General features: G+C 48.0%; 1 protein-coding gene across 1 annotated transcript; it reads left to right on the plus strand.

The window, feature by feature from the left end:
• Window positions 1-2,341: 2,341 nt before the first annotated feature.
• On the plus strand, window positions 2,342-116,142 carry LOC147106000 (uncharacterized). The gene is made up of 3 exons (XM_086008623.1): window positions 2,342-2,379; window positions 101,198-107,613; window positions 115,593-116,142. Exon 2 carries the CDS (start codon window positions 101,272-101,274, stop codon window positions 107,572-107,574), a length of 6,303 nt encoding a protein of 2,100 aa, XP_085864749.1. The 5' UTR covers window positions 2,342-2,379; window positions 101,198-101,271; the 3' UTR covers window positions 107,575-107,613; window positions 115,593-116,142.
• The last annotated feature ends 28,037 nt before the right edge of the window (window positions 116,143-144,179 follow it).

Consider the following 144,179-nt stretch of genomic DNA (forward strand, 5'->3'; position numbering starts at 1 on the left):
GTTAGACTCTCGCTTGTTGGAGTTAAAAAACCAGCAGGTGCCAGGCTCGATTCTAGGACTGGACGGAGTTGGGCAACTTCAGGTGTCAACTGTAGCTCAGTGGGTAGCACTCTGGCCTCTGAGTCAGAAGGTTGTGGGTTCAAGTCCTGAGTTCCTAGCATGTAATCGAGGCTGAAGCTCCAGTGCAATACACTGCTGCACTGTTGGAGGTGCCATCTTTCAGATGAGATGTTAAACTGAGATCCTGTCTGCCCCCTCAGGTGGCTGTTAAGGATCCCATGGCACTATTTCAAAGAAGAGCAGAGGTGTCCTGCCCAAAATTTATCCCTCAACACCTTAAAAACAGTTTCTTTTCATTATCACATTGCTGTTTGTGGGACTTTGCTGTGCAGATTGGCAGCCGCGTTTCCTAGGTTACAACAGTGACTGAACTTCAAATTACTTCATTGATTGTAAAGCACTTTGGGATGTCCTGAGGTTGCGAAATGCAAGTTTTGCTTTCTTTCAGCTGGTGCCCTACAAATGATTCTTTGGCCTAGGGGGGTGGGGGCGAGGAACAATTGGCCAGGGTTTCTCGCTCCTGACTGCTATCCTATGTTGCCTGTTTGGAATTGCTGGGGGGGTGGGGGTGGGGGGGGCAGGCAGACATCAGGCGAGGACAGGATTCGACTGCACCATGATGTACCCCATGTTGGAATGGCCTGCCTCCATTCACTGACTAAGTTCATCTGCGAAGAATGTTCACTTGGTTGAGATAATGGAGGGCTGCTGCTGCTGCCCGTGGAACCCTACCCCAGGTGATATTCACAGCCTAGGTAAGTGGTCTACATTTATTTTCAGCTATTAAAGAGCTTCATTCTATTATATGGAAGTTGGTGCCAAATGTTAAACTGTTACTAAATTCGCTTATTTGGATGTGCATGTTCAGTGGCTCCTGAGCTATACAACAGGTATAAGAAAAAGTGTAACATCCCCATCGACACCTGGGAATCCCTGGCCCAAAACCACACAAAGTGGAGGAGAAGCATCCGGGAAGGCGCCAAACACCTCGAGCCTCTTTGCTGGGAGCAAGCGGAAGCCAAGCGCAAACAGTGGAAGGAGCGCACGTCAACCCAAGCACCCCACCCACCCGCCCCTTGAACCACCGTCTGCCCCACCGGTGACAGAGACTGTAGGTCCCGCATTGGACTCATCAGTCACCTGCAAACTCATTTTTAATGTGGAAGCAAGTCATCCTCGGTTCCGAGGGACTGCCTAAGAAGAAGAAGAAGCTGGTACCTGCGTTCGAATGCTGTCTCTTGTCGTGAATAAGTACCCACAATGGGGCCTCCTTGCTCAAAGCTGGCCATTTCCTCTTGAAGCTGACAATTTTACATTGTTGAACTTAGAATCAGCCATTTCCTATGAAAGGGAGCAGAGTACAGTGTGTGCAGTTCTGGTCTTCATACTACAAAAAGGATACTGAAACACTGGGGCAAATGGAGAAAAGATATACGAGGAAGTTATTGAGTTACCGGAATTGCCAGGAAAGATTGAGCAGGATGGGGCTCTTTACCCTGGATTAAGAGGAGACCTGATAGAGGTCTTGAACATTATGAAGGGGTTCGATCGGGTGGATGCGAAAAACTGTTTTCTTTGTAGGCAAGTCCAGTACAAGGGGGCATAAATATAAGATAGCCACTAACAGATCAAATAAAGAGTTTAGGAGGAATTTCTTTACACAGAGAGTGGTAAGGATGTGGAACTGGCTGCCACAGGGAGTGTTTGAAGAGATAGCATAGATGCATTTAAGGGAAAGCTTGATGCATACATAGGGGGAAGAGATATGGGCAGGGTGGGGAAAGGTAATTAGAGTGGGAAGAGGCTTGTGTGGAGCATAAACAGTTGAACCGAATGACCTGTTTCTGTGCTGCCGATTCTGTGTAATTCGATGTAAATTCTTTAAAGGCAGCGAAGAACTTGCTTTTTGCCCACATTAAAATTAATTCTTGACACTTTTTAAAGTTGGCTTTGCACTGAGTGCAGTTGTGCTGGAGTTAGGTGATGGCCAAATTCAATGGGACCCTCTTCACTCCAGTTGTGGTTGAAACTGTGCAGTGTATCTGATCTGTTAAACAAGCGGAACCGCCCACCCCATGCAAAACAAAACAAATGAAATTTGACTTCAAAGGGGTCCATTCTTCACACGGAGCTTCATGCTGTTTCAAGAGACAAGGCGCCGAAATGGTGTTGAAATTGGGGAGTTTAGGACCCAGGAGGCAGCGTGTGTGTGATTAGGACCCAGGAGGCAGCATGTGTGTGAGTGCAATCCTTATACAGGGAATCCAAGAATGTGGACATAAAACAGCGGAGAGGAGCAGCGACAGGAAAGAGCATGTGGTAAAGCTTGGGTTTCATACTGATATTGCGCAAAATATTCTACCATTTATATATTTATTTTAAATTAGAACATTTATAATTTTATTGCGTTTTCTCTAAAGTAAACTGCGATAAAATTTGTCAAATGAAACTTTTTTTAAAACTTGTACTTGAAAATATTTGTATCTACTGACTGACAGAGAGTTGAATGAATTCTTGTGTAAATTGTGAATGAATGTGTTAATTTCTGGGTTATTTGCGGTCAGATATCGTTTGGAGGAACCCGGGGTACATGAAGCTGGTGTACAAGAGGCTGAGCTACAAGAGGCTGAGCTATAGAAGGCTGGGTTATAGGAGGCTGGGGTACATGAAGCTGGGTTATAGGAGGCTGGGGTACATGAAGCTGGGTTATAGGAGGCTGGGGTACATGAAGCTGGGTTATAGGAGGCTGGGGTACATGAAGCTGGGTTATAGGAGGCTGGGGTACATGAAGCTGAGCTACAAGAGCCCGGGGTACAGGAGGCTGAGCTACAAGAGCCCGGGGTACAGGAGGCTGAGCTACAAGAGCCCGGGGTACAGGAGGCTGAGCTACAAGAGGCTGGGTTATAGGAGGCTGGGGTACATGAAGCTGGGTTATAGGAGGCTGGGGTACATGAAGCTGGGTTATAGGAGGCTGGGGTACATGAAGCTGGGTTATAGGAGGCTGGGGTACATGAAGCTGGGTTATAGGAGGCTGGGGTACATGAAGCTGGGTTATAGGAGGCTGGGGTACATGAAGCTGGGTTATAGGAGGCTGGGGTACATGAAGCTGGGTTATAGGAGGCTGGGGTACATGAAGCTGGGTTATAGGAGGCTGGGGTACAGGAGGCTGGGTTATAGGAGGCTGGGGTACATGAAGCTGGGTTATAGGAGGCTGGGGTACAGGAGGCTGGGTTATAGGAGGCTGGGGTACATGAAGCTGGGTTATAGGAGGCTGGGGTACATGAAGCTGAGCTACAAGAGCCCGGGGTACAGGAGGCTGAGCTACAAGACCCCGGGGTACAGGAGGCTGAGCTACAAGAGCCCGGGGTACAGGAGGCTGAGCTACAAGAGCCCGGGGTACAGGAGGCTGAGCTACAAGAGCCCGGGGTACAGGAGGCTGAGCTACAAGAGCCCGGGGTACAGGAGGCTGAGCTACAAGAGCCCGGGGTACAGGAGGCTGAGCTACAAGAGCCCGGGGTACAGGAGGCTGAGCTACAAGAGCCCGGGGTACAGGAGGCTGAGCTACAAGAGCCCGGGGTACAGGAGGCTGAGCTGCAAGAGCCCGGGGTACAGGAGGCTGAGCTGCAAGAGGCTGGGTTATAGGAGGCTGGGGTACATGAAGCTGGGCTACAAGAGCCCGGGGTACAGGAGGCTGAACTACAAGAGGCTGGGTTATAGGAGGCTGAGCTACAAGAGCCCGGGGTACAGGAGGCTGAGCTACAAGAGGCTGGGGTCCAAGAGCTTTTAGATAGTTGTGGTCTGGGAGTGCTCTTACAGGAGAAGAGTCCACCCAATGGCTTGATGTGTGGTTCTCCCTACACCCCGAGTGCCAGGACACCTACATTATTGTGGGTCCATGCCTGCTGTTGGGTTATGGTCGGCTGTTTCAGTAGACATGGGGTTGCTCTCTGGGTCTCTCTGTACTACACAGTGGAGTGTAGCAGACCTCTGCTGACTGGCTTCCAATGTGAACTGTAAAGAAAAGGATTCAAACAGATCCAAAATCGGTTGTGTTGAAGCATCTTTGCCGTTGAAATGTTTTAGGCGTGAGAGATGATTGTACTTCTGATGTTTTCCGACCTGTAACGGTGAGGTAAGCAAGTGCCTTTTTAAAAATGTGTTTTTAAGAAATAGTCGTGCACGTTGTCTGTGTCACTGCAAACGTGATTCTAAATACTCATCAAATGCAAACCCCTGAACTCGGGGCGAGGTTGGGGATCTGACCCGCTCGCTGCTTTTATACCGGAGCTGTTTTTGCTCGGATGCTCGGAAACCCAAGGTGTATGTGTGCACTGAGGCAGCTGCCTTGCCCTGGTTCCACAGGCTTAGTTTCTTTTGTGGGCCGACGAGTCTGTCGCTGAGATAAAGGAGCCGCATTTAGCAGAGTGAATACTGAGAGCTGGTTTATGTACCTTGGTCTCCAGCAGAGTGATCCAGCAGAGTGAATACTGAGCTGGTTTATGTACCCTGGACTCCAGCAGAGTGATCCAGCAGAGTGAATACTGAGCTGGTTTATGTACCCTGGACTCCAGCAGAGTGATCCAGCAGAGTGAATACTGAGCTGGTTTATGTACCCTGGACTCCAGCAGAGTGATCCAGCAGAGTGAATTCTGAGCTAGTTTATGTACCCTGGACTCCAGCAGAGCGAATACTGAGCTGGTTTAGGTACCCTGGTCTCCAGCAGAGTGAATACTGAGCTGGTTTAGGTACCCTGGTCTCCAGCAGAGTGAATACTGAGCTGGTTTAGGTACCCTGGTCTCCAGCAGAGTGAATACTGAGCTGGTTTATGTACCCTGGGCTCCAGCAGAGTGAATACGGAGCTGGTTTAGGTACCCTGGTCTCCAGCAGAGTGATCCAGCAGAGTGAATACTGAGCTGGTTTATGTAACCTGGACTCCAGCAGAGTGAATACTGAGCTGGTTTATGTACCCTGGGCTCCAACAGAGTGAATACTGAGCTGGTTTATGTACCCTGGACTCCAGCAGAGTAAATACTGAGCTGGTTTATGTAACCTGGACTCCAGCAGAGTGAATACTGAGCTGGTTTATGTACCCTGGGCTCCAGCAGAGTGAATACTGAGCTAGTTTATGTACCCTGGACTCCAGCAGAGCAAATACTGAGCTGGTTTAGGTACCCTGGTCTCCAGCAGAGTGAATACTGAGCTGGTTTATGTACCCTGGTCTCCAGTAGAGTGATCCAGCAGAGTGAATACTGAGCTGGTTTATGTAACCTGGACTCCAGCAGAGTGAATACTGAGCTGGTTTATGTACCCTGGACTCCAGCAGAGTGAATACTGAGCTGGTTTATGTACCCTGGACTCCAGCAGAGTGAATACTGAGCTGGTTTATGTACCTTCTGTAAGGGGTCGTTTTAACGAGCTTATGGTGTGCTAAATCGGTTTTGATTTTCGCACTACTCGTGAGCGGTTTCGAAGCGCTCCCCCCTCACGGTTCTAGACACTGGGCTTATTGCCAGACAACCTTTGTGTGTTGGCCCAACTCGTGACTCGGAAGACAAATGGTCAGATGAGACAGATTGAGTTTTAAATCAAAACGATCTTTATTTTTGAAAGAGAATGTACACAGAGAAAATGGCAAGAATAAATGCAGACGAAAAATAACGTTTCTCACAGAGGACTAAATTATACACTGAGAAAAATAACTTTAAAGCATATAAACAGTTCTAAAATAGCGATAAGCTAAAGCGGGGGTGAGGGAAGCACACGGACACAGCGAGGGATAAATCACACTCCTGACTTACAAATACCTTAATGTTACAAACCCTCCCATTACTGAATATACCTTAATTATGTCAGTTAGGTAGAGTTGGGCCTTTATGCTCACCAGAATTTCAAAACCCATCTGGACCTTGGTACTTCTTGTTACGTCTGGAATTTCCGATCTTCCTTATGGGACCGGCTCCTGGACCCTGTTATTTTGGTGTCGTCCGGGACCTCCGACCTTCCTTATGGGACCGGCTCCTGGACTCGCTCTCGTGTACAAACTTTGGAAGTCCTCCGAAATCCTCGAGCCGTTTTCTGTTCCGTCACGGTCCTCGAACTCCTGATGGTAACTGGACTTGGACTTCACGGTGTGAACCGTCTCCGGAGGAGTCTTCCTTACTCTGGTCGAATCTTAGACTGACTTGCTGACGATTTACTGAACGGTTTTACTCTTTTCTGGCCCTAATCTTGGCGCCAAATCAACCGTTTTCCTTTGTTAAGGTTGCTTTAACAAAAGCAAGGCACATTAATTTTAACTGCTCGCAAATCGAACTAATGGGAATCCGTTTAGTGTCCCTCCGTTTGTGTGTGCTCAGTGGTTTCAGCGATTAGCGCACCTCCAGGTGCTAATAGTTTTGTTTACTGCTGTAACCACATTATAATATCAAAAACAGTAGGTTCTGGATTCTTCTAATCGATGATGACTCAGACCTGCTGTTAGGTACTGTGTGTGTGTCCTTTTGAACTGGGCCATGAGAACTGCCAACTCCATTCTGTGTTCTCACAATGTGGCCACTTCAGGGGCCCTACCCATATACTGTATTTCATGGATTTTTGCGAATCCTACACCTGGACTCCAGCAGAGTGAATACTGAGCTGGTTTATGTACCCTGGACTCCAGCAGAGTGAATACTGAGCTGGTTTATGTACCCTGGACTCCAGCAGCAGTGAATACTGAGCTGGTTTATGTACCCTGGACTCCAGCAGAGTGATCCAGCAGAGTGAATACTGATACAATAACAAAATACTGCGGATGCTGGAAATCTGAAATAACAACAGAAAACGCTAGAAAAACTCAGCAGCCAGGCAGCATCCGTGGAGCGAGGAACAGAGTTAACGTTTCAGGTCGAATACCTTTCGTCAGAACAGAGTGAATACTGAACTGGTTTATGTACCCTGGTCTCCTGAAACACAAACTAAAATGATGCCCCACACAAAATCAATGCAAGAGGTCTTGAGGTGATCTCCAGGAGGTCATCACAAACCAGCAGGGTTTCACACACCTTAGCTCCAGCCTGATGAGATGAGATACCGCATACATGAGGGAGAAGGGAATAGAGGGACTCGGGGCAGGGTGAGAAGAGGTAATATAGTGGGAGGAGGCTTGTGTGGATAGATTTGTTGGACCAAATGGCCTGTTTCTGTGCTGTACATTCTGTGTAAGTTGATCAGTCCCGCTGTGGTATTGCTAGGCTATGTGTTTTAATGGAGAATTACTGAACAGTTGGAGCAGTGTCAGCATTTTTGAGATGAGGAATGAATGTCTTATAAGTACCTCTTATCTGTTGATATTGTGCAGAAGGAGGGATGTATTACCAGATGGTCTTGGCCCACCTGGTCTGGTTCCTGTGTGTCTGATAACAGAACATTCTTGTGTCATAGTTCAGCAAAAGCCAGAATTTAGTCGGCGAGTTATGTATAAATACAGCGAGGATAGCCACAGCTTGTTGGAACAGACTGTGGAGAGAGGGAGTTCTGAAGCCAATGTATTTTTTTTGCCTGTACTGGGTAACTATAACTCTGTTTGGCTGTTAATAAAGTTAGTAAACTAACTTCTTGTGAGCTTGACTATCTGGTGTCCGAAACTATTAGACTCCTTTAGAGTCAACCAAAGCCCTCTCTTGGCTGTTCTCAGGATTCTCCCTCTCCACCCCTCAATCTCTCACTCTCCACCCCTCAATCTCTCTCCCTCTCCTCACTCACTCTCTCCCACCCTCGCTCTCTCCCACCCTCGCTCTCTCCCACCCTCTCTTTCTCCCTCTCTCTCAGGCTGTCTCAGGACCCTCTCTCTCTCCCTCTCTCTTTTCCTCTCAGGCTGTTATCAGGACTCTCCCTCTCTCTCTCACTCCTCTCTCTGGGTGTCTCAGGCCATCCCTCTCTCTCTCCCTCTCTCTCTCTCCCGCTTTCTCTCAGGCTGTTCTCAGGACTCTCCCTCTCTCTCTCTTCTCTCTCTCTCCCACTCTCTCTCTCTCTCTCTCTCTCTGGCTATTCTCAGGATGCTCTCTCTCTCTCTCTCTCCCCCTCTCTCTCCCCCTCTCTCCCCTCTCTCTCCCCCTCTCATCTCCCAGTCTCCATCTCTCTCTCTCCCTCTCTCTCTCTTCTCTCTCTCTCTCCCACTCTCTCTCTCTCTCTCTCTCTCTGGCTATTCTCAGGATGCTCTCTCTCTCTCTCTCTCCCCCTCTCTCTCCCCCTCTCTCTCCCCCCTCTCTCTCCCAGTCTCCCTCTCTCTCTCTTCTCTCTCTCTCTCCCACTCTCTCTCTCTCTCTCTCTCTCTCTGGCTATTCTCAGGATGCTCTCTCTCCCCCTCTCTCTCTCCTCTCTCTCTCTCCCCCTCTCTCTCTCCCTCTCTCTCTCTCCCTCTCTCTCTCTCTCTCTCTCTCTCTCTCTCTCTCTCCTCTCCCCCTCTCTCTCCCCCTCTCTCTCCCCCCTCTCTCTCCCAGTCTCCCTCTCTCTCTCTCCCTCTCTCTCTCTTCTCTCTCTCTCCCACTCTCTCTCTCTCTCTCTCTCTCTGGCTATTCTCAGGATGCTCTCTCCCCCTCTCTCTCCCCCTCTCTCTCCCCCTCTCTCTCCCACTCTCTCTCTCTCTCTCTCCCCCTCTCTCTCCCACTCTCTCTCTCTCCCCCTCTCTCTCCCCCTCTCTCTCCCACTCTCTCTCTCTCTCCTCTCTCTCTCTCTCTGGCTATTCTCAGGATGCTCTCTCTCTCTCTCTCCCCCCCCTCTCTCTCCCCCTCTCTCTCTCCCCTCTCTCTCCCCCTCTCTCTCTCTCTCTCTCCCCCTCTCTCTCCCCCTCTCTCTCTCTCTCTCTCTCCCCCTCTCTCTCCCCCTCTCTCTCCCCCCTCTCTCTCCAGTCTCCCTCTCTCTCTGGCTGTTCTCAGGACTCTCTCCTCCCCCCTCCCCGCCCCAATGTTATGCCTCAAAGCAGTCCTCTCACCCATTGTCTCCCTGCCCCGCAGGCCTGACAAAGGGGAGTATACCCCATCAGCTGCCCACCCCGCCCGCCCTACCTTTGCTAACATCACTGCTTCTCTCTGAGTCAAACCAGTAGGGCTTCACACATGCTGAATTATAACTTCAGCCTGAAGAGATGAGATACTTGACGTAATAAAGACTCACGACGCACTTGGTTGTACATAAAGCAAGGCTTTCATCGATTTGTAACAAAACATGGAGGTCTAGTTAGTAGTCACTAGCTTTCTGTTTCCAGATTGTCTCTGGCCAAGTTGGGCCCACGCCTGAGTATTTATACTCCTCGGATGGCGCACTCAGCTGGCCGTTCAGTAGTACTTCCTGAGTTACTTCTTGTAGAAGTTGCGATTTATGACAATACTCATACATGAGGGAGAAGGGACATGGGGGCAGGGTGGGAAAAGGTAATTGGAGTGGGAGGAGGCTCCTGTGGAATATAAACACCATTGAGTAAATCACTGAGTTGGGATTCTGTTCCCTGTGCCAGTTTCTTGGCACACAGCTAGGAACCAGCTGTTAACTGATTAAAGCACTTATTTGCTCTTACTGCATTTCTGACATGGTTGCATCCTGCCGTACAGATCCTACCCCAGCAATGCTCACAAGTCCCAAGGACTCACTCTCCAATCATCCCAGACGATCGCAGCTCCTGCTCAATACTCTCACACCCCAATCCCACATCCTATGAGCCCTTCCCAATACACCCAGATCCTGCCACCTGCCTCTGAGTACTCACATTTCCTAGAGCCCCTCTGGAAGGACTCCCAGACCCAGACACCTGGACACACCACTCCCAGACCCAGACACCCGGACACACCACTCCCAGACCCAGACACCCGGACACACCATTCCCAGACCCAGACACCCGGACACACCACTCCCAGACCCAGACACCCGGACACACCATTCCCAGACCAAGACACCCGGACACACCACTCCCAGACCCAGACACCCGGACACACCACTCCCAGACCAAGACACCTGGACACACCACTCCCAGACCAAGACACCTGGACACACCACTCCCAGACCCAGACACCCGGACACACCACTCCCAGACCCAGACACTGTCGAAATCTCGACTCCGAGTAAGACTCTTGACACCACTTCTATCGTTCAGAATAACATTGTATTTTATTTACTTGTACAAGGGGAGAGCACCTCAGTCAAGGGCTGGGGATACTTCTCCAAATAACACTCATTTGGACTCTATATTTATACAGTGAAGTAAACAACTCCTGATTGACACATCATTATCATACATCAAACCGTTTCATGCACAAGAACAATGAATAGAACATCTTGTCACATTCCTGTACGTTCACATAGTTAATCATTGCTACATACACAAAGACATCTGTCACCACAGACTTCTATTCCTCTTACATTGTTCAGTTACAGGCTGCACCTTGGGAGCAGTTTTGCTACCTAGCACATTCTGTTCTGGCCGTGTTCCAACAGTCTTGCATCAACTAAACCAATACTTAAACTTTTAACCCATGTCAACTATCCCATCATACTTTGCAAGACTGACACAAAACTATATGTATGATATTCTATATTTCCACATTCCCCCCTTTTGTCCTTACCAAGGACAATCTCACGGAATTTCTATCTGTCCTAACTTAGCAAATTCTGTTTCAAAAGTGTCTCCATCAATATTCACATATTCGTGAACTGTCATCATGGGGGCTGGGGTAGTTGAGGTCATCACTGTGAGGGCCTTAGTACACAACAATTTTAAACATCCAATTAGTAGACTAATCAAAATGATTATTATAACTATTGCAATCAGGACTTCCAGTATTTGTTTTCCTAGTGCTCCTCCCCATCCTGAAATCCAATCCCAAATGGACCATTGTTCAGGTTGGTGTAGTTTCTTTACGGCCTCCTTTATGTGGTTTACCAAATTGGTGATATTTTCTGAGCTATCTGGAATATAGGTGCAACATTCAGTTCCTATGATTGCACATGTGCCTCCTTCCCTTGACCAGGCAGACCTCTCCTTTTGTATTGTTTAACGTCCCCATTGAGGTGACTAATAAACTTTCTGGATTCCTTTGATTATCATTGGGGATGAAACCATCCTTCGAATTTCATTAGGTTATATCCTGCTCCCTTCCACTCATCTTCCAGTTGTTCTTGATTCAAACTATTTTGGGACACTGTACCAGGGGCATCCTCATTGTTCCAGGTAGTATTAGATTGTAATAGCCACCCTACCATCTCCTCCATTCCAAAGGGAATGGGCCGTAGGGGTATTCCACCCTCTGCATGTATAGGGATGTGACTGCATATCCAGCATTTAGTAAGGTTCTGTCTTTTGGCATACAAATAACTCATGTATAGCCATGCTTGTTTAACAGCCTTCTTCCTCTTCTTCCCTGTTTCTTATCTGTCCTATTAAGTTTTCTTTTCTGAGTGGCTAATGTTGAAATAAAGGGCTGTGTAACTGGATTGTTACAAAACATTGGCCTGGCCGTCAGGGCCAGTCCTCCCTTTGGATTACCACTACAGATAACTCCTTCATTCGCAATTCTTTCACTTGGTGACACAGTATCGGGACATGTAACCCATAGCTTATCAAGTTTCTGTCCACTATCATCTTCTACTATCTTATCCTGCCTAATCCTAAGACTCAGGGGTTGATACGGGGGTACCTGCATAGTGTGATCCTGAAGCTGAACCTTCATAGTCTCGTTATAGCATATAATATAAAAGAAATCACTGTTTAAAAGTACACATTCTTCTGTGCATGGTTTGCCCTTCAGGGGATCTGGGTAAATCCATATGGCAGTTTCAATTGTCGTTAACAAAGGGAACAGTCTCATTAGAGTCCAAATCCAGTTCATCTCGGCAGTGTATCGTCTCCAACTGATGCCTTCTTACAATGGGACGCATGTATCCATGTTGGTCGCTCCTTTACTTTTACAGCGGTGTTCGTAGTCAGGAGTACTTGGAAGGGTCCCTCAAATCTGGGTTGAAGGCTATTCTTTCGCTTAAAGATTTTTATGTAGACGTTATCTCCTGGCTCGAAAGTATGGCACTTTCCTTCAGCGGGATCGACCTGGGCTTCCTTCACCTGTTGATGGAAACTAGAAATGCATTTGGTTAGTGCAATGCAATAACTCAACATATCTTCCTCCAGTTTATGAATGTCCATTTGTTTAGCTGTTAAAGGTGCCGAAAAGGGCAATCTCTGTGGTCTTCCCATGACGATCTCGTAAGGCGACAATCCTGTAGTTCTGTTGGTAGCAGACCGCATTGTCATTAAAGCTATGGGCAACAAATCAACCCATTTAAGTCCAGTTTCTTTACACAGCTTTGCAAGTTTATTTTTCAGCATCCCGTTGTATCTTTCCACTAGTCCAGCCGACTGTGGATGATAACTGCAATGAAGGTGCTGGTTAATCTGTAAGGCTTTGCATAGTTCCTTAATCACTGTCCCCGTAAAATGGGACCCATTGTCACTTGACAGTTTTGCTGGTATCCCAAAGCGAGGTACAATGTCCTTCAATAAACATTTAGCAACAGTAGTGGCGTCACTCTTTCTACAAGGAAACGCTTCAATCCATCTTGAAAACATATCAGCAATAACTAATACATATTTAAAGCTCATACACACAGGTAGTTCAATAAAATCCATTTGCAAGTGTACAAAAGGACCCATGGGGTTTGGATGGGATGCGGGCTGTACCTTCTTTATTTTTCCCGCATTCATGGTCTGGCAGATAATACAATTTTCACAAATTTGTTTTGCCAATTTTGAGATTCCTGGTGCATACCAGGTCTTGAGGATATAGTCTGCCATCCCCCCTTTGCCTGCATGGGTGAATTTATGAACACATCGGGCAATTGGTGATAGTAATGATTTGGGTGCCACCATGCGGCCGTCATGATGGACCCATAAGCCGTCAGTGTTTTTAAAGCAATGATTAACAACCCATTCCTTTACTTCATCAGAGCTGGCCCTATCTTGATGGGTCAGCACATCATCTAAGGACGGGGGCTGCGGTATCTCTGGCTTTTCCCTAACAGGGAAGGCTGGAACTTGTTGTTCAGCGCTTGATATAGCTACTGACTTAGCAGCGCTATCTGCAGCAGCGTTTCCAAGCGCAACCTCGTCCAAATGCCCCGTGTGCGCTTGGCACTTAATAATTGCAATCTGTTTAGGTCTCTGAATAGCTAGTAAAAGATTTTGCACCTCTTGTGCATTTTTAATCTGGGTTCCTGACGAAGTCAGGTAGCCGCGAATCTTCCAAATTTGTCCATAATCGTGAGCCACTCCAAAGGCATACCTGGAGTCGGTATAGATGTTAACAGACTGGTCTGTGGCCAATATACATGCTCTGGTTAAAACGAACAATTCTGCCTGTTGAGCAGAAAAAGAATTAGGGAGCTGAAAAGCTTCTATCGTCTCATGCTGGGTAACTACTGCATATGCTGATTTCGGGCGTCCCTCAGAATCCCTGAGGGCTGAACCGTCAACATAGAAAATCAAATCTGGGTTAGATAGGGGAACATCGGTCAGATCGATGCGAGGTTTCGAAACTAATTGCGTAACTTCTTCACATGAATGTGGGTCTCCTTCTTCCTCTGTCGCCAATAATGTAGCTGGGTTTAGAGTGGTGCATCTTTTGATTATTAATCTTGGATTTGATAATAACTGGACTTCATATTTCGTGGTCCTGGCTGATGTAAGATGCTGCGTTGCACATTTAGTAAGGAGGATCTCTACAGAATGCGGGACAAATAGGGTGGTTTGATGTCCTAAGGTGATAGTTTGTGCCTGTTGGACAGTATAATATACCGCAGCCAAGGCTGGGAGGCACCCAGGTAATCCTCTTGCCACCGGGTCCAGCTGAGTACTAAAAAAGGCTACCGGACGTTGCCTGTCCCCATGCAACTGTGTCAGGACTGATTGAGCAAAACCAGATTTGTGATGCACAAATAGATTGAAGGGCTTAGCATAATCTGGCAGTCCCAATGCTGGGGTCGAAATCATGGCTTGTTTTAATTTGCCAAAGGCGTCCGTTAACTTAGGTGTCCAGTTTAATTTTTCTGGGAGTGATGGCATACTCATGTCCAATAGTGGTCTGGTCATTTCTGAATAATTCAATATCCATTGTCTACAATAGCCGGACATTCCTAGAAAGTGCTTCATTTCTCTCTTAGTCTGGGGCAACGGCATGTTACAAATGGCTTTTATTCTGTCTGGTGTTAACTGTCTCGTATTGTGCTCTAGCTGATGTCCTAGATATTTCACTTTTTCCATAACGAACTGTAGTTTAGTTCTTGAGACTTTGTGCCCTTTTTGTGCCAGGGCTTTAAGAAGAGCCACAGAGTCCGTTTCACAGGCTGATTTGGAGGGTGAGGCTAGCAATAAATCGTCTACATATTGGATCAAGGTAGATCCAGCCGGTAGAAGCACATCATCTAGATCCTTCTTCAAACACTGGGAAAAAATCGTAGGGCTTGTAATGATGTCAGCAAATAGTGATGGTATTTGCCTGTTTGATTATTATGCCTTACCAGCATATTTGCCTGTTTGATTATTTATGCCTTACCAGCAGAGGGCATGTGAGAGAGACAGTTTAGTTTTAGTTTAGTTTTAGATGGATCTCTAAGATGGTGTCTCCTGTAAGGCTGTTAACTTACTGAACAAACTTTAGATTAAAAGACATTCTCTTTCATCAATGTGACACCTGGACACACCACTCCCAGACCCAGACGCCCGGACACACCACTCCCAGACCCAGACACCCGGACACACCACTCCCAGACCCAGACACCCGGACACACCACTCCCAGACCAAGACACCCAGACACACCACTCCCAGACCCAGACACCCAGACACACCACTCCCAGACCCAGACACCCGGACACACCACTCCCAGACCCAGACACCCGGACACACCACTCCCAGACACAGACACCCGGACACACCACTCCCAGACCCAGACACCCGGACACACCACTCCAAGACCAAGACACCTGGACACACCACTCCCAGACCCAGACATCCGGACACACCACTCCCAGACCCAGACACCTGGACACACCACTCCCAGATCAAGATACCTGGACACACCACTCCCAGACCCAGACACCCGGACACACCACTTCCAGACCCAGATACCCGGACACACCACTCCCAGACCAAAACACCCAGACACACCACTCCCAGACCCAGACACCCAGACACACCACACCCAGACCCAGACACCCGGACACACCACTCCCAGACCCAGACACCCGGACACACCACTCCCAGACCCAGACACCCGGACACACCACTCCCAGACCCAGACACACCACTCCCAGACCCAGAAACCTGGACACACCACTCCCAGACCCTGACACCCGGACACATCACTCCCAGACCCAGACACCCGGACACATCACTCCCAGACCCAGACACCCGGACACACCACTCCCAGACCCAGACACCTGGACACACCACTCCCAGACCCAGACACCTGGACACACCACTCCCAGACCCAGACACCTGGACACACCACTCCCAGACCAAGACACCCGGACACACCACTCTCAGACCCAGACACCCGGACACACCACTCCCAGACCAAGACACCCGGACACACCACTCCCAGACCCAGACACCCAGACACACCACTCCCAGACCCAGACACCTGGACACACCACTCCCAGACCCAGACACCCGGACACACCACTTCCAGACCCAGATACCCGGACACACCACTCCCAGACCAAAACACCCAGACACACCACTCCCAGACCCAGACACCCAGACACACCACACCCAGACCCAGACACCCGGACACACCACTCCCAGACCCAGACACCCGGACACACCACTCCCAGACCCAGACACCCGGACACACCACTCCCAGACCCAGACACACCACTCCCAGACCCAGAAACCTGGACACACCACTCCCAGACCCAGACACCCGGACACATCACTCCCAGACCCAGACACCCGGACACACCACTCCCAGACCCAGACACCTGGACACACCACTCCCAGACCCAGACACCTGGACACACCACTCCCAGACCCAGACACCTGGACACACCACTCCCAGACCAAGACACCCGGACACACCACTCTCAGACCCAGACACCCGGACACACCACTCCCAGACCAAGACACCCGGACACACCACTCCCAGACCCAGACACCCAGACACACCACTCCCAGACCCAGACACCTGGACACACCACTCCCAGACCCAGACACCCGGACACACCACTCCCAGACCAAGACACCCGGACACACCACTCCCAGACCCAGACACCCGGACACACCACTCCCAGACCTAGACACCCGGACACACCACTCCCAGACCAAGACACCTGGACACACCACTCCCAGACCCAGACACCCAGACACACCACTCCCAGACCCAGACACCCGGACACACCACTCCCAGACCCAGACACCCAGACACACCACTCCCAGACCCAGACACCCGGACACACCACTCCCAGACCCAGACACCCGGACACACCACTCCCAGACCAAGACACCCGGACACACCACTCCCAGACCAAGACACCTGGACACACCACTCCCAGACCCAGACACCCGGACACACCACTCCCAGACCAAGACACCCGGACACACCACTCCCAGACCCAGACACCCGGACACACCACTCCCAGACCCAGACACCCGGACACACCACTCCCAGACCCAGACACCTGGACACACCACTCCCAGACCAAGACACCCGGACACACCACTCCCAGACCAAGACACACTCATTCCAACATTTAGTTCTGGGATGTGGACAACTCTGACTTGGTTGTAATTACTGCTCGTCCCTAGTCAGAGAAGGTGGTGTAGGAAAGGGTTAAACAGACTGAATTGAAGCATGCTAATGTACTACCCCTATTGATTTGTCTTTATATTGTAGTAAGTAGTGTTAACCTTTAGCCTCTGTTTTTTAGGTAGGGAAGTACAATCCTTGAATTGTACCATCTTAAAATAGTTCCAAGTGTACTAAGGTGGTGACCACTGAACTATTGAAATGAGACTGACCCTTACAGCACTGGCAGATTTAATATGAAGTAACTACCTGCTTAATGAGAGGTTAATTGGAGACATGTCAATGAATATTGGTTCACAAGTTTCAGGGTGATTGTAATCACTGATCTGGGTGCAAGGACCACAGTTATTCCAGCAAAAGGAAAACATCTGGGTAAACCATTGGCCTCGATATTAACCCCCACCCGCACGATGGGCAGGAGAGGATCGGGGAGTGAGTAAACCGTCAACTGCACGAATTGCGGCCCTAACCCGCTGCACATGCGCTTGTTGCTGATTTTACAGCGGTGGATATCGGGGCGCCTGAGTGTCCCCCGTGGAGAGGTGGGGACACTTCATTTACATATTTAAATTGAGCTCTCAGTGCAATTGGGAGGCTGATTTAAAATTCACTGCTGCTGCATGGGATTCCCAGGGCTCGGGAAACCCAGCAGTGAAAAGGAACATAGGAACAGGAGGAGGCCATTCAGCCCCTCGAACCTGCTCCGCCATTCAATGAGGTCATGGCTGATCTGCGACCGAACTCCACATACCCGCCTTTGGCCCATATCCCTTAATACCTTTGGTTAACAAAAAGCTTTCAATCTCCGATTTAAAATTAACAATTGATCTAGCATCAGTTGCCGTTTGCGGTAGAGAGTTCCAAACTTCTACCATCCCTTGTGTGTAGAAGTGTTTCCTAATTTCACTCCTGAAAGGTCTGGCTTTAATTTTTAGACTATGCCCCCTAGTCCTAGAATCCCCAACCAGTAGAAATAGTTTCTCTCTATCTACCCTATCTATTACTCTTAATATCCTGAAAACTTTGATTAGATCACCCCTTAACCTTCTAAATTCTAGGAAATATAATCCTAATTTGTGTAATCGCGCCTCGTAAGGAAACTGGAGCTGCTGGCTCCACAAGTTGGGCCAGGAAAAGCAGGAGTGCTCTCCCAGCCCCTCAAGGAAGCCTCCAGCCTTCCCAATCCAGATCACCGACTTCTCACACTCCAGCCCCGATGGCCTCTCTCCCACCTCCACCTCCACCTCCACCGCCCCCCCAGCAACCCCCCCCCCCCGCCCCCCCCCCCCCCCCGCCAGAAGTAGTGGCGGGAAATTCAGCTTCCATTCTAGGAGACGCCCAGACAATCCGGGTGGGTTGGTAACCTAACTCTGCTCCCGACTCACTGACCTGGGATAGAGAGAGGGAACATCAGCCAGGGCTCCTGCTCCTGATCACTATCCAGTGACCCTGGGATAGAGAGAGGAAACATCAGCCAGGGCTCCTGCTCCTGATCACTATCCAGTGACCCTGGGATAGGGAGAGGAAACATCAGCCAGGGCTCCTGCTCCTGATCACTATCCAGTGACCCTGGGATAGGGAGAGGAAACATCAGCCAGGGCTCCTGCTCCTGATCACTATCCAGTGACCCTGGGATAGGGAGAGGAAACATCAGCCAGGGCTCCTGCTCCTGATCACTATCCAGTGACCCTGGGATAGGGAGAGGAAACATCAGCCAGGGCTCCTGCTCCTGATCACTATCCAGTGACCCTGGGATAGGGAGAGGAAACATCTGCCAGGGCTCCTGCTCCTGATCACTATCCAGTGACCCTGGGATAGGGAGAGGAAACATCAGCCAGGGCTCCTGCTCCTGATCACTATCCAGTGACCCTGGGATAGGGAGAGGAAACATCAGCCAGGGCTCCTGCTCCTGATCACTATCCAGTGACCCCTGCGGGAAACGTGTCAGTGGATGTTGGCGAAGACTGTATCAGGGTCTGATGTCTTACAAGGTGAGGAGCCTGGTGGATAATGGTGGAGGGGAAAGGACAAGTGTCCAAGGGGGAGGAGGTGAGGATGGGAGGAGGATAAACCGATGGCGGAGAGGAGGGGAAACCGAGGGTGTTGAATAATTCTTATCGTTTTAATAACAGAATCATGGACACTAGAGGTAGCAATGTATCTGACAATTATCTATGTTTATTATTGTTTCAAAACATTCATCTTCGGACTACATACAGAGCAGTACACGCCAGTCCTGTGTCTAGAAAACTCACCTGTAAAGAACTCCCCGGGAATCGATTCCCTGTCCAGGCCACTCACAGTACCTCTCCTTGAAGGTAGCTAAAGTTCCTAACTGAGTTTTGCTTTGTAATCCTCATTTATACCATTTTAGCAAACAGACATCCTCATCATTAACTAGCACATTGTCTAATTCTTGCTGAGTTTTAATGTTATCTCCCCGTTTCAATGTTATCGCATCAACCTTTGCTTCTTATCTTTGCTCTCCTGAACTATTTTACTCAGGAGTGCCATTGTGACCAAAGATAGGATCTGCAAGGAGAAATGTTTAAACCAAATCTGATCTACTCATGTTATTTAACCAGAAATCCTACATTAGCTGTTCTGTCTTCGTTCTTGTTAGATCCGTGATTCTGAGAGTATGATGTTTCCAAATAACTACACGGATGCTGTAACTTAACAATCAACAGGTGTTTACTGGAGTAGGGTAGTCTCAAGACTGGGGGTACAGAGGCATGCTCAAGGCTTATATACAGGTGTGGTCACAGCCGGTACTACAGTATACAGCAGCTGTAAAAGTAGTTCTCTCTTAAAGATACATACACTACAATTCCTCCCCTTTTAGATTAGCAGTACCCATAATATTCAAATAACAATTAACACTTTAACATGCACATTAAACAACAATAGTCCATTTATAAATTCAGTCTTTGGGGCGGCTTCCTGATCCTTTCTGGATAGCGCCTTTCCTGAGGTTCTTGTTCTTGGTGCGGAGGCGATTCTGGCCCCTTTTCGTCGGTTAGTTCATCAGTTTCCACTGTTACTGGTTCTGAGGTAGATGCTACCGGTATGTCGGGTTCATCCCCAGGTACGCGAGACATGGGGTTGACTCGTTCCTGTGACGCTAAGATCTGATCGATGTGGCGTCTCACAATGTTCTCCCCGACATCCACTGTGTACATTAATGGCCCCTGCCTTGTGCATATCGTTCCGGGTTGCCATTTCTCTGTTCGATAGTCACGGGCCAAGACTGGTTGTCCTACATTGAAGCTCCTTGTCGGTTTCTCATTGATGTGCTGGAATTGTTTATCCTCAACATTTCTTCGTACATTTGGTCTGAGCAAATCCAGACGAGATCTCAACCTTCGGTTAAAGAACATCATGGCCGGGGCCTGGTTGGTAACTGCATGTGTCGCATTTCTGTAGGCTAATAGAAAATTGTCCACCTTATGCTGTAGTGGAATTTCATCGTCGCACATGGCCTTTATCGCCTTTTTAAAGGTTTGTACGAACCTCTCAGCCAATCCATTTGTGGCTGGATGATACGGGGCGGATGTGTAATGCCTTATCCCATTCCTTCTCATAAATTTCCGAAACTCTTCGGACACAAACTGTGGTCCATTATCAGAGCAAATCTGCTCTGGCAAGCCGTTCCTGGCAAATATGGTCCGTAGGACTACAATCGTTTTCTCTGTAGTGGTTGAGGACATTTTTATCACCTCCGGCCATTTCGAGTGAGCATCCACTGCTATTAAGAACATTGAGTCCATGAATGGACCAGCAAAATCAATATGCACCCATTGCCATGGAGAGGAGGGCCACTCCCATGGGTGTAGAGGGGCATGTGGTGGTGCATTTTGGACCTTCTGGCATCCTGAGCAGCTCTTGGTTAGGTCCTCGATTTGTTGATCGATCCCCGGCCACCACACATAAGCCCTAGCAAGGCTTTTCATTTTCACCCCTCCCAGATGACCTTCATGAAGCTCATTTAGCACTCTCTCCCTTAACTTGGGTGGAATCACCACTCTGGATCCACACATCACTGTCCCTTGGCATACTGACAGCTGTTCTCTTCTGGATGAGAATGCTGGCAACAGTGAGTCGCCATGTGTTGGCCATCCCCTCACCGTCAAATCATATACCCGAGACAGCGTCGGATCATTGCGGGTCTCCTTCTCTATATCCGCGTTAGTTACTGGCAATCGTTCAATTATTGACGAATAAAATATCTCGATAGGGTCCACTGCTGGTGCTTCCTCCACCGTAGGCAGTGGCAGGCATGATAGCCCATCAGCGTTTCCATGCTGTTTCGTGCCTTTATATTCTATTTCATATTGGTTTGCCCCTAGAAAAAGGGACCATCTTTGTAACCGTTGTGCAGTCATCACCGGAACGCCCTTCTTTGGATTAAAGATGGAGACAAGTGGTTGGTGGTCAGTCAGCAAGGTGAACTTCTGCCCATGCAGATAGTGGTTGAATTTTTTTACTCCCCATACTAGGCTGAGGGCCTCCCTGTCAATCTGGGCGTAGTTGCGCTCGGCTGAGGTTAGTGACCGAGACGCAAAGGCTACTGGCCTCTCCAACCCGTCTGGGAATTTGTGCGACAGCACCGCTCCAATACCATAGGGTGATGCATCACATGCCAAACGAATCGGTAGTGCTGGGTTGAAATGGGCCAACACCTCTTTTGATGTGATCAATTCTTTGCACTTCTGGAAAGCTCGTTTACGTTCGTCATTCCACTTCCATGGTACCCCTGTTTGCAGTAGGGTGTTCAGTGGGTGTAATACTGTAGACAAATTTGGTAAGAACTTATGGTAGTAGTTCACCAGTCCGAGGAACGACCTCAGTTGTGACACATTTTCCGGTGCTGGAGCCTTGACTACTGCCTCAATCTTTTCAGGGGACTTATGTAACCCCTCTTCATCGATAACGTGGCCACAATACGAGATCTGCTTCTGGAAAAACTCGCACTTGTGGCGATTAGCTCGTAGCCCATATTCCTTTAATCTAGTGAGCACCTTCTCCAGGTTGGCAAGGTGATCACTGTCATTTTCGCCCGTGACCAGGATGTCGTCCAAATAACACTGGGTCCCTGGAATCCCTTGCAGGACTTGATCCATCGCCCTTTGCCAAATAGCCGGAGCCGATGCTACCCCGAACACCAGCTGGTTGTATTGGTAGAGACCTTTATGAGTGTTGATCGTGAGGTATTGTTTCGAGGCTTCTTCTACCTCCATTTGCAAGTATGCCTGGGCTAGATCAATTTTGGTGAAGCGTTTACCTCCAGATAGCGAGGCGAAAATATCCTCAATTCGTGGAAGCGGAAATTGTACCGTGTGAAGGACTGGGTTCACTGTCACCTTAAAATCCCCACAGATGCGGACCTTCTTTGGTTCCCCAGGCGCATTACTCAATGACCTCTTCATTACAGGAATGATGGGTGTAGCCCACTCACTCCAGTCTACTTTGGACAGTACTCCTGAATGTTCCAACCCTTCCAGCTCTGCTTCGACGGCTGGTCGGATCGCATAAGGCACTGGTCTGGCCTTAAGAAACTTTGGGCTTGCATTTTCCCCGATTTTAATCGTTGCTGTTATGCCTTTTAGTGTTCCGAGTCCCTCCTGGAACACTTCTTTTGCGTCAGTTAGCATTTTTGACAGTCGTCCAGGTGTGACGTCGTCATCCTTTTTGGCCTCAACCTTCAGTGCCTGTATGGAATGCCAATCTAATTGTATCTTCCGGATCCATTCACGTCCTAGTAGTGGTGGTCCTCCATCTGGCAATACATATAGGTCCGTTTTAGGTATTTCCTGGCCTTTGTATATCACTTTCACCCTTATTTTTCCTTTGGGGTAGAATTTTTGCCCCGTGTACGTCTTCAAGACAATCTCTGTAGCTTTCAAGGGTATATGTGAAAATAGCCGCTTGTAGTCCCTTTGGTTTATGACTGTCAGGGCTGATCCTGTGTCCAATTCCATTTTCACTTGGACTCCGTCTATCTTGAGTGTAACCCAGATAGTCTGGTGATCCTCCATTTTGGTTACCTTATGTAGTTTCAGACAACCCAGCTCCTTGCTTCCGGAGTCTGTATCACTTTTCTGTTCATCTGAACTACTGACCTTATGTACCTTTTTGTACTTCTCCTGTGGAGATTTCTTGCTGTTGGTTTTCTTCCCAGACCTGCAGACTCTTGCTATGTGTCCTGCTTTTCCACACTGTCTGCACACTTGGTCCTTGAACCAACAATCCTTCTGGTCATGTGTTGTTCTGCCGCAGCGATAACACTTCCCTGTTCCATATGACATTTCATTGGTGCCATATTCTTGCGGTCTCCATTGTATCTCTGCAGCGCCCCTTGCGGCTGCTTCGTGTGATACTGCCATGCTGAAAGCCTTGTCCAGCGTAAGATCCTTTTCTGATAGAAGCCGTCTCTGGGTTCCTTCACTTTGAAGCCCACACACAAACTTGTCCCTTAACGTATCTGCTAGTCCCACTCCAAACTGGCAGTGCTTCGATAGCTTGCGCAGTTCCGTTAAGTACTCAGCATTACTTTCATCTTTATGCTGGTTCCTTTTATGGAACTTAAATCTTTCTGCTATCAGCAGCGGTGTGGGGTTTAAGTGGTCCTGTAGAATTTCTACCATGCTTTCGAAATTCTTATTCACGGGCTTCTCTGGGGTTATTAAGTTTCGCAGTAAGCCATAAGTTTTTGCACCCATGGAATTGAACAAAACCAGTGCTTTTCTAGCATCTGGCACTTCATTCGCCCTGCAGTACACCTCAATACGTTCCACATATGTCGCCCAATCTTCGACTTCATTGTCGAACGTAGAGATACTGCCACTCTTCGGCATCCCTGGGTGTGATTTAACTGTCAAAAATGGCGTCTCCCGCGCTCTCCCTTCTTCTCCGCTGGCACAAAATGGCGTCTCCCGCGCTTTCCTTCCTTCCCGCGCTCGCCCTTCTTCTGTGCTGCGGCTTCTAAAAATGGCATCTCCCGCGCTCTTCCTTCTGCTCCGCGGCTCAATGGCATCTCCCGCGCTCTCCCTTCTTCTCCCCACGGACACTGTTCAGCCCTTGAGCCCTGGCTGTGCTCTGCGCGTTTTTTTTCTGTGCGCCTTTCCCGTTTCCACCGCTCGGTCCTGAACCCGGCTGCTGCTTTACCCTCTCTCTCTCCGTTTTGCTTTTCCTCGACGCCGCTCGGTTTTCAACGCCCGGCTGTGCCCTGTGCGCTTCACCCTCTCTCTTACCCTGTCGACGCTGCTCGGCTTTTTTCTCTGCCGTCGGTCAGCTCCAGCCGCCGCTGTCCGGGAAGGGTCTGCGCTGTACCTGCTGTCAGTCTGTTGCTGATTGTCGTGGCTGGGGAACCAAGCCCGGCTCTCAACAGCCTCCCCTGCAATGTCCACTCTCTGCCAGACGACTGGGCGGTTGCTCGTGGTCGACGCCCGTGCTTCTGGCCTTGACTTTCTTCCACTGCCCTCCCGGAGCGAATCCTCGAAGGGAAATGCAGAGTTGCAGATAGATTTGAATCGACACTCGCCACCACTGTTAGACTCGTGATTCTGAGAGTATGATGTTTCCAAATAACTACACGGATGCTGTAACTTAACAATCAACAGGTGTTTACTGGAGTAGGGTAGTCTCAAGACTGGGGGTACAGAGGCATGCTCAAGGCTTATATACAGGTGTGGTCATTGCCGGTACTACAGTATACAGGAACTGTAAAAGTAGTTCTCTCTTAAAGGTACATACACTACAGTTCTGTATTAAAAATAATATTAAAACATATCTATATCCTTACAGAGGGCAGGGAAAGGAGAAACTGAACTTTACTTCCACCAGTAATAAATATTAACTCACTGAAAATGCACCAATAACTAATTGTAATACTGGTAACACTCAGAGTCTCCTCATAACCAACAATATAATACAATAACACACAGAATCTATATGTAACTGGTAGTAATATGTGCAACATCCTGAAACCCTACCTTTAACTAGTAATCATGCTCCAACCCGCTGACATTCGCCCTGTAACTACAGTCAGAGTCCTCCTGCACTGCACAAGGTGCGGTCAGGCTCCCCTGTCGATGCCACTTTTAACAGGCCCGATCTCTCCCCATCTCCTTGCACGCTAGTTTGGATTCAGGTTCTGTGTGAAGGTGGCGGCTCTGAATGGGGAACCTCAATCACAGCTGATCTGTACTTGGACTTCACAGGTTGAAGGAGAAGAAAACCAAACCTGGCCGGCATAGACTGACCTGAACTGAAAGGCGAGATCGCACAGAAGGAAGCGGGCTCGGTGTTTGGGGCACTTCTCACAGGGCACAGCCTCCTAAGCTCAGCTCAGCACCAATATTTCAAAACCACCCCCTGGGCTCGGACTTGATAAAGAGAATTTTCATACATTGATAGAAATTACAGCGCAGGAGGAGGCCATTCGGCCCCAAGTGCCAGTGCTGGTGTTGGTGCTCGCTCCTTTAACCCCATTGCATCATGTGGTTAGTAGATACTGCAGCCACAGTGCATCAGTGGTTGTGGTTGGGATGGATATTGAGTCCAGCGGCAGAGGTGCTGATCAAGCGCATTGTATTGACCAAGGATGGTGTGTGTTAAATCTGTGAGTTGTTCAAGTAATTAATACTCAGACTTAATCAGTAACAATAAAACAGGTCTTTACTGGTTGGAGGTAGGGACTATACATAGGTCTTTACTTCATGCCCACAGGCGGGAACTGAGGGGGATCAGTACCCACAGTACTATTTATACCCCTATGGCCAGGAGTGGTACTGCGTATCACTACGCCCAACAAGTAGTGCAGTCCTGTCCATAGGTTCAAAGTAGCACACATATTACATACACAACATTCCTCCCTTCCTAGCTTTACAGTCATCTCCCCATTTAACATAACGTAATAACATATATACATATATAACTTCAGGTTTACATAACAGAATAACATAGATACATAGATAACTTCATGTCAAAACAGATCACAGATTCAGTCTCTGCGGAAAACAGTTCACAGATTCAATCTCTGTGGTGGAGTCGGTTCACGTTGCTGGAGTGACTCATTCAATAGTCCTTCCATGGATTTAACAGTTTGAACTTCCGAACTGAATTGGCTCTGTTCGGAGGGACCACGTGTGTGATCTGGTAGAGGTAATAATGGTTCAGATGGGTCATCTTCTGTTTCGACTTTTCCTTTTCTGCTTCTTGGAGACTCTCTGGGCTCCACTGTCAGCTGCCAGCTGCATGCGCAGTTCCTCCTTCTCTCCCTCCTTTTTCCGTAGTAGAGCCACCTTCTCCCGATGTTCCGTAGACTTTCGGTGCTCCTCCATGATTTCTGTATGGTGGGAGTCGAAGTTACAAGTTGGGCAGGACAGGACATAGTAATATTCGGTGTCGTCCTGATCTAGGCCAGCGAGAGGGTCTTCTATTTCCTCCATACCCAGCTGGGCGTTAGCCAGCTTTTGTTCCAAGTCCAGACATCTTTCCTGAAGAGACTTTTTCATGCGTACCTCTTCATCCAGCTTTTTCTGGGCTTTCAGCAAGTCGTTTACTAATGACCTCATTTGAGATTTTACTACTTCAACTTCTTTTGGAGATTGATTGATCGGACTATTCAATCCCTCTACCGGAGCAGCTGTTTCAGCGGTCTGTTGTTCTACGTTGACGTGAGTCAGCGTACTTTTGGCATCCAAGGGCTGCTCTGTTGCAGTCATCTCAGTCTGTGTTGCCACCTCAGCTCTTCCAATAACCTTTGAGAGCTCCGAACCCCTTTCGTTTGAATATTGAAGTTCGTGTTCAAGTTTTTCCCATTTCAGAGTCCTGTCCTTCAGCATATGCAGGAGTTGGCTGACCGTTAACTCCTCTGACATCAGACGTTTTGTGTGCTCCTGCTCCATTTTCTCCATCAGCTGCTTCTGTTGTCTTTCCAGATTCTCCAACTCTATATCAAAGAACTCTTTCGTTGCATTCAACTCTTGCTCAAAACGGCGAAGCATTTGTTCTAATTGCTGTTGTAGTTTGAAATGGAGTTGAGTTCGAGCCCGGTGTCCCTCAGAAATGGGCACATCAGTAGACTTGCCAGACTCAGAATCCACAGTTAAACTATGTTGTTGTTGCTCAGTGGAATTCTGTGCTGAAACTTTGTCTTTTGCACCTGAGTTGGGCTTACCATCATCCGTTCCAGAGTCTGGGCCGACTATCTTCACCGAGTTCTCACTCGTTATTGTTTGTAGGAAATGCCAGTCCATATTCATTTTCCTAATCCACTCCCGTCCTAGTAGTGGAGAACCTCCTTCAGATATCACATATAAGTCCATTATTTGACTGTCTTCGCCCTTGTGGACCACTGCAACCTCTATTTTCCCGATGGGGTACACTCTTTGCCCCGTGTATGTTTCCAATATAATCCCCGTATCCTGTAGGGGAATATGTTGGAATAACTTTCCGTAATCTTTCTTATTTATGACCGTCAATGCCGATCCAGTGTCCAATTCCAGTTTTACTTGGACTCCTTCTATCTGAAGAGTGACCCAAATTGTCTGGAGGTCTGCACCCTTACCAGCGTTGAGTACTCTTAAGCTAGCCAGTTCATTACAGCTTAAGCTAGCCAGTTCATTACTGCTAGCGTCTGAATCGGACTCCTGTTCGGTCACCTTGTGTACCTTTGCGTATTTTCCTTGCGGTGACTTCTTGTTGCTGGTCTTCTTCCCTGACCTGCATACTCTAGCTATATGTCCAAGCCTACCACAAGTTCTACATTCTTGGTTTTGAAACCAACACTGGTTCTGATCATGCGTTGTCTTTCCACAACGATAACATTTGCCAGAACTCACACCCAATTTGTGTGCACTGAGCTCCGGTGACCGTAGCTGCATTACTGCCGTGCCTCTCGCTGCGGCTTCGTGTGCTGCTGCCATAGTGACCGCCTTCTCAAGCGTCAGCTCATTCTCCTCGAGCAGTTGCTTTTGTGTATCCTGTTTAAATAAACCACACACAAATTTGTCTCGAAGTGCCTCTGTCAGTCCCGTTCCAAACTGGCAATATTTCGCTAATTTACGCAATTCCAGCAAATATTCAGCATTGCTTTCATGCTGTAGCTGCCTTCTGTCGTAAAATTTAAATCGTTCCGCTAGCATCAGCGGCGTGGGGTTTAGATGATCTTTCAGGACAGTAACAATCTCATCGAACGTCTTATCCGCCGGTTCATCTGGTGATAACAGGTGTTTCAATTGCCCGTATGTCTTCGCACCCATTAAATTTAATAATGTTAGAGCTTTATCTTGGTCACGAATTTTATTGGCCTTACAATAATTTTTTACTCTTTCAACATATATGGCCCAATCTTCGAGGTCACTATCAAAGGTACTAATATTCCCGTGTTTAGGCATTGTAGATTTGCAATTTGTCAGATTTTTTTTTTTTTTACTGCTATCCAAGATGGCGGCTTCCCGCTCTTGCCGTCGTCCTCCGCCCACAAAATGGCGGTTTTCCCGCGCTTGGCGGTCTTCACCCGTCCCCCAACGCCGTCTCCCTTCAGCCCCCGAGTGCGGCCCTTATCTTCGCCGCGATCACCCGAGTGCGGCCCTTATCAGCGGATGCGATCGCTGGATCGCGAAGCGGCTCTCGGCTCTTATCAGGAGATGCGATCGCTCTGTTGAAACGCCTCCCGCTCGAAGCGGCTCTCGCGCCCTATTCCTCCAGCTCCCCCAGCCCCGTTCGTGCGGCCAACGCGGTCGACTGCCTGTCGCGTCGCTGCCCGGCTCAGACAACGGCTTACCCACCACCAAGCTGGAGAAGAAGCTGACGGTCGCCGATGGAGGCTCCGAGGTCAGGATGTCTTCCAGTGGGGTGGAGAGGGTGGAAACCTCTCTGCAACGTCCTGGCTGTGGACGAAGCTGCCGTGGAGTGACTGCCGCAGGGTCCGAATCAGACTCGTCGCCAGTGTTAAATCTGTGAGTTGTTCAAGTAATTAATACTCAGACTTAATCAGTAACAATAAAACAGGTCTTTACTGGTTGGAGGTAGGGACTATACATAGGTCTTTACTTCATGCCCACAGGCGGGAACTGAGGGGGATCAGTACCCACAGTACTATTTATACCCCTATGGCCAGGAGTGGTACTGCGTATCACTACGCCCAACAAGTAGTGCAGTCCTGTCCATAGGTTCAAAGTAGCACACATATTACATACACAACAGTGTGGAGCTTCCTGAGTGTTGTTGTGGCTGCACCCATCCAGGTGAGTGATGAGTATTCCATCGCACTCCTTGTATGGTGGAGAGACTTCGACGGGTCAGGAGGGGAGCCTGTTCCCCTGTAAATACATGCACACCCACCACCCATCCTCCCAATGCTTCCAGGCCCAAGGACCACCCTGCCATACCCCAGCACATAATTCCAACAAGTACCAAACACCATACCCGGTGCTCTGACACTCCACGACCCCTCTCCGTTATTCCCACAGCCAGGGACCCCCTCCTCAATACTGTCAGACTCTGTGACTGAGAGACTGACCGCATGTCTCAGAGCACTGCCCGCAATAGGCTGATGAGATTCTGCTGAGTTAGCCAGTCTGCTGTTGTACAGTACTGTTGTGCTTTGTGTTAACAATGGAGAACTATTGAACATCTGTACCAGTTTGACTTTTTTGAAGTTTTAGAGTCATAGGCCTAGAAATTCAGTGGCCTGCGCCACCAGTTTGCGCCCAAAGAGGGCTTTTGCGCCACTGTGCGAACCTACCACGATATTTAGCGGGGCGCTAATGGCGGCATTAGCCAGTAGCGCTGCGCCGCCACCGATGACATCATCGGTGTGCGCAGCACCCCGCTATCGCCCCGCTGGCCATATTTGGTTGCTGCCGCCTCCCCCGCGCCGGCCGCAAACAGCGACCGGTACACGGGGCCTACCTGTGCCGGTAGTGGGGCGAGTTAAGGTGGAGGTGCAGCCGGCCGCTTTTTCGGCGGCCGCCTGCCCGCACCTCCGTCCCCGGCCTCCTTCACCACCCCCCCGCTGCATTGCCGGCTGTTTCCAGAGAGCCCGGCACTTCTCCTTGGTGCCGGGCTCATTTGCCGGCACTCGTGAGCGGGGATCGCGCTGTTGCAGGCACCTCCCCCTTAAGACTGAGAGGAAGGCCTGCAGTACCGCAGGCTGCCGTGCCGCAGCGGGTGGCGCTGCGGCACTTTGCACGCCGATATTCAGTTTCAGCGCCCCAAGCGGGGCGCCGAAACCCTTGTTTAGCGGCCGGCTTCCACTTGGGGCGCTGAAACTGAATATCCCGCTGGCGCAAGTGGCTCCGCGCGCAGCGGTAATTCTGGCGCCCAGGCGAGCTGGTCGCCCCTAACTGAATTTCTAGGCGATAATGTCAACATTGTTAAGATGAGTAAAGTCTGTACGAGTATCTGATATAAACCTAAGATCCTTGTTTATGTTTGTTACAATTGTACGGATGGGGGATGCATCAACAGATGGTTTTGGTATGGAGAAATGGAACAAGGAAATGGGATTTCAATCTGATAACAAAGTAGCCTTGCGGTCACAGATATCTGGTGGTCAGTATTGATCGAGGACAGTTCACTAATGTGATAAATAAGTCACGTGCATAACTAGCCCGAGTATAGCCAGAGCTTGTTGGAACAGACTGAAGCCACTGTACTTCTGTTCCCTGAATAGGTGAACATACATGCTCTTTCTTTATTTTGCAGCGCTGTTAATAAAGTAATTAAAGACAATTTGTTGTTGTGAGCGTAATTACCTGATGTCCGAAACTATAATACTCAATCCTTGAGAGCAAGCACCCCTTAAGACAGTGAGTTGAGGTCTCTGCCTATGGAGGGCTCTAGACAGGAGTGCGCCCGTAGGGAAAAAAAGACCTGCATTTATGTAGCGCATTTCACGACCACAGGACATCTCAAAATACTTTACAGCCAGTGAGGTACTTTTGAAGCGTAGCCACTGTTGTAATGTAGGAAACATGGCAGCCAATTTGCGCACAGCAAGATCCCACAGTCAGCACTATGATAATGACAAGAAAATCTGTTCTTAGGTGTTGGTTGAGGGATAAATATTTTTCCAGGACCCTGGGGAGAAGTCCGCTTCTGCTCTTTGAAATAGTGCTGTCGGATCTTTTATGTCCACCTGAGAGGGCAGATGGCACCCCCGACAGTGCAGCACTCCCTCAGTACTGCACTGGAATGTCAGCCTAGGATGTGGGTAGACAATACATGATTTTATTAAACCAGAATGGATAAGCACCAATATTGAATGGACACAATCTCTACTGACGGCCTAAGATGCAAGTCAATTCCAGTTAACTGAATGTTGGCTTGAAAGATGGAGTACGCTGATTTCAGATACCAGATAATCAAGCACACAACAATTTAGTTTAATAACCTTATTAAACAGTGCTGCGTAGATCCAGAGTATAGTTACCCAATCCGGAAAACAGAAGTACAGTGGCTTTAGCACTTTCTTCCCAGGCCTGTTCTAAAAGACAGCAGCTATGCTACCTATATTTATACTCCAGATAACTCTTATTATCAACGGTCAGGAACTGTTGGCAAGGAGCTACCAGCCATGATCTGTTAAACAGGGCTGGTTTACCGTGGGCTGGGCTGGTTTACCGTGGGCTGGGCTGGTTTACCGTGGGCTGGGCTGGCTTACCGTGGGCTGGGCTGGTTTACCGTGGGCTGGGCTGACTTAACGTGGGCTGGGCTGGCTTACCGTGGGCTGGTTTACCGTGGGCTGGGCTGGTTTACCGTGGGCTGGGCTGGCTTACCGTGGGCTGGGCTGACTTACCGTGGGCTGGGCTGGCTTACCGTGGGCTGGGCTGGCTTACCGTGGGCTGGTCTGACTTACCGTGGGCTGGCTTACCGTGGGCTGGGCTGGTTTACCGTGGGCTGGGCTGACTTACCGTGGGCTGGGCTGGCTTACCGTGGGCTGGGCTGACTTACCGTGGGCTGGGCTGGCTTACCGTGGGCTGGGCTGGCTTACCGTGGGCTGGGCTGACTTACCGTGCGCTGGGATGACTTACCGTGGGCTGGGCTGGCTTACCGTGTGCAGCGTGTCTGATTTATGTAGCATAAGCAGAACAGTTCTGGTCGCCATATTATAAAAAGGATATAGAGGCACTGGAGAGGGTGCAAAAAAGATTTGCTAGCAAGATACCAGAACTGCGAGGTTATATCTTGTCAGGAAAGGATGAACAGCTGGGGTCTCATTTCTCTTGAAAAGAGAAAGCTGAGGGGTGACCTAATGGAGGTCTTTACAATTATGAAAGGTTTTGATAGAGTAGATACAGAGAGAATGTTTCCACTTGTGGGGAAGAGCAAAACTGGAGGCCATCAATATAAGATCGTCACCAAGAAATCCAATAGGGAATTCAGAAGAAACTTCTTTACCCAGAGAGTGGTGAGAATGTGGAACTCGTTACCGCAGGGAGTGGTTGAGGTGAATAGTATAGATTCATTTAAGGAGAAGCTAGATAAGCATATGAGGGAGAAGGGAATAGAGGGTTATGCTGATAGAGTTCGAGGAGGAAAGACGAGAGGAGACTCGAGTGGAGCATATATGCCGGCATGGACTGGTTGGGCCAAATGGCCTGTTTCTGCGCTGTTTATCCTATGGAATCCTATGTAACCTCAAAGGTTTTTTCTTCCTCCTCCACACTGTTTGCATGGATACCACATATTTCCTTATTCTTGATGGAATGCATCGTCATTACAAGTTGGTATTCGGACCTGAGTGATAGCTTAAGGTCATGTCCGGTTAGGAACCATCTTCCCATTCTACCACAATGTTTTAAATGGCTGTGACCCTAGAAATCACCCATGATTAGAACAGTAGATACTTTTGTTTTCACATTTTCCTTAGTAAAGCTTGGGAGTAGAACTAATGTTCACACGACTGTCTTTCTGGTGTGAGGAGTGATAACAAATTCTCTTGAACCCTGTGATAGGTGTAAATTGATGGATGTAACATTTACATACTGAATTATCATTGGCCCGCAGGCATCTGTAAGGAATACCTGTTATATTCACATGTGATCACATGCTGAGTTGTCATTGGCATGCAGGCATCTGTAAGGACTGCTATTGTTTAGAAGACCCGGGGGTCCTGACTCCATCTTGTCCACATGGTGCTGTATGTATTGATTGAGAAAGCTTACAGACCTGATGCTTCATTAAAAGAGTTTAAACTGTAATACTCCGTTGTCCTGCAATTTATTGTTTTTGTACAAAGTGTGCAAAACAAGACATGGTGTCAGAACAGGGATTTGAAATGGACATCGTTGGAGCTCCCTTACCTCGAATGAATTGGGGATCTTTGAATTTACCTAGAGAATGGCGCAAGTTCAAGCAACACATGGAATTAATGTTCTTGGGTCCGTTGAAAAGCAAAGGGGAGGAAGAAAGATACAGCTATCTACTCCTGTGGATCGGAGAAAAAGGGAGAGACATTTTTAACACATGGTCTCTCACCGCGGATGAAGCAAAGGTACTGAAAAGTCATTTTGACCATTTTGAAGCATATGTGATGCCCAAGACAAATACGATATTCGCTAGGTACAAGTTTCAGGAGAAAGTACAAGGAGCTAGTGAGTCGTTTGAACAGTTCGTGACTGAGTTAAAACTGCTGGTAAAAGACTGAATATGCAGATAAAGATGAAATGGTCAGAGACTGCATCGTGTTTGGAATACATTCAGCTAAAGTGAGAGAGAAACTTTTGAATGTTGGGTCCGGGCTAACGCTGGACAAAGCTATGGACATAGCTAGATCGCACGAGATAGCCCAAGCACAGTTGAAAACCATAACCGGCGCCACGAGCAGCTCGAGTGAACAGACAGTGCACGCAGTTAATAGATACACACCAAAGAACACTGCCCAGAGAGCGTGTTTCAGAACAGAAAGAACAGCGAGAGTTCTAAAAATGGGCGACACAGACATAAAACGCTTCAAAAACTGTGGATATTGTGGAAACAACTGGCATGGAGAAAAGGAGTACTGCCCTGCCAAAGGAAGGCAATGTACTAAATGTGGTAAATGGAACCACTTTGCTAAAGTTTGCAAGACTGTTTTTGGAAAAGCAGTACACACAGTGAGTGACAGCCAAATGCCAGATAGAGAGCCAAATGCAGAGGAACTGTTTATTGATTCTGTGTCACAGAAAAAACAGATTTCAGAAACTGAGCAAGCTTTTGCCGATATTGAGATAGGAAAACAGGGCAAAGAGCTTAAGTTTAAACTAGACACTGGATCTCAGGTTAATGTAATTCCTCTGAGTGAGTATCACAGCTTGAAGGATGAGTGTGAGCTACAGCCCACCTCACGCAGACTGACCGGCTATGGGGGTGAGCAGCTCATTGTAAAAGGCACATGCGTGATGAAATGCAAGTACAAAGAAAGCAACACGATGCTGGACTTTTACATTATTGACACTCAAGCACCTCCAGTGCTAGGTCTAAAGGCATGTTTAGACATGGACCTCGTAAAGCTGGTGCTATCATTGACAACACCAGTTGAGAAGCAGACAGTCATGGAGGAGTTTGCTGACGTTTTCAAAGGAATCGGACTATTCCCAGGTGAAAGCACTATTCACCTTGACCCAGCAGCAACCCCTGTGGTTTGCCCACTGAGAAGGCTACCCCTTGCTCTACGTAGTCGCCTGAAGGAGGAGCTGCAGAGCATGGAGAATACAGAAATCATCGTCCGGGAAACAGAACCGACAGAGTGGGTCAACGCATTAGTAGTGGTTGAGAAACCACGTACAGGCAAGCTCAGAGTCTGTCTCGACCCCAGAGATTTGAACAAGGCTATCAAATGCCCTCACTACCCTCTACCAACGCTAGATGACATCACACCCAAGCTAGTGGGAGCACGTTACTTCTGTGTAATGGACGCACGATCAGGATACTGGAATATCAAGCTCACGGAAGAGTCATCTAAGCTAACAACGTTCAACACACCATTTGGACGCTACCGATTTCTGCGTTTACCATTTGGTCTTAGCTCAGGATGAATTCCAGCGGAAGATCGACAAAACCTATGAAGGCCTCAACGGAGTAGTCGCAATCGTAGATGACATCCTCATGGCAGGAATAGAGAGGAACATGATAGGAACCTCCGTGCAATGCTACAAAGATCATGGGAGAAAAGTATCTGGCTCAACCCCGAGAAAAGCACAATCGGATCCACCGAGATCAGTTATTTCGGGCATCGCCTCTCAACTGATGGCATTAAGCCAGATCCAGAGAAAATCTCCACCATCAAGAAGATGGAGCCGCCGAAGAACCACGCAGAGCTAGACACAGTACTAGGCATGGTTAACTACTTAGCCAAGTTTGCCCCGAGCCTCTCCGAAATCAACGCACCCATGCGTCAGTTGCTCAAACAATCCAATGAGTTCCTATGGGACAAATAACATGACACAGCATTTCAGAAAATGAAAGACCTAATCACCAGAGAACCAGGACCGGTTCTTGCCTACTTCGACCCCAACAAAGAGCTCAGACTACAAGTGGACGCATCAAAGTACGGACTAGGCGCAGTATTACTGCAAGAAGGAAAGCCCATCGGCTACGTTTCCAGATCTCTCACAGACAGTGAAATCAACTATGCTCAAATCGAGAAAGAGCTATATGCAATTCTGTTTGGATGTAAGCATTTCCACCAGTACGTCTATGGCCGACAAGTCATTGTGGAATCCGACCACAAGCCCCTCGAGTCAATCATGAGGAAACCACAAGCCGCAGCCCCACCAAGGCTACAGAGAATGATCCTTCAGCTGCAGAAGTATGACTTCACAATCATTCACCGTCCAGGCAAAGACATTCCTGTCGCAGACACGCTCTCCAGAAAGTCTCTTAGCTACCAGGACAGCAGCCTCAGTGAAGGCATGGATGTGCAGGCGCACATGGTGTACAACAGCTTACCTGTGAGTGACTCAAAACTGAAGGAGATCCAAGCAGGAACAGAGAAAGATGCACAACTCACACTGCTGAGCAAAGTCATACATGAAGGATGGCCTGAGGAAAGGAGGAAATGCCCTCAGAGCATATCTGAATTCTGGAACCACAGAGACGAACTGTCACAAATCAACGGAATCGTCTTCAAAGGGGAGAAAATCACCATTCCTACCAGTCTCAGAGAAGAGATGTTGACAAAAATTCATGCTGGACATATGGGCATGGAAAAATGCAAACAAAGAGCACGTGACATTATGTTTTGGCCCGGAATGTGCAAACACATTGAGGATACTGTCGGAAAATGTTCCATTTGTCTAGAATGCCGCCCATCAAATGTCAAAGAGCCCATGATACCTCACCGTATCCCAGACAGGCCCTGGCAGGTCGTCAGCTGCAAGCAAGTGCATGCAAAACGTGTACAGAGACAGCAACACCAAAAGAGATACTATGACAGGTCAGCTAGACTACTGCCGCCGCTGCACAATGGAGAATCCGTCAGAATCCAGGAGCATGGCTACTGGAAACCTGCAGTCGTCATCCAGCCAGCTGACACTGAGCGATCGTATCACGTCCGCACCCCAGAAGGACAGGTATACCGCCACAATCGCAGGCACCTCCTGAACACCAAGGAACAACACCGTCATTCCGACGAGAGGTCAAGCCTAGAGTTATCCTTGACTTGTGAACTGCCAAAGGGTGTAGGCGGATCGCTGCCCTACAAAAACTGTACATCGTTATTGAAACGTTGAGATGTTTTCAGTGCTAGTTAAATGTTGAGTTTACTTATATGTTGATGCTACTGAGAACATTATGTAGAAGAAAGGTTCAAAAGTAATGCACAACATTTTTCTATTAAAAGAAAGGGGATGTTGTAGGAGTCTACGTACTCCTAGCAAAAAATACTGAACTCGGAGAGGTTCAACAGAAAAGGTTTAATTGTTGAGACTGCATGTTGAACACAAAATGGCGTCAGAGCCTACACCAAGTCCGACTGCCTTTCATCAGTCCACAGCTTCGACTGCTCCTCCCCCGCTCTGGGCTTAACTATGTTGCAGATCGAGTTTCTTAAAGGTGTGATCCTTCTTAAAGGCATGACGCCTGATTTATAGTCTACGGACCGAAAAGCGGATTGTGTCCTTTCTGTGATCGGTACGCCACAATGTAACATTTGCATACTGAATTATCATTGGCCCGCAGGCATCTGTAAGGAATGGTTATTATATTCACGTGATCACATGCTGAGTTGTCATTGGCCTGCAGGCATCTGTAAAGGACTGCTATTGTTTAGAAGACCCGGGGGTCCTGACTCCATCTTGTCCACACGGTGCTGTATGTATTGATTGAGAAAGCTTACAGACCTGATGCTTCATTAAAAGAGTTTAAACTGTAATACTCCGTTGTCCTGCAATTTATTATTTTTGTACAAAGTGTGCAAAACAAGACAATGGACTGCCCAGGTCGAGGCTAAAAATTGAAGCTCCACTGTGTCAAGACATGACTGGCATTTGCAACAGGTCTCCACAGGTGACAATAGTGGCTCAGTGGTAGCATTCTCGCCTCTGAGTCTGAAGGTCGTTAGTTCAAGGCCCACTCCAGAGACCTGACCACAAAATGTAGTTTGACATTCCAGTGCAGTACTGAGAGCGTACTGCTCTGTTGGAGGTGCTGCCTTCTGGATGAAACGTTAAACCGAGGCCCGGTCTGCCCTTTCAGGTGGATATAAAAGATCCCATGGCACTATTTTGAAGAAGAGAAGGGGAGTTCTCCACGGTGTGCTGGCCAATATTTATCCCTCAACCAACATCACTAAAAAAACAGATTATCTGGTCAGTATCATGTTGCTTGCTGTGGGATCTTGCTGTGCGCAAATTGGCTGCCGCATCTCCTACATTACAAGAGTGATTACATTTCAAAAGTACTTCATTAGCTGAAAAGCGTTTTGGGATGTCCTGTGGTCATGAAAGGCACCGTATGAATTCAAGTCCTTCTTTGTAGGTCAATGTACCTCTTGCGATAGGGCAGCAGAAATTGCAGTAGGGGAACAGGAGATCTCTAAGTGCAATGGGTGTGGGGGACTGGGGGAGTGAGGCAAGGGGCCTGAGTTAAGTCCTTCTTCAGTGACACTAAGGCATCCTGACAGCTTGTAGTCCAGTCCCATGGTTGCCTCTTCTTTTGGAGGGTATACAGCAGTCATACAATACCTGCAAATTCAGGGGTGAACTGTCGATAGAGCCCAATGAGCCCAAAAAACGGAGTGGGAGCAATTTCAAAACTATGACCACTCGATCAGAAAGTGGGCGCCTTCTTTGAGCTTTAACCTAATAAAAGAGAAAAAATACAGGGGTCGATTTTCTGGCCGCCGTCGGACGGCTTTCCAGGCGGCCGGGGGCTGAAAATCAGCGAAAAAGCGGGTTGGGACTCCCCCCCCCGGCCTGATTCCCCGCCCCGTCTGAATTTTGGACCGCCGTTTCTACGCGACCCGCCTCAGTCCCAGCCGCCGCTGGCGGGACTGGTTGTCGGAGCAGTAATGAGCAATTATCTCCTTGTTGAGGTAGATTTTCCGGGGCCGATGCGACTTTGGGGCTTTCCCCACATCAAACACGCCTGCGGTGAACCCCGCTGATGAGACTTCCATGAAGATCTGGTTTCGCTGTTCAACAGATGGCCAACGCTCCTCAAGAGATGTAATTCTCTTATGAGCACTCACCATGTTTTCCGTACCCTGGCGAGTTATCTCCTGTATGGAGGTTGCCAACCTTTCCATGGTGATGCGTTCATGCGCCAATGACTCCACAAAGGCTCTACTCATGGTCGCTATGGACTCCTCCATTCGCTCCACACTCGCAGCGACCCTGGAGACAAAACCTGCCAGAGACTCCTGCATCTGTGCATGGAGATCCATCACCTCTTCTCTTGCGGATGGACCCAGAGGCAGAGGGTCGACATGCAGCGCAGCTGAGCTGAGCTGGCAGAGTCCTGCGCCCTCCGTCGAGGACTCTCCACTGCTGTCCCTGTCTCCAGAATCTGCTGAGGCTCACTTGTGAGCTGTGAAACACCAGGTGACAACACTACTCTATGTCCTGAAGGTTCCCCCGAGGTGTGAGTGTCTGCGCTGGTGCTGGGTGCGCTTACTTCTGCTGACGCTGTGCCCTCAGAGGTTGGAGCTTCCTCTGAGGAGTCTGGCAACACAGCCTCTTCCTCCTCCACAGTGAGGACGGGGGCTCTGGATGGTACTGTGGGGGAGTAAAGGAAGTAGTTAGAGATGTAATGCCAAGCTTCTTCTGGTGACTCCCAGCGAGTTGGCATCTTCTGACACCTGCATCCATGCAGCATTGGTCTCAGTGGGTGGCCTCTTCCTCCCTGACCTAGGGAAGAGGACCACCCTGTGGGCCCTAACCCCATCCAATAATGCCTGCAGTGAAGCCTCGTCGAATTTGGAGGCAGCTTGGGGTCTGGCACTGGCCACAGCTGCTGCAGGCTCCTCTGCCATCCTGTATGGTTCGTGTGGAAGCCTTCAGAGGGTGCAGTGCTTGCTATGCACCTTGAAAGCACCATGAATGATGACATCATACTGTGGGGATTTCTGACTCGAATTGGACAATTAGCAAGGCTTCCCACATGCTGGGAATTAATTGGCCACTTGAGGGAAAATTGCGTGGAGCTCGCTGACATTTTTTTACGTGTGTCAGAAACCCCACATTCGGGGAAACCCAACCATTTCCCACACAAGCCGAAAATCGGGGCCACAGAGCGGGTTAAGAAGTGGGCCTTCGTGAGGCTCAGTTTAACACCGGCCTGTAGTAATGCTGTGAACAAAGATTATAATATCTGTAAATGCTCCTCCGGCATTCCTGCAACAGAACTTCATCGGCCTACATTGACCCCTGGGATTGCCTGATTAATCATGACTTCAACCACTTCACATAAGTAAGTAATATTGATGCCGACATGTCTAGAATTTAACTGTGGCCACCCCCTTGCACAAACACAAACATGGATTTGACCCCTTACATGCTGATATTAGCAGTACAGAAATATTATGTTAAGAAAATTCAACACAGGCAAAAATTCATTTTTTCCCACTTATGTTGTGTCTACATTTAGTGTTAGCCGTGGCTCAGTGGGTAGCACCCTCGCCTCTGAGTCAGAAGGTCGTGGCTTCAAGTCCCACTCCAGAGACTTGAGCACAGAAAACGAGGCTGACACTTCAGTACAGTGCTGAGGGAGTGCTGCACTGTCAGAGGTGCCGTCTTTCAGATGAGACGTTAAACCGAGGCCCTGTCTGCTCTCTCAGGTGGATGTAAAAGATCATATGGCACTATTTCAGAGAGGAGCAGGGGAGTTAACCCCCGTGTCTTGGCCAAGATTTATCCCTCAATCAACATCACTAAAAAACAGATTATCTGGTCATTATCACATTGCTGTTTGTGAGAGCTTGCTGTGTGCAAATTGGCTGCCGCGTTTCCCTACATTACAACAGTGACTCCACTTCAAAAATACTTCATTGGCTGTAAAGCACTTTGGGACGTCCTGAGGTCATGAAACGTGCTATATAAATGCAAGTCTGTCTTTCTTTCTTTACATTTATACTGTAGTAGTGTAGGAATGGTCAAATTCCTATCTAGAGATTGAGTGCGACGCAGGCAATCAATCAAAAAGTTTTTAATGTCAAACTAACGAGTTTAAACAGATTGATGCAAGAGAACTATGAATACAGGTCTTAACAGGTCGGAGGCTCCACCAGGACTGCCCGGGCGGTCCCGCAGATGGCGTCATGATGTCATCACGTTTTTCCCGCGTTTGGGTGATCACGTGATTAGCGGCATGACGTCATCGCGTTTGCCTGCGCTCTTAAAGGGACCGCGCACTGTACATGCAAACAGTATATACAATGGTACAGATTTAGTCTGTAGCTAACACATTGTAAAGGGAATTATGTACAGTTGTTCAGAGTCCCTCAGTGGCTCTGCCACATGCGCCCCCCCAGAATTGTCTTTAACAGAAAAAGTCAAATGGTGAGGGGGTCTGACAAGCCTGTCAGAACGACTCCTGTATTCCCGAAGCGGAAGCTGTTGGACGGCGGGCGGTCTGGCGGGTGGTTGCACTTGTTCTGGCATGACGATGGTGGGCGGCCGACCTCGTCTCAGTGGCTGTGCGGTCTTGACGGGACGGTCAAGGTCCAGGTGTGCTGGCTTCAAACGGTCGACCAAAATGTGGTCCGGTTTACCACCGACATCCACCTTGAAGGTTTTGTCTCCTGCCTCTAACACGCGGAAAGGACCAGTGTATGGGGGCTTGAGCGAATCCCGGTGAGCATCGTGGCGGATGAACCCGTAGTCGGCTTGTTTCAGCTCTGCTGGAACGTGAGAGCCCTGAAACCCGTGATGCGATGTGGGAACCGGCGCAAAACATCTGGCTGCTTCCTGGTGACTGATAAGCTGGCGTGAGGCGGACCATGGCTCCGTTGGTGTTGGCAGGAAATCCCCTGGCACTCGCAGCGGCTGACCATAAACGAGCTCTGCCGTGGAAGAGTGAAGATCTTCCTTGGGGGCCGTGCGAAGGCCCAACATGACCCACAGCAGCTTGTCTGCCCATCCAGCGTCTTGGAGGCTGGCCCTCAGTGCAGCCTTAAGCGATCTGTGAAAACGTTCGCACAGACCGTTCACTTGTGGGTGGTAGGCTGTGGTGCGGTGTAACTTGACACCGAGTCGTTGAGCCACCGCATTCCAGAGTTCGGAGGAAAACTGCGGTCCCCGGTCCGAAGAGACGTCAGCAGGCACTCCAAAACGGGCGACCCATGAAGAGATGAACGCCCTGGCCACGTCCGCCGAAGTAGTAGATGACAGGGGAACCGTCTCCGGCCATCTGGTGGTGCGATCTACTATGGTCAGGATGTGCGTAAAACCATGGGAAGGTGGAAGTGGTCCTATCAGGTCCACATTAACGTGGTCAAACCGTCGCTCAGGAACTGCAAAGGTGACCAATGGAGCCTTGATGTGGCACTGTACCTTGGCCTTTTGGCAGACCACGCAGGTGTTGGCCCAGTCGCAGACATCTTTATGCATGCCCCACCAAATGAACTTAGATGACATTAGTTTCTGAGAAGCCTTCATTCCTGGGTGTGACAACCCATGTATGGCGTCAAACACCTTGTGGCGCCAGGTGACCGGCACAATAGGGCGAGGGTCCCGAATGGAGACGTCACACAGCAACGTGGTACCAGCCGAATGAAACGTGACGTCGGCCAACTGGAGGCTAGTGGTGTTGGTGCGGTAAGCCTGCACTTCTGGGTCTGAGACTTGGTCTGCTGCCATGAGGGCGTAGTCGATGCCCAGCTGGACCGCATGCACGGTCGCGCGGGAGAGGCAATCTGCCACCAGGTTGTCTTTACCGGCCACGTGCTGAATATCTGTGGTAAATTCGGAGATGTATGTCAGCTGATGTTGTTGTCGAGATCACCACGGTTTGGCGGTCTTGGCCATGGCAAAGGTCAGTGGCTTATGGTCGACGAAGGCGGTGAAAGGACGTCCTTCCAACAAGAACCGGAAATGGCGGATGGCCAGAAAAAGGGCTAGTAACTCCCTGTCGAAAGTACTGTACGCCCGCTCATTACGCCGCAGTTGACGGCTGAAGAATGCCGACGGCTGCCACGTCCCGTTCACCCACTGCTCCTGAACGGCACCGATTGCGTAATCTGATGCGTCGGTGGCTCCTGGTAGCGGGTGCGCCAGCATGGTCGCGTTGGCTAAGGCGCTCTTGGTGTCGGTGAATGCCCGGTCCATGTCACCTGTCCAGCCTACCGGATCCTTGCCAGACTTGCCATTGAGGGCCTCATACAGGGGCTGCATGAGCAGTGCTGCCTTAGGCACGAAACGGTGGTAAAGGTTTACCATGTCGAGGAATTCCTGCAGGGTCTTTATGTTCTGCGGGCGTGGAAAGGATGTCACCGCCTCCACCTTCGCTTGCAAAGGAACCGCTCCCTCTGCGGTAATGCGATGTCCCAGGAAATCAATTTGATGCAGACCAAACTGACACTTGGCTGGGTTGATAATCAGGCCGTGTTGGCTGAGGCGTCGAAAGAGGGTGCGTAGATAAGAGATGTGTTCCTCCTTATTAGGACTGGCGATGAGAATATCATCTAAGTAGACGAAAAGGAACTTGAAGTCCCGCAGTACGGAGTCCAGGAGGCGCTGGAAAGCCTGGGTGGCGTTCTTCAACCCAAACGGCATCCTTAAAAATTCCAAAAGACCAAAAGGGGTGATGACTGCGGTCTTCTGGAGGTCTTGCGGGTGCACCGGGACCTGGTGGTAGCCCCAGACAAGGTCAACCTTGGAAAAAACGGTGTTTCCTGCCAAATGGGCAGAGAAATCCTGGATGTTGGGGATCGGGTATCGATCAGGAGTGGTGGCGTCGTTTAGTCGCCGATAGTCACCGCAGGGCCGCCATCCGCCGCCAGGTTTCAGAACGATGTGAAGAGGCGAAGACCAGGACTATTCGACCTGCGAATAATCCCTAAGCGTTCCATTGTTGCGAACTCCGCCTTCGCGACCGCTAGCTTGCCAGGTTCGAGGCGCCGGGCCCGCGCATGGACTGGGGGGCCGGTGGTGGTGATGTGGTGTTCCACACCATGTTTCGTGGCCGTGGAGGAGAATGTGGGCCTGGTCAGGTCTGGAAAGTCGCCTAGCAGGCGAGCGAACTCAGAGTCGGGAAAGCGCAGGAGACGGTGCGCGACATGGTGTTACTACGGTGGCAAGGGATAGAGTGAAACGTGGCCGCATTGATCAGCCGTCGGTTCCTTACATCGACCAGGAGGCCGTTGGCGCACAGGAAATCTGCACCAAGAATGGCTTGCGAAACCTTGGCCGTAACGAATTCCCAGAAAAACCGCTGGCCGCCGAAGCACACCTGGACCCGCCGTCTGCCGAAGGTCCGAATAGCTCTGCCATTAGCCGCTTCGAGGGGGAGGCCGTGCCTCCCAGCCTGTACATCAAGAGCTGACGCGGGTAGAATGCTGCACTGCGCTCCGGTGTCGCACAGGAACCGACGACCGGAGAGGGTATCTGTGATGAAGAGCAGCTTGCCTGCATTGCCAATTGCCATCGCGGCCGCGGGGCCCCCGTTAGACCCGTTCTTCATTGGACGGAGTTGTTGTTTTTTTTTGAGAGAAGCTGCAGGGAGGGTGGCAACATCTCGCCTTCACGCCAAACCACGCATGGTAGAAGCACAGCCCCGCGGGTTGAGGAGCTGGGGCAGCGTCTGTGGGGGATGGGCGCCTCGTGGCAGCGCAGTACTGTTGCATAACAGCGAATATTTTGTCTGCCTCGGCAGCGAGCGCTGCGCAGTCTTCGACCTCGGATCTCGCCAAGGCCGCTTGCACTTGCTCCGGTAATTGGCTGAGGAATAACTCTCTGAAGAGAAAGCATTCCGGTTCGGAGCCGAGGAGTGTGAGCATTTGGCTCATCATCTCGGAAGGTTTGGAGTCCCCGATCCCGGGCATAGCGAGCAGCCGACGGGCGTGCTTTGATTTCGTGAGCCCGAAAACCTGTAGCAACCGCGCCTTGAGGGTCTCATACTTGCGGTCCGCTGGGGGGTTCGCGAGAAGACTGACGATCAGCAAGGCGGTAGAGCCGTCGAGTGCGGAGACCACGTATAAGTATCGGGTCTGAGCCTCAACGATGCCTCTCAGGGCGAACTGGGCCTCAACTTGGATGAACCACGAGGTCGCTTGTTGCTCCCAGAACTGCGGCAGCTTCAACGAAACGGCGTTTGCCTCCATGCTGTGTTCCTTTTGTGAAATCCGTTCACATCATGTCAGGGTCACCAATGTAGGAACGATCAAATTCCTATCTAGAGATTGAGTTCGACGCAGGCAATCAATCAAAAAGGTTTTTAATGTCAAACTAACGAGTTTAAACAGATTGATGCAAGAGAACTATGAATACAGGTCTTAACAGGTCGGAGGCTCCACCAGGACTGCCCGGGCGGTCCCATGGATGGCGTCATGACGTCATCACGTTTTTCCCGCGTTTGGGTGATCACGTGATTAGCGGCATGACGTCATCGCGTTTGCCCGCGCTCTTAAAGGGACCGCGCACTGTACATGCAAACAGTATATACAATGGTATAGATTTAGTCTGTAGCTAACACATCGTTAAAGGGAATTATGTACAGTTGTTCAGAGTCCCTCAGTGGCTCTGCCACAATAGCATAACTTTCTCCAAATTAGTAGCTTGTGTTTCACCAAGTTTGGACATTATTTTGCTAGAAGATTAACAATTCAATTTGCAACTGTAAAATCATGTCAGCAAACAATTCCAAGACGTGTTCTGTAAACCCATCCTTGTATTTGCTTGCTCTTCAAGTGATTATTTTGGCTGCTTGCTCCTGTGTTTTTTTGCCTTGTTTTTGCACCTGGAAACATGCTTTTGTGCTCTGTGACAAATAAGTGTCTAAATAGGTCGAGGAGCAGTGGGATCGGGGGGTACTGATACACAAATCACTAAAAGTATTGACACAGGTTAATAAGGCCATAAAAAAGCAAACTAAACACTGGGGTTCACTTCCAGAGGGATAGAATTGAAAAGCAGAGAAGTTGTGTTAAACTTGTAGGGAACCCTGGTTAGACCACACTTAGAGTACTGTGCACAGTTCGGGGGGTTATTTTGGTGAAAGGGTGAAAACAGGCATTAAGTGGGTGCTGTGCTAATAAGACAGGCCTGTTTGAAAGTCTGGCTTTAGCACGCAATTTTGGTTCTAATTGCTGATTACCATAATTTGAACATGCCTGGAGGTGCTGAAACAGACACTTGCAGGTTTAGGACTCGAGCGCTGATTAGCCACAATTTTCATGGAGCATTATATGAGGGCTCCTGTGGGCACTGAAGGTGTGGAGTGTGCTGGTAGACACACAATGGCACGTTTCAGGATGGCTCAGGGACTGAGTGAGAGTGTGCACAGATCCTCGGACACAGCACTGGTTCAGAGGAGGAGGGATGTCCTGTACCCGCATGGGGGGAAGGAGTCCACCTCGCCCTCCTGTCCCTCTCTCCTGCAGCAGCTGGTGCTGCTCTGCCTGGGCTCATATCCTCCTCCCATTCCTCCTGCAGACCAAGGGGGACCCTTGGCAAGATGCCGATGACCAAGCACGCCCTTTCTCCTGGTGACTTCTCTAAGGTATCCAGTAAGGTGGGGTAGCAATGCACTTATGCTTTTTAGGTGAAGACCTGAGAATTTCTGGAATAAATGTTGATAGTGTTGATAAAGTCTTGACAAAGTGTCCCAGAAAGTCTCCCGATGTGTTTCAAAAGTCCTCTTCAAACCTCGAGCAGCAAGTGAACAGTAAAAGGTGATATAACTTTAAGTAGTACTCGAAATTCTCTGCAACAACTTGTTTACTCCCAATCAGCTGGTCGCTGTTAGGAGAGGGCGTTAAGTCAAGCGCTATCCACCAAAATGCCATGCAGCCTCCTTAATGAGCACTAACAGGCCATTTAAGTTGCAATCAGCCCCTTAATAATCCTTCTGGTGGCAGTTCCTAGCACAAGCTTCAACTCCTTTACCAAGATGGTGTCTTGCGCCAAATGCAGGCTAAAGCGGCGTTTCAGCTTAAAACCCCATCTTGGCCACCTCAGAGGCTCTTTAGCGCCTAAAGTATTTGGGGAAAATTGCAACCCCCCCCCCCTCCCCGGTCTCCGTATTATAAAAAGGATATAGAGGCACTGGAGAAGGTGCAAAAAAGATTTACTAGAATTATACCAGAACTGAGAGGTCATAATTATCAGGAAAGATTGAACAGGCTGAGGCTCAGAAAAAAGACTGAGGGGTGGACTGATCGAGGTCTTTAAGATTATGGAAGAGCTTGATAGAGTAGACGTAGAGAAGATGTTTCCACTTGTGGGAGAGACCAGAACTAGGGGCCATAAATATAAGACAGTCACTAATGTTTTATAAGTATATTAAGGGCAAGAGGATAACCAGGGAAAGGGTAGGGCCCATTAGGGACCAAAGTGGCAATCTGTGTGTAGAGCCAGATGATGTAGGCGGGGTTTTAAATGAATTTTTTGCATCTGTGTTCACTATGGAGAAAGACGATGCAGACATAGAAATTGGGCAAGGGGACTGTGACATACTTGAACATATTAGCATCGAGAGGGAGGAGGTGCTAGCAGTTTTAGCAGGCCAAAAAGTGGATAAATCCCCAGGCCCAGGCCCAGACGAGATGTATCCCAGGCTGCTGTGGGAGGCAAAGGAGGAGATTGCAGGGGCTCTGACACAAATTTTCAGAACCTCTCTGGCCACAGGGGATGTACCAGAGGACTGGAGAACAGCTAATGTAGTACCATTATACAAGAAGGGTAGCAGGGATAAACCAGGGAATTACAGGCCAGTGAGCCTAACATCTGTGGTAGGGAAATTATTGGAAAAAATTCTGAGGGACAAAATTAGTCTCCACTTGGAGAGGCAAGGATTAATCGGGGATAGTCAGCATGGCTTTGTCAAGGGTAAATCATGTCTGACAAATCTGATTGAATTTTTCGAGGGGGTGACTAGGGGGGTGGATGAGGGAAATGCTGTGGATGTGGTTTACATGGACTTCAGTAAAGCTTTTGACAAAGTCCCGCATAGGAGACTGGTCAAGAAGGTAAGAGCCCATGGGATCCAGGGTGCCTTGGCGCGTTGGATCTTAAACTGGCTGAGTGGCAGGAGGCAGAGGGTGATGGTCGAAGGTTGCTTTTGTGACTGGAAGCCTGTGTCCAGTGGGGTACCTCAGGGATCGGTGCTGGGTCCCTTGTTGTTTGTGATCTACATAAATGATTTGGATGAGAATGTAAAAGGTATGATCAGTAAGTTCGCAGATGACACGAAAATTGGTGGGGTGGTAAATTGCGAGGAGGAAAGCCTCAGGCTACAGGACGATATAAACGGGTTGGTCAGATGGGCGGAAAAGTGGCAAATGGAATTTAACCCTGAAAAGTGCGAGGTGATGCATTTTGGACGGACAAATAAGGCAAGGGAATACACAATGAGTGGTAGGACCCTAGGAAGTACAGAGGGTCAGAGGGACCTTGGTGTACATGTACATAGATCCCTGAAGGCAGCGGAGCAGGTAGATAAGGTGGTTAAAAAGGCATATGGGATACTTGCCTTCATTAGCCGAGGCATAGAATATAAGAGCAGGGAGGTTATGATGGAGCTGTACAAAACGCTGGTGAGGCCACAGCTGGAGTACTGTGTGCAGTTCTGGTCGCCTCACTATAGGAAGGATGTGATTGCTTTGGAGAGGGTGCAGAGAAGATTCACCAGGATGTTACCTGGGATGGAGCGCCTCAGCTATGAAGAGAGGCTGGACAGGCTGGAGTTGTTTTCCTTGGAGCAGAGAAGGCTGAGGGGGGACCTGATTGAGGTGTACAAAATAATGAGGGGCATAGATAGGGTAGATAAAGAGGAACTTTTCCCCTTAGTGGGGGGGTCAATAACAAGGGGGCATAGATTCAGGGTAAGGGGCAGGAGATTTAGAGGGGATTTGAGGAGGAACTTTTTCACCCAGAGGGTGGTTGGAATGTGGAACTCAATGCCTGAAAGGGTGGTGGAGGCAGGAACCCTCACAACATTCAAGAAGCATTTGGATGAGCACTTGAAATGCCATTGCATACAAGGCTATGGACCAAATGCTGGAAAATGGGATTAGACTGGACAGGGATGGATGGGCGGCGCAGACACGATGGGCCGAAGGGCCTCTTTCTGTGCTGTAAAACTCTATGACTCTATGACTAATAAATCCAATAGGGAATTCAGGAGAAACTTCTTTACCCAGAGAGTGGTTAGAATGTGGAACTAGCTACCACAGGGAGTAGTTGAGGTGAATAGCACAGATGCATTTAAGGGAAGCTAGATAAACACCTGAGGGAGAAAGGAATAGAAGGATATGCTGATGAGGTTAAAGAAAGAAAGAAAGACTTGCATTTATATAGCACTTTTCATGACCACCAGACATCTCAAAGAGCTTTACTGCCAATGAAGTACTTTTGAAGTGGAGTCACTGTTGTAATGTGGGAAACGTGGCAGCCAGTTTACACACAGCAAGCTCCCACAAACAGCAATTGTGGGACCTTGTCATTACCAGATAATCTGTTTTTCTTATGTTAGGAATAAATATTGGCCAGGACACCAGGGATAACTCCCCTGCTCTTCTTCGAAATAGTGGGATCTTTTGCGTCCACCTGAGAGAGCAGACGGGGCCTCAATTTAACGTCTCATCCGAAAGACGGCACCTCCGACAGTGCAGCACTCCCTCAGCACTGCACTGGAGTGTCAGCCTAGCTTTATGTGCTCAAGTCCCTGGAGTGAGGACTTGAACTCACAACCTTCTGACTCAGAGGCAAGTGTGCTACCCACTGAGCCACAGCTGACTAGATGCAGAGATGAAGAAGGGTGGGAGGAGGCTCGTGTGGAGCAGAGACACCAGCATGGACCTATTGGGCTGAATGGCCTGTTTCTGTGCTGTAAATACTATGTAATACAATGTAATTATTTAAGGAATAATCTGTAGAAAGTTGCAAATAATGATCTCTTCACGCCCCTGGGTTTGGGAGTGGAAAGTGAGCCAAGGTTTCCGCCCCGCTATCCAGTGATCTCAGCTGGAAAGTGCCTGGGTGTCATTGTATGGGATATACTCAGCTTTGATGCCCTGATGTTTAATTGGCCTATCTAGGTTCACATGCAAATAATGGCTACTTCGTTCAGGCCCCACACTCTGGAATTCCACCATTAAACCCCTCCATTGCATCTAGTTCTAGACTCTCCAGCCAGGGGAAACAGGTTCTCAGTATCTACCCTGTCACGCCCTCTCAGAATCTTATATGTTTCAATGAGATCACCTTTCATTCTTCCAGAGAGTATCGGCCCATTGTACTCAATCTCTCCTCATAGGACAACTCTCTCATCCCAGGAATCAATCTAGAAGTGCTATGTAAATGCTACATAACTTGTTGATGTTGTAATGGAGGTAGCCCAGCGAGGGCCTGGCCCCTTCAGAAGAGGCAGAGGGGAGAAAACGGGCAGTAGAAATAAATACATTCTTTGGACCCCCCAGCCTACTGCTGGTACTGGGAACTTCTCAGTCAGAATTGTAAACATGCCGAGGATCTTCAGCACGCTAATGTCATGACACAGTTTGTTACTCTCTTCTTTCTCTTAGGCAGTCCCTCGGAATCGAGGATGACTTGCTTCCATATTAAAAATTAGTTCTCAGGTGACTGATGAGTCCAATGCGGGACCTACAGTCTCTGTCACAAGTGGGGCAGATGGTGGTTGAAGGGGTGGGTGGGTGGGGTACTTGGGTTGACGTGCCCTCCTTGTGCTGCTTGTGCGTGGCTTCCGCTTGCTCCCGCCGAAGAGACTCGAGGTGTTCGGCGCCTTCCCAGATGCTGCTCCTCCACTTGGTGCGGTCTTGGGCCAGGGATTCCCAGGTGTCGGTGGGGATGTTGCACAAAGAAGGCTTTGAGGGTGTCCTTGAAGCGTTTCCTCTGCCTACCTGGGGCTCTCTTGCCGTGTCAGAGCTCCGAGTAGAGCGTTTGTTTTGGGAGTCTCATATCAGGCATGTGGACGATGTGACCCATCCATCAGAGCTGATTGAGCATGATCAAATCTTTGATGCTGGGAATGTTGGCCTGAGCGGGAACACTGACGTTGGTGCGCCTATCCTGCCAATGGATTTGCAGGATCTTGCGGAGGCAGTGTTTGTGGTACCTCTCCAGTGCTTTGAGGTGTCTGCTGTACATGGTCCATGTCTCTGAGGCATACAGCAGGGCGGGTATCACTGCTGCTCTGTAGACCATGAGCTTAGTGCTGGGTTTGAGGTCCTGGTCTTCAAACACTCTCTTCCTCAGGCGACCGAAGGCTGCACTGGCAAACTGAAGGCGGTGTTAGACTTCGTCATCGAAGTCTGCCCTTGTTGACAGTAGGCTCCCGAGGTATGGAAAGTGGTCCACGTTGTCCAAGGCCTTGTCGTGGATTTTGATAATCGGGGGCAGTACTGTGTGGCGGGGGCAGGTTGGTAGAGGACCTTTGTCTTACGAATGTTTAGTGTAAGGCCCATGCTCTCGTACGCTTCGGTGAAGTTGTTGATGATGGTTTGGAGTTCGACCTCCCAGTGTACGCAGATGCAAGCGTCGTCTGAACACTGTAACTCAACGGCAGAGGGTGGGACGACCTTGGATCTGGACTGGAGGCGACGGAGGTTGAACAATTTCCCGTTTGCTCTGTAAATTAGCTCCACTCCAGCGGGGGCTTACTGAGGGTGAGATGGAGCATTGTAGCAAGGAAGATCGAAAAGAGCGTTGGTGCGATGACTCAGCCTTGCTTGACCCCAGTCCGTACGTGAATTGGGTCTGTGTTGGAACCATTGGTCAGGATCACGGCTTGCATGTTGTCGTGAAGCAGGCAGAGGATGGTGACAAACTTTTGAGGGCAGCCGAATGTGAGGAAGACACTCCATAACCCCTCACAGTTGACAGTGTCAAAGACCTTTGTGAGGTCAAAGAAGGCCATGTACAGTGGTTGGTGCTGTTCCCTGCATTTCTCTTGTAATTGACGCGCGGTGAAGATCATGTCCATTATTGTGCCCCTTAGTGGGTGGAATCCGCATTGCAACTCTGGGAGGAGCTCTTCAGCCACTGGGAGAAGGCAATTGCGGAGGATTTTTGTGATGACTTTCCCTGTGGCAGACAGCAGGGAAGCTCCTCTGCAATTACCGCAATCGGACTTGTCACCTTTCTTGAAGATGGTCACAATTACGGCATCTCTGAGATCCCCTGGCATGCTCTCCACCTTCCAGATAAGAGAGATGAGTTCATGAATTCGCACCAGTAGTGCTTCTCCGCCATGCTTTAGTGCCTCGGCAGGGATTCCATCTGCTCCTGAGGCCTTGTTGTTCTTCAGTTGTCGGATGGCCTTTTCAACCTCATGCCAGGCTGGGGTTGTGCTGTGGTGGTGGTGGGTAGCATGCTGCGGGATGGAGTTGAGGACACTCACATCGAAGACAGAGTCTCGGTTAAGGAGATCTTTGAAGTGCTCCTTCCAGCGGGTACTGACTGCCTCCCTGTCCTTGATGAGTACCTCTCCGTTCTTGGCCCGCAGTGGGGTAGGACCTTGGGTGCTTGGGCCGTAGGTGGTCTTGACTGCGCTAAAGAATCCATGCATGTCATGGTTGTCGGCTAGCTGCTGGATCTCCTGCGCTTTCTCCACCCACCATCTGTTCTTTAGGTCGCGAGTTTTTTGTTGGACCTCGGCCTTCAGGTGTCTGTAGAGCTGCTTTCTTGCTCTCGAGTTCTGTTGCTGTTTCCAGATCAGGAATGCCTTGCGTTTGCAGCTTATTAGCTCCTGGATCTCCTGGTCGTTCTCGTCAAAGCAGTCTTGGTGTTTCCTGGTCGCGTGACCGAGCGTCTCTTCACAGGTGCTGATTATGGAGGCCTTGAGTGCAGAACGGCCGCTGTGGACACTCTCTGTCTCTGAATCACTGGGAGTCGTCAGGTTGTTTGTGAGGCACAGGCTGAATAGGGCTTTCTTAGCAGGGTCTTTGAGTGCTCTAGCGTTGATTTTCCTGCGGCATTATTTCTGTTGCCGCTGCTGTTTTGGGGCTACATTGATGGAGATGACAGAACGGATTAGGCGGTGGTCTGTCCATCACAACACAAAGAGCAGGATGTAACTTAAGGCGCTGTGTGACAGAGGATTCTCCTGGTGAGTAATTGAGAATATCGTGGAAAGCCAGTGTCCCGGGGTTCAGGAACGGCTGGGGAAAGGTGCAGTCAGTGGGCACCCGGCACAGGCTCTCACCCAAGTGGAGCGCATGTTGCAAAGTTCTGGCGAGCCTTGTTGTTTCACCCGTTAAAATGATGGATGGGACACCAAAGACTGCGCCAGCTTTTTCCCCCCCAAAACGTACACCCAGCAGGTGAATATCTGCACCAGCCACGCACAAGCAGGATCTGCTCATTTAGGGAGTGCTAGTGGCTTTTGGTGGTGGAATCACTAATACTGCAACATCCTTCATCAGCCATGTTGAGGAAATCTACATGATATAAGGGGTTAATTTCGGGAGCTTGCTGGGTCAAAGTTTTCAGACTTGACACAGGTCAAGAGTACAGCCAAGAACAGATGTCTGCCCTCTTAATGAGAATGTAGAAGTGAGACAATGGGTTCCGTTTGAAGTACCTAGTGACCTAATAACTTGTTAGACCTAGTCTCCAGATATATGATTAAGATTAAAGAGGACCTCCGGTTACACGATTCATATCCTGTTATAGATTAACAGTTGACTTATGTGTCCAGGATCCTTCTGTCAATATGTCATAAGACCTAATGATTAATCTAAAATGTATCCTGATTGAGGAACAAAGGAATGTCAATTAAACTTGTTTGTTACACTGTATAAATATGGAACGCTTACGCTGTATCATTGGAATAGTAGCCTCACCCCTTGAGTGGGGGTACTGATTCCCCTTGCTGCAAGAGAAATAAAAGGCCTGTCCGTCTGACGAATCCAAGAGTGTATTGAGTCATTACCCAGAGCTAAAACAAAAGGCACTTCGACAATTTGGAGCAAGCCTTTGGTAGCATTCCAGCCTTTGAATCAGAAGGTGCAGGGCTGAAACCTCTCTCCAGACAGGCCCAGCGAGTGGAAACCGGCTCTGAATTCTGGGCTGAGATCCAGTGGGTGTGGGTGGTTCCCCCCCTCATCTAATGGGTTGTGGGAGCCTATAAAACCCTCCCACCCAACCCTCCATATTGGCTGCTATAAAGATGGTTCCGGCCAGGGAATGAGTGTCCACGTGGTGGCCTGTCAGCCTGCGAACCCTTCCACTACCTCTCACTGTTCTCCAAGGGCCACCTGTACAGACAAAAAGCAGCAAACTGGAATGCATTTCAAGAATGTGAAAGGAAATGTCCTATTTACGCCTAACTTAGTGGTCATCGGAGGAAATCTCCTCCCCCGTCCCTTTCAGATGATACTTCACTGTCGATTGAGCGTAAGCTGACCCCAGTCGTATTGCTGCAATGCTAGGACAGTAGTCTTTGTAATGCTGGGAGCTGGCTGAAGCTGGTCAGACCAGTGAGCACAGTTAACACTATCATGTGAACTCTGTAATTGGGAAATAAGACCAGGTGTGACATTCATAAAGTAGCAATGGTGTGATTACACCTCTGGCAAATTACTTTTTTTTTAATTACTTTATGCTGGCAGTGAATTTGGTATTACAAGGTCCTGTATCATAAACAGGATGTAGTGCTGCGTTTGAAAGGTGCTTTGTCAGGCTGGCCCCTAATGGCTCAGTAAGTCTCAATCTTTCATGCCAGTGATTTGTGTGCCACTGGTTTGAAGTGGGTTGCAGCAGCCCGGAACTGTAATCTAGCCCTTAAACTATCTAACTGAGGTCCCCTGTTAAAAAGGAATGTGCAGATGCAGACTTCCGCCACTCCTTTACACCCTCCCCCAAATTGGCCATCCATGTTCTCGGGACACTTGCCTTGAGTTTGTCTGAGGATGCTCCAGTCTGTCAGTGTGAGTATCTGTCAGTGTGAGTGTCTGTCAGTGTGAGTGTCAGTGTGAGTATCTGTCAGTGTGAGTGTCAGTGTCTGTCAGTGTGAGTGTCAGTGTGAGTATCTGTCAGTGTGAGTGTCTGTCAGTGTGAGTGTCAGTGTGAGTATCTGTCAGTGTGAGTGTCTGTCAGTGTGAGTGTCAGTGTGAGTATCTGTCAGTGTGAGTGTCAGTGTCTGTCAGTGTGAGTGTGTGCTGCCTACAATCGATGGCAATGTATTTTTTTTTTAATATTGATTCTCGGGATATGGGCGTCGCTGGCAAGGCCGGTATGTGAGACAATCTCCTGCCTTGAAACCATGCCAACTCAATCCTGCCTGTTGCCATCTCAGTCCTGGCAGCCGCGGTGGCCATTTGTGGCCACAGGTGTACATTTTCTGCGGCCGAGTGCCTGGATTAAACTTGAGTTCAACAGCACAGTGCTCCAGACGGTCGAAATTAAAGCAGCAACTGGCAGAAGCTCAAGGATAAAGAGACTGACCAAAGGTCATAGGTAAACGCAATGGTGGGTAATAAAAAAAAATCATTAAATATTATAAACGCTGCGATTTCCCTGTGATTGCCAATGTTGTAAAACCCAGGCCAATGGAAATCAGTAAAATGATACTTGCTCTGTAGCAGCAAGGCATTCAATCACAGAAATCTAGGCCTGCTCTCGGGGTAAGTGTTTGGAGTTTGACAGCAGCTTTGTGCGAGACTCACACCAGTGCCACACTGGTACCGATAGCTCTTGTGGCAGCCAGTTGCAAGCTGAATGGGGTCTCACTGACACCAGCAACTTGGCCTTTTTGTTTGGTGGGTGTTGTCCCAGGGTCACTGGACAAAGATCAACATAACAAGCGTTCAGGGGCACCCTGCAGCAGCAACCTGCATTTATATAGCACCTTTAACGTAGTAAACCATCCCAAGGCACGTCAGAGGAATATAGTAAATGAACAAATGGTCCAAAAAAAAGCATATCCTTAAATCTGGCACAATCTGAAAGAAGCTGAAGTGTTGAAAAGTAAGAAAAAAATGACCAAACAGAAAGACCTTTCACCGTATGGAAATGGAAAAAAAATAGAACACTACTCAGTAAACTACACGCTGTGTTGGTCGAACTGCATTTAACAAGATGCTGAAATCAAAGATATTCCAACACAGAAAGAGGTCATTTGGAGCTATCTACTCTAATCTCAACTCCCTGCTTCTTCCTTAACCAGTTAATTTTTTTCCCAAATGTGTTTATCCAATTCCCGCTTAAATCTTGTGGCAAAGTATTACGTATTCGCATATAAATGTTTGCATGAACAAATTCCTTGTACACCTCCCACTATACCTGCAGGACCAATGCTGGGTAGATACCCTCTTAGCTTATCAATCCACTCTTCAAAAGTACTTCATTGGCTGTAAAGCGCTTTGGGACATTCTGAGGTCATGCCAGGAACAGCACTAGGTGTACCTAAAAATGAGGTGCCAACCTGGGGAAGCTGCAACACAGGACTACATGCAGACTAAACAACGGAAGCAGCATGCTATAGACAGAGCTAAGCGATCCCACAATCAACGGATCAGATCACAGCTCTGCAGTCCTGCCACATCCAGTCGTGAATGGTGGTGGAACATTAAACAACTAACGGGAGGAGGAGGCTCCATGAACATCCCATCCTCAATGATGGCGGAGCCCAGCATGCAAGTGCAAAAGACAAGGCTGAAGCGTTTGCAACCATCTTGAACCAGAAGTGCCGAGTGGATGATCCATCTCGGCCTCCTCCTGAGGTCCCCACCATCACAGAAGCCAGTCTTCAGCCAATTCGATTCACTCCATGTGATATCAAGAAACGGCTGAGCGCACTGGATACAGTAAAGGCTATGGGCCCTGACAACATCCCGGCTGTCACGCTGAAGACTTGTGTTCCAGAACTAGCCACACCTCTAGCTAAGCTGTTCCAGTACAGCTACAACACTGGCATCTACCCAACAAAGTGGAAAACTGCCCAGGTATGTGCTGTCCACAAAAAGCAGGACAAATCCAATCCGACCAATTACCGCTCCATCAGTCTACTCTCAATCATCAGCAAAGTGAAGGAAGGTATTGTCGATGGTGCTATTAAGCGGCACTTACTCACCAATAACCTGCTCACTGATGCTCAGTTTGGGTTCCGCCAGGACCACTCGGCTCCAGACCTCATTACAGCCTTGGTCCAAACATGGACAAAAGAGCTGAATTCCAGAGGTGAGATGAGAGTGATTGCCCTTGACATCAAAGCAGCAAAGACTGAGTGTAGCATCAAGGAGCCCTAGTAAAACTGAAGTCAATGGGAATCGGGGGGAAAACTCTCCACTGGCTGGAGTCATACCTAGCACAAAGGAAGATGGTTGTGGTGGTTGAAGGTCATTCATCACAGCCCCAGCACATTGCTGCAGGAGTTCCTCAGGGCGGTGTCCCAGGCCCAACCATCTTCAGCTGCTTCATCAATGATCTGCCCTCCATCATAAGGTCAGAAATGGGGATGTTCGCTGATGATTGTACAGTGTTCAGGTCCATTTGCAACTCCTCAGATAATGAAGTAGTCCATGCCCGCATGCAGCAAGACCTGGATGACATTCAGGTTAGGGCTGATAAGTGGCAAGTAACATTCGCACCACACAAGTGCCAGGCAATGACTATCTCCAACAAGAGAGCGTCTAACTACAGCCCCTTGACATTCAACGGCATTACCATCACCGAATCCCCCACTATCAACATCCTGGGGGGTCACCATTGACCAAATACTTAACTGGACCAGCCACATAAATACTGTGGCTACAAGAGCAGGTCAGAGGCTGGGTATTCTGCAGCGAGTGTCTCACGTCCTGACTGCCCAAAGCGTTTCCACCATCTACAAGGCACAAATCAGGAGTGTGACGGAATACTCTCCACTTGCCTGGATGAGTGCAGCTCCAACAATACTCAAGAGTTCGAAACCATTCAGGACAAAGCAGCCCACATTGGCACCCCATCCACCACCTTAAACATTCACTCCCTGCACCATCGGCGTACCGTGACTCTTCTTCTTAGGCAGTCCCTCGGAACCGAGGATGACTTGCTTCCACATTAAAAATGAATTCTCAGGTGACTGATGAGTCCAATGTGGGACCTACAGTCTCTGTCACAGGTGGGGCAGATGGTGCTTGAAGGGGCGGGTGGGTGGGGTGCTTGGATTGATGTGAGCTCCTTCCGCTGTTTGCGCTTGGCTTCCGCTTGCTCCCGGCGAAGAGACTCGAGGTATTTGGCACCTTCCCGGATGCTTCTCCTCCACTTTGTGCGGTCTTGGGCCAGGGATTCCCAGGTGTCAGTGGGGATGTTGCACTTTTTCAAGGAGGCTTTGAGGGTGTCCTTGAAGCATTTCCTCTGCCCACCTGGGGCTCTCTTGCCGTGTCGGAGCTCCGAGTAGAGCGCTAATTTTGGGAGTCTCGTATCGGGCATGCAGACGATGTGATCCGTCCATCGGAGCTGATCGAGCGTGGTCAAAGCTTCGATGCTGGGGATGTTGGCCTGAGCGAGAACACTGACGTTGGTGCGCCTATCCTGCCAATGGATTTGCAGGATCTTGCGGAGGCAGCGTTGGTGGTACCTCTCCAGTGCTTTGAGGTGCCTGCTGTACATAGTCCATGTCTCTGAGGCATACAGGAGGGCAGGTATTACCACTGCTCTGTAGACCATGAGCTTGGTGCCGGGTTTGAGGTCCTGGTCTTCAAACACTCTCTTCCTCAGGTGACCAAAGGCTGCACTGGCACACTGAAAGCGGTGTTGGACTTTGTCATCGGCGCCTGCCCTTATTGACAGTAGGCTCCCGAGGTATGGAAAGTGGTCCACGTTGTCCAAGGCCTTGTCGTTGATTTTGATAATTGGGGGGCAGTACTGTGTGGCGGGGGCAGGTTGGTAGAGGACCTTTGTCTTACAGATCTTTAGTGTAAGGCCCATGTTCTCGTACGCTTCAGTGAAGGTGTTAACAATGGTTTGGAGTTCGACCTCCGAGTGTGCGCAGACGCAAGCGTCGTCTGCGTACTATAATTCGACGACAGAGGAAGGGACAACCTTGGATCTGGGCTGGAGAGGACGGAGTTTGAACAGTTTTCCATTTGTTCTGTAAATTAGCTCCACTCCAGCGGGGAGCTTACTGAGGTTGAGATGGAGCATTGCCGCAAGGAAGATCGAGAAGAGCGTTGGTGTGATGACACAGCCTTGCTTGACCCCGGTCCGTACATGAATTGGGTCTGTGGTGGAACCGTTGGTCTGGATCACGGCTTGCATGTCATCGTGAAGCAGGCGGAGGATGGTGACAAACTTTTGAGGGCAGCTGAATTTGAGGACACTCCATAATCCCTCACGGTTGACAGTGTCAAAGGCCTTTGTGAGGTCAAAGAAGGCCATGTACAGCGGTTGGTGCTGTTTCCTGCATTTCTCTTGTAATTGGCGTGCGGTGAAGATCATGTCCATTGTGCCCCTTAGTGGGCAGAATCCGCATTGTGACTCTGGGAGAAGCTCTTCAGCCACTGGGAGAAGGCGATTGAAGAGGATTCTTGCGATGACTTTCCCTGTGGCAGACAGCAGGGAAACTCCTCTGCAGTGTGTACCATCTACAAGATGCACTGCAGCAACTTGCCAAGGCTTCTTCAACAGCACCTCCCAAACCCGCGACTTCTTCCACCTAGAAGGACAGGGGCAGCAGGCACATGGGAACACCACCACCTCCAAGTTCCCCTCCAAGTCACACACCATCCTGACTTAAAAGTATATCGCCGATCCTTCATCGTCGCTGGGTCAAAATCCTGGAACTCCCTCCCTAACAGCACTGTGGGAGCACCTTCACCACACAGACTGCAAGAAGGCGGCGGCTCACCACCACCTTCTCAAGGGCAATTAGGGATGGGCATTAAATGCCAGAGACGCCCACATCCCATAAACAAATTTAAAAAAAATGAAAGGCGCTATATAACTGCAAGTTCTTTCCATTCATTGACCAGTGGAAATAATTGGGGCAGATTCTCCTGCTCCTGCATGATGGGCCGAATGGTCTGTGTGATTCTATGATTATTTGCAGGTCAACGCTGCATATCACTTTATTTTACAGTCACACTGTGTCCACTGTATGTTCGAATTCAGCTCTAGCAGCAGCTGTAAAGAGCAGATACTTTCTTCATACTTGTCTAAAGCATTAACAACTCAGATGACACTGTGTGCAACATATTAAATTGCATCCAATGGAGTCATATTCCATTCCCCTTCACCCTGTCCTCGCAGTACAATATTTACAAGTTAGGCGTAACTGTATGCTCGGTTTTTGTGTTCCGTCCGAGCACCCAGGGCTGTTTGCCAGTGCCACGAAACTGAGCTGTTGTAGGAATTAACGAATTCCTACGAATAACGGAGATTGACACAAGAGAACAATCAAACAAATCTTTACTCAAAGGAGATGCCATGAGGACTGACTGGGCAGTCCCGTGGTTTGTGACGTGACGTCATCGCGTTTGCCCGCGTTTTCCTGCGCTCTTAAAGGGGCCACGCCCCGTACATGCAAACTCTATATACAAAACACAGTAATGCCTAACACAATGGTACAGGTTTAGGCTGGTGTTAGAACATCGTTAAAGAGAATTATATACAGTTAGCCAGAGTCATTCAGTGGTTCTGCCACTGCCACATGCGCCCCCCCAGAATTCGCTTTAACGGACAAAGTCAAACGGTGAGGGGGTCTGACAAGCCTGTCAGAACGACTCCTGTACTCTCGAGGCGGAGGCTGCTTGGCGGTCTGGCGGGCGGTCGCACTTGGTCTGCTGTAACGACGACGGGTGGCCGACCCCGTCTCGGCAGTTGTGCTGTCTCGACGGGGCGGTCGAGGTCCAAATGTGCTGGCTTTAAGCGGTCGACCGAAATGTGGTCCGGTTTACCACTGACACCTACCGTGAAGGTTTAGTCCCCTGCTTCCAACACATGGAAGGGACTGGTATATGGGGCCTTGAGCGGATCCCTATGTGCGTCATGGCGAATAAAAACGTATTCAGCCTTGTGAAGCTCCGTGGGAACGTGTGACCTCTGCGGCCCGTGGTGCGAAGTGGGCACCGGTGCGAAACATCTGGCCGCCTCTTGGTGACTAGCAAGTTGGGCAGACGCGGACCATTGCTCCGTCGATGTTGGTAGGAAGTCCCCTGGGACCCGCAGCGGCTGACCATACACAAGCTCCGCTGAGGACGAGTGAAGGTCTTCTTTGGGGGCCGTGCGAAGGCCCAACAGGACCCACGGTAGCTTGTCTGCCCATCCAGCGTCCTGGAGGCTGGCTCTCAGGGCGGCCTTCATTGACCGGTGGAAGCATTCGCAGAGGCCATTCACCTGTGGGTGGTAGGCTGTGGTGCGGTGTAATTTGACACCAAGTCCTTGGGCCACTGCATTCCAGAGTTCGGAGGAAAACTGCGGTCCCCTGTCTGACGAAATATCGGCGGGTACTCCGAAACGGGCGATCCAGGAGGAAATGAACGCCCTGGCCACGTCCGCCGAAGTAGTGGATGACAGGGGGACCGCCTCTGGCCATCTGGTGGTGCGGTTAACCATGGTCAGGATATGTGAAAAACCATGGGAGGGTGGGAGTGGTCCTACCAGGTCCACGTTGACGTGGTCAAAACATCACTCCGGAACTGTGAAGGCAGCCAACGGAGCTTTGATGTGGCGCTGTACCTTGGCCTTTTGGCAGACCACACAGGTGTTGGCCCAGTCGCGGACATCTTTATGCATGCCATGCCATACAAATTTTGCTGACATCAGTTTCTGAGAGGCCTTCATTCCAGGGTGTGACAACCCATGTATGGCGTCGAACACTTTGCGGCGCCAGACGACCAGCACGACAGGGCGAGGATCCTGTACGGAGACGTCACACAACAGTGTGGTACCTGCCGAATGGAATTTGACATCGGCCAACTGGAGGCCAGTGATGGCCGTTCGGTAAGCTTGGACTTCCGGGTCTGAGGCTTGGTCCGCTGCCATGAGGGCGTAGTCGATGCCTCACTGAACCGTATTGACGATCGCGCGGGAGAGGCAGTCTGTCACCAGGTTGTCCTTACCGGCCACGTGCCGTATATCTGTGGTGAATTCGGATATGTAGGTCAGTTGACGCTGCTGTCGGGCTGACCACGGTTCGGCGGTCTTGGACATTGCAAAGGTCAACGGCTTATGGTCCACAAAAGCGGTGAAAGGACGTCCTTCCAGAAGGAACCGAAAATGGCGGATGGCCAGAAAAAGGGCGAGCAACTCCCGGTCGAACGTGCTGTATGCTCTCTCGTTCTGCTGTAGTTGGCGGCTGAAGAATGCCAACGGCTGCCACGTCCCGTTCACCCACTGCTGTTGCACAGCACCGACTGTGTAGTCCGACGCGTCGGTGGTGAGGGCGATGGTGGCTCCTGGCAGCGGGTGCGCCAGCATAGTCGCATTGGCTAAGGCACTTTTGGTGTCGGCGAACGCTCAGGCCATGTTATCCGTCCAGTCTACCGGGTTCTTGCCAGTCTTGCCCTTGAGGGCCTCGTACAGGGGCTGCATGAGTAGTGCCACCTTAGGCACGAAACGGTGGTAAAAGTTTACCATGCCTAGGAATTCCTGCAGGGCCTTTATGTTCTGCGGGCGTGGAAAGGATGTCACCGCCTCTACCTTCGAAGGTAAAGGAACCGCTCCCTCTGAGGTGATGCGATGCCCCAGGAATTCAATTTGGTGCAGGCCAAACTGACACTTGGCCGGGTTGATAATCAGGCCGTGTTGGCTGAGGCGTCGAAAAAGGGTGCGTAGGTGACAGGTATGTTCTTTCTTAGTAGGACTAACAATTAGAATATCGTCCAGGTAGACGAAGAGGAACTTGAGGTCCCGCAGCACGGAGTCCATCAGGCGTTGGAAAGCCTGGGCGGCGTTCTTTAACCCAAACGGCATCTGTAAAAACTTGAAGAGGCCGAATGGGGTGATGACTGCGGTCTTCTGGATGTCTTGTGGATGAACTGGGACCTGGTGGTAGCCCCGGATGAGGTCGACTTTTGAGAACACGGTGTTCCCTGCCAAATGGGCAGTGAAATCCTGGATATGGGGGGTCGGGTACCGATCAGGAGTGGTGGCGTCGTTTAGTCATCGATAGTCGCCACATGGCCGCCATCCGCCGCCAGGCTTCTGGACGATATGGAGGGGTGAAGACCAGGGACTATTTGACTGGCGAATAATCCCTAACCGTTCCATGGTTGCAAACTCTGCCTTTGCGACCGCCAGCTTGCCAGGTTCCAGGCGCCGGGCCCGCACGTAGACCGGGGGGCCGTTGGTGGTGATGTGGTGTTTCACACCATGTTTCGTGGCTGTGGAGGAGAACGTGGGTCTTGTCAGGTCGGGGAATTCGCTGAGCAGGCGAGTGAACTCATCAGGAGTCGGGAACGCACAGGAGACGGTGCGTGATGTAGTGTTACTGCGGTAACACGGAAGAGAATTAAAAGTTGCTGCGTTGATCAACCGCCGGTTCCTAACGTCGACCAGGAGGCTGTTGGCGCACAGGAAATCCGCACCGAGGAGGGGCTGGGAAACTTTGGCCGTAACAAACTCCCAGTGAAAACGTTGCCCCCCGAGGCACAACTCCACTCGCCGTCTGCCGAAGGTCCGAATTGTTCCGCCATTGGCCGTTTCAAGGGCGGGGCCGTGATTCCCCATCTGCACATCGAGGGCGGACACGGGTAAAATGCTGCACTGCGCTCCAGTGTCGCACAGAAAACGACGACCGGAGAGAGTATCAGTGATGAAGAGCAATTTTCCCGCGTTGCCGATCGCCATCGCGGCCGCGAGGTGCCCGTTAGACCCGTTTCTCGGTGGTTGCAGTGTCAGTCGTTGGTTTTTTGGGGGGAAACTGTAGGGAGGGCAGCAACGCTTCGCGTTCACGCCGAACTGCGCGTGGTAGAAACACAGCCCAGCAGGCGGACGAGCTGGGGCGGTGTCTGCGGGGGATGGGTGCCTCGTGGCGGCGCAGGACTGCCGAGTTACAGCGAAAATTTTGTCAGCCTCCGCAGCGAGTGTTGCACAGTCTTCAGTTTCAGATCTGGCCAGGGCAGCTTGTACCTGTTCAGGCAGTTGGCTGAGGAAAATCTCGTGGAATAGGAAACATTCCCGTTCTGAGCCCAGGAGTGTGAGCATTTGGCTCATCAACTCTGAAGGCTTGGAGTCGCCGAGCCCGGGCATAGCGAGTAATCGACGGGCGCGCTCCGATTTTGTGAGCCCGAAAACCTGCAGTAACCGCGCTTTGAGGGTTTTATACCTGCGCTCCGTTGGGGGGTTTTCGAGGAGGCTGACGATCCGAGAGGCGGGAGAGCTGTCGAGTGCGGAGACCACGTAAAGATACTTGGTCTGATCTGCATCGATGTTCCTCAGGGCGAACTGGGCCTCGACCTGAATAAACCACGAGGGCGCTTGCTGCTCCCAGATCTGCGGTAGCTTCAGCAAAACGGCGTTTGCTTCCATGTTGTGCTCTTCTTTTGTGAAAACGTTCACAAAAACGGGGTCACCAATGTAGGAATTAATGAATTCCTACAAATAGCGGAGATCGACACAAGAGAACAATCAAACAGGTCTTTACTCAAAGGAGACGCCACGAGGACTGACTAGGCAGTCCCATGGTTTGCAACGTGACGTCATCGCGTTTGCCCGCGCTCTTAAAGGGGCCACGCCCCATACATGCAAACTCTATATACAAAACACAGTAATGCCTAACACAATGGTACAGGTTTAGGCTGGTGTTAGAACATCGTTAAAGAGAATTATATACAGTTAGCCAGAGTCATTCAGTGGTTCTGCCACACTGTCGCATATGGGACTAATACACATGGCAAGATGAGGGAAGCTGCCTGTAACCCTTACCCATCAGTCTGGCAACGCTCTGATCCTGCTCCTCCGACGTTGCATACAAGTCAGCATCTATGGCAGTTACAATGGATAAATGGAATTACAATGGGCGAATAGCAGTCTCTCCCAAGTAAGACGATATAAAGGTTCCACTTAGCATTTTTGACTGCTCAAGTGCATGACTTTTTGCTGTGTAAAGCTGAAAAATAGTTTGAAATAATACACTAATTGTGGGAGCCAAGCCAAAAATACTATTGCATGTTGCATCAAGTGACAACCATACTTTGAAATAAATCACAGCATGGGGTACGAGATAAGGCCAGTTGATCAAATCAACTCCTTAGTTAGATTCATAAGAAAGAAAAATTTGCTCCTCATGTGTACAACCCACACGCACAACAATAATAAATGGTCTGCAACTTTCCTCACTGCCTTCCTTTGAATCTTTTCCAATGTAAGTGCAGTGTGAAATATTCAAGTTTTTTTAATAATGCATTTGCTCAGCATTTCTTGTGTCATTGGATGAGGTCTCAGCCTCATCACAGCCTAGGATGAGCGATCTAACGACAATTCAATTTGCATCATGTTGGCAGCTTATGCCAAATGCGAAATCAACTTTTCAAATTTTAGTTTAAGAAAGAGAACTCCCTTCCTCACTCGTCCACCAATAGCTCTGTTGGTTAGGCATTGTTTCATATGGACGAGAATATTACTGGTTTGATTCCCAATCTGTGTTGAGTTAATTGACCCCAACCAGCGGGCAGGTGGGTTCGCTACAATTGGCTTCAACATCACTGGGTTAGAGAAGGAAAAATCAGCCAGGCTTCCCAGCCTTGTTCCCTATCCAGTGACCTCCTACTAGAAGGTGTGTGATGGTCAAGTGATGCTCCTGGTGGTTCATTATCCCCCTGGTGCTCCGCGCCTGGGCTCACAAATGAAGAATGGGCACCTGGATGAGGTTCCAGATAGCTGTCAGCACCTGTGTAACAATACCCCAGCACGCCAACGCCTTCGGGAAGTGCCCATAGCCCACCTTTAAGTTTCTAATGCTAGAATAAGCTGACTCTTCTGTCACCTGTCTTCTATCATTAGAAATTACACCAGTGCTTGGAAGACAGTACGCGTGCAAGCGGGACGTATAAACTTAGTGCTGGCCATTCACACGGCTGCCCACTTGGTGTTAGGAGCTGGGTTCAGTTTAATGTGGCACAACATGGTTTCAGAATTACGGTGTCACAGCCTAGGCTGGATTCAACTTAATACAGCACGACCGAGTTCAGCTTTGTGGGAAGTTAGGCAGTTTGATCCATGTAGCACCGTAACAGTCAACAATTGAAATATTCACGCTTACGTTTATTTAGATGGGATGGCTTTATGCCAAAGACACGGTCTTCTTTTCTCAGCCATGCAAAAACAGTTCATAAGAACATAAGAAATAGGAGCAGGAGTTGGCCATTCGGCCCCTCGAGCCTGCTCCACCATTCAATGAGATCATGGCTGATCTTCTGCCTCAACTCCATTCACCGGCCCTATCGCCATATCCCTTGATGTCGTTACTAGTCAGAAATCTATCGACTTCTGTTTTGAATATACCCAATGACTGAGCCTCCACAGCCCTCTGGGGTAGAGAATTCTAAAGATTCACCACCCTCTGTGTGAAGAAATTTCTTCTCATCTCAGTCCTGAATGGCCTACCCTTTATCTTGAGGCTGTGGCCCCTGGTTCTAGACTCCCCAGCCAAGGGAAACATTCTCCCAGCATCCACCCTATCAAGCCCTGTAATAATTTTGTATGCTTCAATGAGATCCCCGCTCATGTTGAACCACTACAGTCCGTGTGGTGAAGGTACTCACACAGTGCTGTTAGGGAGGGAATTCCAGGATGTTGACCCAGCGACGATGAAGGCACAGCGATATATTTCCAAGTCAGGATGGTGTGTGACTTGAAGGGGAACTTGGAGGTGTTGGTGTTTCCATGCGCCTGCTGCCCTTGTCCTTCTTGGTGGTAGAGGCTACTTGCTGGGATATAATTCCACTGTACCCTAAAATTACCAGTGGGTCTTGTGGAAAAAACTTACAGTGGTGTCTGCACAATGAAAATGAATCACAAACGGCACATACAGGAGGTGCTGCCACACTGGGTTGTCCTGAGGGACAAAGGGATAGATTTTGATGGTTTATTTTTTTCCCCACAAACTGAATGTTAGAAACGTTCTTTTCCTTAATAATTTTCTTCTCTCCGCTCCTCTCCTTTGCTGAAGGCAATGATTCCCTGCTGGGTTCTTGTTCCTCTGACCCCAATCACCCTCTGAAATTACGCCCAAGACGTCCATTATTTTGGTGTATGCCGGCTATTCGACTGTGTGCTTGGTGGGCTGTGGTGAAAAATCTAAGGGGGAAAATTCGCCCATGCCAAGAGAATTGCCAGTGTCACCGGCAACTCCAGTTAACGTCCGCTGAAAATGGCCGCAGCGCTACCGTTGAAAAATTTCCGCTGGGGGTTGGCGATGTGTAGCGCAGTGCTAACTTACCGTGCAACGCCCGCCTGGTTTCATTAATGGAGACCTCTGACCTGAAGTTTCCGCCCACAGTTGGCATTGCAGCTTCTTACAGCCTGTGGGAGTGAGGCGGTGGAGTTCACAAGGCATTGTGGGCAATTAAAGGGGCCATGCATTCAGAACGAAAAAAAATTACAATGCAGTGAAAAAATGCAGTTTTTCAGCCCTTACTGCCTTTCAATAAAAAATTAACATTAAAAAGAATTCCCAAACGGGATTCTTCAGCACTTAAAGCTGAATTCTCTTCTTAACCTCAAAAAATTAGAAAAGTGCTTCAACACTAACACAAATGGCTCAGCAAGCCAGGGAAGGCTTCTGGATTCTGGAACGGTTCCCATGGATTGGAGGTAGCAAATGTAACCCCACTATTTAAGAAAGGAGGAAGAGAGAAAGCAAGGAACTACAGACCAGTTAGCCTGACATCAGTAGTAGGAAAATGCTAGAATCTATTATTAAGGACGTGGTAACAGGGCACTTAGAAAATAATGGCCCAGTAATTCCGGGCACAACACGTGAGTACGGATGGGGTACTCACGCGTGTGCCCGGAGGAATTGCCGGTTTTCAGCATGCACAGCGCATGCGCTGAAAACCGGCATTTCCTGTCCTCTGACCCAAGAGGTTAAGAGGCAGAATGCGCGCGACTGCACAGGCAGCGCGTGCGCAGTGAAATTCCCTTTTTTTTCAGAGTTGCGCGCGTGTAAAGGCCTCCAGTCTTTACGCATTGAAAAACCACACGTAAGTACTTAGCTTTTCAGGTAAGTGGGCTTTTAGTACAATTGAGAATTTTTTTTTTCCACAGGTTTGTTATTTTTAAAGAATTTACAGTAAGGTAAGTTTAGTTTTAGCCCCGATTTTTTATATAATTTTTTTTTTCAAATTTTAAAATTATTGTTTAAAATAGTTTTTCAGAGTTCTTTATTGTTCATTTAAGTAGTGCAATGTTTTTTTTAAATTTTCTTTCAGGCTTAAGTAGTGTTTTGGGGCCAGGAGTTTCCATGAGTTTGACAGCTCTTACTGTCAAACTCATGAATGAGTTTCCCCTCCCCTGATTGGCTGCACAGTGCTCACCTGATCCCAGCCGGCACATCGCACTAACTACGCCGCTGGATCAGGTAAGCACAGCGCGCTGACATCTGAACCGGGCCAGTGACAGGAAATGCAAGCAGGCCCGGGCTTCAGATGTCGGCGCGCAGGGTGAGTGCACATCGGGGGCTTGCACGCGCGGCAAGCTCCCGATCCTAATTTCAGGGCCAATAATAGGATTGGGCAGATTCAACGTGGATTTATGAAAGGGAAATTATGTTTGACAAATCTGTTTTTTGAGGTTGTAACTAGCAGAATAGATAAGGGGGAACTAGCGGATGTGATGTATTTGGATTTACAGAAGGCATTCGATAAGGTGCCACATAAGAGGTTATTAAACAAAATTAGGGCTCATGGGATTGGGGGTAATATACTAGCATGGATAGAGGATTGGTTAACGGACAGAAAACAGGAATAAATGGGTCATTTTCGGGTTGGCAGGCTGTAACTAGTGAGGTACCACAAGGATCAGTGCTTGGGCCTCAGCTATTCACAATCTACATCAATGATTTGGATGAGGGCACCAAATGTATTATATCCAAGTTTGCTGATGATACAAAGCTGAGTGGGAATGTAAGTTGTGAGGAGGATGCAAGGAGGCTTCAAGGGGATATAGACAGGCTAATTGAGTGGGCAAGAACATGGCAAATGGAATATAATGTGGAGAAATGTGAAGTTATCCACTTTGGTAGGAAAAATAGAAAAGCAGAATATTTTTTAAATGGTGAGAGATTGGGAAATGTTGGTGTTCAGAGGGACCTGGGTGTCCTTGTACACGAATCACTGAAAGTTAACATGCAGGTACAGCAAGCAAATAGGAAAGCAAATGGTATGTTGGCCTTTATTACAAGAGGATTTGAGCATAAGAGTAAAGATGTCTTACTGCAATTATATAGGGCCCTGGTGAGACCACACCTGGAGTATTGTGTACAGTTTTGGTCTCCTTACCTAAGGAAGGATATACTTGCCTTAGGGGGAGTGCAACAAAGGTTCACCAGACTGGTTCCTGGGATGGGGGGATTATCCTATGAGGACAGATTGAGTAGACTAGGCCTATATTCTCTAGAGTTTAGAAGAATGAGAATTGATCTCATCGAAACATACAAAATTCTTATTGGGCTTGATAGCCTGGATGCAGGGAGGATGTTTCCCCTGGCTGGGGAGTCTAGAACCAGGGGTCACAGTCTCAGCATAAGGGGTCGGCCATTTAGGACTGAGATGAGGAGAAATTTTTTCACTCAGAGGGCGGTGAATCTTTGGAATTCTCTACCACAGAGGGTTGTGGAGGCTCAGTCGTTGAGTATATTCAAGAGAGAGATCGATAGATTTTTGAATATTAAGGGAATCCAGGGATATGGGGATAGTGCAGGAATGTGGAGATGAGTTAGAAGATCAGCCATGATCTTATTGAATGGCGGAGCAGGCTCAAAGGGCCAAATGGCCTACTCCTGCTCTTATTTCTTATGTTCTTATGAAGGGGCACCCAGGGTCTCGCACGCAGCACTGCAGCTTTGTGCAGGGGGTCAACACTGTAAGAGAAGTCCGCTCCCCGCAGGCACCAGGGGGCCCTCCAGAAAGAACGATGTGGGACCACATCACTGAGGCTGTCATTGCCACCAGTGTCGCCCCCCCCAACACCTGGCTCCAGTGCCTAAAGAAGCTTCATGACCTCAGACCACTGGTCAACGTCAGTGAATGCATCTTCAAAAGCTGTCTCCTACCAACTGCATTACTAGCCTCACACACTGTTCAATGCACAACTAACCCCCCCCCACACACCCGCCGCAATCACTCAGCTACCAGCAATCTGCACCAATCACGAGGCACACCTCCCATTCCTAGCTTCACCTCTCTCCCTTGGAGGAGATGGTGCTGGTCATTCTTGGCAGGGGCATGGCTGAGCCCTTGACCAGCAGCAGGGCTGAAAGGATACAAGATGTTGGTATCCTCATACGTTATCTTCCTTCTCGCATGCACCTCTTGCTTTCCCGCCTTCCCCTCACCACAACTCCATTCTTGTGCCTTCCTCATTTCACATACCCAAGAAATGCAGCCTGCCCAGCTAGTGGTTGACCAAGAAGAGGGAGAGGAGAGTGAAGAAGAAGAAGAAGAAAAACCGTCATTTGATTTGACACTCCCAGCCACCAGCTCCTCAAGGTCACCAGCAAGGCCATTTGCAGTGTTCCCCACTGAAAGTCAGCAGCCTTCTACCAGCCATGCTGCAGCCACTGGGGTAGCACTCACTGTTCCCCCTAAGCTGTACAGCCGCACGGTTCTCTCGAGGCTGCCGCGCACTATTATGTTCATTAATAACTAAACATTCTTATTATGAACACAGCTAGCTTCTAAGCTAGTCACTTTATTTAGTATATGAGGACTTCAGTACATGAGGACTTCTACAGCATCATTCTAGAGGTTTCCATCTTGACTACTGCCTTCTGGGTAGCCTAGTGCATCGTGGGTAGTGTACTCTTAAACACATACAGCTGGGTAGTGTAGTCTTATATACATACAGCTATACACAGCTCTATGGCTCCACCTAGTGTCCACTATAGAATGACATGTTATTGATCATTACATCCCCCTTTCTTTGAGGTTAAACAAAATCAATATCAATCAACTTTCAAGAAAAACAATAAAGATGATATCAGTAACACTTTTTCAAAGTTTTACTTTATACTCAAAGATTAAGTCTATCAGGCTTTTTTACTTCACGTGTGGATCTTCTCAACACGGGTAAGTCTGATGCGTCTTCATGAGATTGTTCTGGTGGTGATTGACAAGATGCAGTTGTGGCATTGTCATCAATCTGCTCTTGTATAGTCTCTTGTGTTTTCAGTGTGGAGCCCCAGATGATAATGTCATCAACATAGACCCAGACTCATTCCAGACCTTCAATTATGTGTTCCGTCGCTCTATGAAAGATTTCAGATGCAGATATTATCCCGAAAGGCATTCTGAGGAAACAATACCTGCCAAATGGTGTGTTGAAGGTACAGTATTTGGTGCTCTCTTCATCCAGTTTTAGTTGCCAAAATCCTTGTGAGGCATCGAGCTTTGTAAAGTATCTGGCACCTGACATTTCACTGGTGATTTCTTCTCGCTTGGGAATCTGGTAGTGTTCACGTTTTATGTTTGCATTTAAGTCCTTTGGATCCATGCATATTCTTAGATCATTGTTCTTTTTCTTTACACATACCATGGAGTTAACCCAGTCTGTTGGCTCTTTGACTTTCCTGATGACTCCTAGTGTGGTGATTCTGTCCAGTTCTTTCTTGAGCCGGTCACACAGGGGTGCTGGAACTCTTCGTGGAGCATGTACCACTGGCTGAGCATCCTCCTTTAGCTGGATCTTGTAAGTGAATGGTAGAACTCCAAATCCTTTGAACACATCCTGGAAATTATTTACTACAGAATCCATCAAGTCATCTGGTCTGCTTATGGCACAGTTTATACGGTAGACTCTCTTGACCAGTCCTAAGTCTTCACAAGCTTTGTCACCCAGTAGTGAATCAAGTCCTTCAGCCACAACAGAAAACATGAGATGATGCACTTTGTCTTTGACTGTTACTTTAAGTCTGCATACACCTAAGCTATCTATTTTCTGTCCATTATAGTTCTTCAGTAGTACTGACTTTTTTTGTATTTTGGGCTTTTCTTTCATGTTTTTAATGTCACTCATACTGATTAAGTTTGCTTTTGCCCCAGTGTCCAGTTTCAACGTAACTAATGCTCCATTTACCTGCAGTGGGATCATCCATTTGTCCTCTTTTACTGCATTGACGTTATGTTCAGCATTGTCCATATCTGAGGGCTGCACATTTTCTGTATCATTTTTGACATTGTCACATGACACCATTCATACAAAAAATGTCTCACTTAAATCAGTGTCCTCAATCACATTAACTTGTTGCCCTTTCTTTGTTTTTACTTTTGAAAAGCATTGTTTGGCAAAGTGATTCTTTCCATGACATTTTGTGCACATTTTTCCAAATGCTGGGCATTGTTTTGACTGGTGTTTGTAACCACAGCGTTTACAATTGAAAATTCCTTCCTCCGATTGCTTTTCATTTCTGTTCTGCCCACGTTTCTTTCCCTTGTAGGACACAGCACCGACAGCAGCACTTACTACAATCGCATCATTATTGATTTCACTGAAAGTCTGCGCATGCTTTTGAGCTAGCTCGCTGGCTTGGCATATTTTCACAGCATTTTCCAATGTTAGTTTGGTTTCTCTCAACAGACGTTCCCTGACCTTTTTATCATGAATACCAAACACAATTTGGTCACGAATCATGGATGCTTTCAGCTCAGAGAAATTACATGTCTGTGCTTTCAGTTTCTGATCAGTCATAAAGCTATCAAAAGTCTCATTTTGCTGCTGTGTCCTTGAACGGAAGATGTACCTCTCATAGGTTTCATTCTTTTTGGGAGAACAATGTGTATCAAACTTCTTTAGCACATCGTCTAATTTTCCTCTGTTCTCCTCTGGATTAAATACAAATGTATTAATACCTCTATCACCTGTGGACCTGCAACCATGAGCAGCAACGCTATTTTCCTTGCGTCTGGCTTCGTACCGAACCCGATGACAGCAATGTAGAGTTCGAATTGTTGTTTGAAAGTCCGCCAATTGTAGTCGACATTTCCCGTGAGATTCAAACCTCCTGGTGGCTTCAAAGACTCCATGTCGCGTTTCACAATGTTTAGCAGATTTTCACAACTCCTGGTACCATATTATGTTCATTAATAACTAGACATTCTTATTATGAACACAGCTAGCTTCTAAGCTAGTCACTTTATTTAGTATATGAGGACTTCAGTACATGAGGACTTCTACAGCATCATTCTAGAGGTTTCCATCTTGACTACTGCCTTCTGGGTAGCCTAGTGCATAGTGGGTAGTGTAGTCTTAAACATATACAGCTGGGTAGTGTAGTCTTATATACATACAGCTATATACAGCTCTACGGCTCCACCTAGTGTCCACTATAGAATGACATGTTATTGATCATTACACGCACCAGGTGTTGCAGGCTGCTCAGTCCCGCTGCAGCGCACAGGCGCTCTTTTTAAATGTGTCCCACAGGTTCGTTCTTTAGGCCCACAGGGGCGGGCTTCAGCGCCTGTGCGCTGGAACCCACTACAGGCCTGGCCCTGAGGTACTGCCTGTGAACGCTGTGATTATCCATGCCACCATTTTTGCAGCCTTCTGCACATGCGGGCAGTATTCCAGAGCCGCGCATATGCATTACCCAACAGTTGTGGTCTTGCAGCGTGGCCACATTTTCTTCAGCTCCATGGGAGAACTGCATCCGTTAGTGGCTGGGGAGAGAAGATAGGATCGAAAGGGGGAGAGAGAGAAAGACTGGGGGGAGGGAGAGAGACGGGGGGGAGAGAGAGAGAAAGAGAGACTGCAGAGAGAGAGACTGGGGAGAGAGACTGGGGAGAGAGAGACGGGGAGAGAGAGACGGGGAGAGAGAGAGAGACTGGGGGAGAGAGAGAGACTGGGGAGAGAGAGAGAGAGACTGGGGAGAGAGAGAGAGAGACGGGGGAGAGAGAGAGAGAGACGGGGAGAGAGAGAGACAGGGGAGAGAGAGAGACAGGGGAGAGAGAGAGACGGGGAGAGAGAGACCGGGGAGAGAGAGAGAGATGGGGAGAGACAGAGAGACGGGGGAGAGAGATGGGGAGAGAGAGAGACTGGGAGAGGGTCGGAGAGCGACTGGGGGAGAGAGAGAGAGGGAGATGGGGAGAGAGAGAGAGACGGAGAGAGAGAGACTGGGGAGAGAGAGACTGGGGGAGAGAGAGAGAGAAAGAGACTGGGGAGAGAGAAAGAGAGACTGGGGGAGAGAGAGATGGGGAGAGAGTGACCGGGGGAGAGAGAGACGGGGGGAGGGAGAGAGACTGGGGGAGATAGAGACTGTGGGAGAGAGAGACGGGGAGAGAGAGAGAGAGATGGGGAGAGAAAGACGGAGGAGAGAAAGATAGACTGGGGAGCAAGAGAGAGAGACGGGGGGTGAGAGAGAGAGACTGGGGGGAGAGAGAAACTGGAGAGAGAAAGAGACGGGGGAGAGAGAGAGACAGGGACAGGGACAGAGAGAGGGAGAGACGGGCAGAGAGAGAGAGACAGGGACAAGGAGAGACAGCAAGAGAGGGAGAGAGAGAAGGGTGAGGGTCCTGGCAGGTGTAAAGAAACCTCTTAAGCTCAATTAAATGATTCCCCGTGATTCAGGCTCGAGCGTATTGTCTAAATGCAAGTTTATTGCTCAGACACCAATAGAGTAATAACTATTACGGTTACACAATAGACTCAAACAACCTGGTTTCCTGCAGACCCGAGGTGATCAAGCTTAGCCTCCGTAGGTGTTGGACTTCTGACCGTCCCGTGAGCTCTAACTCAAGAAGGCTGTTACCTGTTCTTTGTATCCCCCCTTTTTGTGAGTCATATCACATGATGCCCAGAAGCTTCTTGCCAAACCTCCAGACTTGACATAATAGCCATCTTGATGGTTTAACTGTTAATCAGTTCAACCTGACATGCGGCCTTAACATTACAAAAGGAACAGGATGACCTAGACAATCCCAGATAGTTACAGTGATACTACTTGGGTGCTTCCATTGTTCTGGCCAATACCTGATATTCGCACCTCACATGGGATGTAGCCAACATGTCTGCTAGTTGCTACTTCCATTGTTCTGACTAATCTCCAATATTAGCATATCCTAATCAGACAATGACCTAGAGATGTAGAGATGTGATGGGACACCTGACACCGAAGCAATTTCTAACATTTCCCCCTAATGAACCTTAGTTTCAAACACTGGTTCATTTTTTTTTCGCGTTCAGCTCTCAGCCTGATCCCCTTGAGTCCCGAGAGCATGGGCCTTACACTAAACATCCGTAAGACAAAGGTCCTCTACCAACCTGCCCCTGCCACACAGTACTGCCTCCGATTATCAAAATCCACGACAAGGCCTTGGACAACGTGGACCACTTTCCATACCTCGGGAGCCTATTGTCAACAAGGACAGACGTCGATGACGAAGTCCAACACCGCCTTCAGTGTGCCCTCGGTCGCCTGAGGAAGAGAGTGTTTGAAGACCAGGACCTCAAACCCGGCACTAAGCTCATGGTCTACAGAGCAGCAGTGATACCCGCCCTGCTGTATGCCTCAGAGACATGGACCATGTACAGCAGGCACCTCAAAGCACTGGAGAGGTACCACCAACGCTGCCTCCGCAAGATCCTGGAAATCCATTGGCAGGATAGGCACACCAACGTCAGTGTTCTCGCTCAGGCCAACATCCCCAGCTTCGAAGCTTTGACCACGCTCGATCAGCTCCGATGGATGGGTCACATCGTCCGCATGCCTGATACGAGACTCCCAAAACAAGTGCTCTACTCGGAGCTCCGACATGACAAGAGAGCCCCAGGTGGGCAGAGGAAACACTTCAAGGACACCCTCAAAGCCTCCTTGAAAAAGTGCAACATACCCACCGACACCTGGGAATCCCTGGTCCAAGACTGTACAAAGTGGAGGAGAAGCATCCGGGAAGGCGCCGAACACCTCGAGTCTCTTCGCCGGGAGCAAGTGGAAGCCAAGCGCAAACAGCGAAAGGAGCGCACGTCAACCCAAGCACCCCACCCACCCGCCCCTTCAACCACCGTCTGCTCCACCTGTGACAGAGACTGTAGGTCCCGCATTGGACTCATCAGTCACCTGAGAACTCATTTTTAATGTGGAAGCAAGTCATCCTCGGTTCCTGAGGGGCTGCCTAAGAAGAAGAAGATGATCCCCTTGAGTCCACAAACTTATGAATTGCACAGTACCAACTTATTTACTAATAATTTTGTGGATTTTGCGAATTGCATGTGAGCTTTGCATACTCATGGGGACCCTCCAAAAGGCCCCATAAATAGGCAGAGCCTGGCGGACCCGCAGCTGACCCTCCAACCGGCGACACACGCCACGTATATGTATCAAAGATATAATGACAGTGATGTTCAACACAAATTGAACAACTAAGAAAGCATAAGGGAGCATACGAGCCCAGACGGATTGCCTCACATTATATACCATTTCCCACCATTTGTAGTCTCCGAAAGTATGGATTCCTTTCTCGATATCTTTATTATCCTGTTGCATATGAACCAAATGTTCTTGCAAGGTAGTTGTACGTTGAAGGATTGACTTCAAACTAAGCAATGGGGGGGAATCGGGTGGCTGAAGTGGACCACCGACCTCCAACTGTATTTCTGTAATGTTGTGCAGATGAACTGGTAATAATATTTCACCTCCAACTTTTCAACTGGGGAGAGACAGAACATCAGGCTATTAAGCGGGCAGAGGGTTTCCCCGTGATGTAGGTGTGAGGCACTGGTTGTAACGCACTACCTTCCCCTGCCCACGGAGGCAGTTCTCGCCTGACCGGGACTCCATCAGCTTACGGCGACTGTGCAGTTTGAAGAATGCTCGTCCAATGTGAGCCCGCACACGGGTGTAGTGTACTGGGGCACATCACACCTACACACCCACTCCTTTCCAATTTGTCGGCAACACTCCAAGTCTGGGGCTAACCACGTGCTCTTTTTGATAATCAACCATCGAGGATGGTCCTGAAATTCCTTAAAGATATCATCATCGGAATGTTCAATGACTCCTATGGATTCTACCTTAAACAACCGCACAGGAGAGGCTGTAGAGTTCATGATGATCGGGACTGCCAATATCACTGGGGCCTGGCCGTCACTGCCTGAGAGTGGGCCCTAGGGGCGAGAAAGGCCAGGCCAGGCCAGGCCACCTGATGCGTTTATATTCTTCTTCATCTTAGTGGTTCCTAGCCAGGTGGCCAAGTGGTGATTCTTGACAAAGACAGGAATACGATTAGATTCGAGGTCAGACAATCCTTTTTGTACTAAGGTAAGCACAAAGTTTCCATACAGACTACGGGTGACTGCTTTGAAGACGTTCTGCTGTGCGTACTCTTGGTTGTTTACCCCAATAATCTCATTGACCTTATCCGAGATGGACTGCATGGCCGCTACTCTCTCTTGGGTGGATAACAGCATTTTACCTTGTTCATGGATTAGGTCCCCGCTTTGGTCATTTAATTTGGTTAAAAGCCCCTTCAGTTGCCTCCGCATGACTTTGTCATGTTCCCACATAGATTCGACATCTGTACGATTCAGGCCGGCCACACCGGCGGTGGCTCCTATTCCCACCCATTCGGCTAAACCTCATTTGTGTCGGGTTTTCAGCCCTTCACCCATGTCTGAATCAGGGCTCCTCCAATCTGTCCTTTGGTTCCTCGCCTGCGCGTCCCCTACCACTTCATTTAACGTGAGGCGAAATAAATTAAGGCAGCTACTGTGGCCCAATCCATCAGGCATATGCAGAGAGGTTAAATTTTTTTAAAAAGGAACAATTTCAAAGCGTATTATCATCATTATATAACAAATCGCCTGATTCTATCACCTCTGACCCATTTGTTTGTGGATTAGGGAGTAGCATGGGACAAGGGGGACCCGGAGTAACATGGGACAAGGGGGACCTGGAGTAACATGGGACAAGGGGACCCGGACTTCTGGCAGCGTTTTTACCTGGTTTCCCAATGGCCTCTAACCTCACACGAGAGCTGACACAAGCACTGTCGTCACCCGGTTCACAATGGACGTTACCACTGTGCCTATTCCAGAACTGGGGCCAGTTTAACGTTTGAATTAGTACCAGGCCATTCTTTCCATCAGATTATCGGGATATTTTCCCTTTATAGGGCAGCCCAACATCCCCTACAGGAGGGGCAAACATGCAAATTGGTCTTGTAACCACCGCCACCAGACCCCCACCGCTGTTCCATTACCGTTACAAATGAAGCCCATTCCCTTCCTCCACACGCGCGCCAATAGTGCGATTCCCATACAACAGTTCTTCCATGTAACCAGGGCTTGCCACCTCCCAGGGTCAGTTCCACCGTCGACTCAGTCATTCCTCGATTTCTCTCGCCCTTTCTTCTCTTGTCGGATTATATTTATACCGTTCATCTTGAGGGCCACCAACCCTTAATCGCTGCGGAGTGACACGTTTGAAGCATGCCCAATTCAATTATCATACACAGACACCCAACGATTCTCGCCATACCTGGGAAGTGATCAAACACAGAATCTGGTTACTTATCAGTCTGTTTGCTGTTTCTTCTGGCCTCGCCTCCGGTCCTGTTTTGGCCAGTGCGAGGATAACTGGTGTGAGGCAGAGGGTCCCGGGGCCATATAGTCCCACCCGGGCTGGGTAGTTGGATGGGGCCACAGCTCCCTGTCAGTAATGGCCATTGGTTCATCATGTGGGCACCATTCATCGGCATCATCCAGCATGATCATTTTTAAACTGTCTACTTGTCCCTTAGGTACCGGACCTTTATACGGTTTCAGCTGGTTAACGTGGACCCACCGGTCTGCAATTTTCCACTTGGACCCTTGACAGTGTATTTTATATACTTGTGGACTTAATTTGTCAATGATCGGGTAAGGGCCCTCGAACTTTGGGTGCCATTTCCCCTCTTGACGATTGACCCGGGCCATCGCCTGGTCTCCCACCTTATAACCTTCAGAATCGGCTGACCAAGACCCAGGGGACCCTATTCTGGCCGTACCCAAGTTACGGGCTGCGGACCGCTGCACCTGCTCCAAATGGTTTTGGAGCGATTGCATTCTTTGATCCACGCAGATTCCCTCCACCTGGGGGCCAGACAGACCCACACTTCTGGCAGTCGCATTCTCCTCCCAGTCATAATTTCATCGGGGCTAAATCCCGTCCGCTTGGAGGGGGTTCTCCTAATATCCATTAGAAGGAGGGGTAGCAGGCTGTCCCACTCCTTCCCTGAATCAGTGAGGGCTTTCACCAACCGATTTTTAAGGGTTCGGTTCATTCGTTCCACTGTTCCTGCTGCTTGGGGATTATACGGGATGTGAAAACGTGACTTAATCCCCAACAATTTAAGAGTTTCTTTCATCACCGGACCTGTGAAATGGGAACCTTGATCAGATTTGATATTTTCTGGCAGACCCCACTGGGTGAAACCACGGTCAATCGGGACCCTTGCAGTTTGATTTGCAGTAGCTTTGCTGACTGGGAAAATGTCTACCCATTTTGAAAAACAATCTCCTACCACCAGGGCAAACTCGTTGCCTTTCGAGGTGCGAGGCAGGGGTCCAATATCGGCAATTTGGAGGGTTTTCCGTGGACCACTTGTTGCTTTTACGTGGGCCAGTGGGACTTTGATTTTCGGGTCTGGATCGTACTGGGCACAGACAATATGCTGATCCACCATTTGTCTTATGTTCGGCCACCACATATTTTGGGATAATCTCTGTGTTAGCCTCTCTCCCTTCTGATGTCCACTGGACACGTGCGTCCGTTGGACAATTTCGGCCGGTAGAGGGTCTGGGATTACCAACTGGTTTTGGAACTGTAGTAATTGATCTGGTTCCCATGTGATGTCCTCCCTGGTTTTGGGACGCCCTGGGGGCCATGGCACAGTGCCCTTCATGGCTTGCCTGACTGCTACAATCCAAGGGTCCTGGCTCTGCATTTCCACCAACATCAGGCTATTCCGACGGGTGGGCTGCAGCGGAGTAACAGGAGCCTTAGCCACGGTCGGGGGTGCCCATTCCTCCCCACTCTCCCGGAAGCCTCTGACCAATTCATGTGCATTTTGGTTCTCATCTGCCCAGGGGGATATTTTTAGAATGTGCTTTAACCTTCACTATGGCCACGGGATGTTATCGCTCCCTCGCTTGGCTAAGGACATATTGCAGTAATCCAGCCATGAGGAGTGGTTTGCCATCCGTGGAGGCAAAGCCTCTCTTTTCCCAGATGGGTAGATAATCAGTTAGGGATAGGCAGGTAAAGTGACTATCAGAGAAGATAGTTAAAGGCTTTTCCCCTACTGGCATTTGGAGGACGTAGACTACAGCGGCCAGTTCAGCTTGCTGTGCCAATCGCCCTCCCAACAATTTAACCGGTTTTCCTATGCCCTCCTTGGGTGCATAAACTCCAACTCCTGACACAAGTCCCTCTGGTGTAAGGATGCTAGACCCGTCCACAATGACATGCAGTGAGTCAGGTATAGGGCGGGTGACAAATGGCCCTTCACCCGGTTCTGGTATCACCAAGGTGCACTGGTGCGGCTTTCCTGGTATCAGAAGACCAGCTGTTAAATACAAGGGGGTGGGCATATGTTTGACTATCAGGTTACGTTCTTGCAAACCTAACGTCCATCACGCAATCCTGTTACTGGATACCGTGCCGTCCCGCAACAACCCGGACAGGAACGGTTCAGTGGGAGTATGAGCAGTGAGGAGGACCACCTCTCTAAACCAGTAATGTCTGCAAACTTGTTAGTGGCCCAGTAGGTGTCACTCACATGCATTATACATCAGTTCCACAGGCGATAGGCCGTGGGATGCGTATGGCACAGGAACCAGTGTCCCGTGTCTTTCCTGCAAAAGGACCGCTGACAGGGATACATCGTTGGTAGCTACCTCCATGGAGAAGGATTTCCCTGCTTCTGGATGTTAGATCCGTGATTCTGAGAGTATGATGTTTTTCAATAACCACACGGATGCTGTAACTTAGCAATAAACAGGTATTGACTGGAGGAGGGTAGTCTCAAGACTGGGGGTACAGAGGCATGCGCAAGGCTTATATACAGGTGTGGTCACTGCCGGTACTACAGTATACAGGAGCTGTAAAAGTAGTTCTGTCTTAAAGGTACATATACTACAATTCCTCCCCTTTTAGATTAGTAGTACCCCTAATATTCAAATAACAATTAATACTTTAACATGTACATTAGACAACAATAGTCCATTTATAGATTCAGTCTTTGGGGCGGCTTCCTGACCCTTTCGGGATAGCGCCTTTCCTGAGGTTCTCGTTCTTGGTGCAGAGGCGATTCTGGCCCCTTTTCATCGGGTAGTTCATCGGTTTCCACTGCTACTGGTTCTGAGGTAGATGCTACCGGTATGTCGGGTTCATCCCCAGGTACTCGAGACATGGGGTTGACTCGTTCCTGTGACGCTAAGATCTGATCGACGTGGCGTCTCACAATGTTCTCCCCGACATCCACTGTGTACATTAATGGCCCCTGCCTTGTGCATATCGTTCCGGGTTGCCATTTCTCTGTTCGGTAGTCACGGGCCAAGACTGGTTGTCCTACATTGAAGCTCCTTGTCGGCTTCTCATTGATGTGCTGGAATTGTTTGTCCTCAACATTTCTTCGCACATTTGGTCTGAGCAAGTCCAGACGAGATCTCAACCTTCGGTTAAAGAACATCATGGCCGGGGTCTGGTTGGTAACTGCATGTGTCGCATTTCGGTAGACTAATAAGAAATTGTCCACCTTATGCTGTAGTGGAATTTCATCGTTGCACATGGCCTTTATCGCCTTCTTAAAGGTTTGTACGAACCTCTCAGCCAATCCATTTGTGGCTGGATGATACGGGGCGGATGTGTAATGCCTTACCCCATTCCTTCTCATAAATTTTCGAAACTCTTCGGACACAAACTGTGGTCCATTATCAGAGCAAATCTGCTCTGGCAAACCGTTTCTGGCAAATATGGTCCGTAGGACTGCAATCGTTTTCTCTGTAGTGGTTGAAGACATTTTTATCACCTCAGGCCACTTCGATTGAGCATCCACTGCTATTAAGAACATTGAGTCCATGAATGGACCAGCGAAATCAATATGCACCCGTTGCCATGGAGAGGAGGGCCACTCCCATGGGTGTAGAGGGGCATGTGGTGGTGCATTTTGGACCTTCTGGCATCCTGAGCAGCTCTTAGTTAGGTCTTCGATTTGTTGATCAATTCCCGGCCACCACACATAAGCCCAAAGCAAGGCTTTTCATTTTCACTCCCCCCAGATGAGCTTCATGTAGCTCATTTAGCACTCTCTCCCTTAACTTGGGTGGAATCACCACTCTGGATCCACACATCACTGTCCCCTGGCATACTGACAGCTGTTCTCTTCTGGATGAGAATGCTGGCAACAGTGAGTCGCCATGTGTTGGCCATCCCCTCACCGTCAAATCATATACCCGAGACAGCGTCGGATCATTGCGGGTCTCCTTCTCTATATCCACGTTCATTACTGGCAATCGTTCAATTATTGACGAATAAAATATCTCGATAGGGTCCACTGCTGGTGCTTCCTCCACAGTAGGCAGTGGCAGGCGCGATAGCCCATCAGCGTTCCCATGCTGTTTCGTGCCTTTATATTTTATTTCATATTGATTCGCCCCTAGAAACAGGGACCATCTTTGTAACCGTTGTGCAGTCATCACTGGAACGCCCTTCTTAGAATTAAAGATGGAGACAAGTGGTTGGTGGTCAGTCAGCAAGGTGAACTTCTGCCCATGCAGATAGTGGTTGAATTTTTTTACTCCCCATACTAGGCTGAGGGCCTCCCTGTCAATCTGAGCGTAGTTGCGCTCGGCTGAGGTTAGTGACCGAGACGCAAAGGCTACTGGCCTCTCCAACCCATCTGGCAATTTGTGCGACAGCACCGCTCCAATACCATAGGGTGATGCATCACATGCCAAACGAATTGGTAGTGCTGGGTTGAAATGGGCCAACACCTCTTTTGATGTGATCAATTCTTTACACTTCTGGAAAGCTCATCTACGTTCGTCATTCCACTTCCATGGTACCCCTGTTTGCAGTAGGGTGTTCAGTGGGTGTAATACCGTGGACAAATTTGGTAAGAACTTGTGGTAGTAGTTTACCAGCCCGAGGAACGACCTCAGTTGTGACACATTTTCCGGTGCTGGAGCCTTGACTACTGCCTCAATCTTTTCAGGGGACTTATGTAACCCCTCTTCATCGATGACGTGGCCACAATACGAGATCTGTTTCTGGAAAAACTCGCACTTGTGGCGATTAGCTCGTAGCCCATACTCCTTTAATCTGGTGAGCACCTTCTCCAAGTTGGCGAGGTGATCACTGTCATTTTTGCCCGTGACCAGGACGTCGTCCAAATAACACTGGGTCCCTGGAATCCCTTGCAGGACTTGATCCATTGCCCTTTGCCAGATAGCCGGAGCCGAGGCTACCCCGAACACCAGCCGGTTGTATTGATAGAGACCTTTATGCGTGTTAATCGTAAGGTATTGTTTCGAAGCTTCTTCTACCTCCATTTGCAAGTACGCCTGGGCTAGATCAATTTTGGTGAAGCGTTTACCTCCAGATAACGAGGCGAAAATATCCTCAATTCGTGGAAGCGGATATTGTACCGTGTGAAGGACTGGGTTCACTGTCACCTTAAAATCCCCACAGATGCGAACCTTCTTTGGTTCCCCAGGTGTATTACTCAACGACCTCTTCATTACAGGAACGATGGGTGTAGCCCACTCGCTCCAGTCCACTTTGGACAGTACTCCTGAACGTTCCAACCCTTCCAGCTCTGCTTCGACAGCTGGTCTGATCGCATACGGCAGTGGTCTGGCCTTAAGAAACTTTGGGCTTGCATTTTCCTCTATTTTAATCGTTGCTGTTATGCCTTTTAGTGTTCCGAGTCCCTCCTGGAACACTTCTTTTGCGTCAGTTAGCATTTTTGACAGTCGTCCAGGTGTGACGTCATCATCCTTTTTGGCCTCAACCTTCAGTGCCTGTATGGAATGCCAATCTAATTGTATCTTCCGGATCCATTCACATCCTAGCAGTGGTGGTCCTCCATCTGGCAATACATATATATCCATTTTAGGTATTTCCTGGCCTTTATATATCACTTTCACCCTTATTTTTCCTTTGGGGTAGACTTTTTGCCCCGTATACGTCTTCAAGACAATCTCTGTAGCTTTCAAGGGTATATGTGAAAATAGCCGCTTGTAGTCCCTTTGGTTTATGACTGTTAGGGCTGATCCTCTGTCCAATTCCATTTTCACTTGGACTCCGTCTATCTTGAGTGTAACCCAGATAGTCTGGTGATCCTCCATTTTGGTTACCTTATGTAGTTTCAGACAACCCAGCTCCTTGCTTCCGGAGTCTGTCACTTTTCTGTTCGTCTGAACCACTGTCCATCACCTGGTGTACCTTTTTGTACTTCTCCTGTGGAGATTTCTTACTGTTGGTTTTCTTCCCAGACCGGCAGACTCTTGCTATGTGTCCTGCTTTTCCACACTGTCTGCACACTTGGTCCTTGAACCAACAATCCTTCTGGTCATGTGTTGTTCTGCCGCAGCGATAGCACTTCCCTGTTCCATAGGACATTTCATTGGTGCCATATTCTTGCGGTCTCCGTTGTATCTCTGCAGCGCCCCTTGCGGCTGCTTCGTGTGATACTGCCATACTGAAAGCCTTGTCCAGCGTAAGATCCTTTTCTGATAGAAGCCGTTTCTGGGTTCCTTCACTTTGTAGCCCACACACAAACTTGTCCCTTAACGTATCTGCTAGTCCCGCTCCGAACTGGCAGTGTTTCGATAGCTTGCGCAGTTCCGTTAGGTACTCAGCATTGCTTTCGTCTTTGTGTTGGTTCCTTTTATGGAACTTAAATCGTTTTGCTATCAGCAGCAGTGTGGGGTTTAAGTGGTCCTGTAGGATTTCTACTATGCTTTCGAAATTCTTGTTCACCGGCTTCTCTGGGGTTATTAGATTTCGCAGTAACCCATAAGTTTTTGCACCCATGGAATTTAACAAAACCAGTGCTGTCCTAGCATCTGGCACTTCATTCGCCCTGCAGTACACCTCAATACGTTCCACATATGTCGCCCAATCTTCGACTTCATTGTCGAACGTAGAGATACTGCCACTCTTCGGCATCCCTGGGTGTGATTTAACTGTCAAAAATGACGTCTCCCGTGCTTCCCCTTCTTCTCCGCTGGCACAAAATGGCATCTCCCGCGCTTTCCTTGCTTCCCGCGCTCGCCCTTCTTCTCCGCTGCGGCTTCTAAAAATGGCGTCTCCCGCGCTCTTCCTTCTTCTCCGCAGCTCAATGGCGTCTCCCGCACTCTCCCTTCTTCTCCCCGCGGACACTGTTCAGCCCTTGAGCCCTGGCTGTGTTCTGCGCGTTCTTTTTTCTCGACGCCGCTCGGTCCTGAACCCGGCTGTTGCTTTACCCTCTCTCTCTCCGGTTTGTCTTTTTTTCCTCGACACCGCTCAGTTTTCAACCCCCGGCTGCGCCCTGTGCGCTTCACCCTCTGTCTTACCCCGTCGACGCTGCTCGGCTTTCTCTCTGCCGTCGGTCGGCTCCAGCCGCCGCTGTCTGGGAAGGGTCTGCGCTGGACCTGTCGTCAGTCTCTTGCTGATCGTCGTGGCTGGGGAACCAAGCCCGGCTCTCCACAGCCTCCCCTGCGATGTTCACTCTCTGCCGGACGACGGGGCGGCTGCTCGTGGTCGACGCCCGTGTTCCTGGCCTCGATTTTCTTACACCGCCCTCCCGGAGCGAATCCTCGAAGGGAAATGCAGAGTTGCAGGTAGATTCGAATCGACACTCGTCGCCACTGTTAGATCCGTGATTCTGAGAGTATGATGTTTTTCAATAACCACACGGATGCTGTAACTTTGCAATAAACATGTATTTACTGGAGGAGGGTAGTCCCAAGACTTGGGGTACAGAGGCATGCGCAAGGCTTATATACAGGTGTGGTCACTGCCGGTACTACAGTATACAGGAGCTGTAAAAGTAGTTCTGTCTTAAAGGTACATACACTACACTGGAGTTTTTAATGCTGGCGGATCTGCGATGGCCTGTTTAACCTGTACCACTGCTTGTTCCTGCAAGGGCCCCCACTCCCAGGGAGCGCCTTTGCTAAGTAATGCATACAAGGGGGCCGTTCAGGCTGCAAAGACCTCAATAAACATCCTACAGTATCCTACCAACCCGAGGAATCGTCAGCACGATGGGACATCGAGAGGTATCGGGGAACCCTTGACGGCATCTATCTTATCCTCAGCAATTTTCCTACACCTGTGCGATAGGGCAATGCCCAGATAGGTCACATCGGCTTGTGCTATCTGTGCCTTTTTGGGGTTTAATTTCAGCCCACTCTGGGTGATCATTGTCAACAATTCTTGGAGCAGTTCCACATGGTCCTGCATGGAGTCCGTGTGGAGTAGGATATCGCCCACATATTGGACCAGGGCCTCTCTCCGCAAAAAGTGCGCCAATTGGTCTTGTAACATTTGGTGAAAGATGGACAGAGAGTTGTGGAAGCCCTGTGGCAGGCATGTCCACGTGTACTGTTGGCCCTGCAGGGTAAATGTGAATTTATATTGACATGGTTCAGTGAGGGGGATGGACGAAAAGCCATTTGAGACATCCAGTACCGTGAAGACGTTTGTGTGGCCGAGGTCCGCATTTGAGCCTCCGGGGAAGAGGCGACTGTTGGCGCCACGGCTGGTAAATGACGATTGACTTCTCTGTAATCAATCGTCAACCGCCAGGCCCCATCGGGTTTCCGGACCGGCCAGACGGGGGAATTACAGATCCTGGCCATCTTACGCAGCACTCCCTGTGTTACCAAGGACTCGATGACCTGTGCCACAGGTCCCTCTGCTTCCTTCGGTAACTGGTACTGTCTAGTGGGCTGGATGGGATCTGGGCCTTGTATATCAACTTCCTGGTCCATCCTCCCACACTCAGTTTTATGTCTGGCCCAACATGTAGCCTGCTTGATCACCCCCTCAACCTGGGGCAAATTGTGCCTGAGAAGTTGGTCAAGGCGGTATTCAACCCTCACCCCCCATGGACCACATTTTCCATTAGGGTCAGACTACAACATTCCCTCCCGTGCCCGTATTCCCCCGCCACAGACAGTGATTAATCATGTCTAACACAGTATCGTGTTTCCGGAGCCAATCCACCCCTAATAGGCCATCTGACTCCTCACTGTGTCCCTTTGTCCAAACAACTGGGTGACGGGTGGTCAAGGTGCCCACGGTCAGGCTGGTTTCTACTAGCTGACCGTGGTCCATTCCTCCCCCAAAGCCTCCTAATTCTATCGCTCCTTTATAGGCGAATGTCTGGGGAATTTCTCTCCACACACATGTGACAAACAACATTCGGTTACATGGGGCCTGCCGTAGGGGTCTGAATGCAACTCACTCACAGATCCCTGTACCAGCGTGGCCGCCGACCATCATAATGGACTTGGAGAATTACTCGGCCCGGGCGTACACTGCCCCACCTGCCCGGATTCCCTCATATATCGTTTTAATTCCTCAATCTCTTTCTGCAAACAGTCCACCTCATCGAACCCTCTTCCTATCGGGCCCTTCCCATGAGGCCAACTAGATCCCCCATTTGGACATTGCTTGGAAAAATGGCCCCTTTGGCCACAGTTCCAACACCCTGGAGCTGACCGAGTCTGGGTTTTAGGGGAGTGCCGGACGGGGGGCCCATACTGTGGGTGCCCCTCGTTCCTCCATGGAGGCATTGTGGGACGTACACCTGGGGCCTGGATCACATGGATCTTTGCCTTTTGGGATTTTACTTGTTCCCACTTCAGGTTCATCCACCCCCTTACCCACTCCTCATTGTGGTTTTCATTGGAGGGATCGTCAATATCATTAATTGCATTATACTTTTCATGCACGGCCCCTAACAGGTATTGAATCCACTGCCTGACTCCGAACCGATCGTCACTATCACGATCGTGCCCGGGGAAAACTGCCCGATAGTGATTCCATAATCGGTCTGCAAACATATTCGGGGCTCACTGGCCTCCTGCTTGCATTCCGGAGGCCTTTTAGGACATTGTGATCAGACGCTTTCCACACTGCTTCTTTCACCCCTCTCCAGGTCCCAGCGCCTTTCCTAAATGAGGCGGGTAGAGTCTTATACACGTCTGGATGACACACACGGCGTAGCAATTTCATCCTTTCCCCCTCATCACAATTTTGTAGTCCAGCTACTTGTTCTATTGCGGTTATACTGGGACGCAGATCCTCCCTATGGGATATTCTGGGCTATCTCTCTCAATTGAAGAGCATCAAATGGTACTGTGGTGGTTCCCACATCCTCCCCTCTTGCGTCTTTCTTTGTTACCTTGGAAGGGGCATCATCAACCCTTTTCCCTCTACGCTGATACATGCACCGCCCTCATCCAGGTCGCCCTGTTCTTCCCTTCTACGTTCATATTCCCAGCAGCCCATGCGAGATTGTTGCACTCTATTTCTCCCGCTGAACTTTCCTGTTCGCCAACCCATCGCCCCGATACAGCGAACACAAGACCCCATTGTTGCTCCAACTTATCCTTCAACTCCCGAATCTGTTTTGACACACATCATGATTGTCTCCCTTTCCAGCAATTTTCTGGTCCTCCACTCATTGCTTAAGAACACTCCTTAGGGCGGCACTCAGTTCTTCGGTTTTCCTTTGGTATTGTTCTACCAGCCCTTTCTTTTCTCCCAGCTCTGCCTCACACTGCATCAATCTTCTCATCTTATCACCAATCTCAATCCATAAATAAGAAAGTGATCCGGACAGAGACTCGCAATGTTGCTTTTAGTTCTCTAACTGCTTCTCAACCTCACTCAACCTACTCGAGTTCATCTCCGCCACTCCCTTTTGGCCTTCTAATTCTTCTTTTAATTTGGTTATTTTCTGCGTTTGCCACAGAATAATCATGGCTTTCCAATCATGCCATTTAATTTTCTTTTCCTCTGTAACCTTTTGTGTAATTCCGACATCTGTCCCAGACTGTCTACCTCAGACACTAATGATTTACATGCTCCTAGCTTCTTGCCCACATATTTCTGAATAGTACTGACTAACTCTTCCGCCAAAGCGCCTACCTCCTGTACTCAACTTGTGACCGAGAGACCGTCCACTAATTTATTTCACTTAGTCGCAAACCGTACCCCTCCCATTGGAACCATGTCTAGCAATCAAACTTACTTTTTTCATCACGTTAACTCGGGTCCACCCAGGGACGCCAATATGTAAGGAAATCTCTTAAACTCAATTAAATGATTCCTCGTGATTCAGGCTCGAGCGTCGTCTCCAAATGCAAGTTTATTACTCAGACACCAATTGTGTAATAACTATTACAGTTATACAATAGACTCAAACAACCTGGCTTCCTACAGACCCGAGGTGATCAAGCTTAGCCTCCGTAGGTGTTGGACTTCTGACCGTCCCGTGAGCTCTAACTCAAGAAGGCTGTTACCTGTTCTTTGTATCCCCCTTTTTTTGTGAGTCATATCACATGATGCCCAGAATGTTTATTGAAGCGAAGTTCCCTCTCGCCAAACCTCCAGACTTGACATAATAGCCATCTTGATGGTTTAACTGTTAATCAGTTCAACCTGACATGCGGCCTTAATATTACAAAAGGAACAGGATGACCTAGACAATCCCAGATAGTTAATGTGATACTAAAAGAAAATACTGCAGATGCTGGAAATCTGAAATAAAAACAGAAAATGCTGGAGATACTCAACAGGTCAGGCAGCATCTGTGAAGAGAGAAACAGAGTTAATGTTTCAGGTCGATGACCTTTCGTCAGAACTGGAAAAAAACAGGAAATGGAACAGATGTTTAAGCAAGTGGAGGGGCTGGGTAAGGCGGGTGGGGATGAAAGGACAAAAGGGAAGGTCTGTGATAGGATAGAAGGCAGGAGAGGTTACGAGACATTAAGAGATATTCAAGGCGAGAGGAGATGGTAATGGGACAGGTTAAGAAACAAAGGATGGCTCTAGATGAAGTGTAAATTGCGCTGGCAGAATGAAAGACAACTGCCATGTGGGGGAGAAGAACAGAAGGCAACAAACAAAAAGTGTGGATAAAAAATATATATATGATAGGGGCCGAGGTTATGGTCTGAAATTGTTTAACTCTATGTTGAGTCCAGAAGGCTGTAAAGTGCCTAATCGAAAGATGAGGTGCTGTTCCTCAAGCTTACACTGAGCTTCCGTGGAACAATGCAAGAGGCCGAGGACGGTGAGGTCTGAGTGGGAGTGGAGCGGTGAATTAAAGTGACAGGTGACCGGAAGCTCGGGGTCACCCTTATGGATTGAAAGGAGGTGTTCCACAAAGCGGTCACCCAATCTGAGTTTGGTCTCCCCAGTGTAGAGGAGACCGCATCGTGAGCAGCGAATACAGTATACTAAATTGCAAGAAGTACCAGTAAATCGCTGTTTTACCTGGAAGGGGTGTTTGCGGCCCTGGACAGTGGGAAGGGGGGAGGTATAAGGGCATGTGTTGCATCTCCTGCGCTTGCACTGGAAGGTGCCGGGCGAAGGGGAAGGGCTGTTGGGGGTGATAGAGGAGTGGACTAGGGTGTCGCAGTGGGAGCGGTCCCTTTGGTTGTGGGATCACGCTGGAGGTGGCGGAAATGGCGGAGGATGATCCGTTGAATGTGGAGGCTGGTGGGGTGAAAGGTGAGGACAAGGGGAGCTCTATCATGGTTCCGGGAGGGGCAGGGGTGAGGGCAGAAGTGCGGGAGATAGAACGGACACGGTCAAGGGCCGTGTCAACCACAGTAGAGGGGAATCCTCGGTTGAGGAAAAAGGAAGATATGTCGGAAGCACTGGTATGGAAGGTGGCATCGTCAGAACAGATGCGGCGGAGACGGAGGAACTGGGAAAATGGAATAGAGTCCGTACAGGAGGTGGGGTAGGAAGAAGTGTAGTCCAGGTAGCAGTGGGAGTCAATGGGCTTGTAGTGAATGTTTGTCAATAACCTATCCCCAGAGATGGAGACGGGGAAGTCGAGGAAGGGAAGGGAAGAGTCGGAGATGGACCATATGAAGGTGAGGGAAGGGTGGAAATTGGAAGCAAAGTGAATGAAATTATCTAGTTCAGGGCGAGAGCAGGAAACGGCACCGATACAATCATTAATGTACCGGAAAAAGAGGTGAGGGAGGGGACCCGAGTAGGACTGGAACAAAGAGTGTTCCACATATCCCACGAAAAGGCAGGCATAGCTAGAACTCATGTGGGTACCCATAGCAACACCTTTGATTTGGAGGAAATGAGTGGAGTCAAAGGAGAAGTTGTTCAATGTGAGAACAAGTTCAGCCAGGCGGAGGAGGATAGTGTTGGATGGGGACTGGTCGGGCCTCTGTTCAAGGAAGAAGTGGAGCGCCCTCAGGCCATCCTGGTGGGGGATGAAGGTGTAGCGGGATTGGACGTCCATGGTGAAAAGGAGGCGGTTGGGGCCAGGAAACTGGAAACTGTTAAAGTGGTGGAGGACGTCAAAGAGTCGCAGATGTAGGTGGGAAGATACTGGACAAGGGGAGAAAAAATAGAGTCGAGATAGGAAGAGATAAGTTCCGTGGGGCAAGAACAGGCTGAAACGATGGGTTTACCAGGGCAGTCCTGTTTGTGGATCTTGGGAAGGAGGTAGAAGCGGGCTGTGTGGGGTTGAGGAACTATGAGGTTGGCAGCTGTGGGGGGAAGATCTCCAGAGGAGATGAGGTCAGTGACAGTCTTAGAAACGGTGGCTTGGTGTTCGGTAGTGTGGTCATGGTCCAGGGGGAGGTAGGAGGAGGTGTCAGAGAGTTGCCGTTCAGCTTCCGCTAGGTAGAGGTCGGTTCGCCAAACAACAACAGCACCACCCTTGTCAGCAGGTTTAATGACAATGTCAGGGTTGGATCTGAGAGAATGGAGTGCTGCAAGTTCAGAGGGAGGTAGGTTGGAGTGAGTGAGGGGAGCAGTGAAATGGAGACGGCCGATGTCACGGCGGCAGTTAGCGATGAAAAGATCTAGAGAGGGTAAGAGGCCAGGGGGAGGGGTCCAGGTAGAACGGGAATTCTGAAAGCGGGAGAAAGGGTCAGCCGTGCGGGGGGAAGACTCCTGGCCAAAGAAGTGGGCACAGAGATGAAGGCGACGGAAAAAGAGCTCAGCATCATGCCGAGCTCGAAATTCATTGTGGTGGTGGTGTAAGGGATGAAGCTCAGGCCTTTGCTAAGGACTGATTGTTCGGGGTCAGAGGGGATAATGAAAGTGCAGCAGGGGTTGAGATTGGGAGAAGGGATGGGGTCAGAGGAAAGTGAAGGAGAAGAAGGTTCCGGAGGGGCGTTGGTGTCCAAGAGTTGTTGAAGCTTGCGATCCTTGACACCTGAAAGAAAGAAAAAAAGTTTTTTGTTAAAGCGCTGGATGAGGCGAAGGATGAAATGGAACTGCGGACCAGGACAGCTTTGAGATAGAGTGAGCCGGTGCGAGGTCGAGAGTGTTCATGTGGCGTCGCATGGCATTCAGCGTGGACTTCAGGATACGGTGAGAGCAGTGGTTCGAGGAACGCTGAATATCTTGGAGATATCTGTAGTCCTGGGTGGATCCAAAATGTGATACTACTTGGGTGCTTCCATTGTTCTGGCCAATGCCTGATACTCGCACCTCACATGGGATGTAGCCAACATGTCTGCTAGTTGCTACTTCCATTGTTCTGACTAATCTCCAATGTTAGCATATCCTAATCGGACAATGACCTAGAGATGTGATGGACACCTGACACAGAAGCAAGTCCTAACAGCGAGTGCGTGTAGTCTGTTCCCGGGGACTGATTAGCGGCCGCACTTTGGAACAACACAGGTGGAGGCGCAGCACATGTACAATGGCCGCTGGAAGGAGGCTAAAGCAAACAATTTTTAGGCCCGCGGTAAGATCTTTTTTAAAAATTTGGAAAGTTGTTTAAAGCCGGAAAAAAATACAGGAAAGTTATGTTGATTGTCCTGCGGTAAGTTCCAGTTAAATTTTGCCAGGTGAGTTTATCAGGGTTATTTAAATCATGTTATGAAAGAGGGGAAAAAGTTTGTGTCCCTGTTTGTACCTCAGAGTCTGTGAGAGACAGAGGGAACGGCAGCAGAAAATGAGGAAACAACTTCTCCAAATCTGATCCCAACTCATCGCCAAGGGTGGGTGTGGTGTATGTGCCTTTAAGAGCAATTATGGTGTATGTGCCTTTAAGAGCCCCAGGTGTGCGTAATGCCGGTAATTGCCACTTGGGCTATATAAGCCTGTGTATTGTGTATATCCTTTAGAAACCCCCCCAGACTTGCTTAGTAAATACCTATGAACCAACTCCTGTCTTCAGTGTCTTTATCTACACACGGACACTACAGTGGGGATAGATAACCTCACCGTCTTCTTAGGAAGTTTAATCACAATATGCACTTTCTTATTTGAGCTCCGTTTGGAATTAGAGTTTATTTTATTATTTTTTTGTTTTATGTTTAACAACAGCATTGAAGAGGGAAAGAGAAACTTGGAGCAACTTCTTCTGTCAAAGCTGCAATGAGACTTGAAAGAATTTAAAGATTTTTAATGAACTTTTCACAAAAAATGAGTGTTAAAAAGCACTCCTCCGCACCTCCCCAAGTTTCGATTTTGAAAGAAACAAGCAAAAATCAATTTTCCCCTCATCTAAACAAGTTTCAACCAGGTCTTGAAGTCCAAACACTTTTAAAGAGGCTCTGAATTGCTTAAAACGTTTTAAAATTTAAATTTCTCAATATTTGATTTTGATGATCGACAGAAGTGAATAGCTTTACACAAACATGCAACCATGCTGTTGAGGAGGGGGAGGGCTGGGGAGGATTTGTAGGAGTTATATATTTTTTATTGACTTTTAAAAAAAATATATCATTAAGATGTTTAGGAAGAGAACCAAAAAAGGGGAAAAACACAAATCATTTTATTTTGTCTGTTGTTCCATAGTCCTAACAAGTCCCAGGAATAACATAAATATAGATTTCCTCTTAAATGTTTAGTGGAGTGTTAATAGAAACGAGTTATGTAACGATGTATAAAAATTGCATGAAGCTACTTTAGAAGAAACTACTATTTGTTTATTGAGAAAGACACAGAAAATACTTTGATTAAACTGATAATGTACAATTTTGAAATAACAACAGAAAACACTGGAAGCACTCAGCAGGCCAGGCAGCATCCGTGGAGAGAGAAACAGAGTTAATGGCCCTGAAATTAGGATCGGGAGCTTGCTGCACGTGCAAGCCCCCGATGTGCACTCACCCTGCGCACCGACATCTGAAGCCCGGGCCTGCTTGCATTTCCTGTCACTGGCCCGGTTCAGATGTCGGCGCGATGTGCTTACCTGATCCAGCGGCGTAGTTAGTGCGATGTGCCAGCTGGGATCAGGTGAGCACTGTGCAGCCAATCAGGGGAGGGGAAACTCATTCATGAGTTTGATAGTAAGAGCTGTCAAACTCAGGAAAAGTATGGGCTGCCAAAACACTACTTAAACTATAAATAACATTTTTAAAAACATCCCACTGATTATATTAACTATAAATAAGTTTTTTTAAATGTTTTAAACAATTAATCAATTTTTTGAAAAAAATAAATTTTTAAAAAATAGGGTCTAAAACTAAACTTACCTTACTGTAAATTCTTTAAAAATAATAAACCTGTGGAAAAAAAAATTCTAAATTGTACTAAAAGCCCACTTACCTGTAAAACTAAGTACTTACGTCTGGTTTTTCCACGCGTAAAAACCGGAGGCCTTTACACTCGGGCAACTCTGGAAAAAAAAAGGAATTTCAGTGCGCACGCGCTGCCTGTGCAGTCGCGCGCGTTCTGCCTCTTAACCCCTTGGGTCAGAGGACAGGAAATGCCGGTTTTCACCGCATGCGTTGTGCATGCTGAAAACCGGCAATTCCTCCGATCACACGCGTGAGTACCCCGTCCGTACTCACGCGTTGTGACAGGAATTACTGGGCCAACGTTTCAGGTCTGGGACCCTTCATCAGAACTGGAAAAGCTGGAGATGTAACAGATATTAAGCAGGTGCAGAGACAGGGAGCCGGGGGTTTAGGAGGGGAGGAAGGAATTCAAAGAACATCCTGTACTTTTGTAAGAGGCAGGAAAGATAAAATGTTGCAAATGGGAGTGGCAAAATTAATACAACATGAAAAATGGGGGCAGGGATAATTATCTGAAATTGTTGAACTCGATGTTGAGTCTGGGGAGACCAAACGCAGGTTGGGCGACCGCTTTACGGAACACCGCCGTTCAGTCCGTAAGGGTGACCCTGAGCTTCCGGTCGCCTGTCACTTTAATTCTCCGCTTCACTCCCACTCTGATCTCTCTGTCCTCGGCCTATTACATTGTTCCAATGAAGCTCAACGTAAGCTCGAGGAACAGCACCTCCTCTTTCGATTAGGCACTTTGCAGCCTGCCGGACTCAATATCGAGTTCAACAATTTCAGATAATTATCCCTGCCCCCATTTTTCATGCAGTATGATTTTTGCCATTCCCATTTGCAACATTTTATCTTTCCTGCCTCTTACAAAAGTACAGGGTGTTCTTTCAATTCCTTCCTCCCCTCCTAACGCCCCCCCCTGTCTCTGCACCTGCTTAATATCTGTTACATCTCCAGCTTTTTCCAGTTCTGATGAAGGGTCCCAGACCTGAAACGTTAACTCTGTTTCTCTCTCCTGGATGTTGCCTGGCCTGCTGAGTATTTCCAGCATTTTCTGTTGTTATTTCAGATTTCCAGCATCCGCAGTATTTTGCTATCGTATTAATGTACAATTTTGATTTGGTATAAATGTTTGAAATAGGAGATTAAAAATTGAGAGTACAATGAAGTTTGTTTCCCACTATTTAATTACAAAGTACCTAAAATAATTCAACACTTCGTGATAAGAGCAGGGATTAATATTGTGGAGAATGTTTGAGAGAAAAAAATTAGAAGCGAAATTCGTAAATTAACATCTTTACATCAACATATTAGTAAACATTTCCAAGTCAGTCTGATTGGTTCTCCTGTCCTGGAAGAAAGATGAATGTTTATTTCTATTAATTCATAGCTTCTCTTGCTTTTTGTTTTTAATTCGGTTATGCATAATTGTATATGTGTTTTTCTGCACCTGTGAATAAGTGCTGCATTTCTGACATGTTACATGGGGGGTGGGGTGCTGGTTCAAGAAGACCACGTTTATTAATGGAAGTGATTGAAGTTGAAATATGGATACCCGTTCTTGCTCAATTGTTCAATTCTTTTTAATACTGTGAACTAAACATAGAAACATAGACGATAGGAGCAGGAGTAGGCCATTCGGCCCCTCGAGCCTGCTCCGCCATTCAATGAGATCATGGCTGATCATCCAATTTCAGTACCCTGTCCCTGCCTTCTCCCCATATCCCTTGATCCCTTTAGCCTTAAGAAATATATCCAACTCTTTTTTGAATATATTTAATGAACTGGCCTCCACCGCCCTCTGTGGCAGAGAATTCCACAGGTTCACCACTCTTTGGGTGAAGAAATTCCTCCTCATTTCAGTCCTAAATGTCCTACCCCTTATCCTTAGACTATGACCCCTGGTTCTGGACTCCCCGGCCATCATAAACATCCTTCCTGCATCTAGTCTGTCCAGGCCTGACAGAATTTTATAGGTTTCGATGAGATCCCCTCTCAATCTTCTAAACTCCAGTGAGTATAAGCCCAATCGACACAATCTCTCCTCATATGTCATTCCTGCCATCCCAGGTATCAGCCTGGTGAATCTTCGCTGCACTCCTTCCATGGCAAGAACGTCCTTCCTCAGGTAAGGCGACCAAAACTGCACACAATACTCAAGGTGTGGTCTCACCAAGGCCCTGTACAACTGTAGCAAGACATCCTTGTTCCTGTACTCGAACCCTCTTGCTACGAAGGCCAACATACCATTTGCCTTCTTAACCGCCTGCTGCACCTGCATGCTTACCTTCAGCGACTGGTGCACAAGAACACCCAGGTCTCTTTGCACTTCCCCTTCTCCCAATCTATTGCCATTCAAATAATAATCTGCCTTCCTGTTTTTGCCACCAAAGTGGATAACCTCACATTTATCTACATTATAGTGCATTTGCCATGTTTCTGCCCAACCACCCAATCTGTCCAAATCGTACTGGAGTTTCACGACATCCTCCTCACAGCTTACCCTCCCACCCAGCTTTGTGTCGTCTGCAAATTTGGAGATATTACATCCAATTCCCTCGTCCAGATCATTAATATATATTGTGAACAGCTGGGGTCCTAGGACCGATCCTTGCGGTACCCCACTAGTCACTGCCTGCCACTCGGAAAACGACCCGTTTATTCCAACTCTTTGCTTTCTGTCCGCCAACCAGTTCTCTATCCAAGTCAATACCTTGCCCCCAATCCCATGTGCCTTAATTTTGCACGCTAATCTTTTATGTGGGACCTTATCGAATGCCTTCTGAAAGTCCAAATACACCACATCCACTGGTTCTCCCTTATCTATTTTACCAGTTACATCCTCAAAAAATTCCAGTAGATTAGTCAAGCATGATTTACCTTTTGTAAATCCATGTTGACTTTGTCCGATCCTGTCACTGCTTACCAAGTGCTCTGCTATTACATCTTTTATAATAGATTCTAGCATTTTCCCCACTACTGATGTCAGGTATAATTCCCCACTTTTTCTTTACCACCTTTTTTGAATAGTGGGGTAACATTAGCTACCCTCCAATCCATGGGTACTGTTCCAGAGTCTATCGAGTTCTGGAAGATGACCAGCAATGCATCTACTATTTCTAGGGCCACTTCCTTAAGTACCCTGGGATGTAGATTATCAGGCCCTGGGGATTTATCGGCCTTCAGTCCCATCAATTTTCCTAACACCATTTCCCTACAAATACTGATTTCTTTCAGTTCCACCCTTTCATCAGGCCCTATGTTCCCCGGCATCTCTGGGAGGTTATTTGTGTCCTCCTACAGCACTTTATATTTGTTGGTTGGTTGCATTGTGATTAATATTCTAATCACTTATGTGGACGTACAGCACATCAGCGCCATAGGAAAGCCACTGCTCCTGCTGCTTGTGCAGCCACTGCTATAGTGATATGAGGGATGGGCTAATACTTTGAAAACTTTAAAATTAATACAAATTGCACGAATAGATATGCCTTTTTCAGATTGTTTGTTGATGCATAACCGTATAACTGAGCGACGTTTCTGAAGTGTTAATGCATTATTGTGCAGTTCTTTTATATCCCAGTCATTTCTAACAAGTATTTTTTTTTAAATAGAGTTTGTACATGATGAACTAAAAGCTTTTAATTAATTCTACCAGGAACAAACTTGCAGAATGGGCATGTAAATGACAAATGAATTTCAATATAGATAAGTGTGAGGTGGTGCATTTTGGTAGGAGGAATAAGGAGGCGACCTACTCCTTGGAAAATAAGAGTCTAAATGGGGTGGAGGTGCAAAGGGATCTAAGGGTATAGATTCACAAATCATTAAAAGTAGCAACGCAGTTTAAAAAAGCCATTAAAGTGCAAATGAAGCACTGGGGTTCATTTCTAGAGGAATAGAATTCAAAAGCAGAGAAGTTATGTTAAACTTGTAGAGAACCTTGTCTGATTGTCTCATGATTTGAGACGGTGGGGTGGCAATATGGCATTATGTATATATACTTTAAGTGGTTGCTGTTGCTGTCATAGATACATAGATACATAGAAGATAGGAGCAGGAGTAGGCCATTCGGCCCTTCGTGCCTGCTCCGCCATTCGATGAGATCATGGCTGATCCTTTAATTCAGTATCCCGTCCCCGCCTTCTCTCCGTAACCCTTAACCCCTTTTGCCCGTAGAAATATATCTAATTCCCTCTTAAATATATTTAATGAGCTGGCGTACACTGCCCTCTGTGGCAATGAGTTCCACAGGTTCACCACTCTCTGAGTGAAGAAATTCCCCCTCATCTCTGTCCTAAATGGTTTAGCCCTTATCCTTAAATTATGTCCTCTAGTTCTGTTCTCACCCGCCAAGGGAAACATTCCTTCTGCATCCAGTCTGTCTAGACCTGTCAGAATTTTATACACTTCTATGAGGTCCCCTCTCAATCTTCTAAACTCCAGTGTGTACATCCCTAAACTACATAGTCTCTCCTCATAGGTCATTCCCGCCATTCCTGGTATCAGCCTGGTGAATCGCCGCTGCACCCCCTCCATGGCAAGAACATCCTTCCTCAGATGAGGCGACCAAAACTGTACACAGTACTCGAGGTGTGGTCTCACCAGTGCCCTGTACAGCTGCAGCAAGGTATCCCTGTTCCTGTATTCTAACCCTTTTGCTATGAAGGCCAGCATACCGTTTGCCTTCTTGACCGCCTGTTGCACCTGCATGCTCGCCTTCAGTGACTGGTGTACAAGAACACCCAGGTCTCTCTGTACTTCCCCCTCTCCCAATCTATTGCCATTTAAATAATAATTTGCCCTCCCGTTCCTGCACCCAAGGTGGATAACTTCGCACTTGTCCACATTATAGTGCATCTGCCATTTATCCGCCCAATCGCCCAGTCTGTCCAAATCGCTCTGGAGCTTCCTGGTCTCTTCCTCTGAGCCCACCCCCCCTCCTAGTTTAGTGTCGTCTGCAAATTTGGAAATGCTGCATCCGACTCCCTGATCCAGGTCATTAATGTAAATTGTGAACAGCTGGGGGCCCAGGACAGATCCCTGTGGTACCCCACTTGTTACTGCCTGCCATTCAGAAAATGAGCCGTTTATTCCAACTCTCTGTTTTCTATCTGACAGCCAGTTCCCTATCCACGCCAAAACTTTCCCCTTTATCCCATGAGCCTTGTCATTGTTGTTGTAAGAGTTGTTGTTGTAAATGTTGTTGTTGTAAAATTTGCCCATGGACAAAAAGGTCGCGCTGAAAGGAGTTCGTGGCCGGCTCAGTACAGAAACAATTAGAGGGAACGTTGGTAGCACTGCGTGACAGCACTAGGATAGGCAAAGGCACACACAAGTGAATACATAAGGATGATGAGTTGATTCCTTGATGTCATATTGGATGGATAGATGTACAAAGTTGGATTAGAAAGTTTGCTTTATGATGGCTTTTGTTTCAGCATAGTGGCCAAGAGGACGGTGTGATGGTCAGTAACAGAGGGAAGGTGTGGGTCAAATGTGGAAAGGGGAATTGGGGTCGTGGCCATTGGTACTGCAGGCAGATGATTCCATCCCAATATCCCGGCTGGAAAGGGGCTGTCTGGAATGCACCCTTCTGTCTGCTTCCTCCTCTTCTGCTTCCTCCTCTTCTGCTTCCTCCTCTTTGGCTTCCTCCTCTTCTGTTTCTTCCTCTTTCCTCTGCGAGCGGATGCTGGAAACCTGAAATTACAGCATATAATGCTGGCAATACTTAGCCGGTCAGGCAGCATCTTGACCTGAGATGTGAACTCTGTTTCTCTCTCTATGGATGTTGCTTGACCTGCTGAGTATTTGTAGCATTTTCTGTTTTCTCAGAGGCCTTCCTTTACCATCCGAGGCCTTAAAAGCATCCAGCAGCACTCCCTACACATTTAAAAAACTTTTAACATCTATTGGAGCAAGCCACCACTTCAACAAAAAATTTTTTTTAAGTACAAAAGCTTAAACGCAAACTTACCTGAAAGATGTGTGTGTCCCATTAAGACGTGCTGACAGCGCCTCTGTCAGTATGCTTTCACACTGGGTTTACCTGGCATGGTTCTGACCCAGCACTGAACACAGCTCTACGGTTGAAGTTCGACCTGGTGACATTAAGTCGGCGTGTGACGTCATCAATCCGCCATTTTTTTTGCAGGGCGCTAATACTTACCGGCACCGCTACGGGGAGGTCCAAAATGGAGGACGCCACGGGACCCACCACCAGCTGGCAAAAGAGTGGCAGCCACTGCTCTTTCGCCATTTTTTGACAGTAACGGGCGGCGTAAAGCCCCCGAATTTTTCGCCCTAAGTTTTTTTTACCTGGAAATAAGCAAGGCGGAGCTGGGAGAAAAGCGTCAGGAATTTGCTCCGCAGTGTCACCTTGTGGCCAAAGCCTACAACTTCATTGGCAAAAGATCGAGAGAGGAGAATTTTTTTTCACTCAGAGTTGTCGGGGTCTGGAATGCTCTACCTGAAAAGGTGGTGGAAGCTGATTCCATAAATAATTTTAAAAGGGAGTTGGAGGAACTTACAGGGTTATGGACAAAAAGCGGGGATGTGGGACTGAGCATGACTGCTCTATCAAAGAGCCAGCACAGGCACGACGGGCCGAATGGCCTCCTTCTGTGCTATAAGTTTCTATGAAGCTATGAACTATATTGTGACAGTTTATAGTACAAATGAATGGGAAGTGTTGACATACCAATTTCCAATAGGAAAAGTTGACACAAACCTGTGACCAAAAATTGTGACAACAGAAAGTCGGGTTTGTGGGCAGGATTTTTTTTTAATATATAGATGATACATCATTTTTTTTTGTATTTGTTAAAGTTCTCACTTTTTCTTATTCACAGGTCACAGGAATCATTTAATAAGACAACAAAAAGAACAAAGCTGATCGAGTGCAACCAAGTTAAGGCGACAAAAGATGCAACGTGGTGTTCCAAATAACTATGCTCACCAAGCTTTCACCAATCAAAATGGGCTGATGGCATCATATCCACAGTCCCAACAGACTCTTAGGAGATCTGAATATGCTTATAATGGGTTGCCTTCATCAAATCACCAGCCTTTGAAGGTCACTTGTGGATCTACCTATTCTGCAAATGAATCAGCACCAATCTATCCACCTGAAGATGCCAATCGACTTGCCTATCCTTCAAATGAATTATCGTCTTCTTGCGGTGATGCCACTTTTTATCCTTCATACCTACTGTCCACCCTAACTGGAGGTTCCCAAACTAAAACTAGATTCCACCCTGCCTGTTCAAGGTCTCTGACAACTGGAAGCCAACCTACCTGTTTTCACAACAGATCAATGCGGTCAGGTCCATCGTCCTTTAGAACTCTGTGTGAGTTTGTTCCTTCTCAAAATAGATCAACATGGTGGAACCGAAAGGCCCATCCAACCGTCAGGAATTTCTCACCGTATCAGAGTCCCACTTCCACGGGCGTACAGCCCGGGGCTCAGAGCCCTCTAGCTGCTCGGGTCAGATCACCTGTGCTAAACCACAAGATGTGCCCCACTTCAGAGCAACCTCCAAGTTGGTCTGGTAGTAAGACGGCTTTTGCTGCTAGACCCGTTGAACATTGTTGGAATAACCGTGCACATACCATTTATCAACAAGTCCCTGCTAGCCGTACTGTTAGTCAGCAGTCTTCCAATGTAGACTATCATAATTTGGACTCATTTCAAAGCGTAAATACTAGAGTTTACAAAGCGTCCAATGACTACAGCATGTTTGAGACTGGCCAGCAGGGAGAGGGAATGCAGGTGCTGCGAAGGGACAGCATCTCAGCACCACAAGTGTCAACTGGAAACCATTTTAGGAAACGTAGCCATGAAGAAGCACTTGAGAATGTGTATGGAACAATGGCAAGTGGAGATACACTTTGTACTCAGATTCCTGGCCCAGACTGTTCAATGCCTGCTTCTGTTCTGCCAACAACTGCTCAGAGGGATAGTGGCATAGCTTTTCAAAATCACTGTATAGATTCTGAATCCACCTACAGAGAGCAAAACATTTCAGATATATACTCACAAAAGAATTCTCAGTCTTCAAGGAAGAGAAAGTCTACAGATGTGCTGAGGTTTCTTGCAGAACTTACAAGTGGAGAGTTGAAGGCCTTGATTTATGCATTTGAGATAATGGAAAAAAAGAAAAGAGCAGAACAGGTTAATCTACAGTCACGTGAAGTGAATATACCACAGCAAAATCCTGCAATGCTGCAATCTTGTCAATTTACAGCACAGGATGCATTGTGTAAGGATCTCAGTATAATACCTGAAAGATCAGTCGATTTGGTGAATGGATGCGTAGAAATCCTTGATTCATGTCCTCCATCAGTACTTCAGAGGCTACAGAAGGATAAAGAGGCTGAATGGAAAGGAGACAACTTACAGATTTCCTGTGTTAACCATATGTCCCTGAACACAAACCCAACTACTTATTCAAACTTTAAGGATCTGAGCGATGCTCCATCAATGAGCGATCACTGCGCACAAAGCAGAAATATGAACAACAATCCTGATTTTCCAAGACAAGGCATGCAACAAGCTTCAGCTTCTCATGTGGTAAATCACCAACATTGCCATTCAATGAACGAACAAACTGACCCATCTCTCCAAGCTCAGGAGGAAAATTTTGTTTGTCAAGATGATGCAGCAACTTCTTATTCCCATGCCCACTGTGGGGCTTTAGGTGCCGAGGGCAACATACAAAATTATTCATTTAACAGTTTAAAGTCCAGCTCAAAGAGTCTGAAAACCTTAGCCTCTGTATCTGATATCCCCAATTATCTTGGTTCAAGCCAACAAAATGGAAGATATAGTCATTCTATGCAGTCACTGGATGCCAGAAATGCATCAGACGTTAATCAGACAGATGCTCCAGTCCTAAAGACAAACATGCCTCAGCATGATGAACAAAGTTTAAAAGAAATCAAAGCGTTATATGATATGTTGCGGACTTCGTATATAAATAAAATGAATGGTCATTCAAAACGGCAGAAGATGGAAGTCTCTTCAACCACCGTTCAACCATCTTCGTCTGAACTGGACCAAATGAATACCACATCTGTCAGTGCTGCACAGTCACCTCATGACAACCATGCTTCCCAGATGACTGACTGTGCAGATAATTGGTGTCCAAGTGCTGGTTGCCCACATTTTTTGTCAAGTTCACAGAACACTACAGTAGCACAACAAGTTGCGGAATTTGTGCATAATGAATATTCACCACGTGTTGAATGGAATGTATCAAGTTCTTCTACTCCCTCTCATTCAAGAGCTCAAGAGAAGCTGAATGCAGAGATTGCTCCTTCATTTGAGATTTTTGGCAATGAGAAAGATGCAGCTCCCTTGAAGCAATCAGAAGAAAAAACTGAACAGTCATTGATAAGACAACTACTTACAAGCTCAAAGCATCAAGGCAACTGTGCAATTTTCCCAAGTGCTGCTAGATCACATACCACAAAACCAGCTGAAATACAGAAGTCATCACGTTGTTCAAGTGAAGGATCAGGGAACCTGCAAACTCCAGGCAAAATGGACGTTACATCCTCTCCTCAAAGCGTACCAGGACAGCAAATTGCAGAGGGCTACATCATCAATGAATGCTCTGCAACTTCAGGAGGCTTTCTGAAGAACTTGACTTTAACAATAAAATCCGAAGAACTGAGCAGAGTACAAAGAGCTACCGCTAATGTGGATGTTCCCCTGTCAAGTGCAGAATCAAATGATCAAAAGAGTGATGTTTCAGTTCCATCTTCAGAGTCTTTTCCAGAACAACACATTGCCTCCCCTGCTCCATCTTGCAAACTGTCTGGTGGTCAGACAACCTCAGTTTCCCCATCAGTTCATAACCAATGTCGCACAGGATTGCATTGTAAAACCAGCAGTGGGGTTTCTGCCGGATTCCATATAGAAAATAAGTCTCCAACATCTGACGATTACACTACCAATGACAGCAAAATAAATAATCCATCCCCAGAAAGAGTTGTTGAGGAGCTAAACTCAGTACCAAATTCTGAGGTCCTTTTAGCAAAGGAGTCGGATACCTTAGAATTCATTTTACGCTCTTTAGGTATTATTCCAGAAGACAACGGAGAACAAAGTGCAGCAATTCTGACCTCATTGTCTCCTGGTGTAACCAATACAGAACAGAGCACAGTTGTCTCTTTGGCGGTTGATCCTTCCCGTACAGAATTAAAGCAGAGGCCGGACATAACTCTACCATCATCTAATACGGTAACATCGATTGAAAAGCAAATAGTAGTGGCTTCGCCTGGTCCCTTTTCTACAGGGTGCAAGGCAACCAGAGACTGCTCAGGTGTTGCTTCATTTAGTACTGGAGAAAGCCAACAGGTTGGGAAGGTCAACACAGCAGCTACTCCTTTATATGCTGACAACACAACCTCTGCAGTTGGTGAACTGAAACCTGATGGAGTAAACCGATCGAGCTCTCTTCATCAGCCCGATATTCAAGTGAAGAGCGGTCAAAATCCAGCGGCCACTATGGCACTGAGTAGTGCAGAGGACGACTTGCCCTCGCAGGCAACTGGACCTCCAAATGTGGTGACCTACTTGGTCGGTGATTCAGGTGCGGTGGGTGTAGGAGGCTGCCAGAAGCTAGAAGAAAACTTACCCGATAATCCACCTTATGCTGAAATAAAAAGGCAACAGCATACTGTTGCAACCAACACGATTCAATTAGAAGATGAAAAGTTGCACGATGAAAGCAACCCAGCAGATGGTGCGAGTTGTAAAGAGAATGGTTCTTCGATTAATCTCAACCTGTCAAAATTAAGTCAGCTTGTTTTGTCTGTTTCCGATGCAGCTTCGACTCTGATGGTTGAACCTCCGTTGATTGAACAGGAAACTCTGTCTCCATCTTTTGCAGACGGTGGCAGTCATCTGAACAATCTGCTTTCTTCACCCAGCAGCTCATCCTGTGTGCATTTGGCACATTTAACACCGTTAATAAATACAGTTGCCAATCAATGTTCTGTGCGTTTGGGTGGAATCTACAACAGGCATCCTTTGAGGAATAGCTCGGGTACTTCCTCTCCTAGTGATGTGCCAGATGTAACTGTTTGCTCAGTTATTAATACGTCCAATCTAAGTGTAGTCAGGTATGAGGAGCATGTAGTTGATGGGCTTTTTGATTCACGTAAAGGATTAAGCAAGCAGCTGAACACAGTTCCACAACAAGAAACTAGTAACGGGACCTTCGAGAACATGGGAATGCCTATTTCAGTGGCCCAAGACAGCCAAGAAAAGCTAATGCTGAACAGTGATAAATGGTTTGAAAAGTCAGTGAACTCTACTCAGGCAGCGATTGCCAGCAGCACAGTGGGAATTGAGAATTCATCAGCCTCTGACACATCAAGCAGCATTGATGGTATTACCTCAGACTCTCTGCATGCGGTGCAAGATGTGCTGCCCCCAACAGTAAGAAGACCAAGATATACAAGACCAGCTTTGGTAATTCATTCCTTCCCTCACAGCAGCAATGGGGAAGTAAACCCTGGTGGTCTGACTGTGGGACGAGCGCTGCTTGCAGAGGGGTCCCTGGTACAAAAGGAAACACTTAATGGCTGCACAGCAGTGGCGGTCTCTAAAAATGCTCACACGGATTTGCCATTAGGGATTAGGATCACATTTGTGTTTTCACTTTCAGAATACTGGGAACATTGGAAAGTCGTAAATAACAAGAACCTCATTTCAAATTCTTTGGCAACTACCAGTCACGAGCTTCAGAGATCCTTTGGAAAAGTGAGCAGTTTCTCCACCAGCCAACTGGAACGACAACCAAATGAGATAACTGGAAAAGGACCTCTCGGTGCCGCAACAGGGGCTGCTTTGGAAGAGAGTACAAGGAGAGACCTCATTGCTGAGTTGCCTCACAGCCAGAGCACTGTACCTTTCACAAATGAGTCTTCCATACAGCTGGCTGATACAAACATTTTCTGCACCGTGGCTAATCATTCTGAGAGTGTTTTCCGTCCAGAGGTAGATTTGACTGGAAATCCTGTGGGCGCTAAGCGTGCGAGTGAAATAAATGCACTTGTTTCTACAAACATCTCCAAGTTACTGCCTGGAAACGTATGTTGTAACGAGACCCTAACTGAGGCAAATGACGCCACAAGTGTACAAAGGGAAGTGTCTGTTCTCCATTGCTTGAATTCCAAAGAGGTGGCAAATCAGAATTTTTTCAGCAAAAATGAATTCCACAGTGCAACTGAGTTGGAAATGACTACTGAGTCCATTTTACGTTTCTGGTCTCCTTCTGAAGAAAGCACAGAATCGCACCATCCAAACCAGGAGACAGAGAAAGGATTAGATTTTGAGCATTGCATAGAATGGACACACGGTGGACTTGAACTGTATAGTTTAGCAGGTACAGCAGAATTGAATAAGAGCGTGCACAAGTTGAGTGCGATGCATCGTCTCCATTTTGGGTTCACTGCAACTGTCGATGGGAGGCAACTTCATAGAGGGAAATATCATCCACAAGGATTGTATTACCAGTGCAGTGGAGCAGAGGCCATTGTGTGTGAAGAACACAAACCTGAGTTGGTGGCGAGCACACCTAGGTCCCATCTGCTGACTGATGAAAACAGCCTGGGTAATTGGACTGATAGTGCTTTAAGTAATGCATTGCTGGAACCCTGCAAACCAAGAGCTTCTCTCCAAAACAGCAGTAACCAAATCACCAATGCGTTGGAGACCCAAGTATATGTGGGCAACCAGGTTGAGGCTGGCAGAACAGAGATAACTGTACCTGCTATGAGGCTGAATAGCAGGGGGAACAACCCCATTAACAGACATGATGGGCATGAACTCATAAACCAAGACAAACAATATCCCGAAGCTTCATCACAACCTTTCAGTGGTCAAGAAAGTTTGAATGAATGTGAGTCCAATATGGATGTCAGTAGTGAAATAAAAATTAAAGTGCTGGAGCACCAAGAGCTTGACAATGTTCTTTCTGAGTTGTCTAATATAATACCAAAGCCTTTAATACTCAGTCCAGAATCTAAAGTGGCAGATGAATCTTCAGAAGAAGAAAGCCCAGGAGCCCATTGGGAGACCTCTAAGAACTGTGACAACAGTCATTTGGGTGTTGGACATGAACAAATGGAAACCGTAGCAACAGAACATTCTTCAGACATGTCAAACTTTGCAGCTCTATCTCTTAGCAGAGTTGGGAGCAGCCTGCAGCACTGATGCAGGCCTCGGTCATGTTTATGTCAGCTGTGCAAAAAGGTTTGTGCAAATCCAAACTGTAAATGTTTCAGGGAGTCTCTTAGAAGAGAACCTTCAGTTTGCTGTTGCTGCATCACAAACTCTTGCAACAGACAGCGGGAATGTTAGTTAATTTTAGAAGGTGTTTTTGCACCAAGGGATTTGCAGTTCAGGGGTGCGATCTTCAGCACTTTGACCAATGGCATCTTAAATCGTGGTAAGGGAACCAAATGTAATGAGACTACAGGGAGAAACAAAATACAATGGGGCATGTGTAATAAGGAATGAGGGTCGAGACTCTCGAACCAGACCTGCATATTGTAAAAAACGCAAAGCAACTGAAGTAGAAAGTAAAGAAAATCAGTCAACTCTTCTTTTATTGACTGTAATAAACATAGTTTAAAATGGCCTCAGACCTCATTAAGCAGAGATCCGTGTGAATATACAAGCCAGCCTGCGTTACTTAACTGTGCTGATAGCATTTAGCAGTTTTATTGTCAAGGTACTTAAAGGAAAAGGCATTTTGAGGAGATTTTTTTTTGACCCACATCAAAATACAATACCGAGAAAGACTTCTTTTTAATTATGGCAGAATTTGAAGTTTACTAGTGGATCTCTTGTGGCTTTTCCCAAGGAAAGTCAGGATAAAGCAAATTTCCCTCAGAATGTATTGATGCTTCTGTGGGATCAGGACCTTCCAGAGCAAAGGTTCCTAAACTTTACTTATTGCGCACTCTCTTCCAGAACTACCAGCTGCCCCGCGTACCCCTACCTGCAGACAGGTTAATACTTTAACCCCTTTAATGCCCAAGAAGTGTACAAAATGTACAAATTATAATACACAGATACAGCTTAAACAATGGCTTAATAGTACTACTCACCATTAACGTGACGGATGAGGTTGTTTCTCCGAGCATAGGCACATCATATTTGGAGTGATAGATGATAGTTTGAGTTGTAAGTTTTCTACACAAAAGCGCGGACGATACTTTGATTTAATTCCAGTGAGTGATGAAAATCCACCTTCACACAGGTAAGTTGTAGCAAACGGTAGCAAAACCTTGACAGCCCTGTCTGACAATTCGGGAAGCTCTGCTCGCACTTGGACCCAGAACTCAGCCGACTGCTTTTGATGGAACTCAATCTTGAGTCCGCCGTCTGTTGAGATGTCCAGGAGGTTCTCTTGTTCTTTTATTGACCAGTCTTGCGGCAAGGGTACGGCAGAAAAAATTGTGAAAGGGTAGCGGACCCAGCTGTTTGTGTTTCCCATTGAGGGAAAGTGCTCGCGTAACTGCCTTGCCAGTTCAGCGATATGTTACTTGATGTCACCTTTAACACTGTCCTGCAACTGTAGTTCATTCGTTGACAGGAATTCATGCATGTTTGGGAAAATTTCAGTGTTGTTTTGCTCCACAAAGCATGCCCAGTGTAATGTATATACCTTTAAGGGGGGAACTATCTTTTACAGCTCATGTATACTGCAGTACCGGCAGTGACCACACCTGTATATAGCACTGAGTAGTAATCTGTACAGATCAGTTCCACTGTGAGCCACGTTGAGTAAACACCTGTTGTACCGTTCTCCTGCAGTCTGTGTCTTATTATACACGGACACAACATTGGCGACAAGGCAAGTTCGAACCTACCTGCAACTCTGCATCACCTCCCGGGGATTCGTTCCTGGAGATCAGTGGATTGGAGGTCAAGGCCAGAGACTTGGGCGTCGACCACGAGCAACCACCCAGTCATCCAGCAGAGACTCGAAGTGCGGGGGAGGCTGTCGAGAGCCAGGCTTGGCTTTCCAGTCGAGGTGGTCCAGCGAAACGGGCTGGCAACAGGTAGTGCGCAGACCCTTCCCGGACAGCGGCAGGCTAGAGCCCGACCGAGCGGCACAGCAAAGGGCCGCGCAGCGTCTACGGGGGAGAGAGAGAGAGGGCAGAGCGCACAGGGCGCAGCTGGTGTTCAGGGGCCGAGCAGCGTCGAAGAGAGGGAGAGAGAGACGCGCAGAAAACCGCAAGGCGCTGCCATTGCCACGAGGACCGCAGAGAGCGGCGTTGGCAGCAGCGCAGGAGAAGCGCGCGAAACCTACAGGGCGCCGCCATTGCCACGAAAACCGCCGGGAGCGGCGTTGGCAGCAGCGGGGGAGGATGGAAAGTGCGGGAAACGCCATTTTAAGCCATTGGGAGACGCCATGCTGACCAGATCCTAGAGTCACAGGAACAAGTCAACCCCATGCCTCGCCCATATGTACCTGATGATGAACCCGACGTACAGGTCGCATCTACCCCAGAAACAGTAGCATCAGAAGCTGATGAACCAACCGATGACGGGGCCAGAATCGCCTCCGCACCAAGAGCAAGACACTCGGGAAAGGCGCTATTCAGAAAGGATCAGGAGGCCTCCCCAAAGACTGAATATATAAATAGACTATTTTCAGCTAATGTTGCATGTTAAAAGTGTTAATTGTAATTAGTTTGATATTTAATTGTTAAATGAGTGTTATGGTACTGTTAATCTAAAAGGGGAGGAATTGTAATGTATATACCTTTAAGGGGGGAACTATCTTTTACAGCTCATGTATACTGCAGTACCGGCAGTGACCACACCTGTATATAGCACTGAGTAGTAATCTGTACAGAGCAGTTCCAGTGTGAGCCACGTTGAGTAAACACCTGTTGTACCGTTCTCCTGCAGTCTGTGTCTTATTATACATGGACACAACACCCAGAATTCCAGCTTTTTTACCATAGACTTAAGTTTGTCCTGGACATTGATGACGGTTGTACTCAGCTCTTGAAGTCCTCCTAGCTTTAGCTCATTCAGGCAAGAGAATATATCTGATAAGTAGCCCAGCCGTGAGAGCCATGCCGTGTCATGCAGACAGTGAGAGGGGGTCTGTAAAGAAGAACTTGACCTTGGAGTGAAGTTCAAAGAATCGTGCCAAGACCTTGCCGCATGAGAGCCACTGAATCTCCGTGTGGAGCAATAGATTGACATGCTCGCTTCCCATCTCATTACATAGAGCGAAAAATATTCTGGAATTCAAGTGTCGATCTTTTATAAAGTTTACCATCTTCACAGCATTGTCCAGCACCTCCTTCAAGTCGGTAAGCAAGCTCTTGGCAGCGAGTGCTTCCCTGTGTATACTGCAATGCACCCGCATCGCATTGGGAGCGACTGCTCTGATACGTGTCACTACTCCACCATGCCTAATGGTCATTGACTTTGCTCCTTCGGTGCAGATTAAATACATTGTGACCAGACGATATCATGTTGATTTATGAAGCTGTCAAGCAACCGGAAAATCTCCTCAGCTGTTGTTTTGGTAGGCAGTGACTGGCAAGACAACATGTCCTCCTGTACTGCACCTTCGTGAATGTACCGCAGAAGGTGAGCTAAGACTGCTACGTCTGTGGATTCGTCCAGCTGCAGAGCAAAATACTGGCTGCAAATGACATGGCTCACTAATTGAGCGAGGACATCATTGGCCATGTCATTAATTTGACGTGACACCGTTGTTTGATAATGGCAACAACTGAATTAATTTTTGGGCCTTCTCTCCAAGCATAGTGCTTACCATGTCTGCAGCCACAGGTAGTATTAGTTCCTCCGCTATGGTGTGAGGTTTTCCTCACTTAGCAACTCTGTAACTCACTAAATATAGGCTTCAAGGGCCTTAATATTGTCATCACAACGTAACACTCTGCGGCTGAGGGTATTCACCGGCTCCAGTCCAAGTAAATCTCATTTCGAAGTACTTTTCGTCATGTTTACGTCTCTTTGATATAGATCCTGTTTTGTGCCTGATGTCAACGTTTCGCTTCACAGGCTGAGATTTGCATGTTGAGTCTGTAGTCGTTGTTTCACCAGTGATTTCAGCAAGTACACTGGTACTGGCAAGGCAAATGTCATTACTTTGCTTCTCATCACTGATACTTTGTGTGTTCTTTGTAACACTACCTGTATTTAGCCATCTATCCATTTTTCACAGTTATGTCCCGGCATAGTTATAGTGCGACGTATACAACCGGAAAAAAAACCCCGACTTAATCCTGAGCTCAGTTAGACTGGACAGTTGCTAGGCAACTGAAACCACGTTGTAGTGTACGGTGATTGGAGGCGCGGGCTCTGTACGTCATTGTCTCTGTGTATCTACGTTCTCATTGGCACATCTTGAAGTTAATTAACTACTTTATATAACAAATTCCCACAGAATTTTAAAGCTTCGTCTGAGTAGCCTTTATAAAAATGCAATAAATAAATAAAATAATTAATAAATAAAATCAGCCACTGGACAATTTCACCCGTGCACCCCCCGGAGATGTCTGTGTGCGTGCCACAGTTTGGGAACCTCTGTCCCCGAGCGCTGGAAGCTCCATCTAGTGGTAGAATTGTGCTTCTGCTGGCATGACAGTGTCTGAGGACGGTGATGACCAAATTAGTAAATGTATTACAGACTGCAAATGTACAAATGTTTTCAGCTGAATAGTTTTGTCACAATGTTGCTCACCTGACTTTGAATATAAGAGTACCATCTTTCTTGGTCTTGTGTGTCAATCAGGAAACAACTGTACCTGGAAAATATTTTTTCTGGTTCCCTAATCCAAGGGTCAGAGAAAGAAAAGAAAGACTTGCATTTATATAGCACCTTTCACGACCACCGGACATCTCAAAGTGCTTTACAGCCAATGAAGTACTTTTTGAAGTGAAGTCACTGTTGTAATGTGGGAAATGCGGCTGACAATTTGCACACAGCAAGCTCCCACAACAGCAATGTGATAATAAACAGATACAGGTTGACTATCCCTTATCCGAAAACCTTGGGACCAGCTGAGTTTGATTTTCGGAAATTTTCGGATTTCAGAAGGTATTATTTCAGACTGGGAAACTCCTAGCATTCTTTTCACAGGCAGGCTCTGGAAAGCGTCTCTGTAGCTTAGCAACAGCTTCAGAGACGCTTCCAAGCCACGGGCCGAGTGTTTACAAGCTGTTGCTGAGCAACAGTGTTTGTTGTCAGATACGGAGATGAAAACCTTCGTATCTGACAACATTAGCGCTGGTCTATCCGGAAGTTTGGATAGAACGGCAGCATATCGGATGGGCCGCTGCAGCTATCGGACGGGCCGCTGTATTGTTGGGTTCACTCTCCCGGTACCTCCTTCACACTGCCCGGCTCGGCCTGCAATCTCCTACCCAGGAGGGAACTCTGTGACCCTCTGCCCTGCTCACAGGGAAAGGCAGAGCTCCCTCAGTCACACTTAACATCGAGAGCGAAGGCCGGCGTATCAACAATCTGCAGGAATTCTTGTTCTGGGCCCCGGAGGACCACTCCTGTCATGTTTTGCGCCAGTCGGGTCATGTCGTGCGCACGACTTACGCTGAACGAAAAAACTTTCGGTTTTCAGAGGTTTTCGGATAAAGGATAGTCTACCTGTAATCTGTTTTTGTTATGTTGATTGAGGGATAAATATTGGCCAGGACACCGGGGATAACTCCCCTACTCTTCTTCGAAATAGTGTCATGGGATCTTTTACGTCCACCTGGGAGAGCAGATGGGGCCTCGGTTTACTGTCTCATCCGAAAGACGACACCTCCGACAGTGCAGCACTCCCTCAGTACTGTATTGGAGTGTCAGCCTAGCTTTATGTGCTCAAGTCCCTGGAGTGGGACTTGAACCCACAACCTTCTGTCTCAGAGGCGAGTGTGCTATCCACTGAGCCACAGCTGACACTCTGGCCAACTGTCATACCATTATGACAACTAAAAGAAAGAACTTATACATTTATATAGAGCCTTTCATGACCTCAGGATGTCCCAAAGTGCTTTACAGCCAATTATGCACATTTGAAGTGCAGTCACTGTTGTAATGTAGGAAATGCAGCAGCCAATTTGTGCACAGCAAGGTCCCACAAACAGCAATGAGGTAATGACCATAAACTCTGTTTTTGTTATGTTGGTTGAGGGATAAATATTGGCCAGGACACTGGAGAGAACTCTCCTGCTCTTCTTCAAATAGTGCCATGGGATCTTTTACCTCCACCTAAGAGAGCAGACCCTCAGTTTGTCTCATTCAAAAAACGGCACCTACGACAGTGCAGCACTCCCTCAGCACTGCACTGGAGTGTCAGCCTGGGTTTTGTACTCAAGTCTCTGGAGTACTATTACTACTAATACTATGGCCTGAAACTAGCTACTTAAACACAGACCAAGGATTGAACCTGGGGCATTCCTGGTCTCAGTTCGCTCTGGGCAATCCAGGTAAGGCATTGAGGGGAATTATTTAACTGCCTTTTGTTTTGATAACCATACTGGGGGTGTGCTTAACATTGAAACTATTACCATCACACTTACCTACTTGGATCCTAATACCAGCCCCTTGTAAAACTGGTCCCGCTGCAGCCAGCATTTTAGCTCAGCCCTGTTAAAGCATTTGTCTCATCTTCAGCAGTATCTCAGGGTGAGTAGCAGTTAACATGAACAACAACTTGCATTTATATAGCACCTTTAACACAGTAAAAATGTCCCAAGGTGCTTCACAGGAGCATAATCAGATAAAATTTGACACCGAGCCACATAAAAGAGATAGTAGGACAGGTGACCAAAAGCTTGGTCAAAGAGGTAGGTTTTAAGGAGCGTCTTAAAGGTGGCTATTAAATAGCATTACGTAGTATTTACAGCACAGAAACAGGCCATTCGGCCCAACAGGTCCATGCCAGGTTGATGCTCCACACGGGCCTCCTCCCACCCCTCTTCATCTAACCCCATTAACATAACCTTCTATTGCTTTCTCCCTCGTGTGTTGATCTAGCTTCCTCTTAAATGCATCTATACTATTCGCCTGAACCACTCCCTGTGGTAGCAAGTTCTACATTCTAACCACTCTCTGGGTAAAGAAGTTTCTCCTGAATTTCCTGTTGGAATTATTAGTGACTATCTTATATTTATGGCCCCTAGTCTGGTCTCCCCCACAAGTGGAAACATCTTCTCTACATCTACCTTATCAAACCCTTTCATAATCTTAAAGACCTCTATAAGGTCATCCCTCAGTCTTTTTTCCAGAGAAAAGAGCCCCAGCCTGTTCAATCTTTCCTGATATAACCTCTCAGTTCTGGTATCATTCTATTAAATCTTTTTTGCACCTTTTCCAGTGCCTCTATATCCTTTTTATAATATGGAAACCAGAACTGTTCCTAGTACTCCAAGTGTGGTCTAACCAAGGTTAACATAACCTCTTTGCTTTTCAATTCTATCCCTCTAGAAATGAACCCCAGTGCTTTGTTTGTCTTTTTTTATGGCCTTATGAACCTGCGTCGCTACTTTTAGTGATTTGTGTATCTGTACCCCCAGATCCCTCTACTCCTCTACCACATTTAGACACTTATTTTCCAAGAAGTATGTGACCTCCTTATTCTTCCTACCAAAATGCACAACCTCACACTTTACTATATACGGTCTCTGACCAGCAGGTTTCGAAACAGCTTCTACTCCCAGGCCATAAGACTCATGAACGAATCATTTATTATTATTTATTACTGTTGTTTTATTTATTATTACTGTATTTGTATTAGTATTTTTATCATTGCTATGCCATATTTATTCCAATGTTGGGAGGACTCGTAAAAATCAACATTTCATTGTGCAGTACACACGTCTGCTGCATATATGACAAATAAAAATTGAATTGAATTGAAAAGTTAATTTGCTCTATATAGAGCATAGAGAGGAGGAGAGGTTTGGGGAGGGAATTACAGAGCTTGGGGCCTAGACAGCTGAAGGCACGGCCGCCAGTGGTGGAGCGATTAAAATCGGAGATGCGCAAGAGGCCAGAATTGGAGGAGCGTGGATATCTCAGAGGGGTGGAGGGGTTACAGAGATAGGGAGGATAGCAAGTACTGTACACAGTATGCATGATCATGGAAATGGATCTGGCTTTGCAAAATGTGCACACATCCTGCTATCACATATAAGAATCAAATTCCATTTGCTCTTGATCTTTACAGGTCACTGAGGAAACGCCTAGAAAGTCCCATCGCTAAAACCACAAATCCAACTGGATATGGCTCAGCACGTGCCTGGGAAATCTCCAGCAGAAACCAACAGAAGAGACAGTTGCCTCGGAAGTTTTGCATGTGTTTACCGTCACCTCTTCTGCTCCTCTAATCACTGCACGACACTCTTAAATGTCCTCAGTTATTTTAAAAGAAAAGTCTTAATACCGTGAATACGCAACATGAAAAGAAATAAGAATTTTGCTTGTGATGTGCGAGCCTGTGCAAATTATGCAGTCTGGGAAAACCAATTTTTCCACCTGAGAGCAAAAAAGTGTCATCATGCACTAGAATTGAGGATGAGCTGTGAGACTTTGGTGTTACAGGACTTACACTGTGAGCTCTGAGCAAATTATGGCGACCAGTAATTTGTTCATTGCTGTATGTGGGGAAAAAAGGGGTCATTTGTAAATATTAAAGATAGATAAATAAAATTGCTTGTGTAAATGTAAAGACTATTATTGATCAACAACTGTCCTGATTAAACAATATTCATGTTGTACTTCTGTTGTGGAATGTAATGGTTTAAATATTAGCAAATACTATCACAGCATTAGACCTGCGACAACAGGTGCACAGTAATAAGTACAGATGAAGCAGGCTTAAATGACAGGACCATATTTTGAGAAATACGGACATGAAATTCTGCCATAGCGGATCTTTTGAGTGGTTCTGGGTTGAAAAAGGCAGACTGGGGAGGGCGGGGGTGGGGGAAGAACTCCAGAAAATCTTGGCAGTTCCCGTTCAACTGGAGAAGATTACAATTGTAAATATGAGAATTAATATATTAGTGCGACAAATTAATAGGGAGAAGTTATCCATACAAAAAAGATAAAAACAAATTTCAAAAAGGGAATTGGATAAATCCTTGGAAGGGAAATTTTGCAGGGCTCTGGGGAAAGAGTAGGGGAGTGGGACTGGTTGGATAGCTCTTTCAAAGAGCCGGCACAGACACGATGGGCCGAATGGCCTCCTGTGTTGGATCATTCTATGATCTCATAGCAAACACAAACCTTTCCGCTATTTCTTCAGTCTTAAATATTTATTTTTATTGCGACACTTTTTGATTGAAATTCACTCAGTTGCAGTATTAATTGCTGCCAGCTAGTCATCAACTCACCCAAGTAGTTCACTGATGTCCTATCTGGTCTGGCCTACATGTGACACTAGTCCTACATTACAAGGTTGATTCTTAATGTTCAGTTGTAAACAATCACTATAAAGGTCAGTAATAATAAAATCGGAAGGACTTTTAGGTAACAACCTAAACATTGTATCAGGATAAGGCTAAGTTCATCTCAACCTAGTCAGCCTTGGAAAGTCTTCCTCACTAACATCAAGGAGGGGAGGGGGTCCCAAGTTGGGAGAGCTAGCATACAGACTAGTCAAGCAACAGCCTGAAATAGTTATATTCATAGAATCGTATCTATTAGCCAATGTCCCTGATTCCTTTGTCACCATCCTTGGGTATATCTTGTTCCATCAGCAGGACAGACCAACTAGAGGTGGAGGCACAGTGATCTGCAGTTGGATGGGAGCAGACCTAGAAGTCCTCAACCTCATGCTACGGGTCAATCAAGGTTAATGAAACTCCTGCTGATAACTCTTATGTTCATTAATAACTAGACATTCTTATTATGAACACAGCTAGCTTTTGCTAGTTACTTTATTGAGCACATGTGGACTAGGTACAGTATCTGTAGAGGCTTCCATCTTGACTGCTGCCTTGTGGGTAATATAGTCTTAATATACATACAGCTGGGTAGTGTAGTCTTATATATATACAGCTCTACACAGCTCTACGGCTCCACCTAGTGTCCACTATAGAATGACATGTTATTGATCATTACATCCCCCTTTCTTTGAGGTTTAACAAAATCAATATCAATCAACTTTCAAGAAAACAATAAAGATAATAACAGTAACACTTTTGTTAGTGCTCTATAAACATAAACATTTTCAAAACAGTCAACACATTTTCAAAGCTTTACATTTTACTCAAAGATTAAGTCTATCAGGCTGTTTTACTTCATGTGTGGATCTTCTCAACACGGGTAAGTCTGATGTGTCTTCATGAGATTGTTCTGGCGGTGAATGACAAGATGCAGTTGCGGCATTGTCATCAATCTGCTCTTGTATAGATCGAGGTCTCCTTGCGATCTTTGCTTGGAGAGGGTTTCAGTGTTTCCTTCACTCTTCATGCCATAACTCTCAATGTAGTCAATGCACTCTCGAAAAACTGCTGGCAGCTGGATCCCATCATACAGCATAGTCCTCTCAGCAGCCTTGGCTAATGGAACACCAAAGATTGGCCTGAGGGAAGAAGGAGTATCCACCGGAACTGCTTCCTGCTCTGGTGCAGGCTTCTTCTTTTTCTTTTTCTCTTTCCACTGCTTAACAACATCTGCTGCGGTTATATCTTTGGACTTTTTCTCCCTGTGTTTTTCCTCTTTGTGCTTTTCTTCCTTTGGCTTCTCTTTGACCTTAAAGTCTTTTTCTTTCTTCTTGGAGAAACTAGGCTTTTTGAAGACATGGATACCCTTTGGCCTTTTCATCCTTGATGGGCTCTCTGCTTCATCACCTGAGTCATCTGGTCTGCTTATGGCACAGTTTATATGGTAGAGTCTCTTGACCAGTTCTAAGTCTTCACAAGCTTTGTCACATAATATCGAATCAAGTCTTTCAGCCACAACAGAAAACATGAGATGATGCACTTTGTCTTTGACTGTCACTTTAAGTCTGCATACACCTAAGCTATCTATTTTCTGTCCATTATAGTCCTTCAGTAGTACTGACTTTTTCTGTATTTTGGGCTTTTCTTTCATATTGTTAATGTCACTCATACTGATTAAGTTTGCTTTTGCCCCAGTGTCTAGTTTCAAGGTAACTAATGCTCCATTTACCTGCAGTGGGATCATCCATTTGTCCTCTTTTACTGCATTAACTTTATGTTCAGCATTGTCCATTTCTGAGGGCTGCATATTTTCTGTATCCTTTTTGATATTGTCACATGACACCATTCCTACAAAAAATGTCTCACTTAAATCAGTGTCCTCAATTACATTAACTCGTTGCCCTTTCTTAGTTTGTACTTTTGAAAAGCATTGTTTGGCAAAGTGATTCTTTCCATTACACTTTGTGCACATTTTTCCAAACGCTGGGCATTGTCTTAACTGGTGTTTGTAACCACAGCGTTTACAATTAAAAATGTCATCCTCCGATTGCTTTTCATTTCTGTTCTGCCCATGTTTCTTCCCCTTGTAGGACACAGCACCGACAGCAGCATTATCACTCATTACAATCGCATAATTATTGATTTCACTGAAAGTCTTCGCGTGCTTTCGAGCTAGCTCACTGGCTTGGCATATTTTCACTGCATTTTCCAAATTTAGTTCGGTTTCTCTCAACAGACGTTCCCTGACTTTTTTTATCATGAATACCAAACACAATCTGGTCACGAATCATGGATGATTTCAGCTCAGAGAAATTACATGTCTGTGCTTTCAGTTTCAGATCAGTTATAAAGCTATCAAAAGTCTCATTTTGTTGCTGTGTCCGAGAACGGAAGATGTATCTTTCATACGTCTCATTCTTTTTGGGAGAGCAATGTGCATCAATTTTTTTTAGCACATCTTCTAATTTTTCTCTGTTCTCCTCTGGATTAAATACAAATGTATTAAATACCTCTATCGCCTGTCGGCCTGCAACCATAAGCAGCAACGCTATCTCCCTTGCGTCTGGCTTCGTACCGAATCCGATGGCAGCAATGTAGAGTTCGAATTGTTGTTTAAAAATCCGCCAATTGTAGTCGACATTTCCCTCGAGATTCAAATGCTCTGGTGGCTTCAAATTCTCCATGTCGCTTTTCACAATGTTTAGCAGATCTTCACCATCCTGGTACCATCTTATGTTCATTAATAAATAAACATTCTTATTATGAACACAGCTAGCTTTTGCTAGTTACTTTATTGAGCACATGTGGACTAGGTACAGTATCTGTAGAGGCTTCCATCTTGACTGCTGCCTTGTGGGTAGCCTAGTGCCTCATGGGTAATGTAGTCTTAATATACATACAGCTGGGTAGTGTAGTCTTATATATATACAGCTCTACACAGCTCTACGGCTCCACCTTGTGTCCACTATAGAATGACATGTTATTGATCATTACAATAACCAACTACCAACCCCTCACTAACTGCTCAACTGACGAGTCAGTTCGTGTTGGAGGAAGGTGTAATGGAAGCAAACACACATAATGTCCACCACCAAGTGTGGCCTGGTAGTACCACTGTTGACCTGGCCCTAAAGGATACAGCTGCTAGCTTGTGCCTGCATCAGGTGGTGAGGGCCCTAGCAGTTCAAATATGGGCATCCATGAGGCACTGTGGGCCATCAGCAGAATTGTATACTGCCACAACCTGTCACCTCATGGCCAGGTCAATCCCTTACTCCTCGATCACCAACAAGCCAGAAGACTTCAATGGGGAGTGTAGAAGGTCATGCCAGGAACAGCACCAGTCATATCTTAGAATAAGGCATGAAACTAGTGAAGCTACTACACAGGGTTACCTGCATGCTAAATACCAAAAGCAGCAGGCTATAGACAGAGCTAAGCAGTCCCACTACCAACAGATCTGGGCAAAGTTCTGTAACCCAGCCACATCCAGCTGAGAATGGCAGTAGACAACTGGGCAACTAACAGGAGGACCAGACTCCATAAGCATCCCCATTCTCAACCACGATGGAGCCAAGGGGCATGAATGCAAAAGCTGAAGTGATTGCAAGTTTTCATTCAAAAGTACAGAGTGGGCGATGCTACTTGGACTCTTCTTGAGGTCTCCACCATCATAAATATCAGTGTGCAGCCAATTTGGTTCATCGCGTGACATTCAGAAGTGACTGAGTGCACCAGACACAGCAAAGGACAACATCCTGGCTGTAGTGCAGAAGATGTGTACCAGAGCTAGCCTCACCCCTAGCCAAGCCAAGTTCCAGTACAGCTATGACACTAGCATCTACCGAACAATGTGAAAGATTGCCCAGGTACGTCCCATCCACAAAAACAGGTTAAATCTAACCCGGCTAATTACCGCCCTATCAGCATCCTCATGGACTGCAGCGGTTCAAGAAGGTGGCTCACCACCACTTTCTCAAGAACAATTAGGGATGGGCAATAAATGTTGGCCTTGCCAGCAACACCCACATCCCATGTATGAATAAAAAAAATCATCCTAATCATCATTAAAACGATGGAAGGAGTAACCAACATTGCCATCAATTCATGAATAACCTGCTTTCCGAGCCTCATTTCGGATTCTACCAGAGCCACTTGGCTCCAGATCTAATCATAATATTGATCCAGACGTGGGCGCAAGAGCTGAATGCCAGAGGAGAGGTGAGTAGCTGCTCTTAACATCAAAGTGGCTTGGCTCACAATAGGTAACAGAGAGTGTAACTGCTGTGTGACTGAAATCAATGCACTGCAAATCTTCCATCAATAGGAATCAGAACAGAGGGCATGGATCAATTGGTTTCAACAGTGCAACCTCACACACCACTTTATCAACTGCTAGAAACCATGTGACAGTAGCTGAAGCTACTCGCTAAATCTTACTTCTTTGAGCTTTGCAATTAACTCATCAAGGCCAGAGTGTGTTTCACTGCAGTAATGGATCCAGACACACACTGTGAGGTCCAGCTAAAGACGGCGGCCACTCACTGAATTCCTGCTGACAACAGCCCCTGCTTGCTTTATGTGCATCCCAATTTGCATCATAAGCATCATGTTTGCGTGACCTTGCACCTGCCAGGCTCTGATTTATAGAGCACACATACTCATATCGTGTACCCAGTAGCCTTGTACTCTCAGTTCCTATCAGAACAACCTGTCCCCACACCAAACAAAGCCTTTTTCATCAACTCCAGATAAATTCAGTGATAACTGGGCAGTTTCATGTTCAGATGGTAGTGTACTCCCATCTCCTATCTCATATTGGCCTGTTCCTCCTTTTTGTAGGAGTGAAATGTGAAGTTATTAGAAGGATCTTATTGTAGAGGCCCCAAGAGTGGTTCAGACTGTTTGGTACTTCACCTAACTTGGGCAGAAGTTAACGCTGCAACTATCTTTCATTCCACGGATGGTCAATCCACTTGTTTACTATCAGAGGAAAGGAGAGCGGGTCTTCACTGTTATGATTATTGGACTTTACCAGATATTTGTGCAACAACATGTGGCATTTTTATATAGCACCTTTCATGCAGAAAAAGACCCCAGGGTGCTTCACAGAAGCGTTATCAGAGGAAAATGGATGCCAAAGCAGATATTAGGAGGAGAAGTTGATTTTTAATAATGATCTTAAAGGAGGAGAGGGAGGTGGAGAAGCATCAAGGAATTCCAGAGCATAGGGCCTAGACGGTTGTAGGCTAAAGGGAGGGGGCTTCACAATAGGCCTCAATCGGAGGAACGCAGAGTTCTGACGGGGGGGGGGGGTTGGACATTGTAGGTAGTAGCGAGGCCATGAAGGAATTTAATATAAAGTATGAGAATTTTAAATTGGAGCCAATGTAGATCAGTGAGCATATGGGTGATAGGTGAGCGGGTTAGTGCAGGATAGAATATAGGCAGCAAAGATTGGGATGAGCTGAAGTTTATGGAAGGTACAGGATGGCAGGCTGGCCAAAGAGGGCACTGGAATAGTCGAGTCTGCAGTTGGCAAAGGCATGAACAAGAGTTTCAGCAGCAGATGGGCTGACGAGGAGTGGAGACGGGCAAAGTTACGGAGGTGCAAGTAGGCGGCCTTGGTGATGGAAGATATGTGATCATAAGCTCAGCTTGGGCTTGAAAAAGATGCCGTGGTCTGGTTCAACCTGAGACAGTGGCCGGGGAGGGAATGGAAACGTTGGCACGGGTATGGAGTTTGTGGCAAGGGCCGAAGACGATGGCTTTGGGCTTCCTAATGTTTAACTGGAGAAAAGTGTGGCTCATTCAAGACTGGATGCTGGACAAGGAGGATGACGATACAGAGGCCGTGGAGGGGTCGAGAGAGGCGGTAGTGGTGAGGTAGAGCTGGATGTTGTCATTATACATGTGGAACCTGACGTCATGTCTTCGGATGATGTCGCCAAGGGGCAGCATGTAGATTAGAACATAAGAAATAGGAGCAGGAGTAGGTCATCGAGCCTGCTCCGTCATTCAATAAGATCATGGCTGAACTTCTACATCAACTCCACTTTCCCGCCATATCCCTTAATTTCCTTAGTGCCCAAAAATCTGTCGATCTCTGTCTTAAATATACTCATCGACTGAGCATCCACAGCCCTCTGGGGTAGAGAATTCCAAAGATTCACAACCCTCCAAGTGAAGAAATTTCTCCTCATCTCTGTCCTAAATGGCCGACCCCTTATCCTGAGACTATGCCCCCTAGTTCTAGTCTCTCCAGCCTGGGGAAACAGCCTCTTAGCATCAACCCTGTCAAGCCCTCTAAGAATTTAATACGTTTCAATGAGATAACCTCTCATTCTTCTAAACTCTACAGAGAATATAGGCCCATTCTACTCAATCTCTCCTCATATGGCAGCCCTCTCATCCCAGGAATCAATCTAGTGAATTTTTTCTGTGCCCCCTCTAAGGCAAGTACATCCTTCCTTAGGTAAGGAAACCAAAACTGTGCACAGTACTCCAGGTGTGGTCTCACCAAAACCTGTTACAATTGCAGCAAGACTTCCTTAATCTTATATTCCAAGCCCCTTGCAATAAAGGCTAACATATCACTTGCCCTTGCTTGCTGTGCCTGCATGTTAACTTTCTGTGATTCGTGTACCAAGACCTCCAAATCCCTCTGAATACCAACATTTACTAGTCTCTCACCTTTTAAAAAATCATCTGCTTTTCCATTCTTCCTACCAAAGTGGATAATTTCACACTTCCCCATATTATACTCCATCTGCCATCTTCTTGCCCAATCACTTTGCATCCTCCTCACAGCTTACTTTCCCACCTAGCTTTGCATCGTCAGAAAACTTGGATATATTGCACTTGGTCCCCTCATCTAAGTCATTGATATAGATTGGAAAAAGCTGAGGCCCCAGCACTGATCCTTGCGGCACTCCACTAGTTACACCCTGCCATTCCTAAAATGACCTGCTTATTCCTACTCTCTATTTTCTGTCCGATAACCAATCCTCAATCCATGCTACAGGAAACTTTCGTTTAAACGGAGGTTAAATCTCCGGAATGCTCTATCCACCGGCAAAATTCAGGAGTCGGTTCAGATAACTTTTTTTAGTTTTCGTTGCTTTTTTTCTCTATTCCTGGCTCTGCAAGCATCTAGCTGAAGCTGTTGCTTAGCTACAGAGATGCTTGCAAGCTGCGCCGACTGTTTTGAAGCTAAGCAACAGGGTTTGTTGCTGGATACGGAGCTCAGAATCTCCGTGGCCTAGAATTTCGCTATCGCCGCGCCAGGTCTTTAGCGCCCGAAATTTAGCGCTCGCCCGGATTCCCGTAGCGCCCGCCTGAAATTCAGTTGCAGCGCCCCAAGACGGAGGCGGGCGCTATTGCAGGGTTTGGCCGCCTCGCTTGGGGCGATGAAAGTCAATTTCAGGCGTCCAGCTGCCGCTGCGCCACCCGATGTGGTGCGGCAGGCTGGGGTACTGCAGGCCTCCTCCTTCTCTTAAGGAGGAGCTGCCTGCAGCCGTGAGATCGCCGCTGGATTCCCCCGGCAAATGAGCCCGGCACCACGGGGAGGAAGGAGCGGCCAAGCGGCCGCCGGGAAAGCGGCCGGCCGCACCTCCACCTTTACGCCCCGGCCTCTCGGAGCTGCAAGGCCCCGTTTTACAAACGCTCCTTGTGCCCGCTATGGGTGAGGTGGCGGCAAGTGAATTTGGGCGTTGGGCCGGCATCGCGTTGAAACCGGGGCGCTGCGCACACCGATGACATCATCGGTGCCGGCGCAGCGCTACCGGCTAACGCCACCATTTGAGCTACACTGAATTCCAGGCTACCAGCAGCGCCGGCGCTAAAGACCTCTTTAGGCGCTAAGTGGGCGCTAACACCACTGACTTTCTAGGCCACGTGTTTTAACATTAGCGCTGGTTTCTCCGGCAGTGTTGATCGACCGGCACCAGCTCGGTCCCGTCAGTGCCGGATACCAGGAAGTTTCCTGTAATATGTTACCCCCAATTCCATGAGTCCTAATCTTGTGTAACAACTTCTTGTGTGGCACCTTATCGAATACCTTCTGAAAATCCAAAATGTATTACATCCACTGGTTCCCCCTTATCTACCCTGCTAGTTACATGCTCATGAGGTACAGTAGCATAGTGGTTATGTTATTGGACTAGTAATCCAAAGGCCTGGACTAATGATTTGGTGACTTAAGTTCAAATCCTACCACGGCAGCTGGGGAATTTAAATTGAGTTGAATAAATCTGGAATAAAAAGCTAGTATCAGTAATGGTGACCGTGAAACTACCAGAATGTTATAAAAACCCATCTGGTTCATTAATGCTCTTTAGGGAAGGAAATCTTACCTGGTCTGGCCCATATGTGACTCCAGACCCAGGTTGACTCTTAATTTGCCCTTTGAAATGACCACTCAGTTGTATCAAACCGCTACGAGAAACAATAATAAGAATAAAACCGGATGGACCACCCGGCATCAACCTAGGCACCGGATTCAGACACGACAAAGGCACACCCAGCCCAGTCAACCCTGCAAAGTCCTCCTCACTAACATTTGGGGACTTGTGCCAAAATTGGGAGAGCTGTCCCACAGACGAGTCAAGCAACAGCAAGAGATAGTCATACTCACAGAATCATACCTTTCAGCCAACGTCCCAGACTATTGCGATCACCATCCCTGGACCTGTCCTGCCGATGGGGCAGGACATAGCAGAGGTGATGGCACAGTGGTATACACTCGGGAGGGAGTGGCACTGGGAGTCCTCAACATTGATGTCTCATGGCATCAGGTCAAACAAGGGCAAGGAAATCTCCTGCTGATTGCCATCTGCCGCCCTCCCTCAGCTGATGAATCAGTTGAACACCACTTGGAAGAAGAAAGGGCACAAAATGTACTCTGGATGGGGGACTTCAATGTCCATCATCAAGAGTGGCTTGGTAGCACCACTATTGACCGAGTCCTAAAGGACATAGCTGCCAGACTGGATGGTGAGAAAACCAACACGAGGAAAAAACCTACTGGACCTCGTCCTCACCAATCTACCTATCGCAGATGCATCTGTCCATGACAGTATTGGTCGCAGTGACCACCACATCATCCTTGTGGAGACAAAGGCCTAGAAATTGGGTATAGCCCCGCTTGAGGCGTTAGAACTGGCGCTGCGCAAAGTTTATAGCCAGACGAAACTTATCGCTGCCTGGCGAGATATTGGGTTGCATCGCCCCCAAAGGGGATTGAGGCGCTAACTCAGATGTTGCACGGGGCTCCTAAGGCGCAAAAGTTCAGGCGCTACCCAATATCGTCGCAGACGGGCGCAGCGCAGGTGATCTCAATTACCGGAAACCACGAGACTTCCAGGCGCCGGCCAGCTCTTAAAGGGGTGGGTCAGTCAGCCTGAGCTGCTACACTCAACGCCCTGTAGGCCTCAGAATCGGCGCTCGCCCTTCTCTGGCGCAAGAAACTTGGTGAGGATGGGGAAGGTGAGACAGAGAGCAGAGCGCTTCAGCACTGAGGCCCTGGACCACTTGGTGTCTGCAGTTGAGCGCCGTCGAGATGTTCTGTATCCTGACAATGGCAAGAGGCCGAATCAAAAGGCTTACCGGCGATCTTGGAGGGAGGTTTCTCAGAGGGTCAACTCCAACAGCTTGGCGACCAGGACCCCTGTTCAGTGCAGGAAGAAATTCAACGACCTCACTCGGGTCATTAGGGTGAGTGTTGGTTATGCAAACTTCTGATTCCCTCCATCTGCACCTAATTCGAGGACCCTGTTGCCATGATGCCCCAATGGCCATCTGTCAGCAAGCACCCATGGCCCTTTCTGGGCACACACATGGACATTTCTCTCAAGGCCACATGTAAGGGCCCTTGCACCATGGGGGGCATGAGATGATCTCTCAAGGCCACATGTAAGGGCCCTTGCACCATGGGGGGCATGAGATGATCTCTCAAGGCATCATGTAAGGGCTCTTGCACCATGGGGGGCATGAGATGATCTCTCAAGGCATCATGTTACATAACTTCCCTTTCTTTCCCCCGCAGTCCAAGCTGGCGATGATGCGGAAGGAGCAGCGTCGAACCGGTGGTGGACCTCCACAAGTGGTCATTCTCACGGATCTCGAGGAGAGAGTGCACCAGATTCTTGGAGGACGTCTGTCTGGTCCTGTTACCACTGCAGCTGCCGACCCCATTCTCGACAGCGAGGGTAAGGCTCTCACCTTTTGCAACTGTCTCCTTCCACTTGGTCCCCCCGCCAGCATGCTTCCTCAGTGTGCCGCAATCTGCCATGCCTTTCCGCCAACCTGTCCTTTTGCTAAAGCCACTCTTCCACCTCCCTGCTTTCAGATGATGCATCACCAACTGGGGCTCCACGCCCTGAAGCTGCCAGTGCCAGTGCCTCCGGAGGTGAGGATCAGGAGGAAGCCAGACCATCCGCTCCAATCTCAGAGGAGCATACACATGTACAGACTGGGGATAGTAGTTCCCTGGAGGGGAGGGGGGGTGCTCTGATGATCAGGCAGTTGCCGGACCAAGTGGCATGCAGCAACGCAAGGGGGGTAGGCAAGTTCGGCCACCGTCTCCCCAGAGGGCAAGGCAGGTAGTGATGACTGCTGCACAGAGTGCAGAGGAGGTGCGTCGCCTGGCTGAAATGAGCACCCAGGCCCGGCTCAGGCACACTGAGCTGATGGCTGCAGTGGGGAGGATGCCTCAGTCAATAGATACACTGGCAAAGAGTGTGTTGGACTTCGGGGCAACAATGGAGAGGACTCTCCAGGGCTTTGGGGCAACAATGGACAGGACTCTCCAGGGCTTCGGGGCAACAATGGACAGGACTCTCCAGGGCTTCGGGGCAACAATGGAGAGGTCTGTCGAGGGCTTTGGACCAACAATGGAGAGGACTGTCCAGGGCTTCGAGGCCGCTATGGAAAGGACTGTTCAGGGCTTCGGACAATCCCTGGAAAGGTCTGTCCAGGGCTTGTCCGAGGCAGTGGAGCAGTCAGCACTGGCCTTGTCCGAAGTAATGGAAAGAACTGTCCAGGGCTTCTCCGAAGCACTGGCACCTGGCTCACAGGCCCTCACTGCTGCCACGCAGTCACTTGCCGGCCTCGTCCACACCCAGATTGAGGCAACGCGAACTCTCACTGCAGCCACCCTATCTGCATCAGCTAGGATCACCCCGGGCCCTTCCAGTCCCATACAAGGCCAGGAATCAGTGGAGCATGCGATTGTGGCGGATGAGCCGAGCCGTTCCCCTCAGAGTGCCAGTGTGTCATCCGACCATGGTGCAGGTGTCCTCTCTCGGCAGGTGACCATTGCACATGCCAGCGCTGGTACGTCTGCAGTGCAGCTGCCACCACCTGCAGTGCACACTGCTTCCAGCCATGCTCAGATCAAGCATCCTGTGTCCGCACCCTCCAAGCCCAGAGGCCGGCCAGGCCGTCCCTCAGGGGCTTCTGCGCTTCCAGACAGTCAGCAGGCATCCCCCAGCCTTCACCCCGCCACTGGGGTTCAATTACGTAGGAGCAGCAGGGAGGGAAGGGGCCGAGCGCGAAAGAGAAGTCGTTCTCCATCAAGGGGCCAGCAGTAGAGGGAGGCCCTGAGACGTTTCTTTGGCCAAACTCAAGGAGACCCTCACCTGTTGGAATTGTTGGAAATAGTTTGTTCAGTTTGGCGGCTTTGGCGAAGAGTTTACTGTTATTTTGTTTGTTATGGTTTCTGTTGACATGACGTTGTTTTGCTGTAACGAAAGACTTTTGTGACAATAAAGAGAAGTTTAAATGTGCTATGGTGTACGTGAATAATTACAGTGATGCTGGCCTTCAGATGCTTTCAAACATCCAAAGTGCGCAGCAGTTAAGACACTCATCATTCCGCCAGAGGGGCCTCGAGACGACTCCTCATGAGCCAGTGACGGATGGCCCTTCCACTTTCAGGAGCCCTTCCATCTTCCTCCTCCTGCTCCTCCTCCTCCTCGTCCGCATGCTCCTCCTCCTCCTCCTCCGCCTGCTTCTCCAGGGTCAGAGGGAAGGTGATGAATTGACGCCTTCGCCTATAAAGGGCAGCTGTAACTTGCCGGATGCAGCAGTGGACTGCAACCTGAGAGATATTCGCGATGTCCCCAATGGCTCACTGAAAGGATCCGTTGCCATAAAAATTGAGGCCAACAGTCAGTTTAGCAGCCACCGACAGAGAGGTCATGCACCGTTGACGCGGCTGCAGATCCTCAGTAAGCAGGTGGCACAGCTCAGTAACAACGTCCATCCCGATTCGGAGCCTTCGCACACACTGCTCCTCCGACATGTCAAGGTATAACCCCTAAAGACCCTCGCAGCATACCCTCGGATTGGGCAAACTCCATTGCCCCTCCTCCTTCTGGCCAACCCCGGCCCTCTCTCCCGCCGTCTTTCTGCCCCTTCATAGTGTTCGGCCAGGAGCCCGTCGCCCTCCAAAGCATCTCCCATTCCGATGCCAGTTATTCAAAAGGCTGTTAGGTCTAGTGCTCCAACTGCTCCGGACAGGTTTGAGGGTCCCAAGTACTCTAATGCTAAAATCCAAAACCTCTGCTCCACAGTAGCTCCCCAACTCTCTCCACCAACGATCGCAATGAACAGGCCAAGTGGCTGAAGCTTCTATACTAGAGCTGTCCCCTTTAAATAGCGCCCCCCGACTCCGAGAAGGGCCTGCTAACGCTCCTTCGAACTGTCACTAATAGCGCTAGGCGTTAAGGCTCCAGGCACCACCCAATATCCGCTCAGGCGCCCCTAAAAGGCGTTGCACCATGAAATGACGTCATTATGTGCTTGCGCTCGCGGGCGCGCGCAAACACTTAGCGCAGGCGTTAAATGTATAGTCAATATGGGAGTTGTCACTATCTTCATTGCGCCCGCCCCAACATTAGGTAACGGCCCAGTAATTCCATTCCAAACGCGTGAGTACGGTTGGGGTACTCACGCGTCTGGCCGGAGGAAATGCCGGTTTTCAGCATGCACAGCGCATGCGGGGAAAACCGGCATTTCCTGTCCTCTGAACGAAGGGGTTCAGAGGCACAGCGTGTGCAACTGCACAGGCAGCGCGTGCGCAGTAAAATTCGCCGGTTTCATTCATGCTTTCAGTGAGGTTAAGTCCTTATAACTTACACATGAAAAAAGCATGAGTACAGTTGCTCCAGAGGCTGCAGAGGAAGATATATTTTATCGTGGAGTTTCTGAAAGGCAATATTTTTGTTTGGGAAAGGGAGGAAAGTTATTTTAAGAAATGCTGAGGTAAGTTTTAAAGTTTAATTTTTTTTTTAAACGGGTTTTCAGTACTGTAGGTAAAAGGAGCAATTGTGGCTGTATGAATTGAATTTGCTGTGTTTATTAAATGTGAAAATGACTGTTCTAAAATGAATAATGTAACATTTCCAACATTTTTAAGAAAGAAACTTTTCATCAGTAATATATTCTTTTAAGTAATTATGTATGTATGTCCGTATATATTCCTTTACGTATATGTATGTATGTATATATTCCTTTACTTATGTGTATGAATGTATGTATTTAATTATGATTTTCCAATAAGTTACTTTCTCTGAAAGTCATAATTAAATACATACATTCATACACATAAGTAAAGGAATATATACATACATACATATACGCAAAGGAATATATACAGACATACATACATAATTACTTAAAAGAATATATTACTGATGAAAAGTTTCTTTCTTAAAAATGTTGGAGTCATTTTCACATTTAATAAACACAGCAAATTCAATTCACATAGCCACAATTGCTCCTTCTACCTACAGTACTGAAAACCCGTTTTAAAAAACAAAAATAAACTTTAAAACTTACCTCAGCATTTCTTAAAATAACTTTCCTCCCTTTCCCAAACAAAAATATTGCCTTTCAGAAGCTCCACGATAAAATATATCTTCCTCCGCAGCCTCTGGAGCAACTGTACTCATGCTTTTTTCATGTGTAAGTTGTAAGGACTTAACCTCACTGAAAGCATGAATGAAACCGACGAATTTTACTGCGCACGCGCTGCCTGTGCAGTCGCACGCGTTCTGCCTCTGAACCCCTTCGTTCAGAGGACAGGAAATGCCAGTTTTCCCTGCATGTGCTGTGCATGCTGAAAACCGGCATTTCCTCCGGCCAGACGCGTGAGTGCCCCGACCGTACTCACGCGTTTGGAACGGAATTACTGGGCCATTGGAAAATCATCTCGGGCTGTGAAATTGATCAGGCGGGTATGATGTATTACCAAGACGATAACGCGTTTCTCCTGCCATAGGCTTGGGGTGATTTTCTAGCCAGTCACTTCATTAAAATTACTTTAACAACTCTTTCCATTTCTTCCTTGCAAGGACGTCTGTGTAAGCAGGAGGCCTGTGAGCGAGAAAAATGCCCGGGAACTGCTAGTAGCAACACTTTCACGAGCTAGTGGCGCCTTGTACCTCCCCCTCCCCCCGCAAGGCAAAGAAAGGAGCAGACACAATTTAAAGTGAAGCAGTGAACTTTTATTGCATCATAAAACAGTTTTCAGGGTCAGTTTTGATGTAGATAGTTTATAACTTTAAAATGTTAACTAGCTTTTTCCTGCTTTTCAAACATTTGTAAACATGAATGGTTCAGAAAAAAATGTGTTAACATTTTAAAGTGACTTTTTCTGTTTTCTTAGTGCAATAAAGACATTCAAGGTGGAAACTAGCTATGTTCTCATTTTCAAGTAGTTGTTGTAAAAATACTTTGGCTCCAATAAAAGTTGCTAATTTTTTTCAAACTGACTACAGGCTGCACTGTTTAAAGGAAAAGGTTACATATCCTTTCAGTCACAAATAAACATTTCAATGAAAACAGCAAACACAACATTTTACATGTCAATAAAATGAAACATTTAACAATTGCACGATTTGCCCCCTCGCATCTGCGACTGAGGGTCCAAGGAGGTGCATTGCGCAAGAGGTCATCATCGTACGTATCCTCACACTGTTCCCTTTCGGGAACTGTATGAAGTGGTGGAAGGATTTCTGGCCACGTTAACGCTCCTTCCGTGACCATAACCATCTTCATACCAGCCATTAGGGTGGTTAGTCCTATGGCGCGAGGGTTTTACGGGCTCCCACAACCCATCTGAGGGGGGGGGCCACCCACACCCGCGGACGCAAGTATCCCGCTGGATGTCCACCCAGAATTTATAGTTGGAGCTCCGACTCCACTTGCCGGGACTGTCTGGAGCGGGGTTCGAAACCCTACTCCTTCTGGCCCAGCGGCGGGGATGCTTACCGCTACGCAAAAGGCCCACTCCGCGCAAAAGGTGACACCCATACGTTTCCTGCGCCTTTTCCCTCCCCGTGACTGGAGCCCTATGCTGCCACTTGAAAGACCAAGCTATCATCTGTCCTTTTTGCGGCGCCTTGGACTTCTCATTACCAATGATGAGCAGGCGCTGCGCCTCCACCTCGTTGAGGAGATTGCTGAGGTCATCATCAGTTCAATTGCGAGTTCTTTTAATGCCGTGAATTGTGCTCATTCCAGCCATTTCACGTTGCTAATCGGAGTGGGCCTTTGGCGTAGCGATAGGATCCCCGCCGCTGGGCCAGACGGGGTAGGGTTTCGAACCCCGCTCCAGACAGTCCCGGCAAGTGGAGTCGGAGCTCCGGCTCTAAATTCTAGGTTGACATCCAGTGGGATATTTGTGTCCGTGGGTGTGGGTGGCCCCCCCACCTCGTATAGGTTGTGGGAGCCCGTAAAACCCTCCCGCCATAGGACTAACCACCCTAATGGCTGGTACAAAGATGGTTACGGTCACGGAAGGAGCGTTAATCACGGCCATAAATCCTTCCAGCACTTCATACAGTTCCCCAAAGGGAACAGTGTGAAGACACGTACGACGACAACATTGCTAATTAAATAAATGGAATGAAAAAAATGCTTTCAGGGCTTTTAAAAGTCTTTAAATTGCTTTAATGCTGTTTAAAACTACTTCAGATTCTTCAAAATTTAATGTAAATGTTTTTAAAAGTTTATAAAAGTTACCAAAAGCTTCATAAAAATACCAAAAACCTATTTAAAATGCTGCTCTCCATGTAAAAATGCTTAGCAGCTTGTGAGAAACATTGGGGGTGTGTCCTATTAAACTGAGACCTCAAGGGGCGTGTCTCACTTGCACAGCGCGCTACAGGCTTCGCGCTGGCTGCACTCCTGGGCGGCGTGACGTCATACGCTGCCCGGGATTCTTCTCTTTCAAAAAGGAATTCCAGGCGTCCCTGGAGGTGAACGGCAGGCGCGTCAGGTAAGTGCAGATCGGGGGCTTGCACGCGTGGCAAGCCCCCGATCTGAATTTCTGCCCCAACGTCCCAATTCTCAGTCTCTTTAGGCGCTAACCGCTGGCGCAAACAACCGAATTTCTAGGCCAAAGTCCCGTCTTCACGCTGAGGACACCCTCCATCATTTTGTGTGGCACTACCACCATGCTAAATGGGATAGATTCCGAACAGATATAGCAGCTCAAAATTGGGCATCCATGAGGCACTGTGGGCCATCAGTAGCAGCAGAATTGTATTCCACCACAATGTGTAACCTCATGGCCTGGCATATCACTCACTCTACCAAGCCAGATGACCAACCCTGGTTCAATAAGGAGTGTAGAAGAGCATGCCAGGAGCAGCACCAGGTGTATCTAAAAATGAGGTGCCAAACTGGTGAAGCTGCAACACAAGACTACATGCATGCTAAACAGCAGAAGCAGCATGCTATAGACAGAGCTAAGTGAAAGAGTTAAAAGGGCTAAAATAAGGGAATTTAGGAACCGAGCATATATCCAATGTACATGTCCCATAGAGAAGTATGGTGGAATGTAGCCAAATGGTCATACTGTCAGCTGCTACCTGAATAATGTGCACAAACCGTCAGCTAATAATTGAATAATGTGGTCAAATGGTCAAACTGTCAGCTGCTACTTGAATAATGTGCACAAACCATTAGCTACCAATTGAGGAATGTGGTAAAGATAACATATGGGGCCACAGGACTATGTAATGGTCAAAATGTGCACATGGGTCACAAGAATTTACACCCGAAATCAACTGTATGATGTAAGCCACAACTTAGAACAAAAAACTGTATATAAGGCAGGGGATCTTAGCGATCGGAGAGCATTCATCCCAGCATGAGTGACTCCCCTGTCGGCTTGTAAATAAAGTTGCTTTACTGAATGAACCTCCGGACTCCGAGTGATTGATTGGGAATAAGGCGGACGTCGACCCTTTATATCAGAGGGTCCGTCTCAGGGAGAAGAAGCTCTCCCGGTTTACCCTTACACTAAGCAATCCCACAACCAACAGATCAGATCACATCTCTGCAGTCCTGCCACATCCAGTCGTGAATGGCGGTGGACATTTAAACAAGTAATGGGAGGAGGAGACTCCATGAACATCCCAACGCTCAATGATGGCGGAGTCCAGCACGTGAGTGCAAAAGACAAGGCTGAAGCGTTTGCAACCATCTTCAGCCAGAGGTGCTGAGTGGATGATCGGCCTCAGGCCTCCACCTGAGGTCCCCACCATTGTAAGATCTAGATGAGAAAACTATCGAAAGGCTGGTGCGGGAGGAACAGGGGGTCAAACAAGCTTCTGCAGGACTAAGTTATTTTTCATTAAAATAGCCATTATCACCAACCTAAGCTTTAAGCCACAGCTGTGTCTTGTGGTGCAAAGATATCAGTTGCGAGATGATTGTCACGGAAGACAGAGATAACCTATGTTGATTTTGCAGAAGTGTCTGTATTGTCTGTTTCAAAATGACTAACCTAAGATGATGGAATACTAAACTATTTTAACTTAGAGACAACCACAAATAGCCAAACGTTGAACTGACCCTTGACCACTGGGATCGCAAAAGGTCTGAAAGGACAGAAAAACAGGAAGATCCTACAATGGGCCAGATAAGACTTAAAGAACCATTAAAAGTGTACATGCAAAAGAATTGATTAATTCAACTGGGTCATGTGATCAAGGAAAAGGGTGTAACTGAGGACGCATCGTAGCCTTCGGGGCAGTCGTAGGAAGGAACCCAGAGTACGTATTCGACCAAGGAAGAATGAAGAAACGTGAAGATACCATCCTTCGCACATCCACTACGCTGACCGTCGCCCACGTAATGTAGAATCTATTTGGGCTGTGTCTCTAATTGTGTGTAATCATTGTGTAATCTTAATAAAGATCCACCGCTTCTGTTAATTAACATCACGTCTGAGTCCTTAGTATTCTTACACCTTCACAGAAGCCAGTCTTCAGCCAATTCGATTCACTCCACGTGATATCAAGAAATGGCTGAGCGCACTGGATACAACAAAGGCAATGGGCCCGACAACATACAGGCTGTCGTGCTGAAGACTTGTGCTCTGTACCTCTTGCTAAGCTGTTCCAGTACAGCTACAACACTGGCATCTACCTGATAAAGTGGAACATTTCCCAGGTATGTCCTGTCCACAAAAAGCAGGACAAATCCAATTCGGCCAATTACCGCCCCATCAGTCTACTCTCAATCATCAGCAAAGTGATCGAAGGTGTCATCGACAGTGCTATCAAGCGGCACTTACTCACCAATAACCTGCTCACTGATGCCCAGTTTGGGTTCCGCCAAGACCACTCGGCTCCTGACCCCATTACAGCCTTGGTCCAAACATGGACAAAGGAGCTGAATTCCAGAGGTGAGGTGAGAGTGATTGCCCTTGACATCAAGGCAGCATTTGACCGAGTGTGGCATCAAGGAGCCCTAGTAAAACTGTAGTCAATGGGAATCAGGGGGGAAATGCTCCACTGGCTGGAGTCATACCTAGCACAAAGGAAGATGGTTGTGGTGGTTGGAGGTCAATCATCTCAGCCGCAGGGCATCACTGCAGGAGTAACTCAGGGCAGTGTCCTAGGCCTAACCATCTTCAGCTGCTTCATCAATCACCTTCCCTCCAACATAAGGTCAGAAATGGGGATGTTCGCTGATGATTGCAGTGTTTGGTTCCATTCACAACTCCTCAGATAATGAAGCAGTCCATGCCCGCACGCAGCAAGACCTGGACAACGTTCAGGCTTGTGCTGATAAGTGGCAAATAACATTCGCGCCACACAAGTGCCAGGCAATGACCATCTCCAACAAGAGACAGTCTAACCACCTCCCCTTAACATTCAATGGAATTACCATCGTTGAATCTACCACCATCAACATCCAGGGTGGGGGGGTCACCATTGACCAGAATCTTACCTGGACCAGCCACATAAATACTGTGGCTACAAGAGTGGGCCAGAGGCTGGGTATTCTGCGGCAAGTGGCTCACCTCATGACTCCCCAAAGACTTTTCACCATCTACAAGGCACAAGTCAGGAGTGGGATGGAATTCTCTCCACTTGCCTGGATGAGTGCAGCTCCAACAACACTCAAGAAATATTCGACACCTTCCAGGACAAAGCAGTCCACTTGATTGGCACCCCATCCACCACCTTAGGTTCACTAGATTGATTTGTGGGATGCGAGGGTTTTCCTATGAAGAGAGGTTGAATAGAATGGGCCTATACTCCCTGGAGTTTAGAAGAATGAGAGATGATCTCGTTGAAACATGTAAGATTCTGAGAGGGCCTGACAGGGTAGATGCTGAGAGGCTGTTTCCCCTGGCTGAAGAGTCTAAAACTAGGGGGCATTATCGCAGGATAAGGGGCTGGCCTTTTAGGACTGAGATGAGGAGAAATGTCTTCACTCGGAGGGTTATGAATCTTTGGAATTCTCTGCCCCAGAAGGCTGTGAATGCTGAGTCATTGAGTATAGTCAAAATTGAGATCGATAGATTTTTGGACTCAAGGGATATGGGGATCAGGCGGGAAAGTGAAGTTGAGGTCGAAGATCAGTCATAATTTTATTGAATGGTGGAGCACGCTCGAGGGGCCATATAGCCTACTCCTGCTCCTATTTCTTATGATTTTATGTTCATAAACATTCACTCCCTCCACCACCGGCGCACCGTGGCTGCAGTGTGTACCATCTACAAGATGCACTGCAGCAACTCACCAAGCGTTCTTCGACAGCACCTCCCAAACCAGCAACCTCCACCGCCCAGAAGGACAAGGGCAGCAGGCACATGGCAACATCACCATCTCCAAATTCCCCTCCAAGACACACACCATCCAGATTTGGAAATATATCGCCGGTCCTTCATTGTCGCTGGACCAAAATCCTGGAACTCCCTGCCTAACAGCACTGTGGGAGCACTGTCACCACAAGGACTGCAGCAGTTCAAGAAGGCGGCTCACCACCACCTTCTCACAGGCAACTAGGGATGGGCTACGAATGGGTGAGGTACTGGGTACTGTCAGTGGGTGAGGTGCTGTCAGTGGGTGAGGTGCTGGGTGCTGTCAGTGGGTGAGGTGCTGTCAGTGGGTGAGGTGCTGTCAGTGGGTGAGGTGCTGTCAGTGGGTGAGTTGCTGTCAGTGGGTGAGGTGCTGTCAGTGGGTGAGTTGCTGGGTGCTGTCAGTGGGTGAGGTGCTGTCAGTGGGTGAGTTGCTGGGTGCTGTCAGTGGGTGAGGTGCTGTCAGTGGGTGAGTTGCTGGGTACTGTCAGTGGGTGAGGTGCTGTCAGTGGGTGAGGTGCTGGGTGCTGTCAGTGGGTGAGTTGCTGTCAGTGGGTGAGGTGCTGTCAGTGGGTGAGGTGCTGTCAGTGGGTGAGTTGCTGGGTACTGTCAGTGGGTGAGGTGCTGTCAGTGGGTGAGGTACTGTCAGTGGGTGAGGTACTGTCAGTGGGTGAGGTGCTGTCAGTGGGTGAGGTGCTGTCAGTGGGTGAGGTACTGTCAGTGGGTGAGGTGCTGTCAGTGGGTGAGGTGCTGTCAGTGGGTGAGGTACTGTCAGTGGGTGAGGTGCTGTCAGTGGGTGAGGTGCTGTCAGTGGGTGAGGTACTGTCAGTGGGTGAGGTGCTGTCAGTGGGTGAGTTGCTGGGTGCTGTCAGTGGGTGAGGTGCTGTCAGTGGGTGAGTTGCTGCCAGTGGGTGAGTTGCTGGGTGCTGTCAGTGGGTGAGGTACTGTCAGTGGGTGAGTTGCTGTCAGTGGGTGAGGTGCTGTCAGTGGGTGAGGTGCTGTCAGTGGGTGAGGTGCTGTCAGTGGGTGAGGTGCTGTCAGTGGGTGAGGTACTGTCAGTGGGTGAGTTGCTGTCAGTGGGTGAGTTGCTGGGTGCTGTCAGTGGGTGAGGTACTGTCAGTGGGTGAGGTGCTGTCAGTGGGTGAGGTACTGTCAGTGGGCGAGTTGCTGGGTGCTGTCAGTGGGTGAGGTGCTGTCAGTGGGTGAGGTACTGTCAGTGGGTGAGTTGCTGTCAGTGGGTGAGTTGCTGGGTGCTGTCAGTGGGTGAGGTACTGTCAGTGGGTGAGTTGCTGGGTACTGTCAGTGGGTGAGGTGCTGTCAGTGGGTGAGGTGCTGTCAGTGGGTGAGGTACTGTCAGTGGGTGAGGTGCTGTCAGTGGGTGAGGTGCTGTCAGTGGGTGAGGTACTGTCAGTGGGTGAGGTGCTGTCAGTGGGTGAGGTACTGTCAGTGGGTGAGGTACTGTCAGTGGGTGAGGTGCTGTCAGTGGGTGAGGTGCTGTCAGTGGGTGAGGTGCTGTCAGTGGGTGAGGTGCTGTCAGTGGGTGAGGTACTGTCAGTGGGTGAGGTGCTGTCAGTGGGTGAGGTGCTGTCAGTGGGTGAGGTGCTGTCAGTGGGTGAGTTGCTGTCAGTGGGTGAGGTACTGTCAGTGGGTGAGGTGCTGTCAGTGGGTGAGGTGCTGTCAGTGGGCGAGGTACTGTCAGTGAGTGAGTTGCTGGGTGCTGTCAGTGGGTGAGGTGCAGTCAGTGGGTGATACGTTAAGGTGCGGCCAGTTCCCATTGAACTGTACTCGAGCAAGAGTTAGCACTTTTAGTGGAAGAGAAAACTGTGAGCGGGCAGGGGCGGGCATAAAATGACAGAAAATCCAAATTGGATCAAAGTTTCTCAGAGGCACAGTGGGAGGTATTTAGAGTTAAGTTTTTCTAATTCCTTCAGCTAATACTGGTGCACAGTATGAGACGGCTCTGAAACTTTCTTCATAGGAGTGATAAACAGGCAACACAAAGGAGACAAAGGGATCTCTATTCTCTGCTTCTGTGGCTGATAATTTTGTTTGAAACATTTAATGCATAACGTTATCAGTAATGGTGCACAACCCTTCTAATATCCTGACATATGAAAGCGTGAAGAGTTTGTATACATAAAATGAACAGGGCATGTTTGAATAGTTATTATTGTACTTTTTAAAGAGACTCTTGAAAAGGGATTTCTTTTCAATGTTTTTATAAGTGACAACATTGTGCAATATTTCCCTTGACACTGAACTATCAGTAATAGGCATTGTAACTAACATTCTCACATGTGAAAGTGCATGGTGAAGAGTTTATGCAAAGTTAGACAGTTAGAAGTTTGTGTAATTTTAGCAGTATCTTTTCCAAGATTTTCAAAAAAACTGTTTGATTTTCTATGATTGGATAGAGTTCCCGAAGTGATCCCAGATCTTAGAATCATACAGCACAGAAGGAGGTTATTTGGCCCATCATGTCTGTGCTGCCTTTTTGAAATAGCTCTCCAATTAGTCCCACTCTCCTGCTCTTTCCCCATAGCCCTGACATTTTTTTCCCTTCAAGTATTTATCCAATTCCCTTTTGAAAGTTACCACTGAATCTGCTTCCATCACCCTTTCAGGCAGTGCATTCCAGACCATAACAGCTCAATGTGTAACAAAGAATCTCCTCACCTCATCCCTGGTGTTCCAAATGAAGAATACTTTTGAGGGTGAAGATTCAGCCAAGTGGTGAAAGGACTGGGTGCTAGGAATTCAGGGATTGCGTTATGGTCCCTGAAGCCTTGGGCTGTTACAAACCAGTTATATATTCTGAAACAGAAAGAGAAAATGTTGGAAGCCCACAGCAGGTCAGTCAGCATCTGTGGAGAGAACCGACAAGTTTACATTTCGGGTGTGGACCTTTCTTCAAGATAAGAGGCGGACTGGCACACTATAAAAACAAAGACCATCGCAGAGAGGAACCATGAGTGGAATGCTGTAACAGATGATCTGTCAAGTAATAGACAGAAACAAAGGATGTGTAAAATGAGAGAATTGGGCAAATGCGAGCAAATGGGAGACGGTAAACCTGGAGTTCAAATATAAATGGAAAAAGGTTTCAAAATACGGAGTGAATATTTACACCACCATGTCAGCCAATGAGTTTGAGGTGTGGCGGGTGGGGCTTGTGGTTTTAATTTACAGGAGCCTCCAAACTCATGACCTAAACTACAGCAAACAAAGTCTCCTGAGTACAGCAGGATTATTTCTCCAGCAAAAACGCATTGAGTGGAAGATAGTTACACAATAGAAATTATGTGCGTAAAATCAATCCCAGTCACTTACAGTGCGGTCTCCTGGGGTGACTGACAGGGGAATTATCCAATCATCTCTATTCTGGTCAGGACTTGTGGTGTCACTATATAGTGAGAATTATAGAGGAATTATAAGTAACCTGCTGTCTCACATGACAGAGCGTTTGGGGTCCTACACAGTGGTGTGGGGTGTGATGAATAGGCAGGTGTTGCATCTCTTGCTTTTGCATGGGAAGGTGCAAGGGGAACAATATCTCATCTTTCATTTAGGCATCCTGCAACTTTCTGGTCTGAACACTGACCAGATATCAGCTATATCCTCATTTTCATAGCTGCTTTGTTTTTTACCTGACCTCAAGGTTGTCCATCATGAATGTTCTTCCTGCACCTCCACAGAAATCCTACCACCTGTTGCCTCACCATTCGCCGGCCCCTGATGATTGTCCTAGCCCTGCGTGGATAAATGCGAGGTTAAATGCGAGGTTATCCACTTTGGTGTCAAAAACAGGAAGGCAGATTATTATCTGAATGGCAATAGATTGGGAGAAGGGGAAGTGCAACGAGACCTGGGTGTCCTTGTGCACCAGTCACTGAAGGTAAGCATGCAGGTGCAGCAGGTGGTTAAGAAGGCAAATGGTATGTTGGCCTTCGTAGCGAGAGGGTTCGAGTACAGGAACAAGGGTGTCTTGCTGCAGTTGTACAGGGCCTTGGAGGGAGTGCAGCAAAGATTCACCAGGCTGATACCTGGGATGGCAGGAATGACGTATGAGGAGAGATTGGGTCGATTGGGCTTATACTCGCTGGAGTTTAGAAGAATGAGAGGGGATCTCATTGAAACTTATAAAATTCTAACAGGACTAGACAGACTAGATGCAGGAAGGATGTTCCCGATGGCCGGGAGTCCAGAACCAGGGGTCATAGTCTAAGGATAAGGGGTAAGCCATTTAGGACAGAGATGAGGAGGAATTTCTTCACCCAGAGAGTGGTGAACCTGTGGAATTCTCTACCACAGAAGGCAGTAGAGGCCAATTCATTAAATATATTCAAGAAGGAGTTAGATATATTTCTTAAGGCTAAAGGGATCGAGGGATATGGGGAGAAAGCAGGGACAGGGTACTAAATTTGGATGATCAGCACCCGGTACCTGCTTTCTCCCCATACCCCTTGATCCCTTTAGCCTTAAGAAATATATCCAACTCCTTCTTGAATATATTTAATGAATTGGCCTCTACTGCCTTCTGTGGTAGAGAATTCCACAGGTTCACCACTCTCTGGGTGAAGAAATTCCTCCTCATTTCTGTCCTAAAAGGCCTACCCCTTATCCTTAGACTGTGACCCCTGGTTCTGGATTCCCCGACCATCGGGAACATCCTCCCTGCATCTAGTCTGTCCAGTCCTGCCAGAATTTTATAAGTTTCAATGAGATCCCCTCTCATTCTTCTAAACTCCAGCGAGTACAAGTCCAATCGACCCAATGGATGGCGGAGCAGGCTCGAGGGGCCGAATGGCCTACTCCTGCTCCTATCTTCTATGTTTCTATGTTTCCTGAAGGGTGAACTTACCGCATCAACTCCGTGGACTTTGCACAGCCCTTCCCCCCGCCCCCCACCCCCTAATCGGCAAGGTACCTATCAGCGCTCAGTTAGCATGGGCAGCTTGCCACTTCTATTCAAAAGAGGCTTGACCACGAAAATTGTTTAGGTTTCTGGTGAGATTCATGGGGAGAAAGGTGGGCTCGCCATGCCCACTGCCCGCCAGATGAACGGAAGCACATGGAAAGCCCGCTATGATTCTATGAAAACTGTCAATCTGTAATAGTTGAAGAGGAGAAAGGCCAGAAGACCCTCAATGGTTTAATAGCTTTCCAGCACATGGTGCAGGTTCACACATGTAGAAAGGTGACTTGACTAAGATATTGGAAGGCAACCAGCATTTATAGAAAAAAAAACATGTCAATTGAAAATTTTAAAACTGACATTGATAGGTTTTTGTTAGGTAAGCGTATCAAGGGTTACAGAACCAAGGCGGATAGATGGAATTAAGATCAGCCATGATCTAACTGAATGGCGGAACAGGCTCGAGGGGCTGAATGGCCTCCTCCTGTTCCTACATTTCTATGTATGGAACTATATCCGACAAGAAGTCAACACCTTTAGGGGAGGAAGGTGGAGGAAATATGATGAGGAAAAAAAATTCTAAAACATGCTCACAAATATCTGATTTTACAATTACATAATGCAGATCCAAACACAAAGCAAAGGTTTTTTTTAATAGATGATGCTTCTCTCTCTGTACATTGTTTCTTGTCTTTTATCAATACTACTAAGGTCACTGCTTCTTTACACTATCCTCTTGTTCCTCCTAGGCTGTAAATATGTCATCCTCTATGCTCTCCCCCTGTATTCTCACTATGCTGAAATCAAGACATTGCATTATTATCTAATCTCATTCTTTCCCAGGACTGTGCAGTTTCAAATCATAATTACAAATGGGAGTATATTCACTTTAATGGTCCTTTGCATTCAGTATCCCAGCAACTAGTTTGCTGAGACCCAGCTGGCGGGCCATGGTCAAAGTGCAGGACAATACAGAGGTTTTTTTAATTCATTTACAGGAGGTGGGTGTTGCTGAAGGTACTCCCGCAGTGCTGTTAGGGAGGGAGTTCCAGGATTTTAACCCAGCGATGATGAAGAAACGGCGATATATTTCCAAGACAGGATGGTGTGTGACTTAGAGGGGAACTTGGAGATGATGGTGTTCCCATGCGCCTGCTGCCCTTGTCCTTCTAGGTGGTAGAGGTCGCAGGTTTGGGAGGTGCTGTTGAAGAAGCCTTGGCGAGTTGCTGCAGTGCATCTTGTAGGTAGTACACACTGCAGCCACGGTGTGCCAGTGCTGGAGGGAGTGAAGGTTTAAGGTGGTGGATGGGGTGCTAATGAAGCGGGCTGCTTTGTCCTGGATGGTGTCGAGCTTCGTGAATGTTGTTGAAGCTGCACTCGTCCAAGCAAGTGGGGAGTATTCCATCACACTCCTTACTTGTGTCTTGTAGTTGGTGGAAAGGCTTTGGGGAGTCAGGAGGTGAGTTTCCGAGGTATAAAGAGTAAAGGTAAAAGAGAAGGTAATCGGAAAGTCATGATTAGCTGACGTCAAGCTTCAGTTTTAAAGTCCTATAGTCGGTAGGAGTCAGAGGTTCCTCAGTTTGGAATATCAAAAACAAGCAGGGGGTGCATGTAGGCGGCATATTTGGAGAAAGAAAAGACTTGCATTTATATAGCGCCTTTCACGACCACTGGACGTCTCAAAGCGCTTTACAGCTAATTAAGTACTTCTGAAGTGGAGTCACTGTTGTAATGTGGGAAACGTGGTAGCCAATTTGCATACAGCAAGCCCCCACAAACAGCAATGTGATAATGACCAGATAATCTGTTTTTGTTGTGTTGGTTGAGGGATAAATATTGGCCAGGACACCGGGGATAACTCCCCTGCTTTTCTTCGAAATAATGCCATGGGATCTTTTACGTCCACCTGAGAGAGCAGACGGGGCCTCGGTTTAACGTCTCATCCAAAAGATGGCACCTCCAACAGTGCAGCACTCCCTCAGCACTGCACTGGAGTGGCAGCCTAGCTTTATGTGCTCAAGTCGCTGGAGTGGGACTTGAACCCACAACCTTCTGACTCAGTGTGATACCCACTGAGCCACAGCTGACACATGGAGCTTGGGAGGAACAAGAGGAAAGTTCAGAGGAGCAATGACCATAGGAACTTTAGGAACAGGAGTAAGTCATTCAGCCCTTTAAGCCTGCTCCGCTATTCAATTAGATCCTGGCTGATCTGTACCTCTGCTCCATTTACTCACCTTTGCTCCATATCCATAACAAAAATCTATCGATTTCAGAGTTTGAAAGCTCCAATTGTGACAGCATCCATAGTCTTTAGGGGAGAGAATACCAGATTTCTAATAC

This window comes from Somniosus microcephalus, chromosome 16, assembly GCF_052327205.1.
Source record: "Somniosus microcephalus isolate GS21.2 chromosome 16, FLI_Smic_1.0, whole genome shotgun sequence".
NCBI lineage: Eukaryota > Metazoa > Chordata > Chondrichthyes > Squaliformes > Somniosidae > Somniosus > Somniosus microcephalus.

What these genes read in the sequence shown, in the direction of transcription:
- LOC147106000 (XM_086008623.1), top strand. Translation starts at nt 101,272, where the DNA reads ATGCAACGTGGTGTTCCAAATAACTATGCTCACCAAGCTTTCACCAAT.